Below are 104,375 nucleotides of genomic sequence, written 5' to 3'. Positions count from 1 at the left end.
CTTTCTTTAAATTTCAGGTAAATTTAAAATCTTTCAAGTTAAGATGTATTAAGATGTATATATATAAATACATATACACTGCTCAAAAAAATAAAGGGAACACTCAAATAACACATCCTAGATCTAAATGAATGAAATATTCTCATTGAATACTTTGTTCTTTACAAAGTTGAATGTGCTGTCAATATAATCACACACAAATCATCAATGGAAATCAAATTTTTGAACCAATGGAGGCCTGGATTTGGAAAGGTCCCCAAAATGAAAGTGGAAACAAGTCAAAATGAAAATCAAAACAAGACAAAATTAAAGTGGAAGCAAGTCAAAATGATGCTCAGTATTGGGTGTGGCCTCCACGTGCCTGTATGACCTCCCTACAATGCCTGGGCATGCTCCTGATGAGGTTGCAGATGTTCTCCTGAGGGATCTCCTCCCAGACCTGGACTAAAGCATTCGTCAACTCATGAACAGTCTGTGGTGCAATGTGACGTTGGTGGATGGAGCGACACATGCTGTCCCAGATGTGCTCAATCGGATTCAGGTCTGAGGAACAGGCATTCCAGTCCAAAGCTTCAATGCCTTCATCTTGCAGGAACTGCTGACACACTCCAGCCACATGAGGTCTGGCATTGTCCTGTATTAGGAGGAACCCAGGGCCAACCACACCAGCATATGGTCCACAAGGGGTCTGAGGATCTCATCTCGGTACCTAATGGCAGTCAGGCTACCTCTGGTGAGCACTTGGAGGGTTGTGTGGCCCTCCAAAGAAATGCCACCCCACACCATTACTGACCCACTGCCCAACCAGGCATGCTGAAGGATGTTGCAGGCAGCAGATCGCTCTCCACGGCATCTCCAGACTCTGTCACGTCTGTCACATGTGCTGAGTGTGAATCTGAGGCTCCCCCAGGTTTAACCATATAAATGGCCCACCTTTTATGTATGTGTATATATATATATATATATAGCACATATAATGCAGGGTATTTAATGTTTCATTTAACATGAATTTAAAAATGTCATTCAAAAAACTGATCCATTTTATTTGCATTGAAGGTAAATATTAAAATTGATATAAAAGCACCGTCTCTTACAAAGAAATAGATGTTGTATAAATAGTATGTAACAATTTTATGTTAAAAAAACTGGTTATCCCCCAAGTAAAAATCTAAAATATACACAGGTTTTACAATATTTCCCTGAAAGAACTGTCCCAAAAATGCACCCTAGTAGGATTTTTTAGGATATTCGGAGTACGGTGGAAATATAAGCCCTACTCCAACAATAAGCCCTAGTTACAGTTACGGGCAGGGTCGGCCTTTAGGGTGGGGGAGGGAAAACTGGTCAATTGCCCAGGACCTGCACTTCCATAGGTGCCCCCAGCATTTCTATTCCATGGTTAAAAAAGCTTAAGGACCTTTGATGACATCACGATCATCTGACTATAATGTCACCAAAATTCCTTTGACTGCAGGAATCTAGAGGAATTAGAGGAGACAGGCTGGTATACAGGGCCAGGCAGTGAGTGCTGTGACAGTCACTGGCTTTGTAGAGGAAGGGAGGTGTGTGTCACTGTGCATGCAGTGGTCAGTAATGTGAAACTGGAGTGTTTTTGTGCTTCCATCACACTATGTGCTGAGAGGCCATGTACAGAGATTAATGGGCCAGTTTCATGTGCGGGATGGAGGGTGCTCACCATATCCTTTTCCCTGCAGGACCTGCAGGTTTTTGAGGACCTGCAGTGATGTCTTGATCAGGTGACCAGCACATGTGATGATATACCTGGACCTTTGGTCCAGTCTCTGTGTGGTGCTGTTGGGAGAAGCTGAACTACCTAATCCCACAAACTGAACAAACCATGACAATTGCTTTGCAAGTAGGAATATTTTTCATGACTTGTTGACAAGCCATTACGTTTTTACTTTGAAAACATTTAACCTGTTCCTGCTCTCTGAAAACAGGGATAATTTTTAGACAACTAGGAAAAAGACTTTATTAGTTTAAATATTCCATCTACTTTTCAAAAGTTTTGCTGCATTTTTATACCATAAAAAGTGTCAAATCTCCTTGATGAATAGTGACTTTTATCTTGTTTTTTTAATGACCAGCAAGTTTCTCTTTTCAAAATTTTGACAACAAACATTTGCCTAAAATGTTGGAATAAGTTCATTAGGTGTCTAAAAGAGCAATTGAATGTATTTTATGTAATTTTTTTTAGATTTTCACTGTTACAGAATTCTGAACCACTGACTGCACATACATTGTGGGAAAAAGAATTTAGCCAACAATTGTGCAAGTTCTCCCACTTAGAAAGATGAGAGAGGCCTGTAATTGACATCATAGGTAGACCACAACTATGAGAGTCAAATTGAGAAAACAAATCCAGAAAATCACCTTGTCTGATTTAGCAAGATTTATTTTGCAAATTATGGTGGAAAATAAGTATTTGGTCATTAAAAGTCCATATCAAAATTTTGTTATATATCCTTTGTTGGCAATGACAGGGGTCAGACATTTTCTGTAAGTCTTCACAAGGTTGGAACATACTGTTGGTAGTATGTTGGCCCATTCCTCCATGCAGATCTCCTCTAGAGCAGTGATGTTTTGGGCAACGCAGACTTTCAAATCCCTACAAAGGTTTTCTATGGGATTGAGATCTAGAGACTGGCTAGGCCACTCAAGAATCTTCATATGCTTCTTAAAAAGCAACTCCTTTGCTGCCCTGGTGGTGTGTTTGGGATCATTATTATGCTGGAAGACTCATCTACATTTCATCTTTAATGCCTTTGCTGATGGAAGGAGGTTTGCACTCCAGCTCATGATACATGGCCTCATTCATTCTTTCATGTAAATGGAACAGTCATCCTGGTCCCTTTGCAGAAAAACAGCCCGAAAACATGATGTTGCCACCCCCATGCTTCACAGTAGGTATGGTGTTCTTTGGATGCAACTCAGCATTCTGTCTCCTCCAAACACATGTTCTGTTTCCCCCAAACAGTTCTACTTTGTGTTGTGAATTTCCTTGCTCGGACTTCTGAGCCGGAGCTCCCTCTGCTCCCTCTGGTGGTTACTGGGACCAGTGGAGCTAGCCAGGTTGATGGAAGTTTGCCACCTGACGATGATAATTGGGAAGCTGGGATTACTGGCTGGGAGCATATAATTGAGCAAGCTTCCCTTGGTGGATGCTGGTGATTTCCTCCTTGTGCATTTGGAGTTCTTTTGTCTCCTGCCTGATCTGCGTGGTTCAGTTAAGTGATTATTTTGCTAATCCTTTGCATCTAATCAGGTTGTGCATTTTTTGCTTTCTGCTTTGTTGCTAGGGTGCAGCGTACTCCCTGCTGGGGGCAGCGCTGGGCCCCGCTCATATGTTACAGCTTGTGTCAGTTTGTTCAGTCCCCTGTTATGTTAGCATCTTTTGCTTTGCTTCCAGTTCATACCAGAGTGCTGATCTAGCGGGGGTGAGGTCGTGTGGCCTCAGGTTTTTTTGTATATCAGATATGTTGGATTTTTTTAGAGTTTTGTGCGTGATTGCAGACAGCAACTTTTCTGTCCTGTCCTATCTAGACAGCTTGGGCCCCACCGTTTGCTCAGTCTGTTCTCTGCCTGTGTTTGTGTCTCATCTTGTTTCACCAACAAAATATGTTTGGGGGCTGTCTATTTCTTTGGGGATCTGCTTGGGCAGTTTAGATTTCACCTTTCTTGCTTTAAGCTTAGTTAGTTCTCTGGCTGTGCCGAGGCATCTAGGGCATCGTAGGAACGCTCCACGGCTGCTGCTAGTTGTGTTGATAGGATCAGGGGTCTGCAATCCGCTTAGTTACCAACCTCTCTGGTTTTCTGGTGGTTTTCTGGTGGCTTAGCCTGTTCTTTCCATCCTCCTCGGTGACCAATTCAAAACAACTTTGGCTTCATCAGACCATATCAGCCGTCCACATTCCAGGGGTTGACTACTAGGAAGCCGATTTTTTTTTTTTTGTATCATTGGGGGTTAGCGTCAGGCGAGTAGTCTCTCAACACCGCCGTCTTCGGCTAAATTTGTCAGAGGTAGGGCATTCCGGATGCCCACCTAATGACTTCTCGAATGAACCAAAAGGTTCCCCGGTATGACTTTCTCCCAATACTCTTCTGGGTAATACAAATGCTCTCTAGTAAACTTCAAATGGGCCCGGACATGTACTGGCTTAAGCAGGGGGACACGTCTGGCACTGCAGGATCTGAGACCCTGGCGACTTAGTATGTTACTGATAGTAGCCTTCATTACGGTGGTCCCAGATCTATACTGATCATTCACTAGGACCTCCTGTGAGGTTCTGGGATTTTTTGCTCACCGTTCTTGTCTTCATTTTGACCCCACGGGGTGAGATCTTGCATGGAGCCCTAGATCGAGGGAGATTATCAGTGGTTTTTTATGTTTTCTATTTTCTTATTATTGCTCCCACAGTTGATTTCATCACACCAAGCTGCTTGCCTATTGAAGATTCAGTTTTCCCAGCCTGGTGCAGGGCTACAATTTTGTTTCTGGTGTCCTTCAACAGCTCTTTGGTCTTCACCATAGTAAAATTTGGAGTGTGACTGTTAGAGGTTGTGGACAGGTGTCTTTTACACTGATAACAAGCTCAAACAGGTACCATTACTACAGGTAATAAGTAGAGGACAGAGGAGCCTCTTATAGAAGAAGTTACAGGTCTGTGAGAGCGAGAGATCTTGCATGTTTTTAGGTGAACAAATACTTATTTTCCACCATAATTTGCAAAATAAATCTTGCCAAATCAGACAAGGTGAGTTTCTGGATTTCTTTTCTCATTTTGACTCTCATAGTTGTGGTCTACCTATGATGTCAATTACAGGCCTCTCTCATCTTTTTAAGTGAGCAAACTTTGCACAATTGGTGGTTGACTAAATACTTTTTTCCTCACTGTAGCAGAATTCTAGCAAAGATCTAAAATGGAAATTGTATAATTGGTCATTATGGAAATAAAGAAACTACACATTGGAAATATCTGAATACATCAAGTTGCTAAACATGATTTATGTGGTTAGATTTTCTCTTTCATATTTCGGCTTTTTTAACAATTTGTCCTTTGAATTTAAGTCTGGTCTCAGGATAATAATATAGCATTTAGGATAAAATATACAGGCCAAAATGCCGACACTTGAAGACAATATAGCAAATATCTCTACAAGAACTGAACTTTTTCCAGTGACACTTAAATATGCCGGGATAAAAGCCACCCAGACACTGCAGACAACCAGCATGCTGAATGTGATGTATTTAGCTTCATTGAAACTATCTGGCAAATTTCTTGCCAGAAAAGCAACCAAGAAACTCACTGCAGCAAGAAACCCAATGTAACCCAGGATAATGGAAAATGCTACTATCGAGCCTTCATTACACTGAAGAATAATTTTGTCCACATACAAGTCAAAGTTGTTTTCTGGAAATGGCGGTGCAGTAGATAACCAGATAATGCAAAGTACAACTAGGACAAATGAACAAACAAACACTAAACAGTTGGTGATCTTTACTCCAATAAATTTTCGACATTTGCTCCCAGGTTTGGTGGCTTTGAAGGCCGAGTAGACCATAATAGTCTTAGCCAGAATAGAAGAAATGGCTACTGAGAAGATGATCCCAAATGAAGTCTGACGAAGCATGCAGGTGACTCTTGTAGGACGACCCAGGAGCAAAAATACACAGAGGAAGCTTAGCATAATGGAGACAAGTAAGGAGAAGCTTAAGCTTTGGTTAGATGCTTTTACGACTGGTGTATCTCTAAATAAAGTGAAGATTCCCAAGATAAATGAAGTTTGAAGAAAAAGAAAAATAACAATGATCGTTATTATAATAGTTATTGAGTCGTCAGTATATGATAAGAATTCTGTCTCCTTTGGTGCACATTGATTGTTGTCATTTGGCCACTGGTCTCTTGGACACCTGATGCATGATCGCTTGTCTAAAAGAAGAATACATAAAAAATCAAAATAAAAGAATCTATATAAGTGCAGTGAGGATTCTTTTACAGATTTCAGTTTTGATACTGTGGAAAACTAGAGATCCTCATCTAATGCTATGTCTGATAACTAGAGGATCTGACAACGTGGAGATATGTAACTTCTGCCGGAGAGAAAAAAAAATGTTGGGTCTTTTTGCAAGGATAAGCCTTTCAAATTAAATACATGGAATAAATAGCAGTAAGATGTGACTTGATATGCCATCAGGGTCTGTTGTTAGAAAACCACAAGTGAATATTACTTGTTGACATAGTAAATAAATGAGTCTGACATTTACAGTTACATCTACAGCCTTCTTTAATATAAGAAGTTGGGTAATGCGATCCTTAGTCTGACAACGAGTCCAGTAACTCCAGTATGTGTGATCAAGTGTAGAATGAATGACATGCAGTAGTGTATATAAAGTCCTGCAGGCTCTGGTGCAAAATTTAGTTATGAGCCCTTTCCAGTATGTTCATCAAATGTACTTGCCTCTCTAGTGTTCTTGATCCTATAAAAACAAATGAGTTTGCTCACCCCATTTAAAAAAAATACAGGGTGGGCCATTTATATGGATACACCTGGTTGGGCCATTTATAAAGTTGGATCCAAAATGGCCGACTTCAAAATGGCCGCCATGGTAATCACCCGTCTTGAAAAGTTTTCCCCCTTGTATATTCTAATGTGCTATCACCATCCATTCCCATTTTATTTAGGTTTATCCATATACATGGCCGACCCAGGTTTATCCATAAAAATGGCTCACCCTGTACTATTCAGAATCATAGCATATAACTTATATCAATCTGATAGAAAACATGAAAATAATATAATTTCCTATTTAGTACTCCTAAATAGTAGTCAGACTGCTACCGGATAACAAACATCACACATTGTTACTGAACAGCATCCTTTTACTGAAAAATCCATTATAGCAAGAAGATCACATACAGGGGATAAATACCACCGCACCATGACCGGACCACATATTCAGGGCCGGTTTAAGGCAAAGTGGGGCCCCAACTGCTAACATATTGCACCATCACACAGAAACATTTGTTTCCCGGCCTCCGTACACAGCCTGAGGAAGAGTGATGGGCACATAATGATCACTGGTAGATTAATCTGTCCCCGAACAGTATCATGTTACCAGCAGCATATCTGCAGCTTTCACCAGGCGATGTGCTGCTGAAAACAATTATTTCTGTTCCATCATAAACAATCAAATCACTCCATGAATATGCAGCATTTTGCTCATTTAGAATAATGCACCGCATAGTCCTTCACATAGTATAATGCACCCCATATTCCTCGATATAGTGTAATTTTTCCCCTATAGGCCTCCACGTAGTATTATGTTCTCCATAGTCCTTCATATAGTATAATATACTCCCCATAGCCCTCCATGTAGTTTAATGGTTACCCCATCGCCCTCCATATAGTATAATGTACCCCATAGTCCTCCACATAGTATAATGTTCCCCATAGACCTCCATATAGTATAATACACTCCCCATAGTGCTCCATATAGTACAATGCACACCTCATAGTCCTCCATATAGTTTAATGGATACCCCATAGCCCCCCATATAGTATAATGTACCCCATAGTCCTCCACATAGTATAATATTCCCCATAGACCTCCATATAGTATAATACATGCCCCATAGTACTCCATATAGTATAATGCACACCTCATAGTCCTCCATATAGTTTAATGCATACCCCATAGACCTCCTTATATTATAATGTACCCCCTAGTCCTCCACATAGTATAATGTTTCCCATAGGCCTTCATATAGTATAAAACACTTGCCATAGTCCTGTATATAGTATAATGCAATCCCCATCATCCTCCATACACTATAATACACTCTCCATAGTCATACGTATAGTAAAATACACTTACCATAGTCCACAATATAGTATAATGCATCCCATAATCCTCCATAGAGTATAATGCAATCCAAAGTCCTCCATACAGTATAATGCACTCCCCATAGTCCTCAATATTGTATAAGGCACATTATAATCCTCTGGACAGTAAAAAGCCACTCCCCATAGTCCTCAATATAGTATAGGGCATTCCATAGTTCTCACCATTGTATAATGCACCCTCAAAATCCTCCATATAGTACAATGCACTCCCCATAGTATAATGCACCCCATAATCCTTCATATAGTGTGATGCATTCTCCATAGCCCTCCATACAAAACAGTAATAGTCCTCGATTAAATATAACGCAGCACCATATAGTACACAGAGTGTAATTCAGCCCCAATATAGTACAAAGAGTATATTGCAGCCAACATATAGTACACAGAGTATAATGCACCCCATACAGTACACAGTATAACGTACTTCCATAGACCTTGATGGAGTATAACGCAGCCCCCATAAAGTATAATGCAGTCTTCATATAGTATACTGTAGTCCCCATAAAATATAACACAGCCTCTATAGAGTACAACACAGCCCCATAAATTAAAATGCAACACCCACAGAGTATAATGCAGCTCCATAGAGTATAATCCAGCCCTAGTTTATAATGCAGCCCCTGTATAGTAAAATTCAACCTCTTACAGTATACTACAGCCCACATAGAGTATAATGCAGCCCCCATATAGTATAATGCAACTCCATACAGTATAATGCAGCTTCATAGAGTTTAATTCAGCCTCTTAAATTATAATGCAGCCTCATAGATTATAATACAGCCCCATAGAGTATAATGCAGCCACTTAATATATAATACAGCCCCCATAGAGTATAATGCAGCCCCCATATAGTTTAATGCAGCACCATAAATTATAATGCAGCCTCAAATGGTATAATGCACACCCCATATTACTCCATTATTATGGTTTCCATATAATCACTGATTTAAAAATATATACATACATACTCACCCCTCTTTTTTCCCCTGCTGCTACGGTCTGTACAGCCCATGTACTGAGCAGCTGTACTGCTTGGCACAGCAAGGCACGCAATGAAGCAGAGGGGGAATGATGGGAGAGGGAGTGTCACCTGACGCTCTCTCCCCCCATCATTGATTTCAACTGTATCGGCATCAATTATGCTGTTACAGTTGAATGTGTGATGGGGGAGCGGTGTCGGTGCTGGCACCCCCCTTGACTATAGCAGATGCGTGGTGTGCTGCTATTAGAGGCATGCCACTGGCAAGAGGCCACTGGGGGAGTGAGAGCCCTAGGCATATGCCCAGATTGTCTGCCCCTAGTACCAGCCCTGCACATATCATCACCACATAGCGGCTGAATAATACAACCATGCTGTTTATTTAAAAAAAACAACAGTAATATTGCCACCAGTGACATTATATATTGGAGCATTGCCATTGAAGATCATCTAAGTTTATATAGTACAGGTAAATGCGGTGAATTACATCTCGTCTTTGCAGAAAGTAGCACACATGCATCTTTAACTCATCACTTCTACAGAACTCTCTACACTTTTTCCTCCATTTTTACACTGAGCCAGATGAAGAAGAAAAGTACGATAGTACTGCAGTGGTGCCTTGTAGAGTAACAATTCCTCTCTTTTGTCCTCCCTATAGTAACAATATGCAAACAAAATATATTACAATAGTGAGGTCTCCCTTTCTTTCCTCTTTACTGTAGAAATGCCCTAATATGCCCCAAATTTCCATGTGTCCCTCATAGAGAATTAATACTGTATATACTCGAGTATAAGCCGACCCAAGTTATTCATAAAAAAAAATATTGAGGATCATTCAGCATCTTTATTTTAAATTTATCTTGTGCCTTTTCCTTTTCTGTGCAAAGCTTCTCTTGATACTTTTCCTCTTATAGAAGGCCTGTGGATTTTCTCTGTGAAGCATCCAGCAGTAGAACCTCATCAGGTCCAAGTTCCATGTACCTTGGTATCGTCTTTCCATCTCCTTGACATCTGGAAGAAATCTTTCCCCTTGCTCTTCACTAACAGCACCAAGGTTTTCAGGAAAGTAGTTTTCATATAGGAATGTAAAAAAATGCAGCTTCAAATTCAGACAACCCAAGGCTTTGAAACATTTCAACATATTCCCCTCAACTGACTAAAAATTTGGATCTTAGTTGTTACCTTTTCACAACAGCTTTCATTTTTGTTTTTAACACGTCTTCCTTCATTAGTTTCCGAATATCGGAACCCACAAAAATGCCTTCCTTCAGTTTTGCTTTGGACAGTTCCCTAAAACCTGGTACACAGGTACTTAATAGTCTCTCCTTTTTCAGTAGATTTTTCACAAACTGCTTCTTCATCAGTCCAATCTTAATGTGAAGTGGTGGCACTGGCAGGAGAACTTTAGTGGGATTAACTAAACTTTCCACAACTATGTTTTTGAGTCCAGGTTGCAAAGATGTTCTTGATGGCCTTCTTTTTGGGCTCAAGTGATGAGTCATATACTGTAATGGCTGTCCCATTCACACAAAAAGCATGGGTACTTTGTGTATCCTCCCCGCGATCCAACAAGCAAAGAGAGAACTTCCAGGTCACCACATGTTGACCATCCTTGATCCTCGAATTTAGGTTTCTTTAGAATAAAGTTTAAATTCTCATAGCTTTCCTTCAAGTGTACATAATGGCTTTCAGGCAATGAAGCATGCTTGCTGCCATTGTGCAGTAGCACAGCTTTCAGACTGGTTTTTGGATTAACCCCTTCATGACCTTGGGGTTTTCCGTTATTGCGTTTCTGCTTTTTGCTCCGTCTTCCCAGGGTCGTAACTTTTTTATTTTTCAATCGGTCAAGCCATGTGAGGGCCTGTTTTTTGCGGGACGAGTTGTACTTTTGAACAACACCATTTGTTTTACCATATTTACTGCTCAAAAATTAAAGGGAACACTTAAACAACACAATGTACTAGGATGTGTTCCCTTTATTTTTTTTAGCAGTATATTCACAGTGACCCAAAAAACGTAATTTTGGCATTTTGATTTTTTTCTCCTTACTCAGTTTTCCGATTGGATTAATTATTTTTTATACATTGATAAATTGGGTGCCTCTGAACACAGAAATACAAAATATGTGTATTTTTATTTAGTTATTTTGAATTTTGAATAGGGTGAAAACTTTTATTTTTTTATATTTTTAAAACATAAAACATCCGATCACCTGTGCTACACACAGCAGGGCGGTGCTCATAGCATTCTGGCAATGACAACCACAGGACTCTGCTGCTGACCACGGGTTGTCATGTCAACCTATCGGCGACCCGCGCTTATGTTACACTGGCGTCGATGGGAGGGATTAGTGACACACTTCCGGAGCAGCCATGTTAATCCTGCATTTCTTATTATGAATCTTCTGAATCAGGTGTGTCTCCGGAGGTAAAGGCACAGGTTTTTCTGGACTGTGAGGCACAGGGCAAGGCACTGATGAGAGGACCGGGAATATAATTTCGTTATTATTTTTAGGGTTGAATCCCTCCACATTGGAAATATAAAAGTAGCAGTTGTGGTGTAGTAACCACTGTGTCCGCTAGGTAGAGGTCCCAGGGGAAAGGATGAATGGCAGAGTATTGAGTGGCCGTTGTGTATCTCAAAGTGGGTGGCTTTGAGATGGAGACTTGTGTATGTGTGATCAGCAAGGACATTGCTGAGGTGCTGCATTAATATGTGAGGGAGAAGTCTCCAGGTAACTAGAGAGATGGGTGGGTCTGGTTACCTATAAACTCACCCAGGGGTGGGTCTGAAAACGCCTGCATTAAAAGGCTATGTGAGTGTGTGAAGGACCTGTGATGAGGTCATAGTCATGTGACCCAGTGGGCGTGGCTATAGACCATATAATCTGGCCAGGGTAGGTCACATGGGGTGAATGCCAGGACCCGGTTGGTCCAGTGTGAAAGGTCCCACTAGGAGAAGGATCTCCTGGCTAACAGCCTGTGGAGTGGCTGTGTGTAATGGTTGCCAGCACCTGTTAGTTCCCTGGAGGGAATGAATGTCAGCTACATGATAAAGGAGCCATGAGGTTACCCGGACGTGGGTGAGATAACTTGGGGCTAGGAAGCCTGCACATGGAATACTGCATAGCCTATATGACTATAGGACATTGCTAACAGAAGGAAACTCTGTAATTGGATGCTATGCTGTTTATGCTGTTAAGTGAACTGTCTGTTGCTGTGATGGTTTATGATGGTGAATAAACCGCAAGGACTGTATTGATTTGATGGAAAATCCGTGCCAGGCCTAGTTTTGTGGCTGCAAGCGAGTGATCCCCTACTTAGATGACAGCGCTACCTCACACAGTCATCACTATGATTTTGCGCTTCCCTCTAGATCATAGAAACACCAAAATGAAAATTCTCTTTCTTCCTTTTAGACCACTGTCATAATACTTCTACACAAACAGAACACAATTCATGTGGAGCCCATGACTTGTCCTGATCACCTAGTTTTACACTTTTCTAATGAAGCCTGTAATGTTCCTTTGATGTTTCTTCATTACAGAACAAAGGCAAATGTAGGAATAGCTTTTGGGTGAATTACAACACCCCCTCGTAAGCATTTCGATCACATTGTTAGAAACAGAATCTAATCCACCACAAGCACCAAATAGTGAAAGGAGTCGTGGTACACACACACCACCACAGGCTTATGAACTTTGTATAAAAGAAATTCTGTGGCCAATCACAGTGCAGCTTTCAGTACTTAAACCACTGAGGAAAAATGAAAGCTGCGCTCTGATTGGTTGCTGTGGACACTACCTCATTCTTTGGAAGCTGGGTTAACAAAATCGTCTCTGCCCACAGCAGCATCCATTCATTTCTAACCAAGTAATAGTGTCCTCCATTTTGGCCCCCATACAGTAACAATATCCCCCAATTGACCTACAATAATAAAATCTGTTACTTTCTGCCATTATTTAAAAAAGGATGTTCCTCATTCTGGCTCCAATCCTGTAATAAGGTCCTTATCCAGGTCATTATTTTGTAATATTGTCCTCATCTCGAAATTATTTGTGATGAGCGAGTACCATAATATTCGTAATCGCCTTACTCGTAACGAGTACTTTGTAAAAATTGTGTGTTCATGCCGAATAGCAAGTACAATGCAAGTCAATGGGAAATGCGAGTAATTTTCTGCTGGACCCTACAAAGGGTTCTGGGGGCCTGAGGAAAAGGCTGAAATGGATGGGAAAGTGATGAAGCAGAATGTGCAGAGCCTGGAGAACATGCCTGCTTGCCTTTCTGACTAGTAATGTGGTTTCTGGGAATAAGTTTGTCGCAGTATTATGCCACTTTTACAGATACACAAGGACAACCACCAAACCTAGAATAAGTTGCACTTAGGCTGGTTTCACATTTGCATTTTTTTTCGCTGTATTTTAGCGCTAAATAGCGCATGCGGTTTTTTTCCTATACTTTGCATGGGATGCGCTTATGTGCGCATACACATGCGTTTGTACGCGTTTTTCCGCGCATGCGTTTTTTTGCGGTATGCGCTCGGGCGCACAAAATGCAACCTGTTGCATTTTTTGGGCGTCCGACTTGCCTCAAAAAAACGCATGCGCGCGCAATGCGTTTTTTTACAGCAAGACACCCATTATAAGTCTATGGTGAGCATATGTGCGCATTGGCATGCTTATGTATGCGTTTTTTTGCACATGCATTTTTTTTTTTCCATTAGTTTAGACAATGGAATTTAGGGGTTTGGGTTAGAGTTAGGGTTAGTTAAGGGGGTTTAGGGTTAGGGTTAGGGTTAGGGTCAGGGTCAGGGTCAGGGTTAGGGTTAGGATCAGGGTATGGTTTGGTTAAGGGTTAGGGTTAGGGTTAGGGTCAGGGTTAGGCTTAGGGTCAGGGTTAGGTTAGGGTTAGGGTCAGGGTCAGGGTTAGGGTTAGGATCAGGGTATGGTTTGGTTAAGGGTTAGGGTTAGGGTTAGGGTCAGGGTTAGGGTCAGGGTTAGGGTTAGGGTCAGGGTTAGGGTTAGGGTCAGGGTCAGGGTTAGGGTTAGGGTCAGGGTCAAGGTTAGGGTTAGGATCAGGGTATGGTTTGGTTAAGGGTTAGGGTTAGGGTCAGGGTTAGGGTTAGGGTTAGGGTATGGTTTGGTTAAGGATTAGGGTTAGGGTTAGGGTCAGGGTTAGGGTCAGGGTCAGGTTTAGGGTTGGGGTTAGGGTTAGGGTTAGGGTCAGGGTTAGGGTTAGGGTTAGGGTCATGGTCAAGGTTAGGGTTAGGATCAGGGTATGGTTTGGTTAAGGGTTAGGGTTAGGGTTAGGGTCAGGGTTAGGGTTAGGGTTAGTAAAGTCATGGTTTGGGTTAGTGTGAGGGGCCACCTAATGTTTGGAAAAAAACGCAAACGCGGTAAAAACGCACTAAAAACGCATAAAAACGCATAAAAACGCTGCGTTTTTTTCATGCATGCTCATAAAAATGCTTGAAACAAACGCAGCAGTTGTATGCTTATGTATGCGTTTTTTCAATGCGTTTTTTTGCGGGAAAAACGCGCTGCAAAAAAAAGCAAGTGTGAAACTAGCCTTAACACACTAAAAAGGTTAAGAAACAGTTTTTCCTGCATAACTAATTGTATATAAGGCTAAATACACCAGAGAACCAAAAAATATCCCTCTTAGTGTTTGCTCACATGTACTATTGTGGATTTTTTTTTTTTCGCTTTTTACAATTGAGAGGGCCCTGACTTATACATTTTGTAGGTCCCTCTGTAATTCATCATTTTTAGGTAACTATTCCCCAGCACCTTACAAGGCCAGCTACAACGTACCAGTAGGTATGTTGATATTAGACCAGAGAGGCCTCAGGTGGCCCTGGAACATGTTTTGGATGGACTGCTGTTACTTTTACATTTGGGCGGTCCCTCCCTCATTGACACGCAGATAGTTGAATACATATTCCATAGCAGATTACAATGTGCCCATTGTAGCGATGGGCTTCACCCTCCTCCTCCTCCCCCCATCTTCTTCCACCTCCATGTGATTCTGCGGCCCTAAATTCAAATGTTCAGAGGGCCTGCAGTAGGCAACAAACCAGAGTTTAGTGAAAGCCCTCATGTGGCCATGTATCATACGTTTGGAAGTGCCCTCCTCTAGAAATTTTGGAGGGCCCTCTTGTGTACATTTGATAGTGCCCTCACTTATTCATATTGTACGTCCCTCACTGTATTATTTCAGGGCAGGGACAACATGGAAAAAGGTCAAGTGACATGGAGCATTAGAAGGTACCAGTGAGTGCGGCCTCCCATCCTCAGGTTTGTGTGAACTCTGTGAACCAGAAAAATAAATCTGCACTAGTCAACTGGATGACGAGCTCAATTATATTTCTTGGGCAAGTCAATGGACAAATGATATCAGGTGCCCCCCCTCCAGAATGGGTTGGAGTATTGACAATATTCCCAGATTAAATCAGAAGAGAATACTTCTTGATACTGAACTACTTGGTCGAGTGCAGAATGTGCATCTTATTTAAAAAAATTACTCCTGGGGCTGTGTCATAGATGCAGGAAGATACCATGACAAGGGCCTCCACTGACAGACACTATCTACGCTTGACTACTGTAGTAGTTGTGGGCCTCAATCCGAGTTTTCAGAGGGCCATCACTCAGTCATCAACAGTCAGTGTACATTTCTATTGAATATGCATCCCCTATCTGTCACAATGTTGCACAACCCAGCAATGTTTTTTTGATAGATAGGAGACTAACTGTAGATTTCTACTGAATATATATCCCCTATTTCAGTCACAACGTGGGACAACCTGTCACAAGGGCCTCCAATGACAAATAATAGTTTGGTAGGACCACTCTACATTCAAGATTTGCCCACTGTGCATAGGGTTTGTAAAAATTAGCCCCATGGGCTAAGTCATGGTTGATGCAGGAAGCCACCATCTCAAGGGCCTCCAATCAAAAATAGAAGTTAGGCTGGAGTAATAATATTGTTCTGGTTTGTCTATTGCACAATGTGCATAGTGTTTGTAAAAATTACTGTGGCACCCCTGAGGGTTCAGTTGCCACAGAGGTACTGCACCTCCTCCTGAGGTGTGGTACCCCACCATCCAGGTAAGGTGGAGACACATGACCACGATCCAACACCTGCATCCCACACAACATAGTAGTGTAGCAAAGCACCCTTTGGTGGCTCCCTGCTTGGAATGTGAAACGTGCTGGGAGGCGGGTGGAGTTTAGTTTGCATCAAAAGAGCGGGAAGGGTTTAATATTCAGTCAGTTAGTGAGTCTGACAGAGAGGAGGAGTGAAGATCCCCTGAGAGGGATGAATGAAGCAAGTGCTGCAGCTGACCTCCGTGACCTGGGTCCGCTGGCACACGAAAGGAACATTGATAGAAAGCCTGACTCTCCATAAGAAGGAAAGGATTAGTATGGAACGTGAGGAGAAGAAGAGAACTAAGGATTAGGGTTAGAGGAGAACCCTTCCCAAGTTCTAAGTGTAAGGCCGGGGTACGGTTCCCCGAGTTTGTATGGATGCTAATGGTTCTGCAGCAGACACCGGAGGAATAGAAGTAGTGACCACTTTATTCCCACACAAGACTTGGGGGCACAACAGCAACATGAGAGAGCCGGGACTAGGTAGTAAGGAGTCCCCGAAGCAGGCTACAGCTGTCTGCCGTGCAAGTAGAGTTCATAGGAACATCTGACAGGAGGAACTCCAGTGTAACTCAGTACTGTGAGTACTTCACTAAAGGCGCTAAGAGGGAGACGTTCAGAAAAGGCACATATATTGGGGGAGTGTTGGCAAGGAGTACTTGATCTTGAAAGGAAGTTGGATGAGCTCCTGACCCAGAGGACACGGCACGGATGCAGGCTCTTGTGCCACAACAGACTGTGAGTAAAGCTTTGGAACTACATGCATGGTGTCCTCCACTTATTCCTGCGTCAACCTGCCTGGCACTGCTACATCCCCTGCGCCCGACACTACACCATCTAAGTGTCACTTCACTTACTCTGCCCTGGGACTACAGCCCTGCCTGTGGAGGGCTATAACATCACTGCTGCACCACACCATCTGTCCCAGAGGATCTGTCTGCAGCGTCGGCTTAACATCTTCATTGCCGAACACCACAGGTGGCGTCACGACTCATTCATTCTAATCATCATAAGCACACTGAACATTCCCCTTTTTTACAATGGGCGCCCAGGGCCACGGGCCGGGTCCCAGCTGCCGTGACATCTCCCATTGAAGCACATCAGGCCCGGTACCGAGTACCCCACAGCCCTGGGAGGGCGACCCATTAGCCTATGAGCTGAGTCATGGTTGACAAAGGAAGGAAACGGGTTTTTATGGGAAGAGGTTGACATTAACATCAGTAGCATGAATCAGCAATTTTGGTGAAGTTAGGTTGGCTTGCTGTCATCTGGAGGGATTGCAAATTGTGGAGATATTCAGCCCTTCTTGATTTTAATCAGAGTAAGTCTGTCTGCATTTTCTGTGGAGACTGGAGAGGCATATGCGCCTATTAGTGATGATTGACCCAGTGGAACTGAAAACCCGCTCTGACATCACACTAGCAGCCAGGCAGGCCAGCACCTCCAAGGCATATAAGGAGAGGTCAGCTTGGACACTCAATAATTAAAGGGAACTGAAGTGTCAGAAAGGACCCACGTATGGTCACTTAACTACCCCTTGATCATGTTCTGCAAATTCTCACTCCTTGTCATAGTTACAGGCACCTTTGCTGTTGTGCTGGTTTATTGAAAATTGCCCATTTTGTGCACATTTTCTCCCACCTCTGTTGGACCTGGTGTTCGTTTCTTTCCCCATTTTTCCTTGGTGCTGAAAACAGCCGCTACCTCTGCCACCAGCATTGTCTGAGGGTAATGTTTTCAACAACTGATCTACAATGGCCCTCTTGAACGATTCCATTGTAAAACTTTTTACTGACTCCAAAAGGAGAGAAGGAAATTTCTCCTTGCACAATGGATCGAGAAAGGTTGCCAACCAGTATTGGTTGTTGGATAAAATGTGTATCACGTGAGGGTCTTGCCACAGACACTTACACATGAACTGTGCCATGTGAGCCAAGCTGCAGAAAGGCAAATGTTAGGCAGGAGGGAAGGAGGAAAGAGATGGAGCTTCTTGCTGGCAGGAGGGGATAGAGAGAACCCAGAAAGAGAGCACAGCCACAAGAGTATAAGAAGGAAAAGCACGTGAAAGAGTTGAGTTTGGTGCTAGGTCAGAGCAGCGAGCAGTGGGTTAGGAAGGGCACTTCGCTCCCCACCCTGACACGGAGTACCGGCGCTGCGACAGGCCATGCTGCAATCAACCAGAAGGACAAGGACTGCTGCAGTGAGGGAAGCAGTGTGCCCAGCAGCAATTCAGAGCAGAGCTGTGCAGAGCTGTACACACAGAGCAGAGCTGAACTGGGTGTTGCAGCAGCCACAGAGAGGAGTGCTTCAGCCGGGAGCACCAGCAGCGTGCAAGCCAGTGCCCATCGTCGCCCGCCGCCAACAGCAGGGACCAGAGAGAAGGTGACATGCAGTGTAAGCCCGGTGGCTGACAGAAGGCAAGATGCAGAAGGCTCCGTGTCCGTGAGTACAACATATGTACTCCATAAGAGTGATCTGGGACAGGACAGACACTTGCACCCTGTCTGTGCCAGTAAACACCTGCCGAGCCACGTTGGTCTCATACAAGACCGTAACCTGCATTACCGTCAGCCACTTTGGGCTCATTTGACTGAGACTGTGTGGAGAGTAGTGCAGGAGACGTGTCGGGCTTAGACAGTACCGTGGCCCGTACCCTTGTAGGCATCTGCAGTATATGGACTAGGGGCAGTGCAAGGTACTGGAGGGCAACCACTGTTACCAGAAGACGGGGTATTGTCTTTTCCTGACCCCACTAGAGAGGACACCGCGCCAGCCGTTGCCAGCGCCATTGAGTTCATAGCAGGTGCTACAGTTTATGGATTTCCTGACATCCGTGCTATTGAATCACTGTTATTTTGAACCTCTGTTCTTCACCTTAAGAATATCCTTTGATTTAATGTACTGTTTGTCTCCCTACATCCTGTACCATTTATTCAGTTTAACTCTTTACCTTCCTGCGTGGAGTATTCTCCTGTAAATAAACCTGTTAACCTTTGCTGTGCCTGTGTCCCGTCACTGCATCTCACGTTCCTGCTAGAACCTTACACTACTGCTTTGTGTAGGGCACTAACTGTCTTTTTTAGCGCACTAATGTGGACAGCAGAAGGCAGGCTGTGATCACAAAAACAGCGGGGAAATGGCCTGGTGCATGCTTGGTAGCAGGCAGTAGGAAATGTTTGGACTACTGCTTTGCGTAGGGCACTAAACGCCTTTTTAGTTGGACTAATGTGGACAGCAGTGGCCAGGCTCTGATCTCCATAACAGTGGGGAAAATAGATTGATGCTTAAAAAAAAGGCAGCACTAAATGCTAGTAATCTGTGTGCTGAAAAATATTTTTTTGCCTCTAACAAGAGCAGTTTTAAGATGGACACAGGAAGAACATATTAACCTCTCCCTACCTAATAAACAATCTCTCCCTCCCTGTACTCTAACTTTGTGTGTCTCCAGCTCTGAAAAGAGCTATTTTTTGGTGGTATTATGGAGCTAGTGACTGGGTTCTTTAAACTGTCCCTACTCGAGTATCTCTCTCTCCCTACTCTACACTGACCAATGTGATAAAACACTCCAGGATCGGCTTTGCTGGGGTCAAAAGTCACGTGCGTTCAGCATGAAACTCCTTATGTTCATAGCCTTTCACTAGGCATTGCTCCTACTAGCCAGTTTCCTACTCCACACTGATGAGGGGCAATACCCCGAAACAGCTGTCTGTGGATGGATACCATGTTTTGGCATAGGTGGTTTCCTTCATTGGAGACTGCCCTTCCCGTGGTTGTTCCTTCCCGGGGAAAGACCTGGCTAGTCATTGCTTGCGTTGAGAAACATGTGATGGTGTCTCCGCGGCTGTTGATTTACATGCTTTTGCATATTTCCCATAAGGGATGGGGGCATTGCTCTAGATCACTGCGTTGAGAAACATGTGATGGTGTCTCCGCAGTGTTGGATGTTGATCTCCATGAGGTCACTCATCCTTATGTTCATAGCCTTTCACTAGGCATTGCTCCTACTAGCCAGTTTCCTACTCCACACTGATGAGGGGCAATACCCCGAAACAGCTGTCTGTGGATGGATACCATGTTTTGGCATAGGTGGTTTCCTTCATTGGAGACTGCCCTTCCCGTGGTTGTTCCTTCCCGGGGAAAGACCTGGCTAGTCATTGCTTGCGTTGAGAAACATGTGATGGTGTCTCCGCGGCTGTTGATTTACATGCTTTTGCATATTTCCCATAAGGGATGGGGGCATTGCTCTAGATCACTGCGTTGAGAAACATGTGATGGTGTCTCCGCAGTGTTGGATGTTGATCTCCATGAGGTCACTCATCCTTATGTTCATAGCCTTTCACTAGGCATTGCTCCTACTAGCCAGTTTCCTACTCCACACTGATGAGGGGCAATACCCCGAAACAGCTGTCTGTGGATGGATACCATGTTTTGGCATAGGTGGTTTCCTTCATTGGAGACTGCCCTTCCCGTGGTTGTTCCTTCCCGGGGAAAGACCTGGCTAGTCATTGCTTGCGTTGAGAAACATGTGATGGTGTCTCCGCGGCTGTTGATTTACATGCTTTTGCATATTTCCCATAAGGGATGGGGGCATTGCTCTAGATCACTGCGTTGAGAAACATGTGATGGTGTCTCCGCAGTGTTGGATGTTGATCTCCATGAGGTCACTCATCCTTATGTTCATAGCCTTTCACTAGGCATTGCTCCTACTAGCCAGTTTCCTACTCCACACTGATGAGGGGCAATACCCCGAAACAGCTGTCTGTGGATGGATACCATGTTTTGGCATAGGTGGTTTCCTTCATTGGAGACTGCCCTTCCCGTGGTTGTTCCTTCCCGGGGAAAGACCTGGCTAGTCATTGCTTGCGTTGAGAAACATGTGATGGTGTCTCCGCGGCTGTTGATTTACATGCTTTTGCATATTTCCCATAAGGGATGGGGGCATTGCTCTAGATCACTGCGTTGAGAAACATGTGATGGTGTCTCCGCAGTGTTGGATGTTGATCTCCATGAGGTCACTCATCCTTATGTTCATAGCCTTTCACTAGGCATTGCTCCTACTAGCCAGTTTCCTACTCCACACTGATGAGGGGCAATACCCCGAAACAGCTGTCTGTGGATGGATACCATGTTTTGGCATAGGTGGTTTCCTTCATTGGAGACTGCCCTTCCCGTGGTTGTTCCTTCCCGGGGAAAGACCTGGCTAGTCATTGCTTGCGTTGAGAAACATGTGATGGTGTCTCCGCGGCTGTTGATTTACATGCTTTTGCATATTTCCCATAAGGGATGGGGGCATTGCTCTAGATCACTGCGTTGAGAAACATGTGATGGTGTCTCCGCAGTGTTGGATGTTGATCTCCATGAGGTCACTCATCCTTATGTTCACAGCATGAAACTCAGGCGCAGAGCTGGGATTCGGGTGAAACTGACCCTGGGTCAGGGTTATTAACGGTGAAAGCAATGCAAAAAAGGAAATAAAACATAAAACAAATCCTTTAAATATATGTGTATACCAATGGCGCTCAAGCGTACACCCACAGAACACAAAGCAGCAAGTAATAAGACAACACACCACTCAAGTTGTCTCCATAAAATAATAATAATAAATAAACCTGATAGAAACTTGCGCTAATTAAATGTGTCTTGGTTAAATAAAGATATCTTATGAAGAAATCTATTACCTTTACTGAAGCTAAAAACTGGCGAGGCAGGGAAAAAGGTCTTCAGAATGCAGGGTGGATTTCCAGGTCCTTTCCCAATAATACTCCCCAACACAGGTATATAAAAACTTACTGGAGCTAAAGGGTGCTACCTCCTAGCATGCCGCCGTCCCGGCCAGTGACTGGCGCGCAGCTGGAGGTGTATATCGGCAGAAAGAATCAGTGAATTCCGCAACGCGTAGGTTTGCCATTGCTTTCTGGCCCCATCAGCGCCCCATAGGGCTTTCTTGCCTGTCACGTGATCTATCACGTGACTGTGACGTCACGCAAGGTCCTTCAGCTTTTTTGGACCTTGCAGGCCTGCTTTTGCAAGCGGCGGCTGGTACTCTTACAGCCTGCCGATATACACCTCCAGCTGCGCGCCAGTCACTGGCCGGGACGGCGGCATGCTAGGAGGTAGCACCCTTTAGCTCCAGTAAGTTTTTATATACCTGTGTCGGGGAGTATTATTGGGAAAGGACCTGGAAATCCACCCTGCATTCTGAAGACCTTTTTCCCTGCCTCGCCAGTTTTTAGCTTCAGTAAAGGTAATAGATTTCTTCATAAGATATCTTTATTTAACCAAGACACATTTAATTAGCGCAAGTTTCTATCAGGTTTATTTATTAAAACAAATCCTTGCCTGTCCGGCACTAACTAAACAATGGACAACCTAACTACCAACTGGCGGGCTTCTCCCGTCCAGCCAAACCACAGTTGCAGTGGGCACTGCTTCCACTCACGTGTGTCTCTCACACAGACAAGCTCTCTGTGTTCCCAGGCTGAGACACTCACACAACCACCTGGCATCCTTTTATATCCACCTCCCATTATTCATTAGCAAGCAGGTGCGATACTGACCAGACTAGGCCACATAGGAAAGGAATCTGGGCGAGATATACCTGCCCTCATCCACTATTCCCACATGATTCTCACATATCCCCCCCCTCTGCTCAGACCACTCCGGTCGAGCAATGACACCCGCCAAACAGTGCACTCGGGACAGGGCATCTGCATTTCCCATCTGTACCCCTGGGCGGTGCTCCACCGTAAAAGTGTAGGCCTGCAGGGCAAGGAACCACCGGGTCACCCGGCTATTCCGTTCCTTGTGCAAGTGCATCCACTTGAGAGGGGCATGGTCAGTGATTAGCCTGAACTTTCTGCCCACCAGGTAATATTTGAGGGCCTCTAGAGCCCACTTAATGGCGAGGCACTCTTTATCTACGACTGCATACCTTTGCTCGTGTTTATTCAGCTTCCTGCTGAGATAGAGGACTGGGTGTTCCACTCCGTCCCTCACTTGTGAGAGTACGGCCCCGATACCGGTATCAGAGGCATCCGTTTGTACCACAAACTCACTGCGGAAGTCAGGAGTCACCAGTACGGGCTGAGAGCAAAGTGCCCATTTTAGGCTATGGAAGGCTTCTTCAGCCGCTAAACTCCATTTAATCATGACGGAGTCTTTCCCTTTTGTAAGATCCGTCAGGGGGGTAGCGATGGCTGCAAAATTGGGTATGAACCGGCGATAATAGCCGGCGATCCCCAGAAAGGCTTGCACCTGCTTCTTGTTGACAGGTTGCGGCCAGTCCTGAACCGCCTGAATCTTATCGAGCTGGGGTTTAACAACACCCCTCCCAATTACATACCCCAAATACCGGGCTTCTTCCAGCCCGATATGATATTTCTTGGGGTTCGCGGTTAGACCTGCCTCCCACAGGTCGTCAATCACAGCTTGTACTTTCTGGAGATGAGTCTCCCAGTCCAAGCTGTAAATGACAATGTCATCCAAATAGGCCGAAGCGTACTGCCTATGTGGCCTCAGGACTCGATCCATCAGTCTCTGGAAGGTCGCCGGTGCTCCGTGCAGTCCAAACGGCATATACACATACTGAAATAGACCTTCTGGGGTAGCAAATGCCGTCTTTTCTCTGGCAGCCTCCGCCAGAGGGATCTGCCAATACCCCTTTGTTAGGTCTAGGGTCGTAATATACCGGGCTTTTCCTAACCGATCTATTAACTCGTCGACCCGGGGCATAGGGTAGGTATCAAATTTTGAGACCGCATTCAGTTTCCTGAAGTCATTGCAGAACCGGATAGTGCTGTCCGGTTTAGGAATTAGCACAATCGGGCTGGACCAAGCACTGTGCGATTCCTCAATGACACCTAACTCTAACATTACCTTCACTTCTCAGGAAACGGCTTCACGGCGCGCTTCCGGGATTCGGTAGGGCTTTACGTGAACTGTGACACCAGGTTCTGTTACAATGTCATGTTTCATTAGTGTAGTCTGCCCTGGTTTTTCTGAGAAAAACTTTTGGTTGTGAAGTAGAAACTGCCTGACCTCAGTCTTTTGCCGCTCCGAGAGAGTCTCTGCAACCCGTACCTCCGGTACGGTATGCGAGCAGACGGGATGGGCCAGCTCCGCAGACAAGGCAGACCGATCTTTCCAGGGTTTTATCAGATTTACATGATAAATCTGTTCAGGTTTCCATTTACCTGCCTGGTATACTTTGTAGTTTACTTCACCAACTCTTTCCTTAATCTCAAAGGGGCCCTGCCACTTTGCCAGGAACTTACTGTCCACCGTGGGGACCAGGATCAACACCCTATCTCCGGGTGCAAACGTACGGATCTTGGCGCCCCTATCATAGATTCTTTTTTGGGCTCCTTGAGCCTGCATCATGTGTTCTTTGACTATAGGCATAACAGCCGCAATACGGTCCTGCATTTGCGTGACGTGATCTATCACCGTTTTAAACGATGTGACCTGACCCTCCCAGGTTTCTTTTGCAACGTCTAACAGTCCGCGAGGACGTCGGGCGTACAATAACTCGAACGGCGAGAATCCCGTGGAAGACTGGGGTACTTCCCTGATGGCAAAAATCAAATACGGAAGTAAATAGTCCCAGTTCTTCCCATCCTTGTCTATCACCTTTCTCAGCATCTGCTTCAGAGTTTTATTGAACCGTTCGACCAACCCGTCTGTTTGAGGGTGATACACGGATGTGCGTAACGGTTCGATTTGTAACAATCGGCAGAGCTCCTTCATTACCCTGGACATAAAGGGGGTCCCCTGGTCAGTGAGTATCTGGTTTCGTATACCGACCCGACTAAACACATGCACCAGTTTCTTTGGCAATCGTCTTGGTGGCCGTGTTACGCAAAGGGATGGCCTCCGGGTAACGAGTGGCATAATCCAAGATGACCAGGATATGTTGGTGTCCACGTGCAGACCGTGGAAGGGGCCCAACTAAATCCATCCCAATCCTCTCAAACGGGACTTCAATAATAGGTAGGGGTACCAAAGGGCTACAGAACCGGGGCTTAGGTGCAGAGGCTTGGCAGTCAGGACAAGACTCACAATATACACGAATATCGTGATGCATGCCTGGCCAAACAAAAAGGTGTAATATCCTTTCGGTGGTTTTCTGGACTCCCAGGTGACCTCCCATCACATGTCCGTGGGCCAGTTCCAGCACCTGCCGCCGGTAGGGTTTTGGCACGACTAATAGTTGCACCGTATCTTCCCCCTTTTTCTCTATCTGATAGAGTAAATCATTCTCCAGAACCATGTAAGGATATGCCAGCCTAGAGCCAGGTTCTACGGGTACCCCATTTATCACTTTTACATTTGTCCTAGCCTGAGAAAGGGTAGGATCCTTTATTTGCTTGCTTTGGAAGTCATCTTTCTGAACTTCTAAATCCGGCAAACGGGGAGGTGGACGGCTGTCGGCCTCCTCCTCTTCCCTGGTCTCCTCCGTATCACCAGCCATGACTGAAAACGGGAACTGCAGGTCATTTCCCGCAGACTCTTCCCCCGAGTCTTTCGGGGAGACCTCTTCCAGGGGTTCGGGACCCACACGCGCCCTGGGAGAAGAATCATGTACCCGATTACCCGAGGGCATCAACTGGTTCTCCCACAATTGCCAGAAGTGGGGAAAATCCCGGCCCAGGATAACATCATGCAATAACGCCGGGACGAGTCCCACTTTATGTTGCACAGACCCATAGGAAGTAGTAATGCATATGACCGTGGTGAGGTACGAACAGGTGTCTCCATGCACACACGTTACAGAAAATTTGTCTGATGGTCCAGTCGGGGATGACACCAGACTGGCCTTCACCAGAGTCACCACACTTCCCGAGTCTAACAATGCCACCACATTTTTGCCATCAACAGTTAAATCACACAGGTGTTTTTCCACATCCTTTTGACCGGCATTCACACTCACTACCCGTGCAACCATAGACATGCGGTTTTTAGAGTCTGTGACGTCGCACTGCATGGGTTCAGTAGTGACCGGACAGTTCGCAGCAATATGTCCCATCTCTTGGCAGCGGAAACACATAACGGGCCCCTTGCTTAGACCATAGTTCGTTACTCTCGGCCTCGAAGTGCGGGCAGTCCCGTTTTCCTCCCCCACTGTCTTAGGGATTTTTCCATCTCCCCTACTCCCTGGAACAGTCTTACCGGTTCCACATGGAGATGATGAAGAACGAGGTGGGGTAGCGTCGTCTCGGAGTCCTTCCGCCACGGAGTAACGTTCAACCAGATCCACCAGTTGATCTGCCGTCGTAGGATTTCCATGGCTTACCCACTTCCTCAGGGCTGGCGGTAGAGCTCTCAGGTACTTGTCCATGACGACTCTCTGGATTATCTCTTGCGCTGTCAACACCTTTTGGGCCTCACCGGAAAGAAACGGGGCAATCAGGCCGGCCCATCGTGCCTTCGGCCATTTTTCTCGCACCGCCGTCAGTTCAAACGTGGTCAGGTATGCCTCAACGTCATCTTCGGTCGTCATCTTCTGCCAGTACCGACTCACGTGAATCACTCTCGACTCTGCTTCCAGGTTAACCTCCTGTAGGCTTGCCAGGCGCTGCGCCACCTGCTGGAGAAGCGAACGATCGGTAGCTGTCATGTCCACCAACTCCTTCAGCTGGGCCATCATCACCCGATTAGCTTCTTGCTGGACGGCGGTGGACCAGCGCTTTCACCACGTCCTCCATACTCATGCTTGCAATGTGATGCCCGCGTTCTCCACCACAATGTGATAAAACACTCCAGGATCGGCTTTGCTGGGGTCAAAGGTCACGTGCGTTCAGCATGAAACTCAGGCGCAGAGCTGGGATTCGGGTGAAACTGACCCTGGGTCAGGGTTATTAACGGTGAAAGCAATGCAAAAAAGGAAATAAAACATAAAACAAATCCTTGCCTGTCCGGCACTAACTAAACAATGGACAACCTAACTACCAACTGGCGGGCTTCTCCCTTCCAGCCAAACCACAGTTACAGTGGGCACTGCTTCCACTCACGTGTGTCTCTCACACAGACAAGCTCTCTGTGTTCCCAGGCTGAGACACTCACACAACCACCTGGCATCCTTTTATATCCACCTCCCATTATTCATTAGCAAGCAGGTGCGATACTGACCAGACTAGGCCACATAGGAAAGGAATCTGGGCGAGATATACCTGCCCTCATCCACTATTCCCACATGATTCTCACACCTAGTATACACTGCAGGTAGCCCTGAAAAGGGCTTTTGAGTTGTCAATAGGCCAAAAGACTCTCCCTAGGACCTGAGCGATTTCTCCCTATACTTAAGGAATGCAGACTCCGGATGCAATGTGTGCACAATGGTGGCGGCAGGGCATAAATAGACCCTATGATGCAGTGCGGTCGGCCAATCACAGTAAATGTAGAAAAAAGGGGGGTAGCGAGCACCACTAAAGGGTAAAATGACCAATTTTCAAAAATATGCAAGGTGTGTTGCACAATGCACAGGCAGAAGCATAATTCAAAAAGGAGAGAAAAGAACCCAGCATATTAGGCGCTCACCCAAGACAATAGAGGTATATGAAAAAATGTATATAAATTTTATTAAAAGACAGAAAAAACACACAATAAAAGCATTTAAAAGGCTGATTTCCCCTGACGAAGCTGCACCTAGCAGCAATACGCGTGGGGCTCCTCACACTGCCCCTGTCCTGGGACTATCTTCCTCTGACGGCCTGACCCCTGACCCTCCATGCTGGACTGCTCTCTATGGTGATTCCATTTTTCCCATTTATACATTTTGGCATATAATTTCTGCCTCCTTCATTTTCCTCCAGTTCAGCCCTCCTCCCTACCCTTATAGTGGATGATGTTTTGCTCCCTCTCTGCCAGGGTTACCTATAGTGCCCTCTGGCCTTCATTAGGCCTCTTGGAGTGAGTGTTGGTATATTATGTTTTCTTATCCCTATATTGGATGTTCATCGCACTCCTTCCCTTACAGGGCCACTTACAGGGCCTCCTGGTTTTTCTGAGGCCGCTTGGAGTGAGCGTTTGTATGTTATTGTTTTTCTGGGGATGCCCAGATTTGGGGTCATTGGGTCATGTCTTATGTATTATTATGTATATTTAGGCTAACATCTTGTTTTTTCAACCATGTGGTTTCTGTCTATTAGTACTTATTGTTAGATTTACTTGGGACATCTGGGGGTGTGCTTTGCCTTTTAAATGCTTTTATTGTGTGTTTTTTCTGTCTTTCAATAAAATTTATATACTTTTTTTGTATACCCCTATTGTCTTGGGGGTGCGCCTAATATGCTGGGTTCTTTTTTCTACTTTTTGAGCCAATCACAGTAATGCCACAACCAAGATGTCTGCGGCATTACTGTGATTGGTTACGAAGCCCAGCATGTTTAGTGGCTGCAAAGGAGGTGCCAAAACTGCAGGGCGGGACATCCGAATATAGCGAGGCGAGTACACAGATACTCGTAATGTAACAAGTAACCCTAATAGCGTACTATCCGTGCGAATAGCAAATGGTAACGAACAGACTAGCTCATCAATAGTAATTATGTTTTCCATACAGGCTCCAATCCTGAAATAATGTTCCTCATCCTGAATTAATGTTCTCTGCGTGGGTAATAATACCAACCAGCCTGGCCCATATTCTGAAATAATGTCTCACATCCTAGCCCCCATCCTGTAATAAAGTAAACTATACTATAATAATATCCCACCTTCTGGCCTCAATCCTGTAATATTGTCCCAAGGCTTGACATAATGTCCCCTATAATTTCCTTCATTGCCTTTAGCTTGTAATAGTGCCTCGTGCTTTGGTAACCATCTTGCAGTAAAGTCTTCCATCATGTAATAATGTCCTCCATACTCTAATAATCTCCTCCAACCTTTCCCCCATTCTGTAATAATGCATTTCATCCTGGCCCTTATCCTGTAATAATATCTCCCACTCTGGCACCTATCCTGTAATAATGTGCCTCATACTGGACACCACCCTGTGATAATATTCACTGTCCTGTAGTAATGTCCTATTTCCTGGCCCCTATCTGCCAAAAATGTCCTCTACCCTGGTCTTTATTCTATAATAGCGTACCCTCTCATGACCTCCATGCTCTAACAATGTTCTCCATCATTGCCCCCATCGTTAACAATATTCTTTGTGCTGTTAAATATCCTGGAATAACATCCCACATCCTAAAATAGCAAACCTTATTCTGTAATAATGTCACCATTAGTAAAAATGTCCCCCATCCTGGCCTCTGTAATGACATGTCATATCATGGTCTCCATTCTTTAATAATGTTTGCAATCCAGTCTTCTATCTTGTAATGCTGTGCCACATCCTTGCCCCCATTCTGTAATAATGTCACTCATCCTGTAATAATGTCTTCTGTCCTGGACCCTATCTTGTAAAACATTTCCCCCATCCAGTACTCTACGTTATAAAAATGTCCACCATACTGTACTCTATCCTGTAATAATGTCCCCCTTCCTTGACCAAATTCTAAAATAATGTCCTCTAAAAGATATCTCCTATCTTGGTCGATTTTTTAAATATTTCCCATTGTCCTAGTACTTTTCTCTAAAATTTTTTAAAAATATTCTCCTTACTAGTTGATGGGAGAACTTTGGGATGTTCAGGGATGAACATGTAAAAAAAAAAGTTTGGTTCGGGTACCCAAATGGCACGTGAATCCGAACCCGGACTCTGACCCCATTCAGATGAGTCAGTGTCTTTCCTTCAAATAAAGGATATTATTCTGGCCATGACTTTTTTACAATCTAACTATGGGGTTAGTAATGGGGAGGCATCTTATAGATATAAAACAACTGACATAAATCCCATAAATATTACCCCACTTGCCACCACACCAGGGAAAATGGGAAGAGCGGAGCAAAGTGCCAGAATTTTCAGGGGCAGCTGTGAGCTGCTATTTTAGGCTACAAATGCCAATATCCATGGCCCCTTACCTGCCTGTAAATACCAGCCCCCAGGTGACTGCTTTAGCTTGACTGGTCGTCAAAATTGAGGGGCACTCCATGCCATTTTTAAATCATTCTTGCTAACCAGCCATGATAAAGCTGACAGCTGAAATTTTCAGTCCGCAGCTGTCAGTTTTTCCTGCTTTTGGCTATCAAAAATAGAAGAGACCCATATCATCTTTTTAAAAATTTTATTTATTTATAGGCGGCTGTTATCAGTGACAGCAGGCATAGGCTGACAGGAGTAGTACTCTCTCATCAGCCGATGCCTCTCACCGGCGGAAACATTTTTACCAGTGGTTACAGCTGCTGACTTATGCTGTCACCTGACGGCATGGGAACTCCAGCTCTCTGATCAGCAGTAATTATCTTACCGCCAATCAGAGCCTCCAGTGTTTATTTAGCTGTCATACAGATGACAGTGTGGGAAACACCCAATGTTCGGGTTGCCTAACAGTAACACGAACTTCATGGGGAAGTCTGTGTTTGGGGTCTGTGCCCGATCACTAGGTGTTCAGTACGGACCCTTAACTTTACAGTTTGGGTTTGCCCAACTCTACTCCTTATCTGTCATTGCTCCAATAACAAACAGTGTTCTCTGCCTGCTGCATAGTTCATGCAAGTAGGTGGTGCAGTACATGGCAGTAATATCTTATGGGGGTTTTACACATAGAGATATCGCTAGCAATATTGCTAAAGCGTCACCGATTTTGTGACGTTATAGCCATATCGCTAGCGATATCGCTATGTGTGATACTTACCTCCAACCGGCTCCCCCGCTGTCCATCGCTGATCTCGCGAGATCAGCCGGCTCCATTTCTCGTCGGGCGCTTCCTGCTGGGCTTCCTGTGGCGCTGACGATCGACGTGTGGAGGCGGGCGGGAGGACGTCAGGATCGCCTCGTCTGAAAGGTATGCATGCTGCATCGCTGTGAGATCTGCCTGTGTGGCAGCTCACTAGCGACCATTTAGTGATGCACCAGCGATAATGACCGGGTCGTATCATGGTCGGGATCACTGGTGCATCGCTAAATGTAAAAGGGCCTTTACGTCACCTCTAACGGGAATGCCAACATCAGCTGCTGGCCTCTGATAGGCCGGTGACTTGTACAGTTATTACGGTAGATGTGCTTTCTGTGTGGCTGTACATTTCAATTGAATGTGCATCTTAGGATGCATATTCAGCAGAAAACTCCACTGGAGTTGGTGGGCCCCCAGGTCCCCTTCTATGATCATGAACATTTCCCTAAATCTCTCTTTTGACATTATTACCTTCCAATTTTCTTCTGACAGCTGTCTACCCATTTCCAGCCAACAGCACAACTACAAATGTAAAATAACCAGTTATACACAAAAGGATGATTGTCAAATAAATGTACTTATTCAGAGAGTATAGAAAAATCTTATACATATCTGTGTAAAATTTACTGATGTCTATAAATGTAATATAAGCAAATTTTATTGGAATGAAACATAATAAATACCTGTCTCATTAGATATTTCTCCATCAGAACACTGCAGACATTCGAAGCAGCACTTATGGCTTCCATTCATTAGGATCCTTCGATACCCTGGTGGACAGTCCTCAGTGCACTTAGAGACTGGAATCTAAAACATAAATTATCACATTTTTTAATACCATATGTGTATGTGTTCTTATATTGTGGAAGCTAAAAATAATAAAATATTAAATATCTGAAACTTTTTTTATGCATTTTGCTATTATAAAAATGTATTCAGCTTCACTCATTGCTTACATTTGGCGGCTGCAAGAGCAGGTGTCAGCTATTCGGTGGGGGGTGTCAGGTATCAGATCCCCCATTGATTACTGTGAAGAGCTGACTATGGACTAAAGACTATTGGACCAATGCACATAAAGCGGAGTCCACAGCTCTACGGGTCGCCAACTTTTTCCAGCACGGAGCTCCAGTTGCATTAATGTTATTATTGTATTTTATTAGACATTTGCTTGCTGTGTTTTATTAGTGAGTTGCTTGCTCATCAGTTTAAGGCCCCGTCACACACAGCGATCTTGCTAGCGATATCGCTGCTGAGTCACAAGTTTTGTGATGTAACAGTGATCTCACCAGCGAGATCGCTGTGTGTGACAGCGACCGGCCCCCCTGCCGGTATCGCTGATCGCTCTTGGAAATCTCTGGACTTTTCTTTTGTCGCTGGTCTCCCGCTGGCCAGCACGCATCGCTGCGTGTGACAGGCGGGAGACCAGCGATCAGCTGGTAACTAACGTACACATCGGGTATCCAAGGGACGTGCGTCCCTTAGATACCCGATGTGTACGTTAGTTACCAGCTCCCTGCATCAGCGCGCTGGTAACTAATGTACACAGCGATGCCGCGCACTCGGCGTCGCTGTGCTGATCGCTGGTGAAGCTGTCTGTGTGACAGCTCACCAGCGATCATGTAGTGACTTACCAGCGATCCTGACATGTTGATATCGCTTTTGGGATCGCTGGTAAGGCCTCTTTCACACTTCAGTTTTTTTCAATCAGTCACAATCCGCCAGGTTTTGAAAAAAACGGATCGGCAATTTTCTTTTGAGGATCCGTTTTTTTCCCCATTGACTTCCGTTATTGGCGGATTGTGACGGATTGCCGTCCGTTGCATCCGTTTTTTTTGCGGATCCGCCAAAAGTTGCTGTCCGTCACCATCCTCAAAGATTTCAAAACGGAGCTTGCAACGTTTTTTTCTCTGGCGGATCCTCCAGAAACTGATTTAACCCGAAATTCTTTCTGGGTGCCGGTCTTTCTCTCTCTCTCTCTCTCTCTCTCTCTCCCTCTCCCTCTCTCTTTTTCCAGGCTGCGATTCCTTTAAATTTCTTCATTTGTCGGATCCGTCAAAAAAACGGACGGGTGGCATCCGTCCTTTTGGCGGATTTTGACTGATGCAAAAAACTGAATTGTGAACGAGGCCGAAGTCGCTATGTGTGACTCCAGCTTTAGCCTCAGGAATCAATGTTTCCATTCAGTGACAATAAGCAAATGAAGACATGCAGGCTAGATATTATGCACACATAAGGCCAAACCCAAGATTAATAATCAAGGAACTCTACCATTCCATTATTTTTCCATCCAATAGTCACATTGTGTGGATAGGCATTGTAGACCCAGGGGAGCCGTCACTGCAGGTGGTGTAACATGTAGTTCCAGGTGACGAGTTTATGGAATATAGAGTTGAGCGATACCAGCCGATACTTGAAAATATCGGATCGGAATGGATCGGCCGATCTTAAAAAAAAGTATCGGTATCGCCGATTCCGATACCGGGAACCAATGCAAGTCAATGGGGCCAAAATATCGGAATTAAAAAAACCCTTTCTTTCCTTGTAGGTTAATTCTACATGAAGAAAAACAACTAAGAATAATGTAGAATGTATTGTGGGAGGTGGAGGAGACATTAAAGCCATAGAGGTTTAGCCCAATCAAATGGAATAGCAGGAATTAAATTTTTTTTTTAAAGATGTTAGGAGTTACAAAGATATTGACTATGTTAGCCTCATTTATATTTTGCCAGATATGTATGTCTTCTTCTTCTTTCTTCTTTCTTCTTCTTTCTTATTCTTCTTCCTTTTTTTACCTTCTTCTTCTTCTTCTTCTTCCTTTTTTTACATTCTTCTTCTTCTTCTTCCTTTTTTTACATTCTTCTACTTCCTTTTTTTACATTCTTCTTCTTCTTCCTTTTTTTACATTCTTCTTCTTATTCCTTTTTTTACATTCTTCTTCTTCTTCCTTTTTTTACATTCTTCTACTTCCTTTTTTTACATTCTTCTTCTTCTTCATTTTTTTACATTCTTCTTCTTATTCCTTTTTTTACATTCTTCTTCTTCTTCCTTTTTTAAATTCTTCTACTTCCTTTTTTTACATTCTTCTTCGTCTTCCTTTTCTTACATTCTTCATATTCTTCTTATTCAACAATTATTATTCTACATATTCAACTTCTTCATCTTCTTCCTATTCTTCTTCATCATATTCTTGTTTGTGTCAGGCATTCCTGTAGTTGTTATCTAGAAAAGTTAGAAGTTTACACCTTCCGTTCTGCCTGTCACAAAAGATTTACAACAGGATTTGTCCGCGTTCAGTTTGGCCTGCAGCAGCAGGCCTTTTCCAGGGGCACCACGAGGAGGAACGGACTCACCCCCATACACTGCTTAGTCTTCTTCTGCTTATAAATAAGATAATATCATTTGCTCAGAGTATTAGTCTTATGCTTAATGTTCTTCTGCTTTGTTTTTTTTATGCTTCTTTGTCTTCTCTCTCTTGTTGTTCTGCATCTTGGTGGTTGTCTTCCTGTTCTTTGTCCTCTTGAACCAGCTGACGGTACTGGCACCCGGAGGGGCAGCAGAAGGAACAAGAGCCAATGGCACTACCGAGGACCAGCTGACGGTGCTGGAACCCGGTTACTAAGCAGGAGGTACCTGTGCTACAAAGCACTACCAAGGACCAGCAGACGTTGCCGGAACTCGGATACTGAGATGGAGGCACCTAGGCCAAAGGCTCTGACGAGAACCAGCTGACGGTGCTGGAACCCGGAGGGGTAGCATAAGCTGCAAGAGCAAATGGAAATAGCGAGGACCAGCTGACAGTGCTGGCACCCGGAGGGGCAGCAGAAGGAATAAGAGCCAATGGCACAACCGAGGACCAGCTGACGGTGCTGGAACCCGGTTACTAAGCAGGAGGTACCTGTGCTACAAAGCACTACCAAGGACCAGCAGACATTGCCGGAACTCGGATACCGAGATGGAGGCACCTAGGCCAAAGGCTCTGACGAGAACCAGCTGACGGTGCTGGAACCCGGAGGGGTAGCATAAGCTGCAAGAGCAAATGGAAATAGCGAGGACCAGCTGACAGTGCTGGCACCCGGAGGGGCAGCAGAAGGAATAAGAGCCAATGGCACAACCGAGGACCAGCTGACGGTGCTGGAACCCGGTTACTAAGCAGGAGGTACCTGTGCTACAAAGCACTACCAAGGACCAGCAGACGTTGCCGGAACTCAGATACCGAGATGGAGGTACCTAGGCCAAAGGCTCTGACGAGAACCAGCTGACGGTGCTGGAACCCGGAGGGGTATCAGAAGTTACCCCTGAAAAGCAAAGTTGGCATGCCGCAAGCTGGCCGCAGTTACCGAATCACACAGTCCTACAGGGGGTGCTTGTCCTACTGGCACTATGGAACAAGTCTTTCTTACCAGAACCCGCAGTCCACATAGGAAGCACCTAAACTGCTGGCACCCTAGCCTCGGCTAACCCAACCGCAACACGACATGGCAACTTGGGGTGGCAAACTGACATTGACACTTCCCGGAAACAGCAGGCAGGGCTGGAACCAAGCTGGGCAGGAGGGAGTACCCGTGCCAAAGTCAGTTATGAGCAGCAACTGGCGATGTTGGAGCCCAGGACAAGCACTTAGCAGGCTGAGGCCTGATGTGCTGTCAATTGGGAGGCAGCAGGACAGATTGCCATCAAAACAGCAGGGGAACAGCTGACGTTACTGAACCCCACAAACACAGGAGCTAGTGTTTTACTCTGTGAAGACGGCACTTCCGAGCAACAACTGGCTGTGTTGAAGCCCAGGGACAAGCACGGAGCAGGCTGAGGCTGCATTGAAGAAATTTTAAGATCGGTTGTAGACTACTAATTTGAACCAAGCTCCACTTAGGCCTGTGGCTTCACTGATTTTCGTATTTCCCCTGTCCTCCAACCCCGCCAGTTACAGCTCCGAAGTGGCGTCTGCACAATCCACACTTGTTCCTGTGTTACAGGTGTTCAGTCCGGTCAGTTAATCCCCTGATGTGTGTCCGGCAATGTCGCCTGCTCTGTCCACATTCCCATAATGGGAATGTGGACAGAGCAGGCGACATTGCCGGACACACATCAGGGGATTAACTGACCGGACTGAACACCTGTAACACAGGAACAAGTGTGGATTGTGCAGACGCCACTTCGGAGCTGTAACTGGCTGGGTTGGAGGACAGGGGAAATACGAGAGACAGTGGAGCCACAGGCCTAATTGGAGCACGGTTAAAAATCAGTAGTGGTACGACTGTGTAGGCAGCAGGAGACTTTGCCATCTACACAGCAGGGGATCAGCTGACGTTACTGAACCCCACTGAGACACGGGAGCAAGTGTCTCTTTCCGTGTGGACGGCACTTCCGAACTACAACTGGCTGTGTTGAAGCCCAGGAAATAGGAGGGTGTAGGCAGAGGCCTACTGTATTTTGAATGAGGTTACAGCAGGAGAGACTGCCATCTACACAGCAGGGGATCAGCTGACGTTACTGAACCCCACTGAGACACGGGAGCAAGTGTCTCTTTCCGTGTGGACGGCACTTCCGAACTACAACTGGCTGTGTTGAAGCCCAGGAAATAGGAGGGTGTAGGCAGAGGCCTACTGTATTTTGAATGAGGTGACAGCAGGAGAGACTGCCATCCACACAGCAGGGGATCAGCTGACATTACTGAACCCCACTGAGACACGGGAGCAAGTATCTCTTTCCGTGTGGACAGCACTTCCGAACTACAACTGGCTGTGTTGAAGCCCAGGAAATAGGAGGGTGTAGGCAGAGGCCTACTGTATTTTGAATGAGGTTACAGCAGGAGAGACTGCCATCTACACAGCAGGGGATCAGCTGACGTTACTGAACCCCACTGAGACACGGGAGCAAGTGTCTCTTTCCGTGTGGACGGCACTTCCGAACTACAACTGGCTGTGTTGAAGCCCAGGAAATAGGAGGGTGTAGGCAGAGGCCTACTGTATTTTGAATGAGGTTACAGCAGGAGAGACTGCCATCCACACAGCAGGGGATCAGCTGACGTTACTGAACCCCACTGAGACACGGGAGCAAGTATCTCTTTCCGTGTGGACGGCACTTCCGAACTACAACTGGCTGTGTTGAAGCCCAGGAAATAGGGGGGTGTAGGCAGAGGCCTACTGTATTTTGAATGAGGTTACAGCAGGAGAGACTGCCATCCACACAGCAGGGGATCAGCTGACATTACTGAACCCCACTGAGACACGGGAGCAAGTATCTCTTTCCGTGTGGACGGCACTTCCAAACTACAACTGGCTGTGTTGAAGCCCAGGAAATAGGAGGGTGTAGGCAGAGGCCTACTGTATTTTGAATGAGGTTACAGCAGGAGAGACTGCCATCTACACAGCAGGGGATCAGCTGACGTTACTGAACCCCACTGAGACACGGGAGCAAGTTTTTCTTTCCGTGTGGACGGCACTTCCGAACTACAACTGGCTGTGTTGAAGCCCAGGAAATAGGAGGGTGTAGGCAGAGGCCTACTGTATTTTGAATGAGGTTACAGCAGGAGAGACTGCCATCCACACAGCAGGGGATCAGCTGACATTACTGAACCCCACTGAGACAAGGGAGCAAGTATCTCTTTCCGTGTGGACGGCACTTCCGAACTACAACTGGCTGTGTTGAAGCCCAGGAAATAGGAGGGTGTAGGCAGAGGCCTACTGTATTTTGAATGAGGTTACAGCAGGAGAAACTGCCATCCACACAGCAGGGGATCAGCTGACATTACTGAACCCCACTGAGACACGGGAGCAAGTATCTCTTTCCGTGTGGACGGCACTTCCGAACTACAACTGGCTGTGTTGAAGCCCAGGAAATAGGAGGGTGTAGGCAGAGGCCTACTGTATTTTGAATGAGGTTACAGCAGGAGAGACTGCCATCCACACAGCAGGGGATCAGCTGACATTACTGAACCCCACTGAGACACGGGAGCAAGTATCTCTTTCCGTGTGGACGGCACTTCCGAACTACAACTGGCTGTGTTGAAGCCCAGGAAATAGGAGGGTGTAGGCAGAGGCCTACTGTATTTTGAATGAGGTGACAGCAGGAGAGACTGCCATCCACACAGCAGGGGATCAGCTGACGTTACTGAACCCCACTGAGACACGGGAGCAAGTATCTCTTTCCGTGTGGACGGCACTTCCGAGCTACAACTGGCTGAGTTGAAGCCCAGGAAATAGGAGGGTGTAGGCAGAGGCCTACTGTCTTTGGAATGTGGAGACAGCAGGAGAGACTGCCATCTCCACAGCAGGGGATCAGCTGGCAATGATGAACCCCACTAACACTTGAACGAATGTGTTTGGCTCTGTGGAGACGACACTTCTGAACACCAACTGACGCTGTTGGAGCCCAGGATTAGGCGAGGAGCAGGCTGGGGTCTACTGGATTTTGGCAGGTGAAGGCAGCAGGAGACTTGCCATCTCCACAGCAGGGGAACAGCTGGCAGTGCTGAACCCCACTAACACTCTAACGAATGTGTTTGGCTCTGTGGAGACGACACTTCTGAACACCAACTGACGCTGTTGGAGCCCAGGATTAGGCGAGGAGCAGGCTGGGGCCTACTGGATTTTGGCAGGTGAAGGCAGCAGGAGACTTGCCATCTCCACAGCAGGGGAACAGCAGGCAGTGCTGAACCCCACTAACACTCTAACGAATGTGTTTGGCTCTGTGGAGACGACACTTCTGAACACCAACTGACGCTGTTGGAGCCAAGGATTAGGCGAGGAGCAGGCTGGGGCCTACTGGATTTTGGCAGGTGAAGGCAGCAGGAGACTTGCCATCTCCACAGCAGGGGAACAGCAGGCAGTGCTGAACCCCACTAACACTCTAACGAATGTGTTTGGCTCTGTGGAGACGACACTTCTGAACACCAACTGACGCTGTTGGAGCCCAGGATTAGGCGAGGAGCAGGCTGGGGCCTACTGGATTTTGGCAGGTGAAGGCAGCAGGAGACTTGCCATCTCCACAGCAGGGGAACAGCAGGCAGTGCTGAACCCCACTAACACTCTAACGAATGTGTTTGGCTCTGTGGAGACGACACTTCTGAACACCAACTGACGCTGTTGGAGCCCAGGATTAGGCGAGGAGCAGGCTGGGGCCTACTGGATTTTGGCAGGTGAAGGCAGCAGGAGACTTGCCATCTCCACAGCAGGGGAACAGCAGGCAGTGCTGAACCCCACTAACACTCTAACGAATGTGTTTGGCTCTGTGGAGACGACACTTCTGAACACCAACTGACGCTGTTGGAGCCCAGGATTAGGCGAGGAGCAGGCTGGGGCCTACTGGATTTTGGCAGGTGAAGGCAGCAGGAGACTTGCCATCTCCACAGCAGGGGAACAGCAGGCAGTGCTGAACCCCACTAACACTCTAACGAATGTGTTTGGCTCTGTGGAGACGACACTTCTGAACACCAACTGACGCTGTTGGAGCCCAGGATTAGGCGAGGAGCAGGCTGGGGCCTACTGGATTTTGGCAGGTGAAGGCAGCAGGAGACTTGCCATCTCCACAGCAGGGGAACAGCTGGCAGTGCTGAACCCCACTAACACTCTAACGAATGTGTTTGGCTCTGTGGAGACGACACTTCTGAACACCAACTGATGCTGTTGGAGCCCAGGATTAGGCGAGGAGCAGGCTGGGGCCTACTGGATTTTGGCAGGTGAAGGCAGCAGGAGACTTGCCATCTCCACAGCAGGGGAACAGCAGGCAGTGCTGAACCCCACTAACACTCTAACGAATGTGTTTGGCTCTGTGGAGACGACACTTCTGAACACCAACTGACGCTGTTGGAGCCCAGGATTAGGCGAGGAGCAGGCTGGGGCCTACTGGATTTTGGCAGGTGAAGGCAGCAGGAGACTTGCCATCTCCACAGCAGGGGAACAGCTGGCAGTGCTGAACCCCACTAACACTCTAACGAATGTGTTTGGCTCTGTGGAGACGACACTTCTGAACACCAACTGACGCTGTTGGAGCCCAGGATTACGCATGCCGCATGCAGAGGCCAATGGGCAGCGGTTTTTATGGAGGTTGTGGACTACTACTGATTCTAACCATGCTCCACTTAGGCCTTTGGCTCCACTGTCTCTACTATTTACCCTGGCCTCCAACCCCGCCAGCTACATCTCTGAAGTGGCGTCAGCACAATCTACACTTGTTCCTGTGTTACTGGTGCTCAGTCCCGTCAGTTGATCCCCTGATGTTTGTCCGGCAAGTTCGCCAGCTCTGTCCTCATTCCCACTACTGGTTATGGGAATGTGGACAGAGCAGGAGACCTTGCCGGACACACATCAGGGGATAAACTGATGGGACTGAGCCACAGGAACACAGGAACAAGTGTAGATTGTGCTGACGCCACTTCAGAGATGTAGATGGCGGGGTTGGAGGTCAGGGGAAATAGTAGAGACAGTGGAGCCAGAGACCTAAGTTGGGCACGGTTAAAAATCAGTAGTGGTTTGAATGTTGATGGAGCTGGTGACTTTGCCGTCCACACAGCAGGGGATCAGCTGGCATTACTGAACCCCACTAACACAGGAGCTAGTGTGTTTCTCTGTGCAGACGACACATCTGAGCGACAACTGGCTGTGTTGAAGCAAAGGGATTATAGTTCAGGTGGTAGAAAAATGAACACACCAGCAGACCTGGATACAGTTGCCAACCACTAATTTAGTCTGTAAGAGGAATGGCAAAGTCTTTTGAGATCCAGGCCTTGTTCATTTTCAGAAAAGTCAGCCGGTCAACATTATCGGAAGATAGTCGCGTGCGACGGTCTGTTAGTACACCACCTGCGGCACTAAAGACACGTTCCGATAATACACTGGCAGCAGGGCAAGCCAGCACCTCCAATGCATACTGGCTAAGCTCTGGCCATGTATCCAGCTTAGAGACCCAAAACTTGAAGGGGGAAGAGCCATCTGGGAGTACAGCGACAGGGCAAGACATGTAGTCTGACACCATCTGACGGAAGCGTTGCCTCCTGCTGACTCGAGGCGTCGCTGATGGTGTAGACAATTGTGGTGGACACACAAAACTTTGCCACATTTGGGCCATAGTGGTCTTGCCTTGTGCTGCGGCGCTGCCTCTGCTCCCTCTTTGTGCAGAGTTTCCTCCACTGCCTCGACGCACAGAGCTGCTTTGTAAAGCACTAGCAACAATGCTGTCGGGTGGAATGGAAAACATTATGGACTGCACCAGTGACTCTTCGTACTCCCGCATTTTACGCTCCCGGTTCAACGTTGGTATGAGCCTTTGTACGCTGTCCCGGTAGCGAGGATCTAGGAGGGTGTACACCCAATAATCAGCCGAGACGAGAATGTGGGCGATGCGGCGGTCGTTTCTCAGGCACTGCAGCATGAAATCAACCATGTGCTGCAGACTCCCAACTGCCAAAGAACCGCTGTCCCCTGTTTGAGGCGTGACCTCGGCCTGCTCTGCATCATCCCACCCTCGCTGTACATACTGAGTAGAGGTTTGTGTACCTCCCTCCTCTGGAGAGATGTCTTCCTCCTCCATCGACTCCTCCTCATCCTCCTCACAAAGTGTCCCCTGCCTAGGCCTTTGTGAGGAAACACGTAGCGCAGACTGTCCAGAAGCAGATGGCATTTGGGACTCCTCATCCTCCACCTCTTCTGAAACCTCATCCCTTAGTGCTTGCAGTGTTTGTTGAAGCAGGCAGATAAGGGGGACAGTCATGCTGACTAGTGCATCATCTGCACTCGCCATCCGCGTGGATTCATCGAAGGCACGCAAAACGAGGCAGATGTCCTTCATAGAGGCCCACTCAATGGTGCTGAAGTGTGAACGGCGCACAGTGCGACTTGTTTGCGCCTGATGCAGCTGGTACTCCATGACTGCTGCCTGCTGCTCACACAACCGCTCCAACATATGTAACGTTGAATTCCACCGGGTGGGTAGGTCACATATGATGCGATGTTCCGGAAGGCCAAATCGTCGCTGCAGAGCAGCGAGGCGCGATCTTGCCGTGCTGGAACGTCGCAAGTGAGCGCACTCTATGCGGACCTTGTGCAACAGTGCAGCAAGATCCGGATAGTCCCTCAGAAAGCTCTGCACGACCAAGTTAAGAACATGTGCCAGACATGGGATGTGTGTGAGGTTGCCTAGGCCAAGAGCTGCCACCAGATTTCGGCCATTGTCACACACTACCAAGCCCGGCTGGAGATTCGCTGGCCCAAACCACACATCGCTCTCCAGCTTGATAGCATTCCAGAGCTCCTGCGCTGTGTGGCTTCGATTCCCCAAAGAAATTAATTTGAGTACAGCCTGTTGACGTTTGGCCACGGCTGTGCTCATATCGGTCGTAACAGGCTCCTGCTCTGCTGTTTCTGAGGAACTTGAGTAGGAGGAGGAGTCTATGTGTACAGACTGGAGTCCTGCAATCCGTGGCGTTGGAAGAACACGTACAGCGCCACTCTCCAGATCCGTACCCGGCTCCACAACATTGACCCAGTGGGCAGTGAGGGAAAGGTATCGTCCCTGTCCATGGTTACTGGTCCACGCATCGGTGGTCAGGTGGACCTTGCTACTAACGGCGTTTAGTAGCGCATGTTTTATTTTGCCCTCAACATGTTTCTGCAGGGCAGGGACGGCTCGCCTGCTGAAATAAAAGCGGCTGGGCACGTTGTATTGGGGGACTGCCAATGCCATTAAGTCCCGGAAGGTGTCAGTGTCCACCAGCCTGAATGACAGCATTTCAACTGCCAGAAGTTTGGCAATGCCAGCATTCAGAGACTGTGCTCGGGGATGGTTTGCCGAGTAAGGGCGCCTTTTATCCCATGCCTGTGCTACCGATGGCTGTGATGGATGGGAACGTGCTGCTATGGGTGTAATCTGACAGGGTCTCCGGACAACAGTGGCAGAGGTTCTTCCTTGGCGATCCTGTGAGGAAGCCGAACCAGCAGTGTGTGAGCTGGAGGAAGAGGGCCCAACACGAACTGAAGAGGTGGTAGGTGGTGCTGTACGTTGGCCTACGTCTTCAGGGTGTCTCTGCAACTCCAACTCGTGCTTGGTGCACACATGTTTCCACATATTTGTGGTATTGAGGTTGCTGACATTTCTCCCTCTTTTGACTCTCTGATGACACAGCTTGCATTTGACAAAGCAAATGTCATCTGCAACTGTGTCAAAAAAGGTCCACGCACTGCAACTCTTGTGAGCGCCCGGTTTGCCTTTGGAAGGAGGAATGCTCCTAACGGGTGCCGAAGTGGAGGGTACAGGCAACCAAGTCTTCCCCCTCCCTCTGCCTCCTGTTTTGGCCGGTAGGGGAATCTCTTCCTCCGAGCTGCTCCCACCACCTTCCTGTTGCTCACGCCATGATGGGTCAAGGACCTCATCATCTTCCCTCCCCTCTTCAAACAGCTGCTTCTCCGGGGTTGTCTCGCCAGCACCGTACGCACCAGAAAGTGGCAACTGAGTCTCGTCATCATCTGATGCGTACTGAGGTGTGCTGACCATAGGCACTGGCCCACTCGCCTCTTCAGATTCAGAGGGACAAAGAAGTTGCGCATCACTGCATACTCCCTCTTCTTCACATTCAGGAATGCTGCTTGGCTGGCCCCCTCTTTCCAAGCCAACAGATTCCGAGAACAGAAGTAGAGACTGTGATGGCTCCTGTCCATGTCTCTCTGACTGCCTGGGCACTTTGGCAGGTGGTGAAGAGACAGATGGTTGCTCTTCGGTGCTCTGACCCTGAGAGGATGCGGAAGTAATTGAAGTCGATGCGTTAGCTGCCATCCATCCGACAACGGCTTCAATTTGTTCCTCCCGCAGCAGTGGGGTACGTTGAGGTCCTACAAAGCTGCGCATAAAGGACTGTTGCCTGCTAAAACTGGGGGATGCTGATCCACTGGTGCCCGCAGCAGGCCCAGAATCCCCACGTCCTCTACCTGTAGAATCCTCACGTCCTCTCCCTGCAGAATCCCCACGTCCTCTCCCTGCTGAAACTCCACGCCCACGCCCACGCGCCTTACTCCCTGCCTTCTTCATCTTGCAAGACTGCTTAAGATAGGCAAAAAAGTACAAAGGGGGGCCTTAGTGTGCTTATTCCTGAACAGCTGGTTACAGGTACAAGAAACACTAATTTTATGAAGTGTGTGTGTGTGTGGACTAGACTTTAATAGGAGCTGATGTGGCCTACACAAGTTCCAAATGTAGTGTTTGGTGAACTTTTTTTGTGGTTTCTTTGTTGGAAACAAACTCAAAGTATGTGAACAAAGAATTGAAACTGATAGTATCACCAACTTTTTGGAGCTATTACAATGCAGGCAGGTAACCTACAATGCAAAAGATGAGGCTCCAAAAAAATTGGGTAATACTAATCTGGCTGCGCCGGCAGGGCACAAGCCAGAAAAAAAGGCTCCTCTATCTACTCCTATATAGTGTTTGCAACCAACCAATGTTGATGGATACGGATGGATGCACACTAATAGGAGAAGAAAAAATGAGCTGCACTCAAAGACAAATATGTGTGAGGCAGTGACGCACGTTGAGCGTCCTACAACCAGACGTAGCTGCAGGACACTCTACTCAGCGTGAGCTGCACTCACACACAGTCAGAGGCCTCTCAGACAGCCGTCAACAGTGCAGCTAAGTGGGCACTGGCACTGACAGGCTGCAGAAAGGCTCCGCTGTGTACTCCTATATAGTGTTTGCAACCACCGTAGATGGAGACGGATGGATGCACACTAATAGAAGAAAAAATGAGCTGCACTCAAATAAAAATATGTGTGAGGCACTGACGCACGCTGAGCGTCCTACAGCCAGACGTAGCTGCAGGACACACTACTCAGCGTGAGCTGCACTCACACACAGTCAGAGACCTCTCAGACAGCCATGAACAGTGCAGCAAAGTGGACACTAGCACTGAAAGGCTGCAGAAAGGCTCCGCTGTCTACTACTAGTGTTTGCAACCAACGTATATGGATACGGATGGAAGCACACTAGATTGAAATTATGTAAAAAATGCAGCTCAAAAAATAAAAGATGTATGAGGCAGCAGTGATCACACTGGGTGGCCTACAGCCTGACGTGGCTGCAGGACCCACTCCACAGCGTGAGCTGCACTCACACAGCCCTTGCAGACAGCTGTGAACACTGCTGCTAGGGCAAAGAAGGCTACAGTGGTGGTTTATGTAGCCTGGGTAAAGCACTAGATGTTTGGTGGAATCGCTATTTCTAACTGTCCCTCACAGTCTTCTACAGCAGCCTGTCCCTAACTGAATTCACAGCAGAGTGACCAGAAATGGCGGCTGCGGTGGCTTTTATAGTGCATCATGACATCATTTCGGCAGCCAATCACAGCCATGCCAATAGTTAACATGCCTACATGCCTAACAGGATGTGCCCACACTTCGGAGGATTCCCATTGGCTTAATCAAAGCAAGCAGGCTCATAGCATGATGGGAACTTCCGATTCCGATTCCGATTCCGGAATCCGATATGACAAAAGTATCGGAACTAAGTATCGGAATTCCGATACCGCTAATATCGGCCGATACCCGATACTTGTGGTATCGGAATGCTCAACACTAATGGAATATACTTGATTTTTTGAGCTAAAAGCAAATGTTTAAGGGGATGGAAGGAAAAGCAGCCACATGTTTACTCAGGCAGCTGGGAGACTGACATTGAAAGGAGAGGATCGAGGATGATGTTCTGGAGCACATGGATGGATTGATGGCCTATGATGTTTTTGAAATCGGTTGCAGGCTGGATTGGACACACGTGCTGCTGTTGAGGGATTTGTTGTCTGGATTTCTAAAACCTTCTTAACTGGAACTGTTGCTGCTGGACACATGGGCCTTATTTGTGTTACCTGTAATCTGAAGGAGCGTGGATCATGACTACAGAGTATATTGTTGGGAGATAACAAAAATGTGGGTCAACCAAAAGTTGGGAAACAGTATGGCCTGGTACGAGTGCAGTGGGACTACCAGCCCCGGGAGGGGATCTTTTGGACTGGGGACATTATATTTTGGCCATATAATGTACCAGCAGTTATTGTAAAATCATGAAATTAAAGAATAAAAAATATTTGCATTGTTTACCTGACTAGGTGATTTTTGCAACTCAAAACTTCAGATATTTAAAATTACATACTGATGACATATGCATGTCTCATCAATATGTATGTCATGCACAATCCCTTTTAACCCCTTTCCGACATGGGGTGTAATAGTACGCCAATTTTGGACACCCTCCGTTTGATATGGGCTCCGTTGCTGAGCCCACATCCCTTCCAGCACATGTCAGCTGTTTGATCATGTTATGGACGGCGGAACGCACCAAATATAAATAATAGTAGGTGCGTTCGCCGCCCGGGGTCCACCGTGCGGTAGGTGACAAGACCGCAGCTGGACAATGGCAGATGCACCTAGTAGGTGCGGTATTGCGCTCGGGTTAACGTCACCCGAACGCTAAAGAAAAGGCGCTGGCCCTGTTAGCGTCACAGAGGCCTGCGTATGGCGTCGCAGCTGCGAACACCAACACCAACAGTTGCTGTTACTACAGCACAGCGGCAGAGGGAGCCGCAAGCGTCGGCGCCGAGAACCGGGCGCCGACGGACGCTAGTGGAGGCGTGGAGCAAGTGGCGTGCAGCTTGCCACAACCTGGGACTGACTAATCCAACTCACTGTCACCATTCGTAATAACCAAGGGAGGGGATCTTAATGAGTCAGTCACCAGTCCATACATCCATCACCATACACACACAGAATAATATGCTACACTAGCGCATGGCCGAGCCGCCATGCGGGCTTTTTATAGCCATGCGCTTCCGGGACCTTCCAGTACTTTGGGAAGGACCAATCAGATCCGACATAGGACCTGCACATGTGACCCCTGCTCTCCACTGAGAGGACAAGTTGCGGGCATGCCCAGTAGCATGGCACGAGGACTTAGCCTCTGGAGCAGTTCCCTGCAAAGCAGGTTGCGCTACCATTGCTGTACCAGAGGTGGCAGTAGCAACATCCAGGCTCACAGAACGAGTCTGAGGGGAATGCCTGGCTCGCTGTGATTGCTGAGCAGGAGTCTGAGCGGTCGGAGAAGAATGAGAGACCGCAGGATGTCTGGCTCTGGATTCCCGCTGTGCAGTGCCAGGAATCAGATGCCCAACATGGCCCCCCCCTCTGAGCCTCACTGCGCTCAAAGGCCGCGATCAGGAGCGGTGCATGAATGTTTTCCACCGGCTCCCAGGTCCGAGCCTCGGGCCCATGACCCTTCCAGTCCACCAAATAAAATTTTTTGCCACGGACAAACCTGCGCCCCACGATGGCGTTAACCTCAAACTCATCAGACGATAAGTCTGATGACCCGGCAGATGACTCAGAAAACCGGACCATGTGAACTGGTTTGAGGAGGGACACATGGAACACGTCCGAAATGGCCAAATGTGGAGGAAGAGCCAGGCGGTAGACCACCGAGCTAAGTCGCTCAAGGACCTTGAATGGTCCAATGTATCGCGGTGCGAACTTGGGAGACTCGACCCGCAGTTTAATGTTTCGGGTGGAGAGCCATACCATGTCGCCAGGGGAGAAGCTTGGCGCGGGCCGCCGATGCGTGTCGGCGGACGCCCTCATCCTTTCTTTAGATGCCCGGATAGCATCCTGAGTGCGATCCCAAATGTCCCGGGCCTTCACTGCCCAGTCTGCCACCCTGGAGTCGGTGGAGGACACTGGCATCGGGACAGGGACGCGTGGATGTTGACCATAGTTTAGGAGAAAGGGCGACTGACCAGTGGAATCAGCCACCGCATTGTTTAGAGCAAATTCAGCCCAAGGTAGCAAGGATGCCCAGTCATCCTGCCTGGCTGAGACAAAATGCCGTAAATAGGTGACCAAGGTCTGATTGGCTCTCTCGACCAAGCCATTCGTCTCGGGATGGTAAGCGGAGGATAGATTTAGCTCGATGCTGAGTAAACTGCAGAGCTCCCTCCAAAACCGAGACGCAAACTGGGGACCGCGGTCACTCACGATTTTGTCCGGCATGCCATGTAAACGGAATACGTGCTTAATGAACAAGGTGGCCAGACCTCGAGCGGAAGGCAGGCGTGCGAGTGGCACCAGATGCACCATTTTGGAAAAATGGTCGGTGACCACCCAGATGACCATACTGCCACCAGACTTGGGCAGGCCAACTATGAAATCCATGCCAACCATCTCCCAAGGTCTATCCGCCACTGGCAGGGGAAGCAACAGCCCCGCCGGCCTCTGTCTAGAGGGTCTGTTCCGAGCACACGAAACACATGCTTGCACGTATTCCTTGACATCTCGAGCCATATGTGGCCACCAATATGACCTTGCCAGGAGTTCGGCGGTCCGTTTATTACCAAAATGGCCACCCACCCTGGAGGCATGTGCCCAGGCGAGGACCTCCGGCCGTAGCTGAGGAGGCACCAAGGTCTTGCCCGGTGGTACCGACTCGAGAGCAACTGGAGCCACGGTTGTAAAACTCTCCGGTGGGAGAATTAACCGAGGCTCAGCTTCTCCTTCTTCCGCTGAGACCACTGAACGTGAGAGAGCATCCGCACGGACGTTCTTCTCTCCAGAGAGGTAGTGGAGGGTGAAGCGGAATCGGGAAAAGAAGAGCGACCACCTGGCCTGACGGGAATTCAGGCGTTGGGCCGTCTGTAGATAGACCAGGTTTTTATGGTCCGTATATACCTGAAAGGGAAACCGGGCTCCCTCCAGGAGATGTCTCCACTCAGAAAAAGCCAACTTCATGGCTAGCAGCTCCCTGTCGCCGATGGAGTAATTTTTCTCCGCCGGTGAGAAGGTCTTGGAATAGAAGAAGCAGGGATGCTTCCGACCTTGAGCATCCTTTTGATAAAGGACTGCTCCTGCACCGACGGAAGAAGCATCTACCTCAAGGATAAACGGCTTATCCACATCGGAACGATGTAATATGGGAGCGCCAGCAAAATGTGATTTTATAGCCAAGAAGGCCTTGGAGACATGTTCTGACCAAGCATTGGGGTTAGCTCCCTTCTTGGTGAGAGCAACCAAAGGAGCCACCAGTGTGGAAAACTGTGGTATGAACTGGCGGTAGTAATTCACGAACCCCAAAAAGCGCTGCACCACTTTGAGGGAATGGGGTTCCTGCCAGTCCATTACCGCTTGTAGTTTGGCAGGATCCATGGCCAGCCCCTGGGCAGAGATGATATAGCCCAGGAACGGCAAGGACTCCTGCTCAAACTGGCACTTCTCCAGCTTGGCAAATAGCGAGTTTGCCCGCAGACGGTCGAAGACTCTGCAGACGTCTCTCCGGTGGGTGGTCAAATCTGGCGAAAAGATGAGTATGTCATCCAGATAGACCACCACCGAGGTAGTGAGCATGTCGCGGAAGACGTCGTTGACAAAATCTTGGAAGACAGCTGGCGCATAACAAAGGCCAAAGGGCATAACCAGGTATTCGTAATGGCCATCCCTGGTATTAAAAGCTGTCTTCCATTCGTCTCCTTCGTGAATACGGATCAGGTTGTATGCACCCCGCAGATCTAATTTAGTAAAGATCCGGGCCCCCCGCAACCTGTCAAATAACTCCGAGATCAACGGTAGGGGGTATTTGTTTTTAACCGTGATAGCATTGAGACCTCGGTAGTCAATGCAGGGGCGTAACTCTCCGTTCTTCTTCTGTACGAAGAAGATCCCTGCACCAGCCGGTGACACAGATTTTCTAATGAAACCCCTAGCCAGGTTCTCCCGGATATATTGGGACATAGCCTCCGTCTCAGGGAGTGATAACGGGTAAACACAGCCTTGGTGAGGCTCTGTGCCTGGCAGGAGATCAATCGGGCAATCATAGGAACGGTGCGGCGGGAGCGTCTCCGCAGACTTCTTAGAGAAGACGTCCGCGTACTGGTGGTAGGGTTTGGGGAGCGCGGAGGGATCCGCAGGCACTTCACTGGAAGCCACCTGAACGCTGCCCCTCAGGCACCTTCCCTCACAGTCCTTGCCCCAGCCCAGTATCCTCCCCGAAGCCCAGTCAATATGGGGGGAGTGGCAACGAAGCCAGGGAACTCCGAGGAGCACCTGATCGATGCCATTGGGCATAATAAGCAGGGACAGAGTCTCCTGATGTGAGGGTGAAATAGAGAGTCCGAGTGGGGCTGTCTGATGGGTCACCTGAGACGGTAACGGTGCCCCATTTACCACCCTAATGGTCAGAGGTTGGGAGAGTAACACCAGAGGGATAGCGTGTCTCTGGGCAAAAGTCGAGGACATAAAGTTCCCCTCGGCCCCGGAATCCAGAGTGACCTCTGCCTCCCAGGTGGAGGACCCACTATCTAAAGTACCCCGGAACACCGGTTTGGGTGAAAAGGGCCCCACATTGGATTGACCACCACCTACGGCCACTGAACGTGGTTGTCTTTTCGGCCGCTGAGGGCATGTGCCAGCCGAGTGGCCAAACTGTCGGCACTGATAACAGCGCACAGAGCTTCGCATCGGACGCGACTTAGTGCCGGTGCGAGACACCTCCATAGGCTCAGAGGAAGGGAGCTCCTCTGCGGGATATATCAGCGGCTCGGTAAAGGTGGGAGCCAAATTAACCCTACGTCTGGATTGTGCTCGTTCCAACCCGCGCTCCGTGAAGCGGAGATCAATGCGGGTGGAAACGGCGATCAACTCCTCCAGACTTGTGGGAATTTCCCTAGTAGCTAGGGCATCTTTTACGTGCTCAGCCAGGCCTCTCCAAAACACCGGGACCAACACTTTGTCCGGCCACTCTAACTCGGAAGCCAGTGTCCGAAACCGGACAGCATGATGGCTAACCGAAAGTGACCCTTGTGTTAAGGATAACAGTTGGAGAGCTGTGTCGTGTGTGACCCGTGGTCCCAAGAAGACTTGCTTCAGAGCCGCGAGGAACTGAGCAGCTCCCTGGACCACGGGATCATCACGTTCCCACAATGGCGTGGCCCACTGTAATGCCCGGCCAGACAACAGGGAGACAATAAATCCCACCTTAGCCCGCTCTGTAGGAAACCGTGCAGCCAGCAACTCCAGCTGAATGGAGCACGGACTAACGAATCCCATACAGGAGGCACTATCACCCGAAAACTTATCGGGGAGCGGGAGACGATACATTGTCGGCAAGGGCAAAAGTGTGGGCGCACGTGAGACAGCCTCAGCGACTGTCTGAGCAGCAGCTAGCGCAGCATTCGCAGCTGAGTTGGTGCTCTCAATAGCCGCCAACCTGCTCTCCAGCTGCCGAATGTAGCGCTGCAGCTGCTGCACGTCTGCCATTGCCAGCCAGACCTGGGCGCTAGTGTAATGTTATGGACGGCGGAATGCACCAAATATAAATAATAGTAGGTGCGTTTGCCGCCCGGGGTCCACCGTGCGGTAGGTGACAAGACCGCAGCTGGACAATGGCAGATGCACCTAGTAGGTGCGGTATTGCGCTCGGGTTAACGTCACCCGAACGCTAAAGAAAAGGCGCTGGCCCTGTTAGCGTCACAGAGGCCTGCGTATGGCGTCGCAGCCGCGAACACCAACAGTTGCTGTTACTACAGCACAGCGGCAGAGGGAGCCGCAAGCGTTGGCGCCGAGAACCGGGCGCCGACAGACGCTAGTGGAGGCGTGGAGCAAGTGGCGTGCAGCTTGCCACAACCTGGGACTGACTAATCCAACTCACTGTCACCATTCGTAATAACCAAGGGAGGGGATCTTAATGAGTCAGTCACCAGTCCATACATCCATCACCATACACACACAGAATAATATGCTACACTAGCGCATGGCCGAGCCGCCATGCGGGCTTTTTATAGCCATGCGCTTCCAGGACCTTCCAGTACTTTGGGAAGGACCAATCAGATCCGACATAGGACCTGCACATGTGACCCCTGCTCTCCACTGAGAGGACAAGTTGCAGGCATGCCCAGTAGCACGGCACGAGGACTTAGCCTCTGGAGAAGTTCCCTGCAAAGCAGGTTGCGCTACCATTCATAGAATCATAGAATCGTAGAGTTGGAAGGGACCTCCTGGGCCATCTGGTCCAACCCCCTGCTCAAAGCAGGATTCGCTAAATCATCCCAGTCAGATGTCTGTCCAGCCTCTGTTTGAAGACTTCCATTGAAGGAGAACTCACCACTTCTCGTGGCAGCCTGTTCCACTCATTGATCACTCTAACTGTCAAAAAGTTTTTTCTAATATCTAATCTGTGTCTCCTCCCATTCAGTTTCATCCCATTGCTTCTAGTCTTTCCTTGTGCAAATGAGAATAAAGTTGATCCTTCTACAATGTGACAGCCCTTTAGATATTTGTAGACAGCTATTAAGTCTCCTCTCAGTCTTCTCTTTTGCAAACTAAACATTCCCAAATCCTGCAACCTTTCCTCATAAGACAGGGTTTGCAGACCGGTCACCATTCTGGTCGCTCTTTTCTGAACTTGCTCCAGTTTGTTGATGTCTTTTTTAAAATGTGGTGCCCAAAACTGGACACCATTGTTGCACCAGAGGTGGCGGCAGCAACATCCAGGCTCACAGAACGAGTCTGAGGGGAATGCCTGGCTTGCCGTGATTGCTGAGCAGGAGTCTGAGTGGTTGGAGAAGAATGAGAGACCGCAGGATGTCTGGCTCTGGATTCCCGCTGTGCAGTGCCAGAAATCTGACGCCTAACAGATCAGCTGACTAGTGATGAGCGAGCATACTGGGTATTGCTCGGTGATCGCCCGAGCATCGTGGTACTCGGCGAGTGCCGATCAGTTCCTGGATTGTTTGGGTGGTGTTCGAGTCCCCACCCTGCATGTTTGGTGCTCTTTAGAGCACCAATCAACATGCAAGGATTATCTGCCAAGCACTGCAGTGCCTCAGCCATGTTGTTGTGGCATCACAGTGATTGGCTGGCCATGCAGCGTCATCAGGTCTATATCAGACCTGATGCCACCCTACTCATATCAGTCAGCTCTGAAATCACCAGTGTAGGGAGACTTGCTGCAGCGATAGGGACAGAATAGGTGGGCTATCAGTTACTGTGGGTATACCATTGCTGAATCCACAAATCCAGCTAAACCAACAGTGTTTTATGGACTAATTACGGCGCGGTATATAGATAACAGTGATAGGTAGGCAATCAACGTATGTGGCATATTTTATTGCATACAGCAAGAGGGTCCATTCCATTACTGTCTGCTGCCTATTACAGATATTGACCGTATATACATAGCCCAGGTATCAGTGGCCAGGAATAATTTTGTTTGCATCTTAATCCTGATTATTTTATTCAAAAGCAATCCAGAACACATTTTTTTTTCTCCATTTGCTTGTTGACACTGCAGACAAAGAAAAAGATCCTTTTCAAAGTACAGCGTGAAAATCCAGCTATTTTAAATTGGCTTGCCCGCCCCCGCGATCACATCTGAATGCGCAGAAAATTCTGCCATTTTTGTGGAACTGTAAAATTTTCTAGGAGTATCTTATACAATTTCTGGACACCATTTGCTGTCAAAAAAATATTTAGCTGCCAAAAAAATATTTAGCTACAGGGCAGATATTTTCCACGGGGTTTTGTCCGCCACACGGATCGCATATCATTGCGGTAAAAATTGTGCCATTTCAGGCCTCCATAGAATTGTTTTTGTTGTGTCTACTTATTGGCACAATTTTACTGGCCAAAAAAAAAATACAGGCCAGATATTTGAAAGTGTGGTATCTCCATCACACGCTTCACCTATCTGTGGGCTATAAATTGTGACATTTGAGGCCTCCATTCAACTGTTTTTGCTGTGTTCTACCCTAGTTCTTGACACTATTTTCCTGTAAAAAAATAAAAATGCAGGCCACATTTTTTACAGTGTGGTATCTAAATCACATGCCTCATCTATCTGTGGGCTACAAATTGTGGCATTTCAAGCCTACAATGAACTGTTTTTGCTGTGTGCTACCCTAGTTAGTGACACTATTATGCTGTAAAAAATAACAATACAGGCTACATATTTTAAAGTGTGGTATGTCCGTCGCATGCCTCATCTATCTGTGGGCTACAAATTGTGGCATTTGAGGCCTCCATTCAAATATTCTTGCTGTGTGTTACCCTAGTTCTTGACACTATTTTCCTGTAAAAAAAATAAAAATACAGGCCACGATGTCACATTGCAGCTATGCAGGTAGCTGCAAGCTTCACTAGATGGCAAGAGAGTAGAAGGTAAACAGCACATCTGCAAGAGCAGACATGCAGCACTGCAGTGAGGCTACCACCAGGTGGCAGCAGAGTAAACAAACAAGCCGAGTCAAAAGGTGCAGCAGGACAAATCAGAGTACTACCAGAGTCAGATACTCACACCATAAGCAGAAAATATAGCTCTCATCGCATGCAGGATGTAGCGCTCAGAATTAACCGACCTGAAACCAAAACAAGGCAAGGCTAACTTAACCCCTGACATGACTAAACAGACAGGACTCAAAACCTAGTTTGGATCATGACAGTACCCTCCTCTCAAGGGGGGCCACCGGACCCCAAGGTTTCCCAGGATAATGTGCATTAAATGCCAGAACCAGAAGATAAGCATGGACAGATTGTGCCGGAACCGAAGATCAATTCTCAGGAACCGTAACCCCTCCAATGGACCAAGTACTGAAGTGAACTGCAAGCCCTACGAGAATCGACAATCCATTCAACTTCATACTTAGTTTGACCACTCATAGAGACAGGAGGTGGAGAGGGTGGAGACCTGCAGAGGAAGGTACACATGACTTAAGAACAGACATAAGGAATACATTGGGTCTCCGAAGCGATGGAGGTAAGCATAAACGGAAGGCAACTGGATTGACGACCTCAATGATCTCATAAGGACCAATAAACTTAGGACCCAGTTTAACAGAAGGAACCTTCAGATGTATGTTCCTGGTAGACAACCACACCTTGTCTCCCACCAGCAAGTTAGGTCCCACAGATCGTCGCTTATCAGCAAAATGTTTTTGTTTGCCCTAAGCCACCCCAATGTCCTTCTGAACCTCTGTCCACACCTCCTCCAACCGTTGGACCGCTGAATCAGCCCCAGGATATCTCAAATCCAGCCTGGAAAATTCACCGAAATGGAGGTGAAAACTGTAGTTAGAGAAGAATGGAGAGGAACCAGTGGACTGATTAACCCGGTTATTAAGTGCAAACTCAGCCACCAGCAGGGAGGAGCACCAATCATCTTGCCAAAATGTGGCAAGACGCTGCAAAATTTGTTCAAGTGACTGGTTGGTCCTCTCCGTCTGCCCATTGGTTTCAGGATGGTAGTCCGAGAAGAAGGTCAAATCAATACCCAATCTGTTACAAAATGCCCTCCTGAACTTGGACACAAATTGTACCCCTCTATCAGACACCAATATCAGAGGCACACCATGCAGCATGCTTAATAAATAGCTTGGATAAAGTTTCCGCATTAGGTAGTCCTGCCAAAGGTACAAAATGCGCCTGTTTACTAAATTTGTCAACCACCACCAAAACCACAGTCTTGCCATTGGAAGGAGGGAGATCAATCATAAAATCTATGGACAAATGAGTCCAATGTCTATCCGGAATTGGCAATGATACCAATTCACCGGCCGGTTATGGGAGCTTTTAGCACAGGCACACGTATCACAAGCAGTCACAAACATGGCGATATTTGTAAAAGAAGGAAAAAGATGCGGCACTCACCCAGATTTGCAGTGCAGTGTTTCTTTATTCAACCATTAAAGGTCACACAATAAAGGACGGGCAGATAACATGAGACATGTGGGGAAAAAAGACGGACGACAGACGTTTCGCGTACACAGACGCTTTAACAGGTCCAGGTCCTGGTCCTGTTGAAGCGTCTGTGTACGCGAAACGGCTGTCGTCCAAACTGCGAGACAAGGTATCGGCCTTGACATTCTTGGAACCAGGCCGAAAGGTGATGGAAAAATGAAAACATGAAAAAAAAAAGCGACCACCTCGCCTGTCTAGGAGTTAAGCGCTTAGCCAACTCAATGTAGGACAGGTTCTTGTGGTCCGTATTCCGATGAACAGCCCCCCAAAAAAAGTGCCTCCATTCTTCAAAATCCAGTTTTATGGCTAATAACTCCCAATTCCTGACATCAGAATTTATCTCAGCAGGAGAAAATTTCCTGGAGAAAAAGGCAGAAGGTCTTAAGCTAGTTACAGTGGCAGGTCCCTGAGACAACACTGCCCCCACCCTCACCTCCGATGCATCCACCTCAACAATGAATGGTTCAGACAGATCGGGCTGGATGAATACAGGAGCAAACATGAAACAATTTTTCAATGAAGAAAAGGCTGCAACTGCCGGGACAGACCTGTTTTTAAAATCAGCCCCCTTATGAGTGAGATCAGTGAGAGGCTTGACCACCTGAGAAAACCCTTTAACAAATTTATGATAGTAATTGGCAAACCCCAAAAACCACTGAAGACCTTTAAGGTCTTTGGGTTTCACCCACTCAGCAATGGCCTGTACCTTTCCAGGGTCCACTCGAAACCCCTAAGCAGTAAAAATTACCCCCAGAAAGGACAGTTCTTGGACGAAAAATACACACTTCTCAGGTTTAGCGAACAGCAAGTTTTCCCGTAACCTCTGAAGAACTCCACGTAGATGACCCATATGAGATTCCTTGTCAGATGAAAATACTAAGATGTCATCTAAATATATCACCACAAAGCTCCCAATGAAGTCAGAAAAACATTACTAATAAAATCCTGAAACACAGCTGGCGCATTAGTGAGACCAAAGGGCGTAACCAAGTTTTCAAACAAATCTTTAGAGGTTAGAAATGCTGTTTTCCACTCATCCCCCTCCCAAAAACACAGATAATATTTTATTCTCCCCGGAGGTCTAACTTGGAAAACCACTTGGCCCTAGACATTTGGAAGAAAATATCAGGGATAAGCAGCAGAGGGTAGGTGTTTCTCACCATAATCTTATTAAGTTCTCGAAAATCGAGGCAAGGGCGTAAACCACCATATTTTTTCTTAACAAAAAAGAATCAATCAGCCACAGGAGAGACAGAGGGATGGATGTGTCCTTTACATAAACTTTCAGAGACATACTCTTTCATAGCGGAATGTTCCGGGCCGGAAAGATTGTACAGAAGGGCCTAGGGCAATTTAGCACCCAGAACGAGATTGATAACGCAATCATAGGAGCGATGTGGTGGAAAAACCTCAGCCTCTTTTTTGAAGATCATGTCCTTAAAATCTTTCAGGTACTCTAGAATACCCTCTAGATTAACTGATGACACCAGTACAGCAGAAAGACAACCTTTAGAACAATTAGGACCCCATTTTATAATATCCCGAAATTATATATCAGTCAATAACAGGATTATGTAATCATAACCAGGGGAATCACAACACCAGTCTCGCTGGAAGATTGTCCAAAACATAACATGAGATGTGTTCCTGATGCTAGCAACCCATCTTGAGGAGAAACTCCTCTGAGACAAATTTAAAAATATTATATGGATACAGGGAGAGACTCATGAGACCAGCCCAGCAACAGAAGCAATAAATGTAAAGTGCTAAGTGTGCATCAAATAAAGAACTGTTCACGGAAAAACTCCCATCCATTTACCCATGATATGTCACAGCAGCTGTCGCCCGCCCCGCGACCCCTCGGTGTCATGAGTCTATCCCTGTATCTGTTGCACTCATCTTATTACTTTTACATTGTCAGTTGTCTTCCCACCCTGCCTACCTCCATGCCTCCTACATTGCTGACTGTACCAACATCCTCTGTGATTAATTATGCCTTTTAATTGTTCGGTATTCAAGCTGAACATGTGGCAAGAACATGCACTCTATGCCGTGGAGGTCCTGGCCTGCCCTGCCGCTAGCGTTTTGTCAGAGCAAATTTTTAATGCCGCTGGTGGAATTATAACTGATAAGCGAATTCACCTGTCAACTGAATATGCTGACAAGCTGACTCTTAGGCTACTTTAACACATCCGGCTTTTGTACTCCAGCGCCATGCGGTGAAAAGCCGTAGGAGCGGATCTGGGATGTGACGCTGACACCGGATGCTTTGCCGTGGCCGGATACGGTGTTGCTGAAATTTAAAGGAGCAGCGCGCACAGGTATGATCTGATCCGGGAAGGAGAGAGAGAGAGAGATCATTCACCAGGCACGTCCAGGGTTAAAACTCACAATGTACGGGCATGCGCTGTTCAAAAAACCTGTCCGGCGCTGTCAAAAAACATAGCATGGGACGATTTTTGCAGACGTCGGCCGGCGAAGTTTGGCCGCATCCTGCACAATGCGGCGATCTTGAACGTCAATGGGGAAAAAAACGGATCTGGTGCAAACCGGTGCCGGATCCGGTTTTCACAAATTTCGCCGCATCGTGCCGGATTACAAAAGCCAGATGTGTGAAAGTAGCCATATAAAAATGAACAAAGGCTGGATTGGGCCAGACTTCTCTACAACACCGAATGATAGCAGCGAAACATAACCTCAAATCCAGTGTCATTTTGTAGAAGGTATATTCCCATGTTCCTCTTCACACCCACACATGGGTATATGCTTCCTGATTTTGCCTATTTGCTGTTATCTTCCTCCTTCTCCTCATCCTCATCAGCCACCACCACTAGAGCACCATGGTGACCATAGTTCATGATGCAACAGCCACGTTATTGTGTTAAAGGGTATTTTTGATACCCATAAAAAAACATTTACAACGTATGTTGATGTGTACCCCCCAGGGGGAAATGTTTGTCAGCCCATACACTTGGATATTACAACTATAGGAGACCCGCTCCTTTTAATTGGGAAAAGATTTTTAGTAGGCCATCCTCCACGTCTCCTCCGATACCACCACTAGATCACCAGGGTGATCATGTTCCGTGATGCAAGAGCCACATTGTTTTTTTCAAAGGGATGTTTTTAATGTCAGCAGAGTTCACCTATCACTTCTGTTGGCCCCCCTCCCAATAAGTATCAATTTTAAAAAAATTATTAGGCTGTACAGGAAGAACAAATAGATAGTCGTGATATGGCACTGTGCCCTGCCTACACTCAAGAATTTTTTTTTATTGCCAGAATTAAATCCAAATTTGAAAATGCAGATGAAGTTGATAGAAAAACCACAATCCATGCCCTCCCAGCATTACTCTGTACACATTTCAGTACTTAGATCACTATTAGCGTGATCTATTTCCCTTCAGCATTTCTCTATATTCCGATCACAGATAGAACAACATGCTTCAGCTGAAGGGCAATAAGTATTGCCTACGATTGTAGAATTCTGGATGACACTTTCACAATGTGAAACATTAATTAGGCATAAAACTGTACTGGCCTAGAACAAGGTGGACACTTAGTAACCCCCTCCCCCCCCCCATTTACTGGAATAAGCAGGTCTCCATATCCATTGGTAAAAATTCAGATATTTAAACTACAAAAATTATCTTTTAAGTAGAAACAGATTATTGAAGAAGTTTAAACAAGTTATTCAACATTTAGCCTCCCTTGACATAACAGTCGAACCATAATCGTGCTGTATCAGAACACTGGAGCAAGGGGAACATGCAAATTCTTGATGCAATAATGCACCTGCCCCACAATGAAGGTGAACTGTACTACAATGCTAGGAACAGGATTGATTGTCCAATGTCTGATGACAGATTCCTTCAAACATCAACTACCTGCTGATGATAAGCGCTAAAGAAAACCCAACACGCAAAATGAATGATTTATTTAGAGGGGTATCTGGGCCCATATGTTTATTGGGAATCTCTCTTATTACAGTCTCCAATTTGTGGTGGTCTCATCAGTGCTTAATCTTAAATGCAGTTGGTTCGATGACTGTTTACGACCCTGAGGAAGAGTACTTTTAAGATAGTATCAGGATAAACTTCAGCTGGAGGATTTGAAGCAACACTGGAGGAAGAGGAGGTTGTGTTTCTTGTAGATTCACCTTCCTTCTTTGTTGGGGTGTCACTTAATCTTAGAAAGATGGACTGGTCTGATGTCATCACACTACCAAATGAAGATTGCATTTCATTGGTTGTCCATCTAGGTATCTGTTGTTGTATTTTTTGCAGGCACCAACTGCATCTTCTTTTCTTACAAACACAACCTCTGCAACTCTGGAATTCAACAAGCAGGCGTGCTTCAAGGCACCGCATACACAGAAAATCTACATGATATCTTCCTCTGTGACTCTTGGATGCAAATTATTAACGGTCATTTTTCTTCCTTCTAAAGGGCTAAAGACAGACTTTTTTGGAGTTGGCCCTACTGAAGAACTGTCCTTTGTGGCAAGTGTTCGTGAAACTGAAACATTGGTTAGAGCCTTTGTGTGCAATAATGGTGGCGAAGCCTCATGCTGAGTAGACATGGAGCTGTGTATGCATAATGATGTAGTAAGAGGTAATGTTTGCCCAAGAGAAAATGATTTTCCAGATATGCTTTTTCTGCACAGTGTGGGCAGCTGTGATCTTCATCTTTTTGGTGGTGATGTGGGAAGGTTCAAAGTCATCATCAATACCATCATTGTCCATATCTTGTAAAGAGGAAATCTGTGGTTTCCCAGGTTCGTGGTTAACTATGTTTATTCATATTCCTTTAACAGTGTTCATTACACCAGAAGAAATATGAAATTTTGATGGTCTTGGTAATATTTATGGGTGAAGATGAACATCCTTGTGACATGGGTGAGTTGATAGTTATGGCGGGTGCACTCCTCTTTAACCCCTTACCTACAATTGACGTAATATTCCGTCCATGTGACCATGGACCTAATTACCATGGACGGAATATTACGTCATCGCGATCAGCGGCGCCCAAGTGGTGAGCGCCGCTGATCGTGGCCGAGTGTCAGCTAATTATCATAGCTGACGCCCGGCACAATGTGTCAGGGGCGGTCACGGACCGCCCCCGACACGTTAACCCCTTGCACACCGCGATCAAACGCGATCGCGGTGTACCGGGGGTTAAAGGGAAGCATCGGCAGGGAGGGGGCTCCCTCCGTGCTTCCCTGAGCCCCCCACGGCAGCGCAATGTGCAGCGCTGCTGCGAGGGGCTCTTTCCCTACAGGCCCCCGGATCCAAGATGGCGATGGGGGCCTGCAGGGAGCTGACTTCCTCACTGCCTGCAAAGCGCAGGTATGAGGAAGTCTGCAGCAGTGCCTGTGACAGATCGCTGATCTGTCACAGTGATCTGTGATGTGACAGATCAGCGATCTGTCACAGGACAGTGATGTCCCACCTGGGACAAGGTAATAAAGTAAAAAAAAAAAAAAAAAAAGTGTTAAAAATAATTTAAAAAAAATCGCTAAATAAATCAGTAAAAAAAAATAAAAAATATTCCCCAATAAATCCATTTTTTCAAAATAAAAAAAACCAAAAACAATAAAAGTACACATATTTGGTATCGCCGCGTCCATAATGACCTGCCCTATAAAACTGTCCCGTTAGTTAACCCCTTTAGCAAACCCCTTAAAAAATAAAAATAAAAAAACGAAGCAAAAAATAATGATTTATTATCATACCACCGAACAAAAAGTGCAATAACGCGCGATCAAAAAGACGCATATAAATATGCATGGTACCGCTGAAAACATCATCTTGTCCCGCAAAAAACAATCCACCATACAGCATCATCCGCAAAAAAATAAAAAAGTTATAGCTCGCAGAATAAAGCGATACAAAAATAATTATTTTTTATATAAAATAGTTTTCATTGCAAAAAACCGACAAAACATAAAAAAACGACCTAAATGAGGTATCGCTGTAACCGTACTGACCCGAAGAATAAAAACGCGTTATCAATTTTACCGCACGCGGAACGGTGTAAACGCACCCCCCAAAAGAAATTCATGAAACGCTGGTTTTTGTTCATTCTGCGTCCCAAAAATCGGAATAAAAAGCGATCAAAAAATGTCACGTGCCCGAAAATGGTACCAATAAAAACGTCAACTCGTCCCGCAAAAAATAAGACCTCACATGACTCGGTGGATCAAAATACGGAAAAATTATAGCTCACAATATGTGGTGATGCAAAAACTATTTTTACAATAAAAAGCGTCTTTTAGCGTGCGACAGCCGCCAAACATAAAAACAGCCATAAATAGTAAATCAAACCCCCCGTTATCACCCCCTTAGTTAGGGAAAAATAATAAAACTAAAAGAAAATGTATTTATTTCCATTTTCCCGCTAGGGTTAGGGTTAGGGTAGGGTTAGGGCTAGGGCTAGGGTTAGGGCTAGGGCTAGGGTTAGGGTTAGGGCTAGGGTTAGGGCTAGGGCTCAGATTAGGGTTAGGGGTGTGTTGAGGTTCGGGTTGGAGTTATAATTGGGGGTTTCCACTGTTTGGGCACATCAGGTGCTCTCCAAAGGCAACATGGCGTCTGATCTCAATTCCAGCCAATTCTGCGTTGAAAAAGTCAAATGGTGCTCCTTCCCTTCCAAGCTCTGCCATGTGCCCAAACAGTGTTTTACCCCCACATGTAGGGTATCAGCCTACTCAGGACAAATTACAAAACAACTTTTGGGGTCCAATTTCTCCTGTTACCCATAGGAAAATAAAAAATTGGGGGCAAAAATATAATTTTGCGGAAAAAAATGTTTTTTTTATTTTCACGCCCAGGCGTTATAAACTTCTGTGAAGCACTAGGGGGTTCAAAGTGCTCTCCACACATCTAGATAAGCTCCGTGGTGGGTCTAGTTTCCAAAATGGGGTCACTTGTGGGGAGTTTCAATAGTTTAGGTACATCAGGGGCTCTCCAAACGCATATGACACCCGCATACCAATCCATCAAAGTCTGCATTCCAAAACGTCACTACTTCCCTTCCGAGCCCCGACGTGTGCCCATACAGTAGTTTTCTCCCACATATGAGGTATCAGCGTACTCAGGACAAATTGGACAACAACTTTTGGGGTCCAATTTCTCCTGTTACCCTTGGGAAAATAAAAAAATGGGGACTAAAAGATCATGTTTGTGGAAAAAATACGATTTTTTTATTTTCACGCCCGGACGTTATAAACTTCAGTGAAGCACTGGGGGGTTCAAAGTGCTCACCACACATCTAGATAAGTTCATTAGGGGGTCTAGTTTCCAAAATGGGGTCACTTGTGGGGGGTTTCCACTGTTTAGGTACATCAGGGGCTCTCCAAACGCAACATGACACCCGCAGACCATTTCATCAAAGTCTGCATTCCAAAACGTCACTACTTCCCTTCCGAGCCCCGACATGTGCCCATACAGTAGTTTTCTCCCACATATGAGGTATCAGCGTACTCAGGACAAATTGGACAACAACTTTTGGGGTCCAATTTCTCCTGTTACCCTTGGGAAAATAAAAAAATGGGGACTAAAAGATCATGTTTGTGGAAAAAATACGATTTTTTTATTTTCACGCCCGGACGTTATAAACTTCAGTGAAGCACTGGGGGGTTCAAAGTGCTCACCACACATCTAGATAAGTTCCTTGGGGGGTCTAGTTTCCAAAATGGTGTCATTTGTGGGGGGTTTCTACTGTTTTGGTACATCAGGGGCTTTCCTAACGCGACATGGTGTCCGATCTCAATTCCAGCCAAAAACGTCAAATGGCGCTGCTTCCCTTCCGAGCTCTGCCATACGCCCAAATAGTGGTTTACCCCCACATGTGGGGTATCTGCGTACTCAGGATAAATTGCACAATATCTTTTAGGGTCCTGTTACTTTTGGAAAAATAAGAATTGAGGGTGAAAAGATCATTTTTGTGGAAAAAATATGATTTTTTAATTGTACTGCTGTACGTTATAAACTTCTGTGAAGCCCTTGGGGGTTCAAAGTTCTCACCACACATCTAGATAAGTTCCTTGGGGGGTCTAGATTCCAAAATGGTGTCATTTGTGGGGGGTTTCCACTGTTTTGGTACATCAGGGGTTTTCCAATCGCGACATGGTGTCGATCTCAATTCTAGCCAAAAACGTCAAATGGCGCTGCTTCCCTTCCGAGCTCTGCTATGCGCCCAAATAGTCATTTACACCCACATATGGGGTATCAGCGTACTCAGGACAAATTGCACAATAACTTTTAGGGTCCTGTTACCCTTGGAAAAATAAAAATTGGGGGTGAAAAGATCATTTTTGTGGAAAAAATATGATTTTTTAATTGTACCGCTGTACGTTATAAACTTCTGTGAAGCCCTTGTGGGTTCAAAGTTCTCACCACATATCTAGATAAGTTCCTTGGGGGGTCTATTTTCCAAAATGGGGTCACTTGGGGGGGTTTCCACTGTTTAGGTACATCAGGGGCTCGCCAAACGTGACATGGCGTCCGATCTGAATTCCAGCCAATTTTGCATTGAAAAAGTCAAACGGCGCTCCTTCCATTCTGAGCTCTGCCATGCGCCGAAACAGTGGTTCCCCCCCACATATCAGGTATCAGCGTACTCAGGACAAATTGCACAATAAGTCTTGCAGTCCAATTTCTCCTGTTACCCTTGGTAAAATAAAGAAAATTGAACCTGAAGTATTTTTTTTGTGAAAAAAAGTTAAATTTTTTTTTTAATATTCAAAAAATTCCTGTGACGCACCTAAAGGGTTAATAAACTTCTTGAATGTGGTTTTAAGCACCTTAAGGGGTGCAGTTTTTAGAATGGTGTCATTTTTGGGTATTTTCTATCATATAGACCCCTCAAAGTGGCTTCAAATGTGAAGTGGTCCCTAAAAATAAAATGGTGTTGCAAAAATGAGAAATCGCTGGTCAATTTTTAACCCTTATAACTTCCTAACAAAAAAAAATTTTGGTTCCAAAACTGTGCTGATGTAAAGTAAACATGTGGGAAATGTTATGTATTAAGTTTTTTGTGTGCCGTATCGCTGTGATTTAAGGGCATAAAAATTCAAAGTTGGAAAATTGCGAAATTTTCAAAATTTTCGCCAAATTTCCGTTTTTTTCACAAATAAACGCAAGTTATTTGAATGCAATTTTACCACTAACATGAAGTACAATATGTCACGAGAAAACAATGTCAGAATCACCGGGATCCATGAAAGTGTTCCAGAGTTATGACCTCATAAAGGTACAGTGGTCAGAATTGTAAAAATTGGCCCGGTAGTTAACGTGCAAACCACCCTTGGTAGTGAAGGGGTTAAACTTTGTTTTTCATGAGCATCCATCAGTTTGGTTGGTTTTCCTTCAACACTGATCTGATGCTTTCTAGAATTCAGCATCTCACGAGCATCTTGCACTTAAGGCCTCTTTCACACTTCAGTTTTTTGCCATCAGTCAAAATCCGCCAAAATTTGAAAATGGCGGATCCGCTTTTTCTTGTTGCGGATCCGCCATTTCCCCCATTGGGATACATTAGTGGCGGATTTTGACGGATGGTCATCCGTTGCGTCCGGTATTCAGCGGTTCCACAAAATTCCTTGCGGATTCTGTCTGAGGGGGATGGAGCTTGCAACGTTTTTTTTCGCCGTCAAAATGGCAGGTGGCGGCGGATACGCCGTCATCCGCCATGTGGTAGAATGGGCACCTATGGGCGGCGGATCCGCTAGGACCCGCGATTTTGCGGAATCCGCCGGCAGGATCCGCAAAATCGCACTGCGCATGCCCAAAAAAAAAGATACTTTTCCAGACAGTCCCAAAACTATATAAGGTGGGCTAATTGGGCCCAGACATGCAGTAGCAGCCAGACAGCAAGCCAGCCAGGAACCAAGCCACCCACGAAGCCTGCCAGACACCCACGAAGCCTGCCAGACACCCACGAACCCTGCTAGACACCCAGGAAGCCTGCCAGACAGCCACCAAGCCTGCAGACAGCCACCAAGCTGCCACACAGCTATCAAGCCTGCCAGACACCCACCAAGCTGCCACACATATCAGCTATCAAGAGGCCTGCCAGTACCAGCTCGCCTACAAGTGTGAGTATACCTATTTATGACATTTCTGTGTGTGTGTATGGCCTGCTAGTGTGTAGCCTGCCTGTGTGTGTGTGTGGTCTGCGAGTGTTGCATGTCTGTGGGGTTTTTTTTTTTTCATACTTTTTTTTCTGCTGCTTGTGTACTGCATTTTATTTTCATACAACTGTAATTATATTGTATTTTTTATGCTGTGATTGCTGTGATTGTGTGGTGTATGGTATGTGGTGTAATTGGGCCCAGACAATCCGGCAGCAGCAACACTGAAGACACCAAGCAAGACATCCGACTGCAGCCTGACTGATAGAAGATTGAACTAGAGCTATAAAACCTGCCTGCCCAGCTGCAAGTCTACCACCTGCAATACCCCTGGAGCGTGTGTGTGTGTGTGTGTGTGTGTGTGTGTGTGTGTGTGTGTGTGTGTGTGTGTGTGTGTGTATGGCCTGTGTGTGTGTAATGCATTTTTTTTTCCATCCTTTTTTATTCTGTTGCATGTGTACTACATTTTATTTCATACAACTGTAATATTGTATTTCTTATGCTGTGATTGTGTGGTGTAAGGCCGGTTTCATATTTGCACTTTATAGCGCAGCGATAACCTGCACACGGCCGCCGCTAATCCCCGCCCCATCCGGTCATCACCGCCTACTAGCGCACATGAACGCTTGCGATCTGCGCACCCTATCTTTAGCATAGGGTGCGCAGATCGTGCGCTGGCAGGATTTTACCGTGTGCTGCGCACTTTTGAAGGTGTGCCCTTGTGCGCCAAACGCAGCATGTTGCATTTTGGCGCGCACGGCACACCTTCAAAAGTGCGCAGCACACGGTAAAATCCTGCCAGCGCACGATCTGCGCCTCTGTTTGAATACTTCCATTGAAGGAGAACTCACCACTTCTCGTGGCAGCTTGTTCCACTCATTGATCACTCTAACTGTCAAAAAGTTTTTTCTAATATCTAATCTGTGTCTCCTCCCATTCAGTTTCATCCCATTGCTTCTAGTCTTTCCTTGTGCAAATGAGAATAAAGTTGATCCTTCTACAATGTGACAGCCCTTTAGATATTTGTAGACAGCTATTAAGTCTCCTCTCAGTCTTCTCTTTTGCAAACTAAACATTCCCAAATCCTGCAACCTTTCCTCATAAGACAGGGTTTGCAGACCGGTCACCATTCTGGTCGCTCTTTTCTGAACTTGCTCCAGTTTGTTGATGTCTTTTTTAAAATGTGGTGCCCAAAACTGGACACAATATTCCAGATGAGGTCTGACCAAATAGGAGTAGAGGGAAATAATGACTTCACGTGAACTAGACTGTATGCTTCTGTTAATACATCCTAGAATTGCATTTGCCTTTTTTGCTGCTGCATCACACTGTTGACTCATATTCAGTCTGTGATCTATTAGTATACCCAAGTCTTTTTCACATGTGCTGTTGCTTAGCCCTATTCCTCCCATTCTGTATATGCTTTTTTCATTTTTATTGCCCAGATGTAGTACTTTGCATTTTTCCCTGTTAAAAACCATTCTGTTAGTTGCTGCCCACTTCCCCAGTTTATTTATATCTTTTTGAATCCTCTCTCTCTCTTCTCTAGTATTAGTTATCCCTCCTAGCTTTGTGTCATCAGCAAATTTAATCAGTTTACCCGCAATTCCTTCATCTAAATCATTGATAAAGATGTTGAACAATACAGGGCCCAGGACAGAGCCCTGTGGTACCCCATTTGAGACATTCTTCCAACTGGATGTGCAGCCATTTACGACCACTCTTTGGGTCCGATCACTAAGCCAATTATGAATCCACCTAACAGTTGCCTTGTCCATTCCAGACTTAGTCATTTTTTCAATAAGGATTGTATGAGATACTTTGTCAAATGCTTTGCTGAAGTCAAGATACACTATATCTACAGCATTTCCTTGATCCACCCAATCAGTGATTCCGTCATAGAAGGAAATTAAGTTAGTCTGACATGACTTATTAGTTACAAACCCATGCTGACTCTGTTTAATCACTTCATTCTTATCCAGGTACTGACATACATGTTGTTTAATAATTTGTTCAAAGATCTTTCCTGGTATAGAAGTCAGACTCACCGGCCTATAGTTGCCTGGGTCCACCTTCTTCCCCTTTTTGAAGATAGGAACAACATTTGCTCTTCTCCAGTCTTCTGGGACTTCTCCTGTTCTCCAAGAATTTTCAAAGATTATGGAGAGGGGTTCAAAAATTTCTTCTGCTATCTCCTTCAGTACTCTGGGGTGTAATTCATCTGGACCTGGAGACTTGAATTCATTTAGGTTAGCTAAGTGTTTCCTCACTATCTTTCTGTTTATAGATATCCTGGATTCTTCTATACCCTTAATAGGACAGTGAAGAACAGTTGATGTTACGTTTCCTTTCTGAGAGAAAACAGATGCAAAATAGGAATTTAAAAGTTCGGCCTTCTCAACATCCTGTCTTACCATTTCATCATTTTCATCCTGTAAAAATCCTATAGCATCTTTGACTTTTCTTTTACTTTTGACATATCCCCAAAATCCTTTATTATTGCTTTTGACATCTCTTGCAAGCCTCAATTCATTTTCAGCTTTAGATAATCTGATTTGTGCCCTGCAGGTTCTGCAGACAGCATTATATTCTTCTTTAGATATGCCTCCCTCTTTCCATTTTATAAACATTTTTTTCTTCCTTTTTAGCATGTGCTTAAGTTCTGTGTTCATCCATCCTGGTTTCCTTAAATGCTTCCTATTCTTCCCTCTTTTCGGAATTGTTAACAATTGTGCTTTGAGAATTTCATTTTTCAAGATTTCCCATCCATCCTGGACATTTTTGTCTTTAAGGATATCCAGCCATTGGATCCCTCCAATTCTCTTTCTGAATCCCTTAAAATCTGCCTTTCTGAAATCTAACCTTGACGTCGGAGTCTTCACAGGTCTTCCTCCTCTAGTTATCCAAAATTCTAAAATAGCATGGTCGCTACCTCCTAGGGTCCCAGCCACTTTTACCTCCTCAACCATTTCCTCCCTGTTTATAAGGATTAGATCCAAGGTAGCAGTTCCCTTTGTTTTCTCCCCTACCTTTTGGAAGATAAAGTTGTCAGCAAGAGAGGATAAGAATTTCCTTGACCTGTTAGTTTTGCCTGAGAGAGATTCCCAACAAATGTCTGGATAGTTGAAATCTCCCATGACAACTATGTCATATTTTTTGGAGAACTTGGCCATTTGATGCATAAAGAGTTCATCCATATCTTCAGCTTGCACAGGCGGCCTGTAGTAAATGCCTACAATGGTGTCCTTTCCATTGTTCTGTCCTTGTATTCTTACCCAAACAGTTTCCACAGAACTCCCAGTCTCTGAAGCTTCAATCTCTGTGCAGATATACGCGTTTCTAACATACAATGCGACACCTCCTCCTCGTTTATCAAGTCTGTTTCTTGCAAATAAGTTGTATCCTTCTAGTCTTGTATTCCAATCATGTGTATCGTCCCACCAAGTTTCAGTGATTCGAATGACATCATATTTCTTTTCCTGTGTTAGTAGTTCCAATTCTCCTTGTTTGTTGCCCATGCTTTGTGCATTAGTATAGAAACATTTTAACATGCAAAGATAAAGTGTGGGTTTACACAAAATATTACACACCTTCAATCACTGTGGTTACACTCGGTGAGAGATAAGGGAATTTAGACATGCAAACACTTAAAATTGCGTATACTTAGTTTCAGGGAATTACACAAATTATATACAAATGAAGATTTTTTTTTTTGTTTTTAACTTTCATATAATTTTCTTTATACTTGCAGATCACTTCATGAAGCGCCACCAGAAAGGCAGCAGCAGACACGGCCAGCCAGGCCGCAGCAGGGATGGTGAACGAGACCGCAGCAGAGACGAACGGCGAGAACGCAGCAGAGATGACCGGCCAGGCCGCAGCAGAGACGGTCAGCCTGCCCGCAACAGAGACGGCTAGCCAGGCCGCAGCAGAGTACAGGCAACCATTTGTTTCCCTGTAAGTATAAATGCCTGAAAGTTTATTATGATCCTTTGTATAGTAGCTTTACAATTGTCTTTATACTTGCAGATCACTTCAGCAAGCACCACCAGCCAGGCCGCAGCGGAGACGGTCAGCCAGGCCGCAGCAGAAACGGTCAGCCAGGCCACAGCAGAGACGGTCAGCCAGGCCGCAGCAGAGACGGCCAGCCAGGCCGCAGCAGAGACGGCCAGCCAACCATTAGTTTCCCTGTAAGTATAAAGGCCTGAAAGCTTATTATGATCCTTTGTATAGTAGCTTAACAAGTGTCTTTATACTTGCAGATCACTTCAGGAAGCACCGCAGCTGCCAACGCAGCTGCCCCACACCGTAATGTCTTCTCCTGAAAGCTCCCCCTCACATCATCAGCGAGCTGAGGTAAAAAAAATTTTTTTTTTTTCATTTAAACTAATTTTTTTTTTTTTGGTTAAAAACACTATCCATGTATTATGTTTTGACAGGAAGCTGATTCAGAGGAGCTTCCAGGAGGAGACGTGCAGGGTGGAGAGACACAAGGAGGGGGTGCGCAGAGTGTAAGTTTAGCACATACACACATACATAATGCTACACCCAACACAAACATTCATCACAGTGCACACACAATAACTACGCATCATCCAAATAATTTTTTTTTTCCACAGTCTTCAGAATCCGGTGCCCGCACTAGAGTGACTCCCAGGACATCCCAGGGTCGTCAAGGTGATGCATCTGTTGGTCGGCAAATGGTAAATAACCCTATTTGGATAATTGTTTAAATGAACATCATGTGTTTGAATAGAATGTAATTTTTTGTTTTTTGTTTTGTTTTTTATCTTCACAGGTTTCACAGCGTGCTCTCAGGAGACATCTGGAGGAGGGTGTCATGATTGATACAGATGAACTCATCCGTGAGGTGGAAAACCGGGAGCCGCTGTGGAACATGGCAAACCATCTACACGCCGACCAACCAACCACCCGACGGCTCTGGGATGAGGTCTGTTCTTCAGTTATTGACGACTGGGAGGAACTCAATGCGAGGGCCAGGGATTTTGTGCGTAAGTATTACAACTTCAGTAACTTATATTTCCAGCATGTGAAGTGTTGAATACTAAACCCCATATTTTTTTCTTCACAGGTGACAGGGTTATCACACGGTGGCGGTCGCTCCGGGATCGCTTCAAGAGGGACTACAACAAGGAGATGCAGACCCCGAGTGGATCGGGAGGACGCCGGGGACCCCAGTACAAGAACTACAGAGCCCTGGCGTTCTTGCGATCAACAATGGTGTGCAGAAGGTAAATATTCCCCAAACCATTTCTGTAGTAGAAATGTTTAACCAAATTTTTTTTCAGCAGACTTAAATTAAATATCAATGTTTTTAATATACATTTTTTCTCCTTTTTTTAGCGCCATCTGCAGCACTCGGGAGTCTGCATCAGAGTTGCGTCCCTCTGGAGTGATCCCTAGTGAGACCGCCCCCGGTGACCACATCGAGGTATCCGAGCCCTCTGTACCTACCCTCTTGTCTCATCCCTCTATCCCCTCCACCAGCACTGGAGCAGCAGGTCAGACTTCATCACATGAAGCTGCTGGTGACGACTTGTTCCCTGTTCCCCACCCCTCAGATACTGCCGCAACATCTCGACCAACTTTTGGTTCTGGCCGGCAGTGTCTGAGGAGTCAGGAAAGGATGACCTTGTCTGACTGTTTGAGTCTAAACTCATCTGTCCAGCATGGTTTCCACACTTATGGAGAACGGTTATCTTCTGGGTTGACCATGATCAATCAAAGTATCATGGAACTCAGAAGATACATGGAACAGATGAATTTAGAATCAAACCAGACACCGAGACATACCTTTTTTCAATCTGTTGTCCGGCAAATGGAAGGTTTAAGTACTCACCAGCAGATGCGTGTGATGCAAGCCTGTCAGAATGCTCTAGCGGAAGTACTTGCTGAAGCATCCCATCCTCCCCCTGTTCATCCTCCCCCTGTCCATCCTCCCTCTGTCCATCCTTCTCCTGTCTATCCTTCCACAGTCCATCCTTCCCCCGTCCATCCTTCCACCACCATCCATCATACAGCGGTCCCTCCTCCTACCACTCCCTCTCCTTTCTCTAGTTCCCCATTCCATTCTTCCCAGTACCTTCCTTCCCCATTGCATTATACCCCAATGCCCTCACCATACCCACCCCCACATACACCTTCAATGTACCCACAAACCTCGTCTGTCCAGCCACTCCCGTCCCAACCACATGTGTTAAACCCCCCTTCCACTTCTGGTCCTCACCAACTCCCTCCCCAGTCCTCTACCCCCCCCTCGATGTGGTTAACCCTGTTAACCACTCCAATACTATCTCCACCCAACATTATCACACTTTATAATGTTTTTTGTTTTCCAAAAAAAGATAACACATACCAAAAGAAAAAAAAAATTACAAAAAGGTAATATATACCAAAAAAAAAAAGTTACAAAAAAGGTTTAAGATACCAAAAAAAATTTAAAAAAAAATCACCAAAAATTAAAAAAAAAAATACAGTTATTACAAATTCAGAAATAAACTATGTTTTTTTTTTCAAAAAACTTTATTGTGTTGTTTCTTTTTTGTTTCTTTCTTTGGAAATATTCAAATTACACCAGTGGTGTAAAAGGTAAACACACTTGGTAACACAACACTTGCTAACACAAAACTGGGTAATATTTCACAGTACACTGGTGGTGTACAAGGTACAAAAAACCAACACTTGGTAACACAACACTGGGTAATATTTCACAGTACACCCGTGGTGTACAAGGTACAAAAAAACAACACTTGGTAGCACAACATTTGGTACCCAACACTTGTTAACATTTCAAAGTGTAAAACGCTTGGTACACAACACTTGGTAAAATTTGTAAGTGTAAAACAACGCTTGGTACACAACACTTGGTAAAACTTTACGCTTGGTACCCAACAATTGGTAACACTGCAAAGTGTAAAACTTAAAAAAAAAAAAAAAACTTGGTAAACCAAATCACATGGTAACACAATGCTTGGGAAAACCAAACACTTGGTAAAATTTCAGTTAAAAAAAACAAAAAATAAAAATGTTACTCACAATTGGTATGAAGAAAATTATATCATGTCATCTCGCCAGTCCACTTGTCCCTCTGGTGTCACAAAATAGTCTGCAAAGGCGTCCCTCATTCTTGCCACTGAGCCAGTACTCCGAAAAGTTTGCTGCTCATAATCCCACAAGGTGGTTTCAGACAGATTTTCATCGATGGAAACTGGTTCCTTTGAAAGGACAAAATTGTGCAGGATTACACAGGCCTTTACCACCTCATCCACAGTCTCTGTTTTCATTTTCATGGCCGTTAACAGGACTCTCCATTTGGCAGTTAAAATTCCAAACGCGCACTCCACCACTCTGCGCGCTCTGGTTAACTGATAGTTATAGATTCTTTTCCGGTGTGTTAATCCACGACTACCATATGGTTTGAGTAGGTGTTTAGAAAGCTGAAAAGCATCGTCGCCAACGCACACAAAAGGCATTGGTGGGCGTGTTGTTCCAGGGCGTGGTCTTGGAGGTGGGAAGTCAAAATTGTCTCCATACAAGCGACGGCCCATGGTGGACATCTTGAATACCTGAGAGTCATTAGAACGACCGTATGCACCAATGTCCACGGCAATGAATTTGCAGTTTACATCCGAAATGGCCATAAGCACAATAGAAAAGTATTTCTTATAGTTGTAAAACTGTGAACCAGATCCCATGGGTTTTACAATCCTGATATGCTTGCCATCCACGGCACAGATGCAGTTTGGAAACTGGCAGATTTCTTGAAACTTGTCAGGAATCTCCAGCCACCTCTCCTGTGTTGGCTCTGGGATGTATTCCTCCTGTAGAGAATCCCACAATGCCCGGCAGGTCTGTTGTACAATTCCAGCAATAGTTGAAATCCCAATCCGGAACTGGAAATGGAGGGAGGTGAAGAATTCTCCAGTTGCCAGGAATCTGTTAAAAAAATGGAAAAAAGTAAAATTAATACAAACTACAAGCCATAACATAACAATAAAAGCCTTCAGAATCTGAAACATTTTAAAAGGTAGATAACTTACCGAAGGGTCACCATCAAACGCTCCGCCGGTGATATAGAAAACCGCATTTGTGTGTCCCTTCTCCGGATTTGTTCTCCAACACGATCCACCAATATCTCAAAGAATTCCAGCCTCATGCGCACGTAGTTGAAGAACTTGTCCGGATTATCCCTCAATTCCAGGTACAGTGTGGAAAAAACGCCATGGGTGAACCTCTGCGCATTAATGGGATGAATCCACTGGCGCCATCTCCTCATACGCAGGATTCGCAATCTTCTTTTCTCCCTCTCGAGAGCAATAATTGCCAACCGATTCAAGTGAAGATCCAGTTCCACACAGAAGCTGTCAATACTCGCAATAACTCCTTCCAGACTCGCACTAACTCCTTCCATCGCTGCCACTAGCTCTAAAACCTTTCAAAGAAATTGTATCACAACACCCTAGATATATTTCTCCCTAGTTTCCAGTATCCAATCACATTTGGGAGCATTCTCCAAGAGCGAATCATATTTGGGAGCATCCCATTTTGGAGGTGTGGAAAAACGGATCCGCAGGAAAACAGATCCAACGGATGTGAAAAACGGATGCCAACGGATGGTACTGATCCATTTTGTTGAGGATCCGCACTTAAATCGGTATAGCGGATCCATTAAAAAACGGATCCGTACCATCAGCTGGCATCCGTTTTTATACATTTTTAGCGGATCCGCCATTTTCAAATTTTGGCGGATTTTGACTGATGGCAAAAAACTGAAGTGTGAAAGAGGCCTTACCCTTTACACGGATACGTACGTCTTTGGCAAACAATTTCTTACGGGCATCTTTTATGCCTAGCTTCAGATGCAAATCTGTTACACCTATCTTCTGATGGGCATCAAATGCATTCTGGTAAGTGGTGGTGGGTAAATGATTAATTATTGTAGGCTTGATCCTGGATCTCATACCTCCCATAGCACCCCTGTTATTAATCCTGCACGTTCCCATTCCAGCCGTCACCATTCCCATTTTCTTGATCACTTCATCCAACAACACGTCCGCCATATTTCTGCTACAAAACGGCACCTTCCCAGCAGCAATTGTGTAGGAAGCGACTTTATTGCTTTCAAGGGTGTTTATGATGATCGTAGAAAAAAAAATTACACAGTATTTTAATGTGTTCCCCATGAGGGAAATGTTTGTCAGCCCATACACTTACTGCATGGGCATTACAAGTATAGGAGACACACTCCTTTAAATTTGGAAAAGAATTTTAGGAGGCCCTCCTCCACATCTCCTCCAAGGGGTATTGGGTGCATTGAAATTTGGAGCAGGCCTTGCATTCACATCATAGGCAAACATTATGGGAGTAGCAATTTAATAAAAATAGGAAATCTGGTTTCATGTGGCCATCCAGTACATTGGTTCAAAGGGTTATTGGGGTGCGTGAAACTTTGTGGCAAGGCAGGCCTTGCATTCAAAGCACAGGCAAATAGTATGGGAGACCCACTTTCTCCTAATGGGAACATTTTTTCATGAGACCCTCCTGTAAGTCCCTTCAAAGAGGTATTGGGGTGCATCTAAATTTAGTGCAGGGCAGGCCTTGGATTGAATGTATAGGCTAACAGTATGATAGCACCAAATGAGAAAAATAGGGAACTTTGGTTTCATGTGGCCATCCTGGAGGTCTGCTCCAAGTGTAACTTGGGTACGTGTAAGTTTGTAACAGGGCAGAACTTGCATTCACTTCATGGGCAAACTGTATGGGAGTAAAAAAAAGTAAGCATAATGGGATTTTCGGTTTCATGTGGCCATCCAGGACGTCAGTTCAAAGTGTTATTGGGGTGCTTGCAACTTTCTGGCAAAGCAGGCCTTGCATTCAATGCACAGACAAATACTATGGGAGGCCGACTTTCTCCTAATGAGAAAAGTTTTTCATGAGACCCTCCTGTACGTCTCTTCAAAGGGGTATTGGGGCGCATCTAAATTTGGTGCAAGGCAGGCCTTGCATTTAATGCATAGGCTAACAGTGTGGCAATACCAAATGAATAAAATGGGAACTTTGGCTTCATATGGCCATCCAGTACATCAGTTCAAAGGGTTATTGGGGTACGTGTAACTTTGTGGCAAGGCGGGCCATGCATTCATTGCATAGGCAAACAGTGTGGCAGTACAAAATTTCTAATAATAAGATCTTTGGCTTCATGTGGCCATCCAGGACATCTGTTCCAAGTGTTATTGGGGTGCGTGTAAGTTTGTGGCAGGGCAGTCCTTGGATTCACTTCGTGGGCAAACTGTATGGAAGTAAAAAAATAATCGTAACGGGACCTTTGGTTTCATGTCGCCATCCAGTACGTCAGTTCAAAGGTTTATGGGGGGGCGTGCAAATTGGCAAGAGTCTCAGGACCCAATACCCCACCAATCAGCAGTACTGCACAGTACATGTAATACAGTCATGGCGAAAAGTGTTGCAGTATTTGAAAATTTTCTAGAAAATGAAGTATTTCTCCCAGAAAATTATTGCAGTTACATGTTTTGTTATACAGAGTTTTATTTCCTTTTTTGTTCATTGGAACAATACAAAAAAAGAACTGAGAAAAAAATGCAAATTGGACAGAATTTCCCCTAGAACTCCAAAAATGGGCCAGACATATTGTTGGCACCCACACCTTAATATTTGGTTGCACCCTCTGGAATAAAGAAATGCAATCAGTCACTTTCTATAACCATCCACAAGTTTCTTACATCTCTCAATTGGAATTTTGGAGCACTCTTCTTACAAACTGCTCCAGGTCTCTCATACTTCGCCTTATCTCTACAGCAATTTTAAGATCTCTCCACAGACGTTGAATGGGATTGCAGCAGTATCGCCGTATATAGTAAACATCATGGTCTCCTATGAACACAGGCGCTGTCTTTTGTAGCTGATGAATGGTTAGAACAGCTCATCCTCCTGCTGATACGCTGTAAATAATGCTATAGCAGATTGACAGCGACATTTCATAAGTTTACAGCCATGGGTGGAGCTCTGATCCACCAGTGGCTGTTAGAGGTAGATGATGGCTGAATAATTCATCTGCCAGGAAAGATAGGGGCTTGGCTTGGGAGACAGGGAGATTGCATATGGCGTACGTAATACATTCTATGTCATTAAGGGGAGAAGACCATTTCCATTACTATTATTTATGTATTTTATAAGTTAGCTTCTAAAATCTGACTTTTGCACATCTGAAATCAGACTTTTAGTAAATATACAAATTTTAAGACTCGAGCTTTTTTAGAAAAGCTTTAAGAAAAGTTTAAGATTTAAGAAAAAAATTATCTAGATAACATATAAATTATTGAATGTTCTGCCAAATATATTGATGTGATCATACCTGAACAGAGATTATAATACTGACCTTCTCATTTTTCCATAATATTTCATTAGTCTGTATAAAAAGCTGATCTTCTTCTTGCTCAGAGAGATTAAATCTTCCAACATGTTTTAAAATAAACCGAGAATGAAACAATATTTTATAATTATTAATGTGATAGTACGAGGTCATTTCTCCCTTGTCATTAAAGTAAATTTCTTTTCCCTTCAAATCTTGGAAATGAAGTTTTCTTAGAAAATACTGAAATAAATGAAATATATGTAAGAATAGGGAAAATAAACTTGGCACATAAATAAACACTGTTGGATATTTCTTGAGGAAAACAGTGAGATGAACTGGATGAACTGTTTTTGTGTTACCTCCCATTCCGCATCCTTCTCCTTCCTCGGCTTTTTCTATTCCTCGGTATAGTGGGTTGCAATCGCAAACCACTGTGCAATTATTATGAGCCTACATTTTGAAGGTGATTGTTCAATTCTTGAGCATTTGTGGGATTGCTTCATAATTTCAGGAGTTCCCTAACTATTTTTTTTAAAAAAAAGAAGCTTCACTATATTACCGACAATTTTGCTATACTATTGGATATTTCTGCCTTAGGCTCATGTCAAACGCAGTTCTGCTACATCTCTGGTTATTCTACTATACCTTTATTTTATGTCCTCTCGGTTGACAATTTATTTAAAAAAAATATGTATTTCAAACATGACATAATAATATAGCAAAAAATAGTAGAAAAGAGCAGCACTCACCGGGTAGTGTAGTCAAGGCTTTATTATAAAAGCATATCAGCGGGAGAACGGGTGCAAAAGGGAGATAGCAACGACGATCGTTTCACGCTGTAACCTGTGGAAGCGCCTTTGCAGCGCGAAACGATCATCGTTCCTATCTCCTTTTTCACCCGTTCTCCCACTGATATGCTTTTATAATAAAGCCTTGACTACACTACCCGGTGAGTGCCGCTCTTTTCTACTATTTTTTACTATGTGGATTAGCTCATTTTCCATGAATATGCACCTAAGGGTAAAACAGTTGTATTGCCGGCTGCGTCTCTTTTATACACGTATGATGGTTCGGATGTGTGGACTATTGTGATGGTGCTTACCTTCTATTTCTGGACTTTGGCATGTCATAATAATGTAAATAAAAATATTTTAAAAGCCCCATCCCCCAACAAAATAACATATCTTCATATAATTATTACTACTTCATTTTGAAAAGCCAACAGATTTACTCATATGTAGTCATGTGACAAGGACTAGACTACACTAAATCTTGTACCATGGATTTATGTGTCATAATGATGTATTTTTTTGCTTTTTTCCTAATTTTCCCATATTCTCACGGATGACTTGTGTTGTGTTTCAGAGTTTGTTGGATCACTGAAGTCAATCTCAAACCCCTGTGATAAATACTTTGCCAGGTGCCCAATTAGAGGAAAACTACTTAAGAAGGATGTTCCACATTATTAAGCAGTCCACAGTTTTCAAGCAATATTTGAAAGAAAAATGATCTATCTGCCGCCGAAAAGTGTCAATTAGTCCAACGCCTAGCACAAGGTATGAAAATAGGTATTTTATGAAAACTTCTGTGTTTCGGTCCACAAGGACCTCCTTCAGAGTACTGAAAAATTATTTCAAACAAGGATAAAATGAGAAGACAACAAAGGTATATACTGTATAGCCATTGAGGTAATCAAAGGTGAGCATTATAGTCTTGGAACAGGATCAGTAAAATCACAGTGTGGTATGAGATATAGATTTACATACTTTTCAATTTCTATTCCTCTACTTCCACCAAGTGCATGTTTCCTAATTTGTTATTGGCCAATACATAATATTACTGTGATTTTATTGATCCTGTTCCAGGAATATAATGATCACCTTTGATTACCTTAATGGATGTATATGCCTTTGCTGTCTTCTCATATTATCCTTGTGTAATAATTATAGGGTAACACACAGGAACCTCTTGACTTGAGAAAATAGTAAGCAGTTCATGTGCAGCACTGCTGCAGTCAAAGCCTCTTGGGCGAGGCACACACTAGGGAAAGTCGTTCAGAAGTCACAGTTTACAACAGGGCTGGGAGTCTCTGATTAAGACCCCTGAAAACAGTGAAGGGCAGTGAGTCCCAGAGGAAGTCCAGAACAGTTAGAAATACTGCCACAGCACAACAACTAGGTTAACTGAAGCAGGCCGAGCTTACGTGTCCCAAGCAGGCAGGTGGAAGCAGACACAGAGGAACAAACACACAGCTTGCTACTGAGAGCTGGAGAGGTTTGCTGGAAGAGAAGAACTGGATCCTTTGGAGAGGCTCAGTCTCTTGCAGCACAGAGCCAGGGATTCTACCAGAATACACAAGCGAGGACTGAAAGGCAGACGAGGGTTAAAAAGACAGGGAAGGCAGGTCACATGAGCAGAAGCGAGGCAGCAGACGCCATCTAGGAAAAGGGGAATAAAGCACCACAGATGAAACAGGGAATCCAGAGTCCTGACATTACTTGTTCCTTAACAGCGGCCTCAGGACGATCCCCGACCTGGTTTCTCAGGGTATCTTTAATGGAACTGAGTGATCTTCTGTGGGGCACAGATGTTAGCAATGGTTTCCCAAGAGTCCTCCTCAGGTGGATATTCCTGCCATCTTATAAGATACTGCAGTTGGTTTCAATGATTTCCTTCACCAAGAATTGCTCCTGCCCATCTAGCTGTACGGGCTGTGGAGGGGGCACAATGCATCCCTGAAAGCTATTAGGAGAGACAGGCTTCAACAGAGAGACATGAAATACTGGGTGTACCTTCATAGTCCTCGGCAGCTTTAGATGGCAGGCCACAGAACTCACGATACCACTGATCTTGAAAGGACCAATGAACTTCTGTCCCAGTTTCTGTGAAGGAATGTTCTGTCTTAAATTCGTAATGAATAACCACACTGAGTCTCCTACATTGAACATGGGTGCCAGCTTCCGGAATCTATCAGCCAATGTCTTGTAACATTCCTGAGTTGAAGTTAATTTCTCTTTAAGGACTTCTAGATTCTTCCTCAAAGCAGTAAACCTCACCTACACTGCTGGAACTGGAACATCCAACGGAGCTCTAGGAAAGATGCTCGGATGATAACCTAGATTAGTGAAGAAAGGCATTACCATAGTAGAAGCATTCTGAGAATAATTGTAGGAGAATTCCGCTAAAGGAAGTAGTTCCAACCAGTCATCCTGAAGATGGCAGACTTAGCATAGTAGATATTGCTGCAAAATCTGATTGGTTCACTCCGTCTGACCATTCGTCTGAGGGTGATATACAGAAGAAAGGCGAACATTAATATTAAGCACTGAACAAAACCCCTTCCAGAATCTTGAGGTGAATTCTACTCCACGGTGAGAGATGACTTCATCTGGAATCCCATGCAGCTGAAAAACATTCTGTATCACCAAGTTCACAGTCTCCTTAGCTGAGGGGAGGCCAGCACAAGGAACAAAATGAGCAGTGTTAGTCAGGCGATCATCTACCACTAGGATCGTATTCATGCCACCAGAGGTAGGCAGATCCACAATGAAGTCCATAGAGATTGAGCCCCACAGATGAAATGGAACTGGTAGTGGTTGAAGTAGACCCATAGGAGAAGCATAAGGAGTCTTATAACGAGCACATACCTCGCAAAAGAGAACATAGTCCTTCTTATCCTTCAGGCAAGTTGGCCACCAGAAAAATCAGCTAAGGAATTCTTTTATCTTCTGTATGATCAGCCAACTTCTCTATAATAAGTCAACTTGGAGTCATGTGCCAGTTTAAGGATTTGTAGACACATGGCTTCAGGAATGTAGATATGTCGGTCATGGAACCACAAGCCTTCCTTATGGACAAGACTGACATCCACAGGCAGGTTAGCAATAAATATATCACCATCATAGGCCTCCTTGATCTCTGTCCACAGTTCCGGATCAAGGATTACTCAGATGAAGTTGGCATCCGATAAAATGGTCTTTGGCAGGGACCCAGGTACAGAATCCGCAGAATGGATTCGAGACAAAGCATCAGCCTTCGCATTACGTGAACCTGGACAGCACGAAATAAGAAAATTAAATTAGTTTAAAAATAAATTCCACCAAGCCTGCTGTGGAGACAGACATTTAGCAGATCTGAGGAATTCTAAATTGCGATGATCGGTCAGCACTATGATCTGTTGTGTGGTCCCTTGCAGATGGTGCCTCCGTTCCTTAAAGACCGCAATAATTGCTAGAAGTTCTTTATCTCCAACATCGCAGTTCCTCTCTATATCAAACTGGTCCAGAAAATCTCTAAAAATATCATTGGCAAGATGTTGAAAGGTTGCAGGGGCATTGCACAGCCAAAAAGGCATCACCAAGTATTCAAAATGTCCATGTCGATATCTGAATGTCATCTTCCATTCATCACCAGGACGAATACGTCCCAGATTATATACCAAGCGAAGATCTAATTTAGAGAATATCTTGGCATGACAGAATAGTACTGGAATCAAAGGCAAGCGATATCTATTCCAGATGGTCACCTTATTGAGTTCCCGATATTTGAGACAGGCTCTTTGAGTTCCATCCTTCTTCTTTACAAAAAAGATAGACGCCCGTGCTGGTAAGGAAGCAGGATGTATAAAGCCTTTGTCCAAATTTTCGTCTATATACTCCTTGAAAGCTTGGAGCTCAGGAGCTGCCAATGGAATCACATTATTAAAAGGAATAGCTGTCCCTGGAAGCAATTCAATAGGACAATCATAAGGCATATATGGAGGAAGCTGCTCTGCCTTCTTTTTATCACAGATTTTGGAGAATTCCTTATTACCAGAAGGTAAAGTAAATACCTGTTTCAGAGGTTCTGAATCAAGGGACTTTGGAACAGTTGCCTTTAATACTAAATCATTCTTTGGAAATGTAATCTCCTTGGTCTCCGATTTGATCGTTGGATTCTGGGAACACAGCCAGGGAATGCCTAGAATCACAAGAAAATGAGGAGAAGAAATTAATAAAAATGAGAGCTGCTCCTGATGGTCTGGTTCCAACAAAATTGCAAGAGGTACAATCTCCTGATCAACAGGCCTAGAGATTAAAGGTGAGCCATCCACCATCTTCATGGCAATTGGAGAGGCTTTATGCTTAATCTCTATACCGTGTGCCTTGGCAAATGCAATATCCATAAAATTGCCCCCTGTGCCGGAATTGGTTATGATTGCACTAGAGATCCACTGTCCAGAACATAAGATTTTGATAGGGAGTGATTAGTGAGAGTTTGTTTCCTTCTACTCCCTGGAAGGACTAGTCATAGAGAGGGAATTGAATACAGCATTAAACAGTAGGCTAAATTCAGAGATATCTGATTCATCATTGTCATTATCATATTCCCCTACCACTGCTAACACCTTGTTAGGCCGCTTGGGACAGTTTATTAGCAAGTGGTCAGATTGGCCACAATAGAAGCACAGACTCAGTGTTCATTACTCTCACCCTTCTGTCTCCCGACTTGTCTTACCTGCAGATTCCTTGAAAGAAAGGGAATAGTTAGACATATGATTAAATACCGCCAATTTATTATGTCTACACTGAGTAAGGCATATGACTATGCGTAAACAATGTTGAATAAACGTTTCTAGCTCTTCTTGTGACTCAGAACGAGCTGGCTCATTCTTTATAATGCTAGACAGACCTCTCCTGAAAATAGGCAATTGTGCATAACAATCCCAATTAGCATGCACAGCTAGCCTTCTAAAATCCGTGGCATATTCAATACCTGAACGTTTGTCCTGGCATAAAGACAGTAAGGCGGTCTCAGCAGAGGCATGGCGGTTAGGGTCATCAAACATTAATGACGTAGCAGCCAAAAAATCATCCAAAACATTTAGACGTGGCTCTTGTGACTAGATCATCGGATTCACCAAGGCGAGTGCTCATGATGTCAATAACATAATAATACATAACACCTTAGAATGATCAGTTGGAAAGCAATCAGCGTGCACATCAAAATACAACATACACTGATTAACAAAACCACGAAATTTGTCAGGATCGCCATTGTATCGGAATGGTGGCAGCTTGGGAGGACTGGCTGATTGCGGTTTTCCGGGGGGTAAGGCCACTTGTGTGGCCATCTGAGCACATCCTGAAAAGCCTGACCATACTGGGACTCCATGCTCTTAAATTTATTTTTCTGAGGTACTTAGATCCTGCAGAGTCTGCCGTCCAAACACCTCCTGATTATGTTCCAGGCCTCCAACCTTGCTCTGTAGATTGCCCATCTCTTTTTGCAGAGATCTCATCATAGCAAACAACCGTTAAATTTTAGGCTCAGTGACCATTGTCTCAGCAGATTCCTTATCTGGCTTGTTTATCCTGTAACAATTATAGCGTAACACACAGGAACCTCTTGGCTTGAGACAATGAGTAAACTGAACAGAAGTATGGTAACAAGTCTGTATTTTCATAACACACGCAGGTGAACAAGCGAGCAACAGTTCAAAACACAGCAAACAGGGAGATAGTGAAGTAAAGGGCCCGTTACACATAGCAATATCGCTATGTGTGATACTTACCTCCAACTGGCTCCCCGCTGATTATGGCTGATCGCGCGAGAACGTCCTGGGCCGTTTCTCGTTATCAGCTTCCTGCTGGGCTTCCTGCTGTGGCGACGAGCAATGCATGGACGCGGGCGGGAGGACGTCTTCATCGCCTCGTCTGACAGGTAAGTAGCGACCCCCGACCCCTGCTATGTCGCTGGTGAGATCTGCCTGTGTGGCAGCTCACTAGCGACCACTTAGCAATGCACCAGCAATCCTGACCGGGTCATATCGTGGTCGGGATCACTGGTGCATCGCTAAGTGTAACGGTACCCTAATTCATATGCAGCGCTGCTGCAGTCAAAGTCTCTTGGGCGAGGCACACACTAGGGAAAGCCATTCAGAAGTTACAATTCACAACAGGGCTTGGCAGTCTCTGAATAAGAGTCCTGAAAACAGTGCAGGGCCGTGTATTCCTGAGGAAGTCCAGAAAAGTCACAAATACTGGCAGTGCACACCAACTAGGTTAGCTGAAGCAGGCCAAGCTTACATGTCCTTAGCAGGCAATTGGAGGCTGACACAGAGGAACAAACACACAGCTTGCTACGGAGAGCTGGAGAGGTTTGCTGGAAGAGCAGAACCGGATCCTTTGGAGAGGAGCAGTCTCTTGCAGCACAGAGCCAGGGATTCTAGCAGAATGCACAAGAGAGGACTGAAAGGCAAACCAGGTTTATAAAGACAAGGAAGGCGGGTCACATGAGCAGAAGCGAGGCAGCAGACGCCATCTTGGAAATAGGCAATAAAGCACACAGATGAAAGAGGGAATCCAGAGTCCTGACACCTTGTTTGAAATAATTTTTTTAGTACCCTGATGAATGTCACACTTGTACTCTCATGCTTGTTACTACCTGAGTGCCAAGTTTATCTTTAGCATTCTAGACCTCAGCATCATCGGCTCTTCTTGCTTGAATGGGCCACAAAATTACAACATTATGACTAGAGATTAACAAATTTGTTCGGAAAACGTTCACCAATCTCAAATGCGGCACGAAAGAAGCACATAATCACATGTATCTTCTGAGGAAGAAGTCATTTGGACTTCGAAACGTGTTGAATAAACCATCTTTTATTTTAAATACGTCTGGACCTACATCTTATTCAGCAGTGCAGATTACATCCACAAATTTCAATTTTCATCATTCTTGATACAGTCACTTGCTGACCCGTGGATCTGCTGCAGCTGATATCTCTATGATATCTATATGCCTTAGTGAAAAAGTTACCTGGTTAGTACAATCTGAGAGCATATCTTTAATATTCATCGGATAAGACCCTATTTGCGCTTATCTCCCCTGCAGTTTTATCATTTACTCTGCTCATGTTGCAGCGGTTGTGGCAGCAATGATGAGTGCAGATGCAGTACTTTTACATAGCCTGGGCCAACGCAGTCTTGACGTGGTGCAAACCCCACTTGCGGAGTGGGCACATGTGAAGGACATCTGCACCCTTCTGCACAGTTTTGAAATGGCTACTAAGATATTTAGAGCTGACAATGATGTGATCAGCATCACTATTCCGGTCATCCACATGCTGGAGCACACATTGAATAGTCTGCGTGAGGAGGTGACGGTCCCAGAGGGAGAGTTGGAATCAGAGGAGGATGCAGAAGGGATAACAATATTTCAAATTTCCAGTCTGTCGTCGCACAGGCAGGTGCCAGGGGAGGGTGGCTTACAGCAATGAAGGGGGCTCAGGGTACCAGACAAACTGTTAGTGATGATGCAGGAGCTGAGGAGCAAATTAAGGAGAACATGTTGATGGATGTGTGACAGTTAGGAAATGAAGAGGATAATGATACACTCTCTGTTTTCCATGGTTGGCAGTAGGGGATGGAGGAGGCAACATTAAGTGTTACCCCACCACCAATGCACCATGGACTTGGACCTTATGGAAGCATCCGGCACATGAGCATCTTCTTGCTGCACTATCTTCAACACGATGCCCATATTCTTAGGGTAGAAAAAGTGCTGACTACTGTGTTGACAATCTGCTAGATCCACGATACAAGAGTAAATTTATCCAAATACTTCCCCCATGGAAAGGGATGCACACATGATGGAATATCGAAATACCCTTGTAGACAATCTTAAGAGTAGTTTTCCCCAAGACAGCAGTGAGGCACACAGTGTGCATTCAAGTTGTAGACATCCAACCCTTAGCAGCAGCAGTGTAAGTGGCATAAAGATTTTCTGTGAGTCGTTTAACACATTTTTTAGACCAGCCCATGCACCAGCAGAACAGATTACAAGTCTGTCACGTTGTGAAAGACTGGAGTGGATGCTTCAGGAGTATCTGGAGCTTAATATCAATGCCATCGGGGGGTTAGACCTTTTTACATTTTCTTCTTCAAAATGGATGAGTGGCCTGTGTACTCAGAGAGATACCACTGTGCTATCTGTTGTGCTACATAGGACTGCAGGTGACATCTACTACTTTATCTGTACTCAGACTGCCATGTCTTGAGGTTTTTGTCATGCCCGGCAGTCAGTGTTCTATCAGAACGTGTCTTCAGAGTTTCTGGTGGTGTTCTGATGGGTAAGCACATCTGGCTTGTCCCTCAAAGTGTAGACCACCTAACTTTCATTAAAATAAACAAGTCATGGATTTCTGATAACTTTTGCACCCCAGTTGCTGATTTGACAGACTAGGCGATGGTGTCATTTTTAGTGTCATGTATTGATCTTGCGTTATTGCAGACTGTTCCATCTTTGTGGTATCTTCTGTGCCTGCTGTTGCTACTGCTGATGATGGTACAAGCATTTTTTTGAAATGTGGAGACTCCAAGTTGTGTATCCATCAGGTGGGTTTCCTGTGGTGGAAGGTGTCAGAGACCTATCATAATATTTATACTCTGTGGGAAATTGATGCCACTTTAGTGGTGTGTAACAATTATTTTTTGAAATGTGGAGACTCCAAGTTGGGTTTCCATCTGGTGGGTTGTCAGTGTAAGTAGGTCACCAAGGCAAGCAGATCTGCACTTACTTTCTGTCAACTACCTGTGTTACTTCCCTTAGATTTTTCTACCAATATTAGTGTATAAAACTGATGTTTATGCCATCTGAGTATGGCTGGAATAAAAAATAAACAAAATGGAGGTGTTGCATGATGTGTGAGGTCTCCCAGCTAAGAAGGCCTACACTGCTCCCTTAACCACCAGGTCCTCATTGAAACTTAAATTCCAAGCTGTAAATGCTGTGTCACCACCTGGAATCCCATGCATGCACCTTGGCTGACTGCTTGTGCCTTTATAACAGGTTCTACTGTGGGTCAATTGATCAGTCAACTATCAGTGTTACTTTCCTTACATTTTTCTACCAATAGTACTGTATGAAACTGATGTTTGTGCTGGAATGAAAAAAATGGAGGTATTTCATGAGGTGTGACGTCACATAGCTAACAAAGCTTAGGCTGGGTTCATACTGTGTTTATGCAGTCCATTTAACGGATTGCGCTACACCGCGGCATAACCCGATGTAATGCAATCCGTTAACGCTGCCATTCACTCCCATACCCGAGTGCATCACTAATGCATGCCATAATCAGCATGCGCTAGCGATGTGCCATCATTCTGTGATGGACCCTCGGATGCCGTCTGCAGCGTCCAAGGGTCCGTCACAGATGAAGCATCAGTGATACCTCATGCATGGCCCATGGCTGACTGCTGCTGAGCCATTTGCAAATTTCCACTGTAGATCAATTAATTACATTTTTCCTGGTGTCTGCCCCTAATTTAAACAGTTTGGTAAGCTTTTTGTCACCTCTTAAGGTGTTGTCAATGCAGTTGGTTTTGCCTCCCATTGAATCTAATGGGGTTCGGGTACATTCATCGAACTGTTTGGTGAACTGTTCGGGGAACGGAGGTCCGTTCAGCAAATCCAAACCAAACCTTGAAAGGTTCACTCATCTCTAATTATGTCCTAGTCAAAGCAGGAGACTCCAAAGATGTAGTGTGATTGGACAGAAGGAAACAGATAAAAACCATATGTGTATCCAATTTTTTCACTTCTAAACCCTTCTTAGCACTTTTAAAGAGTATATTATTTGCTATCCAACCATACTTTTGCTGGATTCATGTGTTCAAATTGCAAAAAAGTAAAATTTGATAGAATGCAAAATAGTTTGTGAAGTTTGAGGTACTCATTTCTAGTTAGCACAATCTTGTGGTTTGGGCATTTTATACACCCACACCATTGAATGTAGCTTGTGTGATATGTGTGAGATCTTCACAACTAAGGCTATGTTCACATGGAGTTTTTTTTTAAAATGTTTAAAACAACAAGGTTTTCAAGCAGAAACTGGTTCAGGAAATGCTTCTGTTTAGGTCACATTTGTAGATATCTCTTTTAAGCATTTCCTGAAGCTGTTTTACACCTTACATTCAACCTTTTTGTCCCTATGCATTATTTACAGCCATTTCCAGATTGAATTTCCTTTTTCCACCGGGCATTTCCCAACATATTCTGAAAAAAAAAGCTCATAAAGTTCTTTTTATGAACAGAAAAGTGCATTTTGAATAGAAATGAAAAGTAAGAATTGACCAAGTATTATTGAAGCAGTTTTTAAAGAAAATTTTGGAGAGGATTTGCTTAAAAAATTCTCAAAAATTACATGAAGATACCCTTACATATTTTCCAGAATTCCTTTTGTTTGCAATTGGTGTCTAAATCTTATTTAAAAATCTTTTTTTGTGCAAATACAGCCAATGTGGCAATAAAAGGTATTACTATTTGATGATTAAGATGGACTACATAGCAATTTGCTAAGTGTAGGATGTAGAGATTAGCAAAACCTTTGAAATTCAAAGTCACATTTTTCCTCAAAATTTTATTCATGTTGAATTGATTTGCAGCAAATAAAAAATACTCCAACTACGTAAACTCTGACATCTCTTGGACTGTGTCCAATTAATTTCTAGCACTTTAGTGTAAACACAGTCAAATTCATAACAAAAGGACCTCAACACATATGGCTGTTGGTAAATATTCACCACATAATGGTTGCTGCATTCCCTGCATTTGCTTTTATACATGCTCTTACAATTTCTCCTAATTGGGTGTGTTATATCACGTGATGTGACCACTGTAAAGCATCATGGGGATGCCTGCCCGGCTGTGCCTTTTTTATGGCTGACATAATCTTTAGGAATGTCTAAAATCGAAATAACCATTTTGATGATTCACTTGAGTCAAATTCTTAAAATTCATTGGGTTCAATGAAATTCTAAAAAAAATGACCTAAATTTGATTTGCATCAAATTGACTCTATCATCTCTATTACGAAGAATATCATTGTGATAGATTCCAATTAAGGTTCTTGTGTATTTACTATCTGGAAAAAAAATATGGGTATTGGGTTAATTATTATGTCTTTTATATTTTTCTGAATACCAGATAAGAAAAGTGTCCCATACACCTGGAATCCAAAAGGAAAGGTTAAATTACCTTTAACATATGTTTACAATTAAAATTTCTTGGCATATGGAGAAGGCCTTCATGTAGAGCGTGAGCCATGGCATAGACAGCGGTATATACGTGATAGGTGGTTCTGAATGTTTCAGTGTAGTAATGGTTACTGACAATGTTTGATAATTTCATTGTCTTGTTGCAATTCTTAAGTTTGTGTCGATAATAATTTTCAGCTAACATTTTTAGGATGGGGTTTGAAGGTTTACAGCTCAGGTATACCATTAGGATATGTTCAAGTATTGGGTCATTTGAACGATGTTCAAGACTAACATCTTCTAAAAATGTTTTCAGTTGTGGGATCTTTATACTTGGTGCTGAAAATATGAGGCTGCCATCACATGACGCTTTACGTTTTACTGAGGAAAGAATGTGAATATTTGACCCCGCTGGTATAATCAGAGTCTTCACCTTTCCTGAAATGCTTTGCTCCTCAATAAATTGTAAAGTGAGAAATGAAATTGTGCCACAAAGTACAATAATGTTTGAGGTTGATTTTTGAAACATCCTTCTGTTCTTTTCATTGATGTTTTCTTCTTTTGTGAAATCATCAGTTTTCATTTTTAGAATAAATTCTATGCAAATATCATAAACTTCTGCCTGTTTCATTAACTCCTGACTTTGTGTGTAACCTCCATCATCATCTGAGGCAAGAACGCCAATCCATGTCCAATCAAAATGTTTGAGAAGCTTAACTATTGCCAGATATTGAGTTTGATCACCGGGAAGAGTTTGGAAGAAGGATGGATACATCTGCTTATTGGATAAATGAGGATTTGTGGCACCGTAGCTGATCTAAGAAATAAAAAATTACAATTATGCATAAGACACAAAATCTTATTACATATATATAGAAACATAGCATCATTCACAGTTTGCAGATTCCTACATTCAGTATAGCTCTGTAGATTGTCCTTCAAAAGTTCAAATTCTATAGAACAATTACTTATAGTTATCTTTCAAGATGATTGAACCTTTTGAAGTTCAAAATCCTCTACTTTGCTGAGTTTTCCTTATAAATATTGCAAAGTCTCTGATTGCCATGAAAAATCGATGACTTTTTCAGAAGAAGAGGTGCAAAAATTACTGTTGTTTGGGGAGATTCGTTACCTTTTTTCTTTGCTATATGAAGAAGACAAAGCTTTTTCACAAGGCGTTCAAAATGTATCCTTTTTTCGGGGAGCAAGATCTGGTTTGATGTTTTCAATCTGAGGAAACAATGGCTTATTGTCAACAAGTCTTTCAAAAAAATTAGCCTTGTTTTGTGAACTATTTAACCTTTGTGTACCCTTAGGACAGTCGTATTCCCATTTTGAAATGCAGCCTAGCACTCTAGTGAAAGGCAAGCAATGACAGGCCCAGCAGCAGCAGTAAAGTCTTAAATTATAAAACACAATGGGCAGGCAGCCATGAAATGTATGGCTGGTGTGGCTGTGCATTGACAAAGGCAGAGACATTAGGCACATAGTTGAGTGTGCCTGTCATACCACACTGTCATGCTTCCTGGTGACACACGCTATTCATGGACCCACTGTGCCACAGAGAGGGCTTACCTAAGAGGTCATAGCTAAGAGGCAAACTGTTGTTCACTGGAGCTCCAAATGGTGGAGTCAGTCTTGAGCTGCATGTAGTCACATGGTACCACTCCTAAGCTGTCCCCGTACTGCAGCTGCCGACCCCAAGGGTCAAGTTCCCTGACTGGAACACAGGCTTGGAGTCACTGACTGGCAGGATTAGGCGATTGGTATAACAGTATGGACAATGCTGAAAGCATGGATAAGTTCACTTTCAGACACATGGGTTTCAGAAACTGGTTCCGATACCACAGGTGCCGTTTCACGGTTTAGGTACTGGTGGTGGGGGTTCAGGTTCAGGAACGGATTAGCCTTGGAGATATGTACATGGTAAATTGGGATACAGGAATGGGTAGACAGGGCCAAATTACTTACAATAGATAAAAGACTGGGGACCAAACAAAATACAGTTGCACACACAAACAATGTAGGGAGACTACAGGAGTTGCTCCGAAAACTCCCTACTGATTAAATTTGCTGATTACACAAAGCTAGGAGGGATAGCTAATACTGGAGAAGAGAAGAGAGAGAGGATTCAAAAACATATAAATAAACTAGAGCAGTGGGCAGCAACTAACAATGGTTTTTAACAGCGAAAAATGCAAAGTATGACATCTGGGCAATAAAAATGAAAAAAGCATATGCAGAATGTGAGGAATAGGGCTAAGCAACAGCACATGTGAAAAAGACTTGGGTATACTAATAGATCACAGACTGAATATGAGTCAACAGTGTGATGCAGCAGCAAAAAAGGCAAATACATTTCTGGGATGTATTAACAGAAGCAAACAGTCTAGCTCACATGAAGTCATTTTTGCCCTCTACTCCTTTTTGGTCAGACCTCATCTGGAATACTGTGTCCAGTTTTGGGCGCCACATTTTTAAAAAGACATCAACAAACTGGAGCAAGTTCAGAGAAGAGCGACCAGAATGATGACTGGTCTGCAAACCATGCCCTATGAGGAATGGTTACAGGATTTGGGAATGTTTAGTTTGCAAAAAAGAAGACTGAGAGGAGACTTAATAGCTGTCTACAAATATCTCAAGGGCTGTCACATGGTAGAAGGATCATCTTTACTCTCATTTGCACAAGGAAAGACTAGAAGCAATGGGATGAAACTGAATGGGAGGAGACACAGATTAGATATTAGAAAAAACTTTTTGACAGGGTGATCAATGAGTGGAAAAGGCTGCCACGAGAGGTGGTGAGTTCTCCTTAAATGGAAGTCTTCAAACAGAGGCTGGACAGATATCTGTCTGTGATGATTAATGATTCCTGCTTTGAGCAGGGGGTTGTACCAGATGACCCAGGTGGTCCCTTCCAACTCTACCATTGTATGATTCTATGATCATAAACCAGGCGATCAGCAAGTTGGCCAAGAGTTTCAGCTTTATATTTATCACTATCCATTATAGCCACCACCCCGCCTTTATCAACCCATTTAATGGTAATAGTGTCATTATTGGAAAGATCCATTAGAGCCCGTCTCTCTGCACTTGTGCTATTCTGCACCCCAGTACCCCGAAATTTATACCTCAGTTGTTCTACATCTTTTTTCACCAATTGAATGTTAGATTTAACAAAGTGCTTGTCAGTGAGTGAATTAAAATTGCTTTTATTATACAAACCCACCACATGTTGCGTAAAATTTGGAGGCTCAATACGCACACCATCAAAACAATCACTTCATTTGTCTGAAAAATAAGATGTTAATCGTAACCTCCTAAAGAAAGAGTATAAATTACACTCAAGTTGAAACCAGTCTGGGGAATTTGTTGGGCAAAATGAGAGGTCCCCTTGACAAAACACCATATTCAATGTCAGTTAATGCCAATGGTGATATATTTACCACCAGTTCTCTATTGCTCAGTTGCCCTAATGTTTCTCCTCCATGTTCCATGTTCTCATGGAGAAATTTTGCGCTGTCCTTTGGTCCTGAGATGTTCCCTTCGTTCTGTGTTTCCTACCGCCTCTCCATATCCTCCTTTTGATGTTGTTTTGTCCATTTTGTCCTTCATTATAAAGCTAGTTGATGCCAAAGAAACCATAATAGAGTCATCTGTGTTTTCTTGCGGTTTACATTGTCTCCGGGATTGAATAGGTCTGCCTTTCCTATTATTAGAGGAAAATTGAGAACCAGCATGCCAAGAAAAAATACGATTTGCTTCACAAATCACAAAACCATTTAGTCCGTTTCGATGTTGCCTCAGAACGTAATAAGATAATTCTCCAGTTGAGTCTTGCATGCATCCACTGTCAGCTGGGCTGTCAATTTGACCTCCAAATTGGCAATATTCTTCCTGATTGTCTCCATCTCTGGACTTGAAAACTCGATGTTCAGGAGCATAAGATCAAATGAGAACTTATTAGTAATTGTTTCAAACTTGGTGCAAAATTGTGCATTATCAGATAGCAATGTAGGTCGCAAACCACATGTCACCCTGCGTACTGTATAATACTCAGTAAGTGTAGTGACATGTAGCTCAAAGGAGATGAGTGTTCTCCTTTAATTTTCTAATTTCCTCTTGAGTATGTCAATACTAGGTTTACCCAAAAAAGAATTATCAGCACGGGTGCCAGATGGTATTTGAATGGCATCATCTTTGGTATATGTAAATGTCAAAGCGGTATCCAGATCACCTACCACTGGATCAATTGTGGATTCTGTCATCATGTGTTTGTGCCTGCCAGCCAGGGTCCAAAGAAAAATCAGCTGACGCACATCAGTCGAAGGATGCAGGTTCCAAGTCCAATGACCCAATCGGACATCAAGTGATGCGAACAATAGAAAGGTACAGGATCCAGTCCAGGTGATGAAAAAGAATAGAGCCTTTATTCTGCCATGTTACGACATTTCAACCACAATTGGTCTTTATCAAGTATACGTAAAGCATAAGATAGCAACCTTATATAGTGTGGTAGTGCAATATGTATTTTGTATTTATAGTTTTGTCCCTGGTCTAATTAGGTGCTAGGAATTAAAGAAATGATCAATTTCTATAGCGAGTGATAAGGATTTCAACATGTGGTCATATGAATAATGACATTACAGCTCTTAAGTTACTAAATTAGCTAGTTTGTCTGCTAAACAGTTAATTTTTCTCCACCCTGAGTGTATCCCTGCTGCTATGGATATGGCTAGACACCATCGCTCTTCTGCATTCAGCTGTCAACCTTGTGAACGCATGCGCTGTGTCGAGGACCTGTGGATGTGGTCATGTGACTTGGTCACGTGATCGTACTCCCAGCTCATTCATCTGGTGCGTTGACGCAAGCTGGTGCTTGTCAGCTGGCAGTGAAGCAGTTAATGATGGCATGGTGTTCCGGGTTCACTGCGGTAGTGTGAGTACTTGCGATTAGTTAATGTAGCTGATTTATGGAGCACCAATGTATATTGGTCAGGAGCTTCTGTGTATGCGTCCATCATGGACCGGAAGATTGGATTGGAGTGCAGTCACTATAACAACCGTGATGCCATAGTTTGATTGGTTTGCAATTAATTATGGGGCGGATTCTGCACAAACATATTTCTAGGTTATTGTTACTTTTTCTTAAATTGATATGATATTTATATGGCATTTGTTAGTGTAAATATTATTGGGTATTTTGCGATTTTGTATATGTTTTTTGTAATGATGTAAATTGGGCAATACCTTGTTTGTGATGGGTGAGCATGTGCCACCACACTATAAAAGGCTGCTGTTTTATGCTTTGTGTATACTTGATAAAGACCAATTGTGGTCGAAACATCTTATCATGGAGGAATAAAGGCTTACTTCTTTTTCATCACCTGGACTGGATGCTGTTCCTTTCTATGGTTTGTATCACTTGATGTCCGATTGGGTCATTGGACTTGGAAAATGCATCCTGGGACTGACATGCAGTCAGCTGAATTTTCTTTGCTTGGACAAGTATTCTTGTAGTGAAACCTTTATTGGCTAACCAGAAAAAAAATATGTTTGTAAGCTTTTAGAGCACAGGAGTTCCTTCTTCAGGCTGAATTACAAATTAATTAATAACACAAAGACAGGACATTTAAGAGATAGTACAACACGACATTTGGTGGGAGAGGTGATATCTCCTAAAAATAAGCCAAGGAAACCAAATTAGGTGTTTTTGTTACAGACGGAGAGGCAGTGGGAATGTTATTCTTAGTTGTCTGCAGTCCCTTTGGTCGAGGTGTGAATTGTATCCATGTAGTGAGTCATGAATCCATGTGTTAAATTGAGTCCTATTGTCAAAAAATTTGAACTTTTTTTCATCATTTTTAATTCCAAAATTTTTGTCTCTGTCGACCTTAAAATGACCTGTTAGGATTAGTACTTTTAAATCCACCATACATTGTCCAGGTCCAGAGAAATGATTCCCACAGGACGTGTTCAGTTAACTCTTAATTGTGTGCCTGTGTATAATCATCCTTGTTTGAAGTTTTTTCATGGTTTCCCCAATATAGATGCCTCCAGGGCACCTTTTACATTTTATCATGTGCACCACATTGGAGGTTGTTCATGAAAAGAAATCCATGACCTCACAGTCTTCATTTATTTTGGGTATGCAGACTTTATTTGTTGGTAATATGTGGGTACAAGTTTAGAATATTTTATTATTACATGAGAATGTGTCCATCACTGATGGTTAGGGTGACACTAGCTTAAGGAATCTCCTTGTCCTCTCATCACCATCAGTGACGGGCACATTCCCATGTAACTAAAAAAAAATGTTAAACTTGTACCCACATATTACCAACAAATACAGTCCGCATACCCAATACATGTTCGTGTATTGATGGTCATTTTGGCGCTGTATCTCTTTACTAATTATGGTTCTGATGAGGTTTTCATCTACCAATAGTGGTTCTATTGCTGTATTCATGTGCTGATGTTGATTCTGGTGATATACACTGGAAAACAAAAGGGTAATAAAGTTTAGAACTTTTGACTTTCAGGCTCCGTGTCTCACCATCCACTACTGCTTTGAAGGTGAGACTACCATGATTTTGTAGACAATCATCTTAGCTATCTGTTTCATAAATTTGACTTGTAAGGCTAAGTTCACATGTAGCAGAACTCTCGCAGAAGTTACCGCGAGAATTCCGGAATTCCATTCCACGGGAAAATCGCATTTTAAATTCCGCAATTTTCCCACGGAAAAACTAGCGATTTGCATGCGTTTGTAGCTTGCAGAAAGCTAGTGTTTTCCAAGCGATCTGTAGCATCGCTTGGAGAACTGATTGACAGGTTGGTCACACTCGTTAAACATAGTGTTTGACGAGTGTGACCAACTTTTTACTACTGAGGCCGCCTATGCGGCATCAATAGTAAAAGATATAATGTTAAAAATAATAATTTAAAAAAAATGGTCTTATATTCACCTTCCGGAGTCCCATGCAGCCTTCCCGGGCCTCAGCGATGCTCCCGTTCCCAGTAATGCCTTGCGAGACTTTTGCTGACGTTACCGTCACGCGATAATGTAGCGGTCTCGCGAGGAATAGAGACAGCTACATTATCGCGAGACTGCAACATCATCAAAGGTCTCGCAAGGCAATACTGGGAATGGAAGCATCGCTGAGACCCGGGAAGGCTGCGCGGGACGACGGAATGTGAATATAACCCGATTTTTTATTTTTTATTCTATTTTTTACAGGGATGTGGTACCCAGAGCCCGGAGGACAGTCTCCTCTCCCCGGACCGTGGGTACTATCCGCAAATGTTCTGCTTACTTTTCGCATGGTGGGCACAGCCACATGCGGGAGGTAAGCGGAACAATGCAATCCTATGGGTGCGGGATCGCCGCGATTCTGCAAAATAATGAGCATGCTGCGTATTTTTTCGTAATGCGATTCCGCTGCGGGAAAATCCACAGCATTAGCACAGCATTACGGAATCCCATAGGAATGCATGGGATGATGTTTTTTTGCATTTTCGCGGCAAAATTGCGTGTTAAATGCCGTGAAAGCGCAAAAAAACGCGACATTAGTTATGCAGATATTAGTTATGCAGTATAGTTTTCCAGTAGGACAAAGAGCAGAGGCATTCATTGAGATTGGTAAAGGAATGGATCAATGATAATAAATTAGAGGTGCTTAGATTGTACCCCATTGGCCTCAGACTTCATCCAAGTTGAGCACTTGTGAGTAGATACATGCCCAACTCAGTCGAACAGTATGCATCAACTTTGGGAACATGTAGAACAGACATAGGATCAGATTTTGGTCCAGATATGCTTGAATCTGATTGAGAGCATGTCAAGAAGGACTCAGACAGTATTGAAAGATAAAGGTGGATTTACAAAATACTAACAAAATAATAAAAATGATTATTTAGATTTTTAGAAGCAAAACAATAACATTGCAGTGACATGACAAGAATATGCATAATTAATCATATTTAAAATAGTTGCAAATAAGGTGTTCAGGTCAAGCAGGTATAGTCAAACAGTTAAAAAAAATTTGGTTCAGGTACCAGAACAGTACCAGAACCCAAACCCAGACCCCATTCATATGAATTGGGGTCCGAACATCCATTATTTGCCATGCTGTCATCTGCATTACAGCACTGCAAACACTGACTGATCGGCGGTAAGATTATTATTGGCAGTCAGCGAGCAGCATTTCTCACACTGTAAGATCTATAAGATAATAGCATGAGCCAGCAGCTGTAACCAGAGGGAAGAAGTTTACCTGAGGCCACAGGTGTCAGCTGAGCTGGCAGTACTGCTCCAATTAGCCTATGCCTACTGTCACTGATAACATAGTAACATAGTTATTAAGGTTGAAGGAAGACTTTAAGTCCATCTAGTTCACCCCATATCCTGTCCTAACCTGCCCTAACATGTTGATCCAGAGGAAGGCAAAGAAACCCCATGTGGCAACAGTAAGCTTCACATTGGGGAAAAAAATTCCTTCCTGACTCCACATACGGCAATCAGACTAGCTCCCTGGATCAACGCAATATTAAGGAAACTAGTGTATATACCCTGTAATATTATACTTTTCAAGAAAGGCATCCAGTCCCTTCTTAAATTTTAGTAGGGAATCACTCATTACAACATCATATGGCAGAGAGTTCCATAGTCTCACTGCCCTTACAGTAAAGAATCCGCGTCTGTGAGTATGCTTAACCTTCTTTCCTCCAGATGTAGAGGATGCCCCCTTGTCCCCGTCACAGGTCTAAGAGTAAAAAGATCATTAGAAAGGTCTTTGTACTGTCCCCGCATATATTTATGCATTGTAATAAGATCACCCCTAAGCCTTCGATTCTCCAAACTAAATAACCCCAGGTGTAATAACCTGTCTTGGTATTGCAGACCCCCCAGTTCCCTAATAACCTTGGTCGCTCTTCTCTGCACCCGCTCCAGTTCAGCTATGTCTTTCTTATTCACCGGAGACCAGAACTGTACACAGTATTCTAAGTGTGGTCGCACTAGTGACTTATATAGAGGTAAAATTATGTTCTCCTCATGAGCATCTATGCCTCTTTTAAAGCATCCCATTATTTTATTTGCCTTTGCAGCAGCTGCCTGACACTGGCCACTAAATGTGAGTTTGTCGTCCACCCATACACCCAGGTCCTTTTCAGTGACAGTTTTGCCTAGTGTTTTACAATTAAGCACATAATTATACATCTTGTTCGTTCTACCCAAGTGCATGACCTTACATTTATCCCCATTAAAGCTCATTTGCCATTTATCAGCCCAAGCTTCTAGTTTACATAAATCCTCCTGTAATATAAAATTGTCCTCCTCTGTATTGATTACCCTGCAGAGTTTAGTGTCATCTGCAAATATTGAAATTCTACTCTCTATGCCCCCTACAAGGTCATTAATAAATATGTTAAAAAGAAGCGGGCCCAAAACTGACCCCTGTGGTACCCCTCTGCTAACCGTGACCCAATCCGAGTGTGCTCCATTAATAACCACCCTTTGTTTCCTATCCCTGAGCCAGCTCTTAACCCACCTACACATATTTTCCCCTATCCCCATTGTTCTCATTTTATGTATCAACCTTTTGTGTGGCACCGTATCAAAAGCTTTTGAAAAGTCCATGTACACCACGTCCACTGTATTCCCTTGGTCCAGTCCGGAACTTACCTCTTCATAGAAGCTTATCAGATTAGTCTGACAGGAACGGTCCCTTGTAAACCCATGTTGATATTGGGTCATGAGGTTACTCTTCTCCAGATACTCCAGTATAGTATCTCTTAGGAGACCCTCCAGGATTTTACCCACAGTTGAGGTTAAACTTACTGGCCTATAATTTCCAAGTTCAGTTTTTGTCCCCTTTTTGAATATTGGCACCACATTTGCTATACGCCAGTCTTGTGGTACAGACCCTGTTATTATGGAATCCTTAAAGATGAAAAATAATGGTCTATCTATGACTGCTTAATTCCTGCAGTACTCGGGGGTGTATCCCATCCGGGCCCGGGGATGTCAATTTTAGTGATTTTTAGACGCCAGCATACTTCATGCTGGGTTAAGCAGGTGACATTTAACGGAGAAGTTGGCCCAGTTCTGCAGGAACCCAAACCCTTCCTTCCTACACCAATTCCTGAGCCACTTATTAACCTCCCTAATCTCCCGTTGCCTCTCTGGCGCGGCACGTGGTACAGGAAGTATTTCCGAAAATACCACCTTGGAGGTCCTTGCTTTAAGCTTACAGCCTAATTTCCTGAAATCATCTTTAAGGACCTTCCACCTACACCTAACTTTGTCATTTGTGCCAATGTGCACCATGACAGCTGGGTCCTCACCAGCCCCACCCAGTAATCTGGCCAGGTAGGCAGCGCACCGTTCGACGATCCCTGTCTTTGTGACAGATTGCCCCATCTATTCCCCTAATAATTGAGTCTCCCACTACCAGAACCTGTCTGGCCTGCCCTGCTCTCCTATTTCCCCCCTTACTGGAGCAGACACTCCTCCGGCTTTCAGAGGACATGCCTTGCAGCAGCAGTGCTACTCCTGCACTAACACTCCCCTCATCTGCCAACTTAGCAAACTTATTGGGGTGTGCCAGATCAGGACTAGCCTCCCTGGTGCTCTTCCCTCTACCCCACCTTCTAACTGTCACCCAGCTAGCTGCTTCATTGTCCTGCAGCTCCAACCAAGCTTCCCCCCGTCATCTATCCCATTGAGCATCTGCTCAGTGAGCAGAAGACTCCTTTCCATATTGTCTATGGATCTCAGTGTTGCCAGCTGCACATTTAGATCCAGTATCTGGGCTTCCAAATGCACAACGTGCTCACATCTCGCACAGCAGTATGCACCCTTGACCGGCTGTTCAGGGATTTCATACATGCGGCAAGACGTGCACTGGATGGCATTGGCAATAGTGCAGCACATCCTAATGGTGATTGCACCAGACAATAAGATAAGCAAAAATAATTAAAAATTTATTAATAAAATTTAACAGCAATTCAGTAATACCTCCCTTGTAAACTCCCTGAATCCAAAGTCACTGAATCTCAAGTCACACACTTACCACAGTTCGCACTTACGTTCAGGTCACACTCAGCTCGTTTACACTCACTCAGGCAGAAGATTTAAAAGATTTATTTTTTCTCTTTTACCAGTACACCACCCTGCTGCTCAATGCACTTCCAAAAGGAGTTGAGCCCCAACCAGATGCCCCTTATAAACCCTTAATTATGAACTCCCACCCTTAATTAACCCCTTGTGAATATAGTTATACCTCAAGATTTAAATGCAATATAGTTAACCTTAGAAACACATATAGTAAAATAAGAGATTAACCCTGTAATAGCAAGAGTGTTTGGCGGCTGATGAGAGTATTCATCAGCTGGATCCTGCGCTATAAAGAAATGATAATAAAAAATAGCGTTACTTCCTCTCCATTTTTGATAACCAGCATGGCAAAACTGACAGCTGCAAACTACGACACTCAGCTGTCAGCTTTATCATAGCTGGTTATTAATAATAGAGTGGTCCACACACCGTTTTTTTTAAAATTATTAAATAAATGATTTAAAAAAACGGTATTGGGTCCCCCCCCATTTTTGAGAACTAGCTATCCTAAAGCAGAGAACTAGGGACTAATATTCTCAGGCTTGTAAAGGGCCATGGATATTGGGCCATCCCATCCTAAACATAGCAGCTCCCAGCTGCCACAGAAAAGGCACATCTATTAAATGCGCCAATTCTGGTACTTTGCTGGGGTCTTTTCATTCTCTCTGTAGTGGTGGCAAGTGGAGTTAATATTTGTGAAGCTGAGGTTACCTTTGTATTTGTCAGGTGACAGCAAGCCTATGGCTTAGTAATATCCAAATTATTCATATTAGTATTCATTACTAACCTCGCAGTCATATGGTAAATAAACACACAGCCAGAATAAAGTACTTTATTCGAAATAAAAATACATACCGTTTTACTTTTTTATTAAAAAAAGCAAAGTTATACTCAACTTACACCCATTCCATTGAAGCCCTCATCCCCTGTAAAAATACAGAAAGTAATAAACCACAATAATATTCACTTATTGTCCTTTCCATTGAAGCCCTGGTCTCCTGTAAAAAAACAAAAATATAAAACAACCATATCCCTCACCTGTCTGACATTCTCACCGCAATACTCTAATGTCTGCGATAAGTGGCTTTCAACCAGGACAGTGCCAAGATGCAACGGTGCAGACTGAAAACCATTGATGAATGAGCTACTGCAAGTGCAGCATCAGGGACTAGCAGTGACATCATCGAGATTACCGCAGGTCACTGAGGATGCATTCCCAGCTCACGTCGCTGTGAGTCAGGCTGAGAAACCGCGATGACCTCAGTAAGATCACCGCTAGCACATGACAAAAAGTCTCACAGTGCAGCGCTGAGATCAATGAGTTCACTGCAGTTCACCGTAAGAAATTTCTCATGATGTTCTGCATTGAACTCAGTACAGGGATTGTCTGCCAGGCTATGAAATGCCACAGCCAACTTTGTAGTGGTCTTGCGGTGATTGGCTGGCCGCATAGCATGATCAGGGGTAGAAGAGACCGGACGCCGCCTTGCTCGGCGCATTCAGCTCCAGATTTAGATAGTTTAGGGAGAGCTGCTGCCGAGATAGGGTCAGAATTGGGGATTTATTAGTTAGTGTGGGGTCTACCATAATAAATTACTCAAATCCATATAAACCAACAGTCCTTCTAAGGATAAATTCTGGAGTACATAGGTTCCAGTGTTAGGTAGGCAGGGTAGTGTACGTCGCTCTATACACATAAGTGCAAGGCCTGCAGGCACTGTATGTGTGTATATACATATCATTGCATATATCAAGAGGGTCCATTCCCTTCCTTTGTTCTGGTTCTGCTGTTTCTACCTGTAGAATATATTGGCTGTATATACCTAGCCCCTGTTGTGATTGGCTTTGAAAAATTTTTTTGCCAGGGCTAATAGAGATTTTTTTTATTGCAAAGCAATCCAGAGCCCTTTTTATTTCCTCCATTTGCTTTTTGACAGTGCACAATACAGCCAGATCTTTTTCCTAGCACAGAGTGAAAATCCAGCAATTTTAAAGGGGTCCCAAACATCCCTTTTGAGTGTGAAAAGAAATATTTAATTTTTATGTGGTGCGGTTAAGTAGATTTTTTTTGAGTGTCTTACAGACTTTCTTGCCACTATTTTGCTGAACCCCCCAAAAAATACATACAGGCCACATATTTTACAGTGTGGTATATCTGTGACATGCCTCATCCATCCGTCTGCTAAAATTTTTTGTCTTTTTATGCCTAAATTCAATATTTTTTTGCTGTCTGTCACTGTACTTATATACAGCACTATTTAGCCAAAAAAAACAGGCCACACATTTGTCGTAGTGGTATCTCCGTGCCAGCTGATATCTGTGCGTGCTCAAAGTCTGGCCAGTTTAGGCTGGTTTTCCTTTTTTTGTCCTGGGTGTCACAGTACTTATATACAGTACTAGTTAGCCAAAAAATTAAAAAAAATACAGGACACACAATTTTTGTAGTGGTATCTCTGTGCCAACTGATATCTGTTCGTGCTCAAACACATTTTTACCTAAAGTCCAGATAGGTAAAAGTGTGGTTTTGCAGCACACGTATCATATACAAGTTGCCTCCCAAATCAACGTGTGTAATATTCTAGTCTATTTACAATGGACAAGGCGCATGGCAAGAGACGGGGAAGTGGATGTGATGGTCATGGTGCAGGCCGAGGCCATGGGCAAGCTGAAATTTGCCCACCAAAAACAAACAAATCTTCTTGTTATTGAAGCCCGAGCAGTGTGAAAAGGTTGTTGGCTGGAGAGCGGATAATACTTCCAGTTACCTATCCACCACCACAAGCACCCTGACTTCAAGGCAGTTAAGTCAAAATAGTCGTGAATCTGGACAGAATATTTCTTACCCTGATCCTCCTTCCTCCCACCATGCTGAGTGCCCTGAGACAACTGATCCCACACTCGGACACTCCGAAGAGCTTTTCAGTTTTTCATTTGGAGATTCGTGCCTCTCGCCCGGTCCACTTGAAACGGGGCAAGATGATATTCCATGTAGCGATGCACAAATCTTTGAGCAGCCACGGTCACAAGAGGTGGATGATGATGAGATTCATTTGCTGGAAAGTCAGGAGGAGGACCAGTGTGCGGAAGTGGATGATGAGGTGGTGGATGATCTAGTAACATACCCAACCAGGCAGGAGGACATGCAGAGTGAGGACAGCTGCACACAGGGGGAAGTAGGAGTCGCACCACTTCAGGCAGGAAGAAGCAGTGTGGTGGCTGCAGACAGAAGTTCCCTGTAATATCAACCTGACGGAAGTTGCCAGTACAACTGTTAGGTCTTCCCGAGTCTGGTTAGACTCTCCCGATAACCCCAAACAGGCCATTTGCAACACCTATCATGCCAGCATGAGCAGGGGAAGGAAAATTACCAGCCTTATCACCACAGTTGATCAGGCACATGGCAGCAAAGCACCTGACTTTGTGGGCCCAACTCCATGCTGCAGGAACAGTGTCTGCGGGTGACACCACAGCTTCTTCCAGTGTTGTGCATGCAAGCCAATCCCCTATCCATGGTGCATGCAAAGATGTCTCTTGCCCTGCACCTGCCATTGCCCACAGTCAAATAGCACCATCATCAAGCACGTTCACGTCCTTGTCCCAGCGCAGCATTCTATTGTCAATACCCCAGTCATTGGTACGTAAGCGGAAATACGCCGCCAACACCCCACAGGCCACATTACTCAATTCTCATATTTCTCATCTGCTTGTGGTCGAAATGTTGCCTTTTAGGTTCCTGAAGACAGAAGCTTTCTGCAACCTGATGGTGGCGGACGTCCCAAGGTATTCGGTCCCCAGCCGCCACTATTTCTCCCGCTGTGCTGTCCCGGCATTACACAAGCACGTGTCCCACAACATTATCCGTGCCCTCAAAAATGCAGTTATTGGGAACGTACACCTAACCACGAAGACGTGGACAAGTGCTTGTGGCCAGGGATGGTAAATCTCGCTGACTGTACACTGGGTTAACGTAGTGGAAGCTGGACCCGTCAGACCTTGGGATGGAACACGTCCTCCCGATGCCAAGGATTGCGGTCCCTATATCAATCAGAGTTGCCCCCACTGTGTACAGCTCCTGCACCTCCTCCTTCTCCTCTTCAGCCTCCATGTCCGAAATGAGCACATCAGTCACAAGCTGGAAGCATTGCG

The 104,375-nt window shown here is 44.8% G+C and overlaps 1 protein-coding gene across 1 annotated transcript; it reads right to left on the bottom strand.

The window, feature by feature from the left end:
* Nucleotides 1–5,025: 5,025 nt before the first annotated feature.
* On the bottom strand, nucleotides 5,026–56,419 carry LOC141098811 (vomeronasal type-2 receptor 26-like). Its single transcript, XM_073586787.1, has 3 exons — nucleotides 56,318–56,419; nucleotides 31,510–31,633; nucleotides 5,026–5,951 (listed from the first exon to the last, which is right to left on the bottom strand). The coding sequence occupies exons 1-3, from the start codon at nucleotides 56,417–56,419 to the stop codon at nucleotides 5,026–5,028; spliced, it is 1,152 nt and encodes a 383-aa protein (XP_073442888.1).
* Between the last annotated feature and the right edge of the window lie 47,956 nt (nucleotides 56,420–104,375).

Source organism: Dendrobates tinctorius, unplaced genomic scaffold (assembly GCF_039654945.1).
Source record: "Dendrobates tinctorius isolate UK_male_01 unplaced genomic scaffold, ASM3965494v1 ptg000095l, whole genome shotgun sequence".
Taxonomy (NCBI): domain Eukaryota; kingdom Metazoa; phylum Chordata; class Amphibia; order Anura; family Dendrobatidae; genus Dendrobates; species Dendrobates tinctorius.
Note: the sequence above shows the minus strand (reverse complement) of the source record. Positions and strands in the feature narration are given on the sequence as shown.

Excerpts from the sequence above, each read along its gene's own strand:
- LOC141098811 (XM_073586787.1), bottom strand. The coding sequence starts at position 56,419 with ATGGGTCATCTACGTGGAGTTCTTCAGAGGTTACGGGAAAACTTGCTG. Across the intron at positions 31,634-56,317 it reads AAGAACTGTCCTTTCTGGGG|ATTCCAGTCTCTAAGTGCAC; the intron begins GTAATTTTTACT and ends TTTATGTTTTAG. Across the intron at positions 5,952-31,509 it reads AGAAATATCTAATGAGACAG|ACAAGCGATCATGCATCAGG; the intron begins GTATTTATTATG and ends TTCTTCTTTTAG.